Consider the following 134,234-nt stretch of genomic DNA (forward strand, 5'->3'; position numbering starts at 1 on the left):
GGTCTCATAGCAACCTGTCGGGGCCGTCACCCTTTGACCCGGGGAGAAATGTGATGCCCCAAGGTGATGTAAACCACCCGATGTTTGGGTTAAAGCAGTAATGTGGAGAGCACACCCTGTTTCACATTGTGTAGGGGTGGCAATCTAGGACAGCATTCTTGCAGGTTGATTAGGCTGCTATGGTTAATGCAGCCAAGCCTATAAAACATGGCAGCAAAGTATGGTGGTAGTGGAAGGGGAGGGAGTTGGAGTCTTGGGTCCCTCATAGGGCTGCTTTGTGTGGCCTCCTCTCCTGCTGCTCCGTCAGCTTGGTTTGTGTGCGGCAGTCTAACGGTACTCGGCCATATAAAAGGACCAGTCTGGTTTTTTGCACTCTTCTTTATGAATGCCTTGCTCTTTTTTAGTGCACCCCCCAGGTGCCAGCCAGCAGAATACCCTCTTTCAGACCAATTCAAGGCAAATGCAAACACTACACTCTATTATGACCAGTGGAGAGCATTCCAATGGTATCGCACCAGTCAGGGAGCTGAACCTAGAACGGTGAGGGATTAAGGAGCGCTGGCATGACTGAGAAAAGAAAAGGGCCGGAGCTGCTGAGTAGTGCAACAGGCACAGTGGGATGGAGGACATGTGCAAGGACGAAAAAGACGCCAGGAAGCATCTTGGAATATTTTCAAGAAAAACATTAAAAGAAACACACTTGCTTAACATAGGCTTCATTTTGCACAAGACTGCAGCAATGTCCTATATTTAAAGACATTTTTTCTCTGTAATGCTGATGTTAAAGGAACGGTGTGTAACATTTAGTACTTAGTGTATACTTTAGTGTATAATCACCTGAAAATAAGAACTGTTGTGTTTTTGTTACCTTCGAACGAGCCGTTTATTGCTACATACAGAGCAGGTCCTCTAGATAGGGCCATTCCCGTTTTCACATCGGCCACCATAGTTCTCTAACACGCTTGGCACACGGGAGAAGTTTCAGCTGGTTGCAATCTGCAACCTCCCCGCTAGATGCTGCCAAATCTTACATACTGCACCTTTAATGATATAAACATTACTGTGCTGATGACACAACTTGCCACAAGTACAGATAGTAAAGCCCCCTGATGCAAATTTGTGATTTGTGATATTGGGCTGTACAAATCAAATTGACTTGACAACCTTCAAAAGTTTCAGCTCTGCAGAAAAGCTGCCAGATGTATGATACCTTAAAATAGAAATGTTTATAAAAAGAATGATCTGTATCTGTTTTTTGGGATCTCTTATATAAGTCATCCCAAACACAGAGTGTCAGGAAAGTAGTTTCCAGGAAAAATTTTATGGCACACAAGAAAAGACAGGATACGTATTTTTTTTCTGCTTTCAAAATATTTTATCTTGCAATGTATTTTACACTAATGAGATAAAAATAAAAAAAAACTCAACCTGTGACAATTTATAAATGTGATATTTGGTGGTTTAAAATCACATAAAAATGTGTTAAAAATTAACTTGTTGTCAAACACAATCCAAAAAAACACAAAAGAAACCAGTGTCCCATCATGACTAACTGACCAACTTAATGGGGCGAAGAAAGTTAAAACACGAGGCCAAATCCTGCGAGTCAGACACATCGACCTCCACAGTCCGTTAAGGCTGTTCAGGGTAAATGAGGTCTTCGGGGGCCAGTCGAGCTGCTGTAGAGCGTTCTGTCCGCGTTATGCGTCTTTGAATTGGGGGGGTGGGGAGGACATTAGTCATCCGAGTCTGTGTCGTGGCGCCGCCTGTGGCTTTGTGTGGCACCAGCAGGGGCCGTCTTGTGGCTGACAGGGTTATGGGGGACAGGAGACCCCCCATCGGAGGAGTCTGTGTCATGCCGCTGCTGTCGATGATGGGGGTAGGAGGGCTGTCGCTCGGCCTTTGCTCCCCACCTTGAATGGCTGTCATGGGGTCTGGCTCCACTCTGACTGTGGTATGATGGATTATGATGATGGTGGTCCTTTTTGTGCCTGAAGAGTAAAAAAGGAAACAAACAATCAATGATTGGGTCGTGGTGGATCGGGTAAGATGTTGTAAGTCTGGGGAAAAAAGTAGCTGCTGGATGAGCTTTATAGTGACGTCCACAGAAAACACCTAATGACAGCTGTAAGTTAATATAACTGGCTATCGTGTTGACAATTGTCTGTATATTTAACGACTTATATTAATAATTCTGTACACTACCATCACATGTTGTTGTTACATTATGATTCCTCTCTCACCAGCACATTAATTACATTATTCAATCTGATATGTTCCCACCGCTCCTCCACACTTGATTTACAGGATATATCTAAGATCTTGTGATAAATGCACCCCGAATTTAAAAGGTAATGCTTCAAGATGCTGTGTGTAGGACGGTGCCTTAGTGCCCTCTAGTGCTGGCAGACGAACTCATTTGCTTCATGGCAAGTCTGTATTTTTTTCAAATTTAGATGCTATACAGGAGATGGACACAGTAACAATATAATTTAACAAAAAGAAAATACAGTGTCACTCATTAATGCAGTCTGTGATAATTAGACATGTTCTTCCAAATACATGATGTGGGAATATGGGTTTGTTAATAATAGTGTTCCTGTTATTTTGTCCACCCTCAGTGCAAAAAAGATCTGTATTGAGAAATGAACCAACCTCTTTCTGTCGTCTGACTCCGAAGAAGACGAGTCTCTTCTTTGCCTTTTCTTCTTTTTTTCCTTCTTCTTTTTCTCCTTTTTGCTCTTTTTCTCTTTCTTTTTCTTTTTGCTCTCGTGCCTACAGAGTAAAAAAAAAAAAAAAAGTAGTAAAGACAAGTATTATTGAAGTAAACATGGAAAAAGGATACAGGATCACATTTTGTCCAGTAGAACTACGTGTTTATGCTTTCTGTGTCTCAAATTTCATATAGGTGCTCGGTAAGTTATCTTAGGTGGTAACTAATATATTACAGACTCACCGTTGTTCCATGTCCCCCTTTTCTACACTCTGAGACGTCTTTGTTGTTGTTGAGGTTTCTGGACAACCTTCTGTTTTGTGGTGCTGTAAAGAAAGCATTTCTTTAATCTTTGCATCAAGTTGTAGATCCAATGAAAGAAACTCTTAAAAGTTTCTTCCCTACCTGCAAAAGATATTTAAATCAAACTGCTTTTGCACTTACATTATAAACATCTGCATCTTAAAAAACGTTCAGTGACATTTGACAGTGAGGTTAAGAGCTTACCGTGAAAACAGGCAAGCCAATTTTAGCTGCCTCCTTTTCCTTTTGGGAGAGCACCATTTTCCTTTGCCCTACACTGTAGATGGAAACACTCATTTATAAACAACCACTTTACAATCACAGTCTATTAAGATAAGGGCTCTCTTGCCAACACTTGAATGTCAAGAGGAACAATTTAATGAGTTTTAATAGAACAGAAAGTAGAACATGGTGAGAGGCGGAGACAAATATTGCCATTTTTCCTACCAATATGCTGTTTGCTCTAAAACAAACACTATTTTTAGGATAGAAAGAAAGACCTTACAACCATTAAAAAGTAGGATCTTAATGAACTGAAACCCTCAAAAGTGGTGGATGTTTAAATGTCTGTTTATATATGAAGAGGATGTTTAAAATATGAAGATAAATGCTTGACAATGTTTTTAAGAAAATAAAAATCACCTGGAGCTTCCCAAGCCTGAGACACGGTCCACATTTCTCTCTTCACCATCAGCCTCTTCCCTCCTGCAAACGTCTGCAAGGTCCTGGTATCAAAATTGGGAAAATTCAAATCATTCAACCTTTTTTACAGTTTTTCTCAATCGCTTTCAGTCATTTTTTTGAAACAGTCTTCTCTAAACTGTAAGTGCAATCGTCACAACTGTTTCATTGGACATCATAACTCTATTGAATGTCTGCAAAAGGTAGCAAATCACCCGAAACATTTCATTTATGCTTCAAAACTCTGTTATTGTGTCAGTAAACTGGCCAATGCCACCAAAATGAAATATTTTTTCACCATGAAAGTCAACCCAGGAAATGTTTGTTATATGCTAATATTTGTTCTACTTTAATCTTGATACTAACTTCTTACTGTACGATAGAAGAATGTGAGTTTTGTCCAGCTGAATGCTGTTGTGTATCGCGTGGAGCTTTTTTAGATTCCCCCCTTCAACAGCAGGTAAAAGTTTAACGAGAAAAGTCAATACTGTAGGCTACAATGCTGTTTACACAGAAACAGGGTATTCACATTTGTGGTTACAGTAAATGTATTTGTGTAGCAATGTGTTACATGTTTTATAAACAGAAAATTCACCTTCGACCTTTCATGTAAAGTCATATACAGTGAACAGAAAATTTGCCACAAAATAATAAAAATATATAGTATAATATAATAAAGAAAATAATTTAAAAACTCCGCAACGATGATAAAACATGTGGTAGTTCAATAAAAAGCAACTAATTGTACCTCCCCAGAGTACGTAACACCATTTCATAGATGTTTATTCAATATCATGTATGTCTGACAGATTTTGATAATTGAATGGATCATTTTGCACGTGATGGCTGAAACGATGAAAGAATGTTTCGAAGTTGTGACGAGGATGACAAGTGGTTGTGGTGCAAATTGTAGACGATTGAAATTACTCTTTTGCACACCTGTGCCAAAACTAGTTCAATTTGCTTGAATTAATGAGAAATTCTAATCTGTTGTGAACAACAAACTAATTGTTCAGAGATTTGAACTTATTGTTTTGAAAAAAATAAATCTCATTCGAGAATTGAGCCAAAGCGAAATGAGGAAAAATTGCAATAAAGGCAAGTTCTTCAAAAATGTTCACAAGTTTTGAGTGAAAGCAGTACCAAACAAAGTGACATACCTCTTTGGTCAGGCCTGTTGGTTGCCTCTTCATATTCTTGTGCCCTCTAGATGGAGAATGGATACGGTTAATTGATTACATCTGTTGACCCACACTTGTGTTTTGTCAACCATTTCTTTTATAGGAAGTTATACGTACAGAGCAGCCATCAGTGCCTCATGTTCTGCAGCTTTGACAGCAGCGAGTTCTTCCTCTTTGGACAAAGGTGCGCCTTTTTTGTCTCTTGAGTACCATGACAGATCTTTGCCTTTTTGCCATCGTCCTACTGGTGCCATCAAAGAATTCCCTGGAAACAAGACGGAAGATTTGAGAGCGGGTGAGAAAGATGTGTTATTTCCTCTGTATTGACAGTTTTTTTACATTTACCAGTCCCTCCTTATGCTGAACAGCAAACAAAATGTTTTCATTAGTTGTAAAAACTATTAATCGATTGTCAAAACAGTCTCCAATCTTTTTTTTTTTTGTAGGTTGACTAATGACTAATTGACTAATCATTACAGCTTTATAATGATGTTGGCGTTTGTAGAACATTGCTCTGTCTGAGATGATGGAGAAACAAAATCATATTGAGTCACCCTAGGGAGATGATTGAGAAATTATAATCTAAAGAGGGAACAAGATACAAAACCTACCAAGCCATCAACCCAGACATATCCGTTCATCCACTTTACACCAGTAATGCATCATATATTCAAGAATATTAAAGAATAACACATGTTTTACACGGTTCCGGTTGTCCTCTCACAGACTGCGTGTGGAAATGGGGAAGTGGAGCCGTACATCACATGAACAACATGTGTGTTGCTGTAAGACTGGCATACAAAATAAAGAACACACACTTGTGCAACCTAGAACACAGGATATCCGTGTAAAGTATGGATATGAATCCACTGAAGTGAGCTCAACCTTTGAGGATACTGATAAAAGCATTCTAGTTATGTTACACGCTTGCCTTGCATTATTGGAGCACCACCAAGCGTCTTTAGAATGACTGATGGGATTTTGTGGTATTACCTTTTAATATTTCTTTATTTCTACTAATTTATGCACCAAATATCTGGAACAAGCTCCCAGAAACCTGCAGGTACGCTCCAACTCTGAGTTCTTTTAAATCAAAGCTTAAAACTTTCCTGTTTGCTGCTGCCTTTTAATAAACCACATAATGATCTTATACTGCACTAGAGCTTTTACTCTTGTGTGTTATATTCTATTTTAACTTCTATCCTATCTTTTTATTTTTAGCTTGTTTTTATTTTCTAATCTTTAATGTTTTTATAACTGTTTTAATTATGTCTTAATGTTGTTTTGCACTTTGTAGCAATGTTCTTGAATGTTTATGTAAAGCACTTTGAATTGCCCTCTTGCTGAAATGTGCTCTACAAATAAAGCTATATTATATATATATATAATATATATATATATATATATTATATATATATATATTTTGCATATAGTTTGGACCCAAATGTTTTATCTTTTTGTGTCAATAAAAGAACTAGACACAGATATATCTAAACTCACTGGAACAGGACAAATTAAATTCTGTTTCTGGGCAGATATTTCCATTTGATGTAACAACTGAATGAACAACTTTGGCAATATTTCACTTAGGAAAATACACATTTTAGGTCACATCCTCTCCACAGAATCACTGTTGATCCCACCATACTTATAAAAGCTCTGCTGTTGATAAGGCAGTATCATATATGGTAGCAATAACAAGCCTTTTAATGTAACCATAAACTGTATGAATGTAACCAGATCATGGGGTTTGTTCATGTCCCCAAAATAATGACATTTGCAAGTTGTGTGTGTGTGTGTGTATGTCTACTTCATCCTTTCATGTCACAGTTACGTAGCTCTTGTTTGGTATGCTGACATGTTGCCAGCAGTGTGGTCTCAGCTCGGACAGCAGAGTGGCTAAACGTGTGTGTGCTCAGAGAGAGAGGGATCAATGAAAACCTGCTAGTTGTAGGGTGTTAAAACAAGGACTATACCGAGCAGCCAGACACTGTGTGATGAGGGACTCCAAAACAAAAGGTAAACATGTGGAGTAGTGGAGCAGCTGTGGTTTTAAACGTGTTTGGTTGCAGGTTAGCAAACTAGCTGTTAGCAAGTGTTAGCACTTATAACTTGGCTGCCAGTTTTATATTATTAAAACTTACCTAGATAATTCTCTCTGTGTTTATCCACTTTCACGTCATCCCAGTTGAACTGGTCCTGTCCTCCTCGGACGCCTCCAGATCTGGAGGAACCAAACATTGTAGTTTAAGAGAAGAAGAAGTTAGCTCCTGACTTTAGCCACATTAGCACACGAGTCGGCCTTCAGCGTTTCAGTCATCCGGGTACTTTTTTTGCGTTAAGTTCAACGTCCCCTGTGTTGACTGGGAACAACGCGTTTCCTGGTGGTAGTGTTTACTTTGACCCCTTGAAACTGATTCGGTAACTACTTTTTTTCTAGTTATTTCGTTAAAGATGTGCAGAGCGCAAAGGGGGAATAGTTGGATAAAAAAACAGCGTTCAACTGAAGCTAGGCTATGCTTTATATATAGCTAACGTTACATTGCGGCCTAAAAAACAAAGCTACAGTAATTCAAGTGCGCCAGTTAAGGTAGAATCTGCAGCTACAAGTGGGATGCATACATGTATTTAATATTATCTGCCTTTGTATTGCCTATTCGCCTTGGCTAATGATAAAACTACACGTTTCTGTGTTTAGTCGCGTATATTCCCGACGCTCCGCGAACGTAACGCGTCGATGTTTTTGACACGCAGTGGTGACGTAGGCAGCACAGTTTCCTTTAATGGCTCTCACAGTAAAGACAACAGGAGCAGAGGAGGCAGAGACGGACCTAGCATCTCAGACTAACTCCTCATGTACATGAGATATTTTTCCAGACTAATGTCAGGTAGGAAGGAGGATATCATATGTCTCTTTTACCTTATGTTTTTTTTTTTTTATTGTCTGCCCATTGTAACTGTAGCTATAATACTGCCATTAATCTCCTCCAGTGTGAGAGGAGTCAGGAGGTTGTTGCAGGAGGAAGAAAGATGGTGTGTTCACTGAACATGGTTAAGTTCAGCTGATGCAACGAAAACCATGCACTTTAATCACGTTAATTAATTAGTCATTATACTGCTAATGCACATTGTAAATGCACATCATTATGTTGAGATTTTATGAGTTATACACTATAATATCTTAAAGCCTATAATGTCTGAGCTGTTTTAAAGCCTCCTGCATCTTTAACTCAGCCAATACTTTTAAGCTCAATTTAGTTTACATATAATTATAATATAAAGTTATCCAAAGTTCCTTCCCCATCAGTATCATTGCACAAAGCAAATCACACACACACACTTTCTGCAGGGAATGCTTCTCTATAGTTTGCATTATTTCCCCACCCTAAATTCAGCATTTCCATAAACATCAGAACATTTTATTGCCTTTTTATAGCAGTGAGTCAAAGTGCACTTTGCATGCAATGCCTGAGTTAGGTGTCTTTATTGGTTTGTGTGGTGGCAGTTTCTGTTAAAACAAGACACAAACCAACGTAACAACTTGTCTTTCAGTGAATTTAATAAAAAGGCATACATTAATAACTAAAACATCTGCAGATGGACTGCAAATACAAAGAGTAGTCAGTATTTATACATTTAAAGCATAACATGAAGATAAGTGCAAAGAAGAAAAGAAGAGAAGGATAGAAAGTGTATCAATGCGTCAGCACACAGCAGACAACAGAGCATCACAAGACATAACAAGTATTCCAGCAATCTGTTGTTTGCAGTTACAGAGATCTAAAATGTCAAGTCACCGTCCTATGGTGACGAAGATGAACATGTGAGGCCCTGAGATTATCTAAAGGTACAGTGTTAAACTGCAGATATGAAAATTGCCATTACATTTGATAGTTCTGGCATAAGATTGTAAACAGAGTGGGTGTTTCTGGTACTACTTCCAAGGTGCATGGAGAAGGCGAAAAGTCTGAAGAGTTCAAAACTCCAGCAACACTTGTAGTATTGTATTTTTATATCTGGTGTATTTTTTTGTACTTTGCACTACTAACTTTTTTACTGCCTTTTTACTAAAATGTTTTGCACTATGGAACTGTGATGCTGGAAACTGGAATTTCCCTCAGGATCAATAAAGCTACTATCAATCTATCTATCTATCTATCTATCTATCTATCTATCTATATGGAACAACTTTATTGTTCAATATTAACTCTATAATAATAGAACATGGAAATGCTACTTTGCAGTTTCTCTATGCTATATTTAGATTGACTTAAGATAATTAGTTGTAATGAAGAGATCACAGCATTAGACTGAATAAGGACAAAAACTGGTTTAACATGCCCACATAATCACCTCTGTTTCTGGTTAAACTGAACTAACAACACTGCTGTTTGACATTGCATACTGTATGTTGTACATACTGTATGTAATACTCTCTAGGGCTGCAACAAATGATTATTTTAATTACTGTTTAGTCTGTCAATTATTATTTTTTTTTCTATGAATTGATAAATAATTTTGGCAGAGAATTGCAAAAAGGTGACATATTGCAAATTGCTTATTTTGTCCAACCAACAGTTCAAACCAGAGATATTTGATATATTATCATATAAAACAACATATAAGACAAAGATGGGCAGTTAATTATCATATTTGCGAAGCTGAAATGTTTAGCATTTTTTATTCGAAAAGTAGTTGCCAAAACATTTTTGTTCGACTAATTGATTAATCAACTTTTTGTTTCAGCTCTTAGACTGGACAGACTGTATCCGACCACTGATAGACCTGATAGATTTCACATGATTTAAATTAAATTAAATAAATTAAATGTTTTAGTTAAAGTCAAGCACAGTGTCAGCCCGTGCTGATTGTAAACTCACATGTCTCTCATTTCCTGTCACGCAGCTCTCCGTCAAGAACAAATGGTGGACTCTTGTGTGGCTGTTGGATTATAAGTAGCTGTAAGTTTCAGAAGCGTTGTCAATACGTTAGTTTAAAAAAGTTTCCATGTTTTTTATATTACGTTTTCTGTCTATAAATATCATTAAAAATATATAGGAAGCATTAGTAAACAAAGAACAAAACCCCTTGCAAAGTTGTAGCCACTAAAAATTTTCATTTATTATACTTACAATATTTAGTATTGTATCAGAATCGATTGATTTGGTTCATGAATCAATTGACCATCTAAACCATGGCAATAAATCTTATTAACAAGCAAATTATGAGGCTTTTTTAATGAATTGTTTACTAATGATTACAGTAGTTTTAGTAAAGAAGTAGCACTCTATATGATAATAGGCATTAAAATGTCCTACATTGTTCTAGAGCTGAAACTATTAGTTGATCGACAAAAAATGAATCATCAGAAATGTTGATTATCCGTTAATTGTTGGTCATTTATCAACAAAAATGCTCAACCTTCTCTAGCTGCGGCTTCACAGATGTGAGGATTGGCAGCTTTTTATGTTATATGTCACTGTAAATTGGATATCTTTGGGTTTTGGACCTGGTTTTAATCAGACAAAAAAACAATAAAGGAAGAGGTCCGCTTAGGCTCTTTTTATAGGCTAAACCATTAATCAAACAAATAATCAATAATCAAAATAATAATCTGTTGCAGCCCTAATTGTTTCCATATGGTAACAGGAAGCCGATGCAAATGGCCATAATAGAATCATGAATAACTTGAAAATCCTGCGGAGGGTTGGGTGTGAAACCCGTTTCAGGACAGGACTGTAAAATGTTGAGGCTTTCTTCACTGGCTTCTGAAAAAAGGAACTCCTGACCTGCAGCTTTAATTAGCCATGTTGCTGTTCACTTTACGGATTCAAGAGGCAGTGGAGAATGACTCCCTGTCATCTGCACCTGCAAAGACAACCTCTCTTCATCTGGTTTGCTTGGAAACGGGAAGGCTCACAATGCTGTGACTTGTGCATTGTTTTCTTCACCTTTAGTAAAAAGACAAAACACTTTAAAGTTACTGAGAAGAATGGAGGGTTGACTCAGCCTGTGGAATAGAAAATAAAACACACATACAGGTCTTTACTGTATCAGATCACTCTGGATAAATCAACTCAACATTTAAAATATATAGATACATAACAAAATCTGCTAGTGTGTAAACATGGTCCTGCCCCCTCTTATACTCTCCTCCCTCCTTGTACACAACCTGCATGCACACAATCACACCCTCCCTGATCCTGTTCACTTGAATTCGCCGTCTGCTTGAGCTCTGTGTGTATTGACGAAAGGTAAGGAGGAGCACTACAGAATGAATGAGACAAATGTTGTGTAGAATATATTGCCGTATAGAGAAGGTTAAGTTATTGAAGTAGCTATTTTGCAAAGATTTATACTAAGGGAATATGCTTATAGGTTCGTCAGTGATTGGATTGCTGCACATTATTTAGTTAAAATGAGTTTTAAGTCGTCGTTTCCTTGAATTTGAGCCCATATCTCTATTAAAAACAGTTTTTCCTCTTAGCCTGTTGTATGTCATAGCTCTTCTGTTTTTTCCTCTCATCACAAGCAGAGCAGGGCTCTCTAATTAGTCAGTAATTGTTGCTGCACCATGGTAACCTCCCGGCTTGCCAACCCGTTGATTGCCTTTGCTCTTGTGGGAGATGTTCCCATCATTTTTTCCACCTTTAAGAACTGCTGGCTTATCATTTTATGGCGTTTATCCCACCAGAGCGAGCATTGTCTGAGCACCTTAACCGGCCCGCTGTGATGTAGTGAAATCTTTTTAAAGCCATGGGTGTTGTGCACAAACAGGTTTGGTCCGATAGTGACTCACGCCATAAGATTCCAGTGGCTGCGTGTAAACCCTCCAGCTTCACCCACTTGTTTCCAATGCTGAACTCTGTCTCCACCTCTCTTTCAGCTATGGCTGGACCCAGGCCTGTGGTGATTAGCGGCCCGTCCGGGGCAGGGAAGAGCACTCTGCTGAAGAAGCTCATGAAGGAATATGACAGTGTCTTTGGCTTCAGCGTTTCCCGTAAGTATAGATAGATAAATAGTTTAGGAGGAAATTATTTTCTACAGTAGGTGCATACACAAATAAGTAAGACTATATATACCACAAAATGGATTTCTTGGAACTTGGAACTATGCTTGTCAGGCAGGTCATTGAGGTTTTCTAGGAGATGTAGATGTATAATAGTAGGGCTGCACCTAACGATTATTTTCATTGTTGATTAATCCGTTTATTATTTTCTCGATTTAAATAATTAGTTGTTTGGTCTATAAAATGTCAGAAAATTGTGAAAATTGTTGATCAGAGTTTCCCAAAGCCCAAGATGACGTCCCCAAATGTCTTTTTTTTGTCCACAACTCAAAAGATATTCAGTTTACTGTCATAGAGGAGTAAAGAAACCAGAACATATTTACATTTAAGTAACTGGAATCAGAGACTTTTGACTTTTTTTTTCAAACCAATTAATCAATTATCAAAATTGGTAAGGTAAAGTTGGTAATTAATTTAATAGTTGACAGCTGATTGATCGTTTTAGCTCTAGCTACATGTGTACTTAATGTCATGCATACAATCAAATCCAGTTGTTTTATTCAAATAGGGCTGCAACCAATGATTGTTTTCATTATCAATTAATCTGCTGATAATTTCTTTACGCTATTTTTCATCATTTAATGGACCAAATGATTCATTTATTAAAATAAATAAATGGCAGATTAATCAACAATGAAATTAAGCGTTAGTTGCATCCCATACAGATTTTCTGTCGATCGACTGTTGGATTAATCAATTAATTGTTTCATCTCTAGATTCAACTAAAGTACCCTGTATGACGTAAATGTCTTATCAACCCTCAGATACGACAAGAAATCCTCGCCCTGGAGAAGTGAACGGCAAAGGTACAACATGTTCCTCCTCTTTCATGACCATTTCATGACCGCTGCAGCCAAATATGCCGCTGTGGAGGTTTTAACAGCTCATGGCTGCACAGTAGAAGTATCTGACCTGTACGCCATGAAGTTTAAAGCCACTGCTACTGCCGAGGACATCACTGGAGTAGTTCAGTAGTATTGTAGCTTTCTTTATCTGTATTCTGTGTGTCTCCTTTTTCGGGTTGTAGATTACCATTATGTCACACGGGAGGTGATGCAGACAGGGATCGACAACGGCGAATTCATTGAGAGCGCAGTGTTTTCGGGGAACATGTACGGGACGAGTAAAGCTGCCGTGCAAGAGGTCCAGGCCAAGAACCTCATCTGTATACTTGACATTGACATGCAGGGTGTGAGGAGCATCAAAAAGACAGACTTCGATCCCATTTACATCACTGTCCAGCCGCCATCCATGGCAGTCCTGGTAAGCACAGACGGATATGCACTTCATTGAATCGATAGAGGTTCCTATTTTCCTGCCAGGGTGTAACCTTGAGGTTTAACTGGTCATACAAGTTTTGAATGCCTTCTGTATTGTTTCAGGAAAAACGTTTAAGAGACAGAAAAACAGAGTCAGAGGAGAGCCTCCAGAAGCGTTTACGTGCAGCTAAGGTGGACATGGAGTTTAGTAAGTACTTATTGTTTGTTTGCAAAAATTAAACCACATAAATGTAAAAAAAAAAATATGACCCTTAACCTAATTATGTCCTTCTAGGTAAAGAACCTGGTGTATTTGATGTCCAAATTATCAATGATAAGTTGGAGGAGGCCTATGGGCAGTTGAAACATGCTCTTCTTGAGGTGAGCTACTATTGCGGAACACAGTCCTTGACCTTAGATAATCAACACATATTAAACACTAAACACATATTGAACATTGCTTTAATGCGTTGACTTGACAATCAACAGATATGACCTGACAACTCAAACAGTGGTATGCATCTTTTCGGATGCACTGAGCAGTAATTTACAATCGTCACTTCCTGAGCGCCTCCTTGCCAGTTGGACGCGTGTAACCATGGTAACCCGTGCTAATAGGCTCGTTTCGAGATGAGCCAGGCCTGCGCAGAATCAGTCACCGGCGACCGGTGCACAATGCATGCTGGTTAGATTTGTGTGAGACTTGATCCCGACTTGCTCTGACGTCATGCACACGTGGGCAACGATAACCTCACGAGATCGAGGCAGCCGCAGTTTTTAGAGCCAGACGCCGCAGTTGCTCTCCACCGACTGCAAAACCCGGGGCATGATGGGATACGCCTGGCTGTCGCCTGATCAAAGAGCTGATTGGCTCTCAGTTTTGTAGAAAAGTCAGAACTTTATATAGTCTAATGTTGTGCAATGAATGTTTCATATGTTAACAAACATATATTGTGTGGTTGATAATAATAATAATAATAATAATAATAATAATGAAGGTTATTTATATAGCACTTATTAAAACGAGTGCTCATTACAAAGTGCTTTACAAGGCAGACATAAAAATAATAAAGGATAGAATCCAATGCCAGATACACGCACATACAGTATTTTAGTACTAAATACACTGTTTTTAGTATGGAATTTTGAATGCAACCAAAGCGACACAGCATATAAAGAGATTGGATGTAATGATCGTTTTTTCATATTTAGCCTTTCAAAAAACAAAAGGGCTAAAGTGTAAGGAACGGATTAAACATTGTGTTAATCTGCTCTGTGCAGTCTCGCTTTAAATGTCTTTATTCATTATAGATTTGTCTGTATTTCTTGACCAACATCACCTACCTGTATTGGTGAGTATTATAAAATATTTTTTCCCCTTTTCTAGGAAATCAGTCTGGTCAAGAAAGGCAACATGTCTTCGTAGGAGACAGCCACATCCGGACACCTTTTAGTCCCATCCAGCCACTCCTCACAAAACCACGGACCTCCATTCCAGTTGTGAACATTCCCTCAGACGTTGGTTCCGTGAAGCTCAGACAAACGTCCCTTAGCGGATACACAAATACATAGGATTTATATGGTGTGTAGAGGTAGTTACTACCACATGATATTCATTTTTTTTAATTTTTTTTTACTGATGGGAAGTGCTTTCCACATTTTTATTTTCACTTGAAGAAAAGATACTCCAATAATGCTTACTTGATATGTGATTGGCATGGTATGCAGTATGCTCTGTTGGACTGTCAGCATGGATATACTGCTTGAAGTTTTGTCCTCTCACGAACCTGGACTAGCACAAATGGGGACTATCAGGGTTTATTCCATCATGTGGATAAACTGGTCTTTTAAGGGTGTGGACAAAGCTAGTTTCTGGATATGCTGATTAGTGGCAGCGAGTTGTATTGTGTTAATGGGGAAACAGATTTACAGAGACAGATGTCTGCACACATTTAGTACAGGATGGCTGTTTACTTTCAAGAGGTACTTGCAAGTCAACTTCACTGTTGAAACAATACAACTATTCCAGTGCTGGTAAATGCTTTTCTTTAACAGATTTTGTGTAAATTGCCACAGAACTCCATTATAGTTTGTTTTGTTTGAAACCATAAATATTGTCGTGCTCTAGTAGGATTAAATCCCATGATAGAGGTAGAAAATGTTGCTTAGAACAAAGAAACAATAGGACATCTAATGTCACTTAGAATATAGCTTTTTTTTATTTCTGGGGGTTTATAACTGTTTATTTTACAACTGTAAATTTGTTTTATATTGTGTAACTATCGTTTTGCAGCTTCCCCTGTACAGTAAAATGACCTTCAGCGGACTGTTTTGATTCCTAACTAGAGGAGAGGTTTTTAAATATGAAGAAAAATTAAATTGCATGTTTCTCTTTTTCTATATTGCTTATAGAAATCAAGCACACAAGTCTCCTTTTACTTGTTTACTGAGAGAATATGTATGACCAGGAATCCTTAATGTAATACCTTTTTAAGACCCGTTCCACACATTTTAAGACCTCATTGCCTCTTTGAGTTCTAACCGGTTACATCAGCGACACACTTTAACTTGGATTTACTGTACATTGATTGTAAGACAGCACAACTAAACAGTCTTAGTTTGTAATAACTCCTTGGACCACTGTTTCAATGCAACATAATTCAGATAGATGGGGTGGGAACAAAGCACAAGAGAATGAGGTTTATTTCTAAGAGTAATATCCGTAATACATGAGAGCTAGAAACACAATATTGTTCCCTATAACAGTGGTTTTCAACCTGGGGGTCGGGACCCCAAGGGGGTCACCATATTTTTGTGGAGAAAAAAAATAAGATAACATATTTTAGACTGGGTAATGGTTTTAAGATTACATTGACTTTACCAGTGATATAATTTGCCTCAGAATAGATTTTATTGAGTGTATTTGTGAGAGTCTAAGTATGCGTGCATATGAGTTTCTGACGGATTTCCAGCGGGCCTGCGGGAGAGAGAAAGTCACGGAAGGCATCAAAATCCACAGTGCCTGGAGCACATTGTGCTAGCTCTTAAAACAAAACAAAACTAATCAAAGTATTCATTATTTACATTTATTGGGGGGGGGATGGGGTCGCGATTCAAAAAGGTTGAGAACCACTGCCCTACAACACAGACACTCAAACGCTTTGTTATTAGGTTATTATATATCGATTCTTTATGTTATGTTTCTTGTATGTAATGGTTTACTTAAAGGAATAGGAGGTCAAGAAATTCACTACATGTACTTGTATAACCAGTATTTGACCAATAAACTTTGATAAAAGCTAATATATGAAACTTTGGTGAGCTTCAGGGGGGGGATGTCATGTAGCAGCTCCCTCTTAACAAATACCCATTATGGCATGTGTACATAAATGCATGATAGAGACCGGGGCCAACTATGCAAATGTCGTTTCCACACATACACTGGTATTTATAAAGATGGTGAGGATGTGCACACCCCACACATACTTCAGACCAGGCGTACACACGGCTTTACCTGAGATAGCTGCGGGTGGAATAATAAAATGGACATGAAACATAAAGTGAGAAATATAACCTAGTAGTATAACCTTGTTTATTTAGGTTATTTTCCCGTTTCTATTATCTTTGCAGTCTACAAAGCCTTCTGTAAAATTTTTTATTTATTTATTTATTTGACCTTTATTTAACCAGGTAAAATCAATTGAGAACCAATTCTCATTTACAATGATGACCTGGCCAAGAGGCAGTAGCACAGTCCACACAAGTGACACAAACAGCACAGATACAATACAGTATGACAAACACATGAGAAAATGGCTAAAAACAGCATAGGTAAATTAACAAACACTATGTACAAAAAAAGGCGGATTACTGGATGTACTTTGTAAAAATGGAAGAGAGAGAGAGAAGTGAGGGCTGGTCAGCAAGTACAGCAGTCAACTATGACTTGTTGCAGCTTTTGTTTGAACATGTTGTTCAATCAAAGGTGCATTTATGAACTTAATTTTAAATTATTTAAGACTGATGAATTGTATCATTCTTTTTTATTGACATTTGAGCCATCATTTCCTTGTTAATGATTTTTGGATTTTATCCTGATTTGTGAAGCAGTGAAAAAAACTTTGAGAACCCCTGGTATAGTATGCCATAAAAAAGTCATAGTACACTGTCACATAAATGTCTTAGTTCAGTATGCCATAAAACAATTAATAAAACATTTCATAGCCATGCCATAAAAAATTTAAATGACTTTTAAAACATACTTTACTATGACTTTTCAAACATTTTTCAAAATACTACACTATGACTTTTTTCCGACATAAATATACTATACATATATATATATATTAATTTTTTTTGACATACTATATTATGATTTTTTAATTTTTTCGGCATACCATACTATGACTTTTTTTCAACATACTATACTGTGACTTTTATTTTTTCCACATACTACACAATGGCTTCTTTTTGACATACGATACTGTGACTTTTTTTTACATTCTATACTATTACTTTTTTTCAACATACTATACTTTGTTTTATATTTAACATACTATACTATGACTTTTTAAATTTTTTCAACATACTATACTATGACTTTTTTATTTGATCAACGTACTATACTATGACTTTTTAAACATTTTTCAAAATACTATACTGACTTTCTTTATTTTTTCGACATACTATATTATGATTTTTTAATTTTTCGACATACCATACTATAACTTTTTTTCGACATACCACATTATGACTTTTTCAGCTATAGATGACAACAAAGTAAAGGGATAACATTTAGAGTTTTTGACGGTTGAAAAGTTTAGCACAACATGGAAGTGAAAGCAGCGTTTTACTTAAATTTAAAATTGCAATAAAAATATTTTGTCCCTAAAATCTATGAATAATAGCGATAAGTAATCATGATTATCAGTTTGGTCATAATCGTGCAGCCCTAAATGATTAATCCAAATGTTACATTATACTCATTCAGATGCACGTAGTCCTGGTAAAATGTCATGTATTTCATAAGTCCATTATAAATCCAACAGTAACATGTCGTTGTCCGTTAAAACTTATATTATTTGTATGTGTGCTGTAAATAAGAATTATGAAAAAAACTGGACATAGTTTGCAGTACATCTATTTATTAAAACTGAGTACACAAACATGTTTCCAAAAACTACACATGTACAGTACAAGCAATTACAATCCATTAGTGTTTAAATATTAAAACATTACATGATCCTTGTTACTGACTAAAAGACCCAACACAAACACCACAAATCTTTAATGGGGCAATTACAGCGTTCTAGTCACTTTTTTAAATTGAAAAGGTAGTAAATTCTGTGAGCTCAAGTACTTTGCACAAACATTTGCTTGCAATCAAATACATCATTACCGATCTGGTAACTCTCGATAAACAAATACTAGGGATGCACCGATACTGGATCTGATATCGGTCCAATACTGACTGTTCGGGTATTGGTGACAAAGGTGCCGATCTATTCAATTCAATTCTATATTTTATATATCTATATACATTATATACTGTAATTTTAATTCCTTTTTTAGTTTTGACCAATTTGTCGCTGCATTAAAAAGGTTTACACTTGAATTGTAATTCCTGTTAATTTTCAAGATGTTTAACCAAGTTGCTGGTGTACGTAAATTTATATCTATATATTTTTATTTGTTACATTTTGTTTAACAAAGTTAGGAAAGCGATGTTTAAGTCAAGCCTGATGTTGCTTTACACTTAAAAGAATGATCCCAGTCACTTCCACACAGTGAGGCATACAGCTTATTTGTTAAACACTGGTATCGGATCGGTACTCGGTGTCGGCAGATACCAAAAGCCCAGGTATCACTATCGGTGCATCCCTAGCAAATACATGCAGCCACTCATCTAAATATCTATCACTTACATATGACCGTCCCTGTGAGTTCACAGGTGATTGCACTGCATTAACAGACACAAAATGTCTAAAAAGCAGAGTACAACATTAAATTAATGGTAGAAACTTCAGTTTCACAATAATAAATGACATACATGCAGTCAAACACCGATGTCTAATGTCAAACAGGTTCATCTTCCAATTGATTGACTTGTAGAAATGCCATATGTGTATAAGCCGCGACCAACAAATCATTCACAAACCAATAACCAAAGTAGAACTTATGTGTGATTTTGCCAAACTGAATTTGACTGCACATCTTTGATTCAACAGCACATGGACCACAGCGGTCACCAAAGCTCTGTTGTTAATTGTACATCATCAGTGTTGCATAATTAGATTAACTTATAGCAATACTGAATTAGAAACATGTAGACATGACCTCACTCACAGTCATTAACTCCAACATTTGCTGCTCCAGGAATCAAAAGCACTGCAAAAGTGCAAAAGGCAACATTTCTTAAAAGGTACAAAAGTGAAACCGAAAAAATATATATCCATCTAAATATACTGTATATCTATTTGTTTGTGTATAGAGCAGGAGTGATCACTAAGGGTAATGGCTGGATCAGGTAATACTGGTGGGTCGACGTTCACGATTCTTTAAAAGGTGTGTTCAAGTGAAAGATGGTGTATTTTGTTTTGATAAAATTCAACTCAACAGATGAAATAGTTCATCAGTAAAATGTTAAACCTTAATTTCCTTTTTTTTTTTTCTCTGTCCACATCGATATTGTACAACACATTCTGCATATGTCATACAGTGACATATTTATACCTACATTTTCCAACTCGCCTAGTCCAAAGAGACCATCTGACTCTAACCATTTGTCAAGAAAAAGACTCAGGGGATGGGCCTGTTTTCTGATGGGCAGCTTCATAATGGAATGGTTTGTCAAATGCAGTAAATAAACTTCAGGTTAGGATATGTCTTATTCATCTAAGTAGAAATGTCCCCATTTAAGACTAAGAGGGTTTGTCGTACCAAATTAAAAGAGTTTGCTACTGCTGGTTCTGATAAAGGTTATCGCTGATTTGAAGAGTGACTGGGTTGCCCACTGATGTGTAGCCGTAGGTCTGAGTTGACACTTTGGTTTTAAAGCTCTGCTGCCCACCCTCGACTCTCTGTACCTCTGAACAGTATGATGGCTTCACTTCCAGCTTTGCGTGGCTCACTTGGATGGGGACGTGCCTTTCCGTCCTGGACTGCGCTGCGCTGGCTTGGGGGACAGCAGATGAGAAAAGGCTGCTGGAGAGATGATCCCTGAAGCGGCCGAAGAAGCCGCTCCTCTGCCTCGGGACGACGACAGGCCGCCCCACGTTGAGGAGCACCGGCTGTCCCACCGTGGACCCGCCAATCTCCCTCTGGAGCACAGAGATCTCACAGGGCTTCTCTGCAGCAGGGTTGTGGCTGCTGGAGGAACCGTAGGTCTCTCCTTCTTCTGGGACGTAATCCTCCAAGTCTTCGAGGGTCAGAACGCGGCCTCCATGAGTCAGAATCTCAGACTCCTGCTTTCCAAGTGAGTTATGATCATCATCTTCATCATCATCAGGTTCAAAGATGATAGTTTGTTCATCGTCCAGGTCCTCGCTGTCTTCTCCAGCTGGAGTGAGGACAGATGAGAGCTCGTGTGGTGCTCCAGAGACAGCATCAGTGGTAACATTACCCTCCTCTTCCTCCCAGGAGAGCGGCTGGCTGCTGACGTCTCCCTGCAGCTGGGCCTGCTCCACCAGCTTGTTGTTGGAATTGTTAGCGTTTGGGTTTTGCGGCGGAGACCTTTTGGGTCTGGAGGGAGTGGCTGCGCGATCGGACCCCGCCGGCGAGATGCCTCTCCTCCTGGACAGCCTGGGAGATTTATTGACCTTATACTCGATGACCTCCTCTACCTCAATCCACCTGGGCCTGCTCTCAATGGTTCTTGCTTCAGCACCCTCGGCTTGAGTAACATAGAGGGTTGGGATGGTGGTCTTTCTTGGAGTGGGCATCCTCCTCGGCCTGGCTGTGGGGGGCTCTGGGGTGGAGGTCTCCGAGCGGTGGGCTCCAGATATAGTCAAGCCGGGGGACTTGTGCCTCCTCATACGTGGGTTCTTCACCACAGTGGTTATAGTCTCCTCACTGGAGTAAAGAGAAAGAGATAAAACAGACATTATTAGAGCTATAGACAAAGCGCTACCAGAGGCCTGTACTATGAAGCGAGTTCAACATACCCGGGGCATCTATACCCAGGGCATCTATACGCAGGGTATCTATACCCAGGGTATCTGGCTTAACTAACCCTAACAAAAGCGGTCCTACGACGGTGGCTATCAACTCGGTAAGTCAACCCAGGGTTTCTCAATCTGGCTATGAACGGGGCGGTGTTTGCTGCATATGACCAATCACAAACATGGACAAGTCTACTGACAGCAGAGCAGCACATTTTAAAACAAAGAGCAAACTATAATATTAGACAAATACGAGGAAGTTAAACACATAATCCAGACTGAAAGCAACACAGTTGAAGCTGCCAAATGCAGGAAGGACAGCTGGCAAAAGAAAAAATTGTAGATGTGGGAATGCGTAAATTAACAGAGTTATTAATTGAATGGAATACTCAAAAGTCAGATATAGTCATCTAGATGGGGCAGTGATGTTATGAAAACATTTAGAATATAATGGATGAATAGATTACACTTCATTATGCCCTTTGGCAAAGATGTGGCGTGTATGAGTATTTCAGCCTTCTTTTAGCTGCGTCCCCGACTCCGGCGGTGTGAAACAGACTTGAGAAATAAAAAAATATAACAACATGGTTCAAAGCGGTAGTCACCCACAGCATACAGCCAGCTGTCCTTTCTGTATTTGGCAGTTTAAACTGTGTTTTCAAGCCTGGGTTATGACTGTAAATTCTTTGTATTTGTGTAATATTATCATACGGTCAATGCACCAAGCTCTGATTGGTCAGTAGGCGGTGCTTTTATACGAGTTGATCTCTTATCTTAGCATTTCTCACATGCCACCATAAACTTGCCGCACTGCATATTTGAGGAGCTACAATAATAAAGTTGCCGGTTAAAGTTGACCGCACCCTGGAGAAGACGGCCCATCCTTTCACCATCCTTGTGACAGAATCCTTTGCACTCAGGCTTTAAATACTACAGAGCAATGCACACATGGGGCCCCAGAGAGAAACACACACTCATACAGAAGAGCTCCACATCGCCATCAAGTCCATTTTATCTTTTAGCAAGCATTATCTACACAGCAAGACCAAAAATAAAACGTTCAGTGCATCTGTATCATGAAGTCAGCAACTGCTGAGGAAATCTATCCTGAACCAAATAGATTCTTCAAGTTGACAAATGATCTCAAAGTTCGATATGAAGCTCTTTCTTATAGTCAACATTTCTTACTGAAGTAATTAGGACATGTAATGCACAGAAGGATTGTCTAGAGGATGATTTGATGTCCAACCAGGCAACAGACAAGCTCAAAGATCATTTTAGCGTGTTCACACTTACATGATGATGGTTTTCCTTGGTATTCTAGTCTCCTGCTCAGTCACTATGGGGGGGTGAAGCAGAATAAATGACATTTAACAGACAAAATAAATCACATCTAGATTATAAAATGCATCAGCTGATGTGTATCTTTAAATCTGCATGAAGAGCAATGTTATTCAGAACCTGAAAAGAATGTGCATATTATACACAGGGTCTAGAGAGTCTCCTTTAGTGAGGATAAAGTCAGTGTTCCTACCTTCAATAGTGATGGCCTGCTCACCAGTGCGAGCCACAGCAGAGGGTGGAACTAAATCAGCAGCACACTTGGCACTGCCCAGACGGTTGGACAACTGGCAAGAGCAGAGAATATATTTTTAGAGTCCTAAAGATGACATATTGTTGCTAATTGACATCAACTGAGTTAGAGTCAGCGTTTATACTTTTCCCCTTCTACATATTAATTTAAACTAGGGCTGTTAATCGATTAAAAAATATTAAATCAGGATTAATCACAAATTAATCACACATTTTTATCTGTTCAAATTGTACTTTAAAGGGAGATCTGTAAGTATTTAATACTCTTATCAACATGAGAGTGGGCAAAAATGCATTCTTTATGTAAATGTATATATATATTATTGAAAATCAATTAACAACACAAAACAATGCCAAATACTGTCTAGAAACCCTCACAGGTACTGCATTTAGCACAAGCAAATATGCTCAAATCATAACATGGCAAACTCAAGCCCAACAGGAGACAACAGCTGTCAGTGTGTCAGTGTGGTGACTTTAAAGTCCGCTTTGACAGCTCTAGTTTAAATAACACTATAATAAAGTTTGCGATTCAAGTATGATTCGAGTATGATTAAATGTCGACCAACCTCGCACTCATAGTGTCCCAGGTCTCTCTCTGTCAGGTTTTTGATTACCAAGACCAGAACCCCGCTGCGCAGCTCGCTGTAGGTCTGATACTTCTCCTGGTCAGTCAGCAGCCTGCCTTCCTTGAACCACCTTGACCATGAACACAGACAGAGAAGAGAAAAAGAGGTTAGGGCAACAGAATTTTCACAGGACCTCCTGAATTTACTTAAAATGTTCTGCAAATGTCATACCTGATCTTGGGATTTGGGGCGCTCTGTATGACGCAGGTGAACTGAGCATCCACACCGGCAACAAATGTAGCATTCCTCATCTTATTCACAAAACGAGGCGGCACTACAAGAAATGTGTCAAAATATAATACATGTTAAAATACTAATATCTAACTAAAATAAATTGGCTTCACACAAATCTAATAATTTCAAAAGGTCTTTCATTTTGTCCAAAGAACAGTGTGACTAATAGAGTGCTGCAGGGATGATGTATTTTTGTAGGCCAACCAGGGAGTTAGCATCGCCCTGGTTCCCTCGAAAAAAAAGCCAATGGGATTTTTCCATTGGATTTTGGATTATTGTAGAAAATAAGCTCTGTGGCAAACAAACATTTATGATACTTACATGTTTTGTTCAGCAAGATAATCTCCACAAATGAACACCATTTTGAACTGTGAATGCATCGCCAGACACCACGGTCGCATGAGAACGAGTATACACAAAGAGGCTGTCTGTGTTGCATTATAGTATAAATTAAAGTATCCATGATCACACTGTACATGTTTGCCACTTACCCTGAACTGTGATCTTGCCAAGAGTGCTGGCATTGCCGGCTGAGCTTGTGGCAAAGCACATGTACTGGCCAGAATCATCTGCCGTCATGTTGTCCAAGATCAGTGTGCAGGAACCGTCAGGGTCCTCAATGATGATGTGATGAGGATCTGCCTCCACAGTGCGTCCATCTACAGCCGACAAGTACACCATGCATTGATGAAACACATTTAGCCTCAGATACTGTTTGTCACACAGCGTTATGTACCATTACTCCCCATTAGGCTTCCCGCAGTAGTCGGTGGTAGCGGTGTTACATGGTGGTCGGGCACACACCGATTACATTACTTGCCCACCGTCGTTTTGCTTTTTTTACAGAAATAAAACCCATTTAGTTCATTTTGGCGTATCGGCGGCGTGTTATCAATACATAATTGGACGACAGACGCTACAATCTGAAAGTGAAAGTGTCTGCTCTGTATGGAGTCTCAGCACAGAGTAGCAGGTGCCATATTTTACACACACAGGATGAGAGAGAGTTGACAGACAAGACGATGGCGGCGGATTTGGTGTCAAAGCAAAAAGTAAAAGCGTCCATTTGGCAATACTTCGGATTAACACCCAATCCTTTAAGGTAATCGCCGTGTGTAGGACGGAGCGGTCACAGTTGGTGTGCACGGCACAGTGGCTCTAGGTGGAAACCTGCAGCGAATGCTGTACCGGAGAGGCCAGACACACCGCCATCCGACGGTAAAGATCAAAGTAAGCGCTCTACATATATTGAGCGCCGTCTTGTCTTGTAAAATGCCCGGTGTAATCGGTAACACCGGTGTTGTCACAAGTTTATTAACTGGTGGGAAAATTTCCCCTAGTCCCTGTTTGTCTACATACAGTATAGTCCAATAGAGCAAATGACTAAAGAAATGGCGTACCTTTGTACCAAGTGATCGCAGGTTTGGGTACTCCAGTGGCTTTGCAGGCCAGCTTCACAGTCTGTCCCAGCTCTGCTGTGCAGTTTGCCAGAATTTCATCAAAGTCAGGAGGACCTGTAAAAGGAGATTAATCATGAAAGGTATCTGTTTGAAAGTGGGAGAATATCAAAATACATTCTGAGTGATAAAAGCGAGAATAAGATACAGAAAAAAAAAGTTAGACTGTGTGTCTGTGTTCCACTCACTCCATGCAGGCATGCTGTATCGCTGCTGCAGTTCTCTGAAGTCTCTCAGCCATGAGTTCTTGATGGTAACAGTTCGGGCCTGTAAGGTGTATTTCCTCACAGAGTCCTCACGTTCGTGCCAGATCTCAAAGGCACGGTCATCACCTTCCACTGTCTCATTCACATCAATGTTATTCAACTGCAGCAGGATGAAGAATACAGAAAAAACATTGTTTAGGCTGCTGATCAGGAACGATGACAATAAAGAAAAAAGGTGTGATTATATTAAAAGTTGCACCTTCATCATGTTCTTAAAGGTATATGCTTGTGTATCAGTGTTGCTGTCTCTCTTGGGTTTGCAGATTACACAGTAGTTCTTAAACAGGAAGACGTGGCGGTGGTGTCCTCTAGAGGACGTCCTAACTCCTGGAGCCCCTTCCCACACTTGGAAGGGTCCCTGGTTTCACAAAGGGAAAAAATAAATCAATGTACATAAACAATGAATCAAACACAATCATGCCTGCACTGTACTAAACAGTAACTCCACCTACCTGTCTCATTGGCTCTCCTAATACGTCCAGTGTGGCAGGATAGTTCTCGATCATGGAGACATGGTGGGTGTTCTCAGAGCGCTGAGGGAGTGCAGACACCATGGCATAAGCTTCTTCCAGTAAGCAGCAGTTCTGGCCATTTTTCGCCTTGTTTCGGATGAGCTCCTGAAGGTGTTGGAGAAAAGATTTCAATAAAACTGTGGTGAAAGTGATGCAGGTCTAAAATCAAAATGCCTCTTACACATGCAAGTGATGTATTCCTATCTGTAATGCAGAGAACTGAACCCCATAAGAGTTCATGCATGTTGTGTGTCAAAGCTGTCACCTTGAGGACAGCCTTGTACTTCTGAATCCTCTCCAGTGGATGTTGGAGGCTGGCGTTAATGCTGCGTACAGGGGGATCTGCAGGGTCTGCACTGGCTTGCACTTTCTCTGTGTACTCCTACAATGTGATAAAAGGAAGATTTTGAAATTCAAATAATTATACCGGTGCCGGAGTCCGTTCACAGTCACTGTAATGACGAGGTATTTACAAGGTAGCAAATACAAGTATATAGTAGTAAGTTGCAGAAGAAATTACAACTTTAAATACGCTGGCAAAACAAATATTTTTATGTATAACAGGTGTTAAGTTTAGGGTTACAGAATGTAGGTAAGGTTCTAGCGCCCTGCATAAAGCCCGGGCCACACTGCCTGCATGAGCAGCACGTGACGGCTACCTCACTGAACTTCTGTGACTCTCACGGGTGTGGTGTCCACAGCGACAGCGCTGCTGATGCTGCGCTGCTACTACCAGCCCTTTCTCTCAACATAGCTTGCCTTTCATAATGGCCATTTCATTTAATTATAAATGTCATTTGAATAGAAAAGGGTTAAGCAGCATGTGCTCATTTGTAAATAACAGTAATAATCCACAATGAAAAGCTGGTACTCTATTGATATATGGAGCCGTGGAAGTCTCTGCATTTTCAACAACACTGTCCTGCAATTATTTCAAAATAAAAGCTTTTAGTCCATGAGCCAGGGGGTTGGTCGTGCCACTTTGGAGGGACCATGTCTCATAGTGATTTTTTTAAAGGTCTATGTCCCTAGTGTTGGAAAACGCATGATAGCATTGCAGCAATGGTAACTTTCTATGTTCTATCACTCCTTTTTTCATCCCTCCATCATTAAAACTTTTCCATCTTTTTTTGCCATTTTACACATAGATCCAGTATAAAAGAGGGAAACCAACACACAATATCATGAAGTCATGGAGTTAGTTATAAGGGCATTTCGAGTTGCATTCAGAATTTGCCCCATTGCAGCATTAGAGGTCAAAGGTCAAATTCTCTTGACCTCAGTGTCATCACAATGTGACTGAAGGATAGATTATAGTCTAAGCTTTACAACGATATATGACTTCATGATATTGTGTGTTGGTTTCCCTCTTTTATACTGGATCTCTGTGTAAAATGGCAAAAAAAGATGGAAAAGTTTTAATGATGGAGGGATGAAAAAAGGAGTGATAGAACACAGAAAGCTACCATTGCTGCAATGCTATCATGCGTTTTCCAACACTAGGGACATAGACCTTTAAAAAAATCACTATGAGACATGGTCCCTCCAAAGTGGCACGACGGCCAAATTTTGGGGGTCTGGCTCATGGACTATTTGTGTTAACAAATGAAGGGATCGCTACAGGGCATTTATTTTGGAACTGAAACATGAAGCACTGACTTAAAAATAAATATTGACTTTGTTCATGTCTGTGACATATTCTACAGATAGACACTGAAACTGTTGTAATGTTGCTGGTATGTCAATATACTGTCAAAAGATAATTTACACTGGCTATTTTCACTGTGAACAAAAATTAGGCGAGACCTCACACCGGCCGCGTGGCTGCTCTAACCTGTTAACGTGGGCGGGGAAATAAAAATCAAGAGGTTCTGCGACGCACACATGCTTCTCACGCGTCCTATGTGGCCCGGGCGTCACCCACAATACCACGATAACAGTTCTGTTGTTACCTTGAAGAAGCGATGAACAGCCTTGTCACTGACAGCAGATTCAGCCTGACCCTGACCAACAAGATACTGGAGGTACTTCTCAAAGCCCTCCTTGTTCTTCAGGAAGCACATGGCTATATCATCATCTGTTTCACAGTCATTCAACTTCGGGAAGAATGCCCTAAAAACAAAATTGTGGGGAAATTAATGCATTGAAAATATCACTTAAATAAAATCTCCCTTGTTTTTAATAAATATCTGAATAAAATGAAAAGTCATCAAGACGTGAGCTCACTTGCTATGGAAGGACTTGATATCATCAATGTTCCTGAATATGACTTCCTTCTGGCTGCTGACGTCAGGCGGTGTATCAGGGCTGTCTGCGTGCTTCAGGTGATGGGAGGTAAAGAAGTCGATCTCTTTGACGAACTCTGATTCACCATTTATCAGGTCTTGGATCAGTTGGCTGGGGACATGAAATAATAATTGGTTATGATACGTCCTTTAGTTCCAGTATTTGGTGAGTGTAGATATACTTTACTTACAATAATTTCCTCTTGTATTCACCCTCAGACACCTCCTCTACATTTCCCTCTGGAAGGTCGCTCGTATCAGCAGAGAGCTGGAAGAATACACATTTTACTATTACTTTTAAATTGTTCAAAGGCCTCAAGACAATGAATTAATAATGATGGAAAAAAAAAAGTTTAGGTGTTATGTTGGTGGATCAGTGGCTTTAGTTTTAAGATTACTTTGAGTTTCTTGTCCAGGTAGGCAGGTGAGACCCAGCCTTGGCGGGATGGCGTAGTTTTGGTGGGTTTGGTCCGGACCAACCATTTCAGTGGATGAGCTGAGTCCAAAACCTCCACATATTGTCCCTCCTTTAGAGAGATGGATTCTTTGCTTGCTATGGTGGGGTTGTAGTCAGCCGTCGCCACATAGATGTCAAACATCTGTTAAAAAAAAATTTAAAAAATGAATATTGATGACAGCACAGGTGGTTTCCCAAAATGTGGTGATAATATTATATAAACCCAGTATGATGTGAAGCTGCTTATTCTTACTACTCTGCATGTAGAGATGTTTTTTAAAAGCTTACACAATGTTTCCCTCATTTTCTTTTAAATACCTATTTAAAAGTCATTTAACTAACTCACACAGCTGAAGCCTCAAATTAGCTTCATATAAACATTTGAATACATTTTGTTTACACAAAATGAGGACTATGGATTTAGTCCCCCATCACTTCCATCAGAAGCAAGGTTATAATAGTTTTTAATTTTCAATTAATTTTTATTTCATTTTAGTTTTGACTTTTCAATTTCATTTTAGTTCATTTTCACAGTTTGTTTGCTTGCTTTAGTTTAGTTTCAGTTTTTCTCAAAGGTTTAGTTAAAATTTGTATATACTTAATTTTAGTTTTTATTTGTTGGGGCCAGCTAAAATGTCTCAGAAGTATGTAACTACATACAGTCCCCTCGAAGACTATTGGAGCAGCGAGGCCAATTCCTTTATTTTTGCTCTACACTGAAAGCATTTGGGTTTGACATCAGACGATGACTATGAGAAGAGATCAGTATTTCAGCTTCTATTTCCAGGTATTTACATCTAGATCTGTTAAAAAACTTAGAAGATAGCACCTTTTGTTTGAGCCTACCCATTTTTCAAGTGAGCAAGATCATTGGAACATGTGACTGACAGGTGTTTTTGTTGCCCAGGTGTGTCCTATTACATTGATTATTCAAACAATAAATAGCGCTGAATGTCTGCTCTCAGTTTCTCAGTTTCGCCTGTGCAGACTGGTCTTCATGTTTGTTACACCTTTTTAACTATAAATGCAGAGAGCTGTTTATGGGAGAAAAGCAAACAATTTTGAAGCTGAGAGAAGATGGAAAATCACTCAGAGCCACTGCACAAACGTTGGTAATAGCCAGTAAAACCATTTAGAATGTCCTGAAGAAGAAAGAAACCACTGGTGTACTGAGCAACAGACGTCAAGGAAGGTAGACCAAGGAAAACATCAGCAGTTGATGACAAAAACATTGTGAGAGCTGTAAAGAAAAACCCTAAAACAACTGTCAGTGACATCACCAACAACCTCCAGAGGGCAGGAGTGAAGGTACCACAATCCACCGTTCGCAGAAGACTTCTGGAACAAAAGTACAGAGGCTACACCAGAAGATGCGAACCGCTCATTAGCAATAAGAATAGGATTGGAATTTGCCAAAAAGTACAGAGACGAGGCTCAAACGTTGTGGGACAAAGTTTTATGGAGTGATGAGACAAAGATGAACCTTTACCAAAGTGATGGAAAGGCTAATGTGTGGTGAAAGAAAGGATCTGCTCATGATCCCAAACACACAAGCTCATCTGTGAAGCACGGTGGAGGTAATGTCATGGCTTGGGCTTGCGTGGCTTCTTCTGGGACGGACTCATTGATCTTCATTGATGATGTAACACATGATGGCAGCAGCAAAATGAACTCAGAAGTCTACAGAAACATTTTGTCTGCCAATTTAAAGAGAGATGCAACCAAACTGATCAGGAGATCCTTTATCATGCAGCAAGACACCGACCCAAAACACACCGCCAAAACAACCAAGGAGTTCATCAGTGGAAAGAAGTGGAAGGTTTTAGACTGGCCAAGTCCATCTCCAGATTTAAACCCTATTGAGCATGCATTTTACCATCCGAAACAAACAACAACTGAAAGAGGCTGCGGTGAAAGCCTAGAAAAGCATCACAAAAGAAGAATGCAAAAGTTTGGTGATGTCAATGGGTCGCAGACTTGATGCAGTGATTGCAACTAAATATTAAGTATTATTCACTTTAATCTATTTTAAGTTTATCTTTTCCTATGCTTTTGCTCACCTAAAAATGTGGTGCTCCGTTACAAACGATGCTATCTTCTAAGTTGTGTAACAGATCTAGATGTAAATACCTGGAAATAAAAACTGAAATCCTGGTCTTTTGTCTCATATTCATCTTTTGATGTCAAACCTAAATGTTTTCAGTGTACAACCAAAATAAAGGAATTGGCCTCGCTGTTCCAATCATTTTCGAGGGGACTGTATGCATACAAAAGACATAGTTGGAGAACAGTGTAGGAATGGAAATGTTTACTCTTCAGGCTTCTTAAGCGTCTGATGTGAAACAATTGCAGCATGGCGCCATCTCCTGGAAGCTCAAGTCCGTTCAATTTCTGTGGTTCAATGTCACGAGAGTTGACGGAAATTAATGCAGTCTCCTTTTTTAAATTATAATATATTTCAGCTAAAAAAAATTAAACTGAAATGAATAAATACTAAAATAAACATGAATGTAGTTCATGTTTATTTTAGTATTTATTTAGTCCATTTTAGTTTACTATAATAACCCTGATCAGAAGCCCATTAGGAAGGGATCTCCTACTGGCCAGTATGAAAAGGATGAATGATTACAGCAATCAAATCAGTTTTAATGCATATATATATATGGAAATGCGAATATTGTTTTAAGACTGACTTGAAAAAATGTGATGTTGAAGTGATACCTGTTTTAGGGGTGATTTCTTCATCTATGACCGATGCAAATGATGACGTTTACAGTAAAAACAATTCTGGACAACAAAATATCACACAGAGAATTTCTATACATCTCACCTCTCCTCTGGCGTCCCCCTCATCAGACTCAGAGGAGGAGTCAGCGATGAGGGAGGGAGGACGAGAGCGACCGTGATGAGGTGATGGAGAAGGGGTCTTGGTCTCATCATCACTGTCAACACCCGGTACGCGTAATGAAGCTGGGGCAGCAAGGACGGGAGGGAGGTAATCAGAGGAAGACGGGTCAATTGTGCAAATAAGTAGAGCATGAAGCATTAAAATAATCTATCTGTTAAATTTGTAGTCAGTGTTATGTACCATGAAAACTTGATGTTCTGCTTTGTCTTGAATTTTATAGCAGGTATTAGTGCCCAGTGTCAGAGCTCAGCTGAGGCAGTCAGCTCAAAGTCACATTTAAAACATTAACTGACTCTTTGCTGGCATCTACTGGTTTTTTATTTACTTGATCATGTTCATCAAATATTTCAATCATTACCCCTATACATCATTTTAGATTTTAGTTTGAAATAATTACACTTTTTGTGATGTAAAGAAAAAAAATCCACAACAATCACTTCATTCTAAATGCTTTGCTGTGTGTTAGTATTGTGACAACATGCAAGAGAACACTACAGTACAGATAACACTGATTATCTGAGCTCCCCACATACATCTAGCGTCTGTCGGTGAGCGTGCATTCCAGCTGTGAGACTTCATTTAAAAATCAATTTGAAATCCATTTCAGACATTTTAACAATTATAATGCTGACACAGGAAAAGAGGAAACTGTCGTGGCTGCACCTTCATATATAAAACATGTTTTTGTTTTCCTGTATGTAGACAGAACTCAAATTTGCTTCCACAACTTATCTGTATCCATAACTCAGTGGGAAAAAAAAATGTATATTAATTGTGAAGCTGATGCACTTGGGATACATACTGGTAGATTTGGGCCAAGATTTCATCCACTGGAGCACTTCATCATTCTGTAAGCTGTCTGAATAACAAATTAATGATTGGATGAGCATTTAATTGGGTGGATTGCTAAACTGATGGATGTAAAGGTGGTAAAGAAATGATGTCTGTAGGAAGCAATGGGAAGTCATATGCTCATGGATAAAGCCAAACATGCTGAAAAACAAACACTAGAAGAACAGGAAAGGAACACTCCTTTGTCAAGTTCGGTGCAAACCTCAAATCTTTTAGAAAGTGAATTCTAATTCAAGAATTGAAGTGTTCAAGCATTCAGATTAAAAAAGCACTTTCACAATTCTTGAATAATCAGAATGAATTCACTGAATTCAACCAAACCTGAATGGCGAGTCACAAAACACCAAACAGACGCACTGTATCCAACGTGATGCGTGGATCACTTGTATACTTTCAGCATCTTTAGCATTAGCATCTAGCAAAGCCATCCATAGCAGCCTGCATGTTTCAGAATTACTCCTCAGTCAAAAAGGGATAGGCAAGCTGCAGATTTTTATTCTAGCCACATACAACACAGGGGGATTTAAAGGGACTATTTGTAACTTTCAGAAATGCTTGTTAACAGCGACACCTGTGGCCGTGAAATCAACGAAAGTCAGCGTCGGGCTCGCGCTCGCGCTTGCTCGCTCTAAATATACCTGAACGAGCATCGCTCAAAACAGTGAGGCGACACACGTCAGCTAAAAGCACAATATCACTCTATATTTCAGCTGCTTGGCAGTAATGTTAGCTGACCAGACGAAGGTCTCTCCATGAACATGATTTAGATCTGATCCTAGTGTTGGCTTTTCCTGCCTAAGTGCAGGCTGAGGCAGCGAGGCTCTGCAGCATGTCTCCCTGCTCTCTCCGCCCGCAGCCGGAGAGAGCAGAGGAGACACCGGCACCCGGTAGGTAACAAGAAGACTACGTAACTCTCTGCGGAGCCCCGTCACTTCACAAGACACGGAAAACCTCTGTTGGTCTGGAGGAGCTGCAGCAGTTATTTCTGCACAAACGTCCACTGTACATTCACTAGATATTCTCAGAGCTAAACTAACTCTTCTGCAGTGTGGAGTGAGCGCGCGTTCACGTCTGGAGGTGGAGCGAGCTGAGCTGTCTGAGTGAAGGCGAGCAGGCAGAGGAGAAGGGTACAGCGGCTACACGCGAACGCGTATATGCGCGCGCGCATGTGTGCCGACCCGCTACATTTATACGCTTACAAAGTTACAAACAGTCCCTTTAAGAAAGAGAGTGTCCCTATGGGTGAAGGCGTCCTCAGCACTTAAATCACCTGGAACAGTGTTTGGAATGAATACTAAGGCTGTCAAAGATAACGCGTTAACGCAAATTTGTTTTACCGCTACTAATTTCTTTCACGCATTGATGCAAGTTGCGATTTTTAAGTTGAAGCGGGCTCAGTTTTAAAGCTAGAGTTTAAAAAGTATGAATATGAAACTAGAAAACCTAAGGAATCCATCGGTACAACCAAGTCATACTTGCTTGCCACGAAGGAGGTTAAATAACGCTCTGAACTTGCGCTAAATTTTGGTGAGGAAAAACTGGCATGGCCATTTTCTAAGGGGTGCCTTGACCTCTGACCTCAAGATATGTGAATGAAAATGGGTTCTATGGGTACCCACGAGTCTCCCCTTTACAGACATGCCCACTTTATGTTTATGATAATCAGTAGTAATCAGTAATCAGCAGTACCTGGGAGGTTTCTGGACAATATTTGTCATTGTTTTGTGTTAATTGATTTCCAAAAATATATATATATATACATACATACATACATACATTTGCATAAAGCAAGCATATTTGTACACTCCCATGTTGATAAGAGTATTAAATACAAGTATTAAATATCCCTTTAAGGTACATTTTGAACAGATAAAAAATGTGTGATTAATCACGATTAAGTATTTCAATCAATTGACAGCCCTGACGAATACCTATATAGTTTTGGGAGTCTATGGCCTTGGATGCCTATCTCTGACCTTCAGTATTTTATCTGGTCACAGTTAGTTTGCTGTATGTATGATGGCGACAGAATTAATCATTTCACACTGAATAAAACAATCTGGGATTCTCTTTCATCCCACCTTAACACTAAAGGTACAGTACCTATCAGTGTTGTGATATTAGTTGTACATGCAGGTTGATTGTTTACCTTTTAAAAAGTCTGGAACTGAAACACCTTCCTGTGTTTTTGTGTCCATATTCTAAGCCAAATGGGCCGTCTACTACTGTACTGGATGCTAAATTTGATGCTAACCCCATGAATTAAAGCCACTGGCATGCTGTCAAAGCTTCATGGGGGCTGCTGTCAAATATTAACAAACTCTTTTTAAAACTTTAAAACATTTGAACTTTAAACTCATTGCTTTATCTTGGTTTAAACCAGATTTGAATAAGCCTGGTTATGTTACGCTAAGCTTGGTTTGTAGAAACACTTGAGCTTTAGGTTAACTTAAGTCAGGATCTTTACCATAAATTCAGCTTTCTGGAACACCCCCTCGATATATTTTAACATTGTAGAAAGCAGAATGTACTTTAAAGGGGACATATCATGCCCATTTCCAGGTTCATACTTCATTCATTCATTCATTCATTCGTTCATTTTGGGTTTCCACTAGAACATGTTTACATGCTTTAATGTTCAAAAATAAATTATTTTTCTCATACTGTCTGTCTGAATATACCTGTATTCACCCTCTGTCTGAAACACTCCGTTTTAGCGTCTGTCTCTTTAAGGGCCCCCCCCCCCGAAAAAGCCCAGTCTGCTCTGATTGGCTTGTGAGAAGATATTCTAATGAGCCTGCATGTGACATAGGAAGTGGAGCCAAATCTGAATGGTTTGTTTAATCCCATGTTTTCTGATCTAGGCAGCCCACAAAAACTGACTGGGTTGTTTTATTTCACAGTTTGTGGGTTGGTAGGAACTCCAGTTACTCAAATGTATGTGAAAGTGAGTTCTTCATGATACAGTTTGTCCTCTTTAAACTGTAACTAGAATTTCCTTGAAATTAAAATCAAATAATTAATTATTTAATTGCATAGACAGAATGGTCCATAACATTCACTTACCTTGGGTCATCTTTGCCGATACCATTTCAGTGATCTGGGTGGTGAGTTTCATGAGGAATTCCTCTGTACCTACTTCACCTAGGTAGGGCATTTTACCCTCTTGAGGCACACACAAAGAGGAAAAAACACCAACAACATTGCAGTATTTATTACTACAAATAATTTATGTTACTATAAATAACAGACTGTATTACTAAAAATAATATATGCCAGTGTATAAGATGATATGTTTTACCTTTTCCTCTGCCAGCCTCCCCTTCCGGAGGACTAAGTGTAATTCCAAGAACCCTGAGGAGAATTGCATGTTACATTTTCTTTTCACATATGCATTTAAAATGTAATGTACATACATGTCTTTTTATGTCCAATGCCATTTTGAACCTGAAATCTCACAGAAAAACTTACTCTGAGGCTTTGATCTCTTTCTTTGGTTGTGCTGCTAGAGGGAAAAGGGGTAGAAACACATTTTATATTTACAAACTAAAGCGGTAATAGGTTTGCACTCTACTAAGTGTCTTCTAGTTTATGAATATACTCAAATGTCAATATAATTTCTATATACATAGAGTGTCTAGATGACTTTGCTCTCCTTACTGTCATCAACCTCGAGGTGGGCAGTGCAGATGGACTGTCCTGCTCTATTTGTGGCGATGCAGGTGTAGGCGCCGGTGTATTCTGTGCCCACGTCCATCAAGATGAGGCTGTGCTGGCGCCCCGAGCTTGCTATTTTGTATCCCTTGGTATCAGGCTTGATCCACAGGACATCTTCCATTGATTCCTCCTTTAGCCAGGAGACCATAGGAGTGGGAGAGCCTGGAAAAGTAAAGGGGAGTATTGGGAGCACAAGATGAAACTTTTTGGGAGTCCCCAGATAACTGTTAAAGGATGTTAAAGCAGTCACACAGTAAATAAAACAAACCTTCTACTTTGACAGACAGAGTGATGCTGGCTCCTTGTTTCACCTTCCTGTTGCTGAACCTTTCAATGAAACGGGGTGGCACCAGGGGCACCTTGGGATCTGTGAAAATATAGTGCAAAACAAAAGCACAGTCACTTATAACACATTATTATATCTATTTAAGTACCTGTGCCAAGTGTGTATGATAAATGTCAAATTACCTCTTTTATCTTGTGGCATAATCTCCCCTGGACCTGTTGCAAAATACAGTTGTTACTGTATCTGTAAACATCTTAACTGTATTTTTTTTTTTAAAAGTAATTTAAAGTTTTAATTTTTATTTGAGTGAGCAACAATTCAGGTGTTTGCATACATACTCAGCACTATCAGGCGGGCAGAGGAGTAAGCAGAACCAGCGGCGTTGCTGATGTAAGCAGAGTACTCCCCCATATCCTCTTTCTTCACCTGCAGGATCTCCACGCCATGAGCATCCCTCTCTGCCTGCAACAGAATCCTCTCTGAAGGTCGCAGGGGGTGCCCATCTTTGAACCAGTATACTCTGGGTTTGGGGAAGCCTGGAAGACAACAGGTATTTCATTAAGCAGATATTTTTCCTTTTTCATCATTAAAACCTTTACTCGTTCCATTGCCCCATTCCTCCCTTTCTTCCAAGGTGTTTCAGAAACAACAAGTCATAGGCAATTTTCTTCACATTGACTTCAGTAACAATTAGCTGTTATCTAGTTGCCTCAGATGAATTGACTATTGGTTAACAAACTTACCCTTTACTTTGAGCTGCATCTTGGCAATAGGTGAACCTGGACTGACATGAACATCGTGAAGCTCGTCCACAACTTGTGGCAGCTGATCATCTTCAGCCACAGACTCAAATGTCTCAGTTTCCCTGGACGAGGAGAGGAGAACAGCACACCTCACCAATTCAGTATTAATTCATATTATAAAAAATATGTTCATCAATATATTTTTAAACACCATTCATAGTAAATTCACCTGGACATGTAGCCCTTGGCACTGACATAGGAAGATGTCTCAGTGGCATCAGCAGCGGTGTCATAATCTGAGCTGCAAGACACTGATGGAAAAGATTTTATGTACAGCATTAAAAAGTGAAATCAGCGACAATGTGTGTGTATGTGTGTCAATACATGTGATTGTTTAAGACTATGTTTAGACTATGTCTACACTAAGCCGTCTAATTTGAACACGGGTCGCTTAGGTCTTAATGTGAGGACGTTTTTGAGTAGTATTTTTAAGTAGAGTCATTTTGACCTGCTTTTTTAAGATGCTAGTTTAGGACTAGGACTTTTGTTTCAAGAGGTTAACTGTTAAACTGTTACATAACACCAATCAACTTTGTTCAGTCCATTCAGTTAATTACTTTGTGGTAAATGTAATATTTTGGTGGATCTACTTTCCATAAAATCATTACTTCAGCCTCAGTTTCCTACATTTCCCAAAATGTTTTTGCTCAACTTAATTTTCTGTATCGAGATGTTGGTTTCATGTGTAGCGGGACAGAGCGAAAGATATGGCAATAGTAAAAGCAAGAGATGCACCCCTTAATCTAAACACAGCATGTTGTGTGTTGAACTACTGAGACTACTGCTGCAGTTTATGGACTAATTTTTCTATTAGGATTTATGTTATAATAATGCTAAATGTAGATTTCAAAAAATTGTGAATCTAAAGGAATGACAACACAATCATGATATTTCTACCGCATATGCTAAAGGATGTGCTGGGATGATGCCATGTTTACTTACTGTCAACCCTGAGTTCAGCCTTAGTAGCTGCGATGCCGCTGCTATTTTCAGCCGTGCAACGATAGACACCCATGTCAGTGGGCAGCACGGTGGTAATGATGAGCTGGTGGCAGCCCTCCTGGTCTTCATTGATCATGTAATGGTCGTTCTCCTCCAGCAATTTGCCGTCCTTATACCAGCGAACACTGGGAGGGGGCTTGCCAATTACAACGCAGTCGAAGCTGACTGGATAACCGTCTGGAACGTCCTGACTTTGTAGCTCTGTCAAGAAGACTGGGGCAGCTGGGTAACACGAGCAAATAGTCAACACAATCAAAAACTGAAAAATGACAACATAAAATATTTGAATCAGAGAGATAAACATGTATGAGCTGTACTTTAGAAACATGCAGATAAGCGTTCTACAACAACTAAAGGATGTGCATATGTGTCGGAAGTAGTAAACTAATTAGCAAATAGTAGACCAACATGTGAATTGTTCAGATGAGGCAGTCTTCCTCTGTATGATAAAGAAGATTTTTGCAAAAATATACATGATGTTGTGACGATATTGATGATTTTAAAAGTATATAAAAACTGTTTATTGATCCTAACAGCCCACTTCCGTGCGTTTCTTACCCGGGGCACCAGTCATAAATGCAGAAGGCTGTCTATCTTGTGTAGGGGTCTGTGTGCCGTCTTGCGTGTAGCCCATCTTTCTAATTCGCAGCTCCACTTTGAGAGGCCCTGCCTCCAGGATGGCGGTCTCCACGGGAACCCCATGGATTGTAAACATCTCCTGGAACCTCTTTGAGGCGACCTCAGCCTCTGTCCGTGTGTCAAAGCGGATGTAGATGTAGCTGTCGTCCTCCCGGTAAGAGTGGGGATCTGGAGGACCCAGGTCTCCTTCATCTGCGCTGAGAAATGGTTCTTCCTCCACATCTGGTGGGAGACGTGTGCGCAACAGGCGCCGGAGACGTCTGCTTGCCTGCCTCAGTGAGTCGTCCATCTCGCTTCCTGAGGAGCTCTCGGGCTCGCTGTCTGCGCTGTAGCCCACGGTCAGTGGCCGTCGCCCAGATGATTCTCTCTCCGTTCCTACGGTGACCTTACCACTGTGAGAAGTGACTCCAAATTTGTTGGTGACCTCACAAGTGTAAACCCCAGTATCCTTTGTGGTGATGGCAGTGATGATCAGTGCACAAGTACCATCGTTGTAGATATCAATATGGTGGTGCTTGCCATCCGTGAGTGGTTCTCCATCCTTCAGCCACCGCACCTTATCAGGTTTACCTTCTGCCACACACTCCAGATGTATGGTGCCATTAGGTTCTTTGGTCTGGTCTTTGAAGGCATCTTTAAAGACAGGGCGCATGTCCCTGCGGGCTTTGTAGCCCTTGAACGCAGCTTGAATCTTAACGGCAGCATCTCTGAGCTCAGGCTCATCCTCTTTACTGATCTCCATGACGCATGTCTCCTCTGTAGACACCTGTTTTTCACCCGTCTGCTGAATTGTGGTCGTCTCCACTTTAGTCTGCGTCACTGTTCTCTCCTCTGCCATCTGGAAATGTGCAAAGAACCTCTCAGTAGTCATCTCGGTGTCATTGGTCGCTGTGACAGAAGACGTGCTGCTCTTCTTGAGGTAGGAGACGAGCGTTGGACCCCCTGGAGCAGACTCATCCTCAGAGCTGATGTACAATTTGGACTCCGTCTGCTTCTTAGACACAATAGCCTGCTCCTTCTCTCCTGATTTTATTTCCACTTTCTCTGAGGCCTTCAGCTCTTTCTGTGCTGATTTGTTTTTACCACCTTTACCATCCTCCTCAGGTTGTTCAGTGATGGAGTCCAGAGTGGGCTCTCGACTCATGCGCCGTTTCTTGGCCGATTCCTCCCATAGCTCGTGGAGATCACCTTCTTCAGCAGCTTCTGGAGGCAGACTGGGTTGCTTCATAATCTCAGTCTCTACCTGTTTTGCCTCTGTACCTATAACCACAATGAATTTTTCAACGTTACTATGTTGTTATAAAAGTTACTGTCAGTATCCACACAGCACAAAACCTACTTGTGATGCAAGACCCTGTCGATTAAAACTCTACTTATTCCAACTTAGCATGCTGGATATTCCTGAAGGCTTCAAATCTAGTTTGAGAATAATAAATGTGCAGAGGTGTATGGGACAAATACAAAAATAAACCTACACTCCAAACACACACAAAGTCTTACCTGGGCAAATTAGTGGCTGCATGGGTGCTGCTGTGTAACAATGAGAAAACAAACACACACATAATATAGCAGTTTATAAAACTTCTAAATTCTGCTACACTGCTATTATATGTTTGGTAGAACACTGCACATTTGTAGAGCTGTCTATATTTTACAACAATTTTAGGTAAATAAAAGCACAAAAATGTACAATAAAGCTAATTTCTAACAAGGGTTTTGATCTCGTATCTCCATCTTGTGTTAAAAACTGTAGTTAACTAAGCAATAATAAGCTAAATGCCCTGGCAAACATGCACACTCAAGTACACTATTTCATAAAGTAAGCCACACATCCACTTACCAAGCTGCACAGTGTGAGGCAACTCAACAGGCTCTCCAATCCCAGCTCTGTTGATGGCTGCCACTCTAAACCTGTAGCCACTCCCCGGGATCAGATTATCGACCACAAACTCTGTGTTGCACACCGATTCAGAATGACATGGAAGCCAGAGGGCACTGTCTACCAGCCGCATCTCCACCCTGTAGCCCAGAATGGGACTCCCTCCGTCATGTAGAGGAGTGAACCAAGAGAGGTTGACAGACCTTTCAGTCTTACTGAGGACCTCTGGGTCCTCTGGAGGATCAGCTACAGCTGTTAAGAAGGAAAGAAGGAGGCGTTAGATGCTTTTATGAACAATAATCAAGAACTACACAAATTGCAATGTTTATCTGTTTTCAAGACTATCTCTCCATCCTGTTACACGTGGAGTTGCCACGCAGAGTACATAACTGGAATACATACTTCTCGTGTAATATGTGTTATTGTAATCCTGGATTCTTTTTTGTCTCTAGTATTTCTTGTTTGGAAATTGTATTCTTTTCTTTCTTGTAGATATTTTTAAAAATATTTACGCCTGTTTGTTAATTGGTGGCAAGCATTTACAGCTGTCTTTAATTTCAGTGTTAGGTTTTTTTTTCAACCCACCTTTCTTATGTTATTGTATACCTCTTCTCTTTTGTTTTATTTTATTTTATTTTATTGTTAGCACAAATAAAGAACTGAAATACACAAGTAAGTGGAATGATAGTCTCTTAACTTAGAGAACCATGGTTACATGTGTAGCCATCTGTTTTACTTTAAATACAACTTTTAATAATTGAAACCTAAAAACGAAGTTCTTTAAGGGCACTTTCACGAGCCATATTCCGTTTGGCTAGTCAGAATCAGAGTGACATTGATACCTTTGATTCGTTTTCTATTTAATCTGGTTCAGTTTCAAAGTGCACAAATTAATGTGGACCAATAATATAATAATTTATCTTTTTCATCTCGAGAGCTGCCACTTCTATGTAGGGAATCGCGGACTTTGATTTATTGCTGTCAAAGTTTTTTTCACTTTGACTCGGCACTGATCTACTGTGCACACAAATCCCTTCTCCTTCAGTTTATCTTGAATTAATGACTTTATTAACGTCACTATATTTATGGACTTTATTTAGCATATTCTGTATGTTCTCTTCGGCCCAGATGACAAGCAAACATTAGACTTCTGCAGAAGACCAGGTCTGTCCTCTCCCACTCATGTTTACCTGTCATTTACCTGTGTCCATCTCAACAAATGCCCAAACAGGCAGCCTGCATTTTGGTTCGCAATCGGTCTCGGACCGGTTGTTTTGGTCCACACCAGAGTACTATTACTGTGTTCACAACTGCCCAAACAAACCGCACCAGACTTCGATTAAAACGGACTAAATGTTGCCTTGTGAAAGTGCCCTAAAATAAAGATACATAAAAGTGAAAGATTAAAACCTTGTGATTAGAAAAGGCAACAAAACGTCTTCAAACACTTACTGATGATTGTGAGCTTGGCCAAAGAGAGAGCATCTCTAGCAGCAAATGTAATTTCCTGCTGTGGCATAAGAGGTGCCTGTCTCAGGACAAGGCGATAAGAACAGCCGTCAGCCCGCGTAGCCCAGAGGTCACTGGCTTTGAGCTCGACCCCATTAGCATACCAGGCTACTTCTGCTGATGGAACAGGCTCGGTGAGCTCAACACAAAACTCAACCTTCTCTCCCACTGCAGCCACCTTGTCCTCCAGACCCTTCACAACGTCCAGCTGCCAGCCTTAAAGGAAAAAAAAATACACAGAATGAAATGTAAAACTTTGTCAGTTAAAGTTTATTATATCTACAGTATATGTATAATTCCGGCAACATAATACAACTTCAAAGTCTTGAAGCGTTCATTTGGATGACTCACGTTTGATATTGAGTTGGGCAGATGTGGATGCTGTGCCAGCTTTGAAGGTCACCATGCAGCTGTCTGTCACTCGCAACTCTTTCAGCAGGAGCAAATGACGACGACCACTCTCGAATGTCACAATCTCAGCATTAGGGGATTCCTTCACTGGTTTCCCATCAAGGAGCCAGCGGAAATCTTTGCTCTCAGGACGAGATATGGCACACTCAAACAGCGCTTCACCTCCGTCAAAGGTTTCTACATTCTCCAGGCCCTGGACAATGTCAATGGGTTTGCCTGTTGAAAACAAATGGAGAAATGAAGAAAGAAAGAAACACTGCAATATTAGGAAGTCAAATAATTTGGGATTTGTCAACAAAGGGCACAAACTTTATGATGATTAGCAACTCATCAGTTTATTTGGCCAAATACAGTAACTGTGAGATATGAGGGAGCAGAGGAGACTCCCTAGAGGTTGGTGCTCTTTCCATGTGGAGGGAAGCTCACCTTCCACATAAAGCGAAGCGACCGCGCAGGTCCCCTCTGCCTCACAGGAGTATGTGCCCCTGTCCTGAGCAGACACACGGCTAATGTACAAGCGAGCCACATTCCAGTCCTGCTCCACTACCACCCTTCGGCCATCAGGCTGCAGTGGCTGCCCGTCTTTCTTCCACTGAGCCTTGACCGGCCTTGAGAACTGGCAGATGAACTCAGCCGGTTGGTTTTCGAGCACCCGAAGGTCCTCCATCTCGCTCACCACTTCAACTGTGGGATCTGAGTTTGGGGTCAGGGGTCATAGGGTCAGGACTTGGCCATTAGTTACTGTATATGGATAGGTGCAGGACATGGCGAATGACATATGGGCTTTATAACCCCCAAAAGCATGTTGAAGTGATATTCATACATGAGTGATATTACGTTTTTATGGATTGTCCAGTACAAATTGTATGTGCCATGGTACAGTATCTTAAAGCAGTGGTTCCCAACCTGGGGTCCGGGCCCTCCTTAAGGCCCTGACACGCTAAGCCAACGGTCGGCCATCAGACAGATTGGGGCCGTCGGTGAGGATCTGTTGGCCTAGTTTTTTTCGGTGTGTTGGCTCTAGTTATGGAGGTTTTTCGGCTGATTCAGCATGTTGAATCAACAGAATAAAGTCAAGAGGAAAAACACAGAAAGCTACTCTCATTTTTCATCTTCATCCCATCTGATCTTTCCAATACACGGATATTTTCACAACGACATGGCCATCTGAAAAAAGCTTTTCATAGATAGTGGTTGGTGTGGCTTCAAGGGAAATAGGTTGGGAACCACTGTCTTAAAGTATATTCTAATGTCCACTGTGATCACTGTATTGTCCTATGTGAGCTTTGAAAATGAATATGGGGTCAAAAAGCCCAACCGTCAAGATTCAGGGAAATGGTCACAATCAAGGCAGCTGATGAGAGAGGAGGGGGTGATACTGTAAGTGGATAGAAATGCCAAACTCATAAGGTAGGTAGGGAGGTTAGAGGTTTTAGTGCTTAAAGGTTAAGGGCAGGGCTTGGTGGGATGAGATAGTGGGAGTAAATGGAACGTGAGTATTCAACAGCAGCCGGCCTGCATGGATGGGTGGAGCAGCACTTTCCTATCACAACATTTCTGTTGACACTATTCAGTTGTTCAGTAAAACTCGGATCAAACCTTAACATCACCAAATCAAGCCTACTGTATTTAATCCACTGAATCCAATCACCACATCTGTATTATCCAGCATTTACATTACCAAGGGACACATACACTGAAGGCTGTCCATTAAACCATATAATAATCACGATCATGCTTTTGGCTTCAACCATTAAACTTGAACAAGTGCCACTCGACAATTTAAGAGTGCGTAGTCTGAAACAATGACTCAAGGGATCCCAAATCACAATCTTGGGTTGAAATGTAAGAGGTCATTTATATGAACGATTAGTTCATATACATTGAACAGGAAATTGCGATACACCAGGGAGACATCAGAGACGTCAGTGAACAAGCAGCAGCTCCCAGTTAGCCACCAGGACTGCTAGTCTCAACAATAGAGATTGACCCAACCGTCAGGAAAACTTCTGGTGTGGATGATTAAGACTTGATGAATGAAGCCAACAGGTAATCAGCGGAGCCAAGGGGGTTTTAGAGCAAAGTTTGAATGTGGACTGATCATTTTTGTTGGATTAGCTCTGCCTGTTGTCTACAATAAGAGCCCTGTATTTGTTGACAGAGACATCTACTATATAGAGAAAATGACAAATGCCAACAGACACAAGACAACAGCTGACGACTGAGTGAGTGTTTAAGTAACCAAATTTGTATAGCCGGCAATGTAATAGTATGTCATGTCACGTTACGGCATGTAGAGTAGGTGAATAGACATCCATCCATCAGCTATACTCAAAGACAGACAACCATTCACACAATTTAGAGTCGCCAAATAACCTAACCTGCATGTCTTTGTAATGTGGGAGGAAACCCTCATAGGCATGAGGAGAAGAACATGCAAACTCCACACAGAAAGATCGGTGTGTCCAATTGTATTTATATTTTCAAGAAGACATCTTGATTGCATGTCACTCATTATTTTGATTTGACAATTAGAGCGAGCAAAGGTTCAAGAGCTATAAAACTATTTTGTTCCCAAAGATGGATGAATAGTCGTGATTGATGATTGTGATCTCAAAAGTGAGAAACATAATCGTGATTATCATTTCTGCAGCCCAACATACAGCACGTAGGAAGGATTCAGATAGAATCCAAGAGGAGCAGAAATTAAATGAGTGATGATATTTATTTATTAAAATTATTCGCTGATAATTTCTATTAGTTTTAGATGTTTGGGTGTAGGTGTTACTGTGGTGCTGCACCCAGTGGTATGTTTTGGTTGTATCAAAGCATACAGCATGGAAATCTCTACTGCATTATTATTATTATTATTATTATTAATAGTGAAATGAGAAACAATGCTGCTCATGCATGATGAAACACTGAAATGTGAAAATATCCACTATTATTCTATTTATGAACTTCAAACTTTTAATGTAACCCTGCAGAAAACATCACAACTTATGGTATATTTACTCATATTCTTCAAGAAGAATTGCACCAATTTTTATTTGGTTAATGCCAATCAGTAGCAAACCAAGGGAATTTGGTACAAAATTATGATAAATATTGACGTTAGTTAAATTGTACATTGTAGTGACAATGACACAACCTTGGATTTAAAATGAGCTACAAACACTATGTAAGATTTGAAATGTAGAATTAAAATTCTGCAGGGTCTGAAGACGTATAATCTTTATAAGGTGATACCTTTGACTAAGAGCTTGGCTGTTGACGTTACACTGCCAGTATTGAACGTGACAGTGCCAGAGTCATCTGTGGCCAGGTTCTTTAAGGTGAGTGTGTGGATGTGGCCCTGGCTCAGCCCCATCTCACTAAAGGGGCTGTTCTCCAGCAAGGTGCCATCCAGCCACCACTGCACCTTGCCAGGTGCCCTTCCAGACAGCTGGCAGGAGAAGGTTGCCCATTCCCCAACAAAGACGTCGGTGGTCTTAAGACCACACAAAATGAAGACTTCTTTCACTGTAGAGTGAAAAAATACACATATGCATACACTGAGCCTCTATCTTTCTCATTATCAGCAACTCAACAGAGAAACATATCATAAAAGATAGATGAAAAATGACACCATGTAACAACACAGTTTACGAAGACGTAGGCCAGTCCTAAAAACAGACCTACTATTCTATCTGTAAGAATACATTTTAGATTACAGTCAGAATAAAACTAATCAGCCGAACAGTATGCGGAAACAGTATTAAAATAGGCTACCTTGCACCGCCAAAGAAGCTGTGGTGAGCTGGTCTCCTGCATCACAGGTGTAGTAGCCACTGTCCTCGGGCTCTACGTTCCGTATACAGAGCTCTTGAACGCACCCTTCCTGCCTCATCTCACACTTCTTACCGGGCTGGAGGACAATGCCTCCTTTCCTCCACTCAACACGAACCCGTGGCTTAGAGAGCTCGCAGCGCAGGGTGACATCATCACCCTCTACAGCGTCCTGGTTCTTGAGCTCTTTGTGGAAGACCACCGGGGTACCTGGTCAGAATTTAAAAAGTAAAGTTTGGCATCAGATAATGAGATGGAAAGTTTGGCATCAGATAGCTCAGATGACAAGACAAACATCTCTTTAGACAAAAGTTTAGCTGATGCACAGTGATGCCAGACTGGGTGTGTGGTTGAGGGAAGATCAGGAATATTTCAGTTGTTCATTTCAATCCTATCTCGGTCCACATTCTTGAATCTGATCAACAGGTGACTTTTTTTTTTTAGGGGATGGCATCGTTCTTTACCTTCCACAGTCAAGGTGACGTCACACTGTGCATCTCCAGTGTCACAGGTGTACGTTCCTGAGTCCTCAGGCACCAGGTTGTGGATACGAAGCTGGTGGAACGCTCCGTTGTTCCTCAGGTCGTACTTGAGACCTGACTGGATGGCCACGTTGTTTCTGTTCCAGGTGATGGTGGCCTTGGCGTCAGAGATGGTGCAGGCCAGAGTGACAGTTTCACCCTCTACTGCCACAGTGTCGTGTGGCTTCTCTAGAATTAGCACTGTAAATATGGGAAACCCAAAACTAGACTTAATAATGGTAGCATTTATATGCAATTTTTATTTTCCTTTCGTTAATCCTTAATAGTTATAAACATAAGTTAATGGATGCATGCAGTAACTATTATATGCTGTCACAAATGTTATAGCATAGTGAATAAACATGACAGTTAGTCAAGTCACTAGTGCCCTTTGAAGTTAGTGTAGCTAGCAAACAAACGTACTGTATTGAAAATAATGTATCTTTGAGAAATACTTACAAACTTCAGTGTTAGTTTATCTCCTTAAGTTACAATATTTGTGTTAACATTTCTTACAGCAAACACTAAATGCAAAGAATGGAAGACACGTCTAAAAGTTAGGATGTTGAAGATGATGGTGCCAGCATGTTTCCATTTGCCAAGGCAAAGCTGTTTGATGGTTGACGGAGATGGATGTGAGGAGTAAAAATCTCTAGTGACCATGTTGTCTCCTTTACCTTTGGGTTTCTCCTCCACCAGAAGACAGGCCACGCTCTTCTCCTCTCCCACTACGAAGGCAACGTCCCCTGATTCATCTGTGGTCACCATCTTCAGCGCCAAACGGTGCACTCTGCCCTGGCTGCTCATTTGATTCAGATCATTGTTTTGGAGGAGGTTGTCTCCAAGCCACCATTCCCCGTTTGTCACGCCTGAGTGTGACAGCTCGACCTCAAAGACGGCGTCCTGCCCGGTGGTCACAGTCATATCGCAGAGTTCTCGGATGAGGCGCACACGCTCTGAGGGTGAATGGGATGATGGGAGGTCAGTGATCAGATCTCTTGAGCTTTCAGAAGGCATCAGTAACAAGGAGAGTCTATGACCAATAATCCAAATTTAATACTTACTTACTACATAATGCCACAAGTTTGGATATAGTACTCTGTCATGAACCATTCTAATGACACTCTAATAGCCAAACGTAAAGTAATAAAAAATACAAAATAAACTAGAATTACCGCCTCGCAGTTTTATGCCTCCGCCAACCAGTCAAGTTGCAGTTGACATCCATGTCTGTCTAAAATCATCATCACAATTAGCTTATGAATTCTTGAGTTATGGCCAAAAACGTGTTTTGTGAGGTCACAGTGACCTTTGACCACAAAAATCTAATCAGATAATCCTTGAGTCCAAGTGGACGTTTATGTTATACAATTCCTTCCAGGTGTCCCTGAGATATCGCTTTCACAAGAATGGGATAAATGTAAGATCACAGTGACCTTGACCTTTGACCCTTGATCATCAAAATCAGTTCATCCTTGAGTCCAAGTGGACGGTTGTGCCACATTTGAAGAAATTTGCTAAAGGCATTTCTGAGATATCTCGTTCACGAGAATGGGACGGAAGTGAGGTCACAGTGACCTTACATTTGAGCTTTGACCACCAAAATCGAATCAGTTCATCCTTGAGTGGACCTTTGTGCCAAATTTGTAAAAAATCCTTACAGGCATTCCTGATATATCGCGTTCACAATAACGGTCCGGACGGACGGACAACCCGAAAACATAATGCCTCCGGCCACAGCTGTCACCGGCGCAGAGGCATAAAAAGTGTAACCGACATTGGATAATTAAAATAATAATAAAAGTCAAACTACATGCCAACTGAGACATCACACTTATAACTCAAGATCCAGTTTGTTGATGGGATGAATGAATGTAAAATGAACTTCAGGTAGGATGAAGATTAGAGGAGACAAGAGACATCTCCGTTACCTTTCACAGTCAGGGCTGCTGTACTTTTCTTGTCCCCTGTATCACAGATATATTCTCCACTATCCTTCACATCCAGCTTGTGTATGACCAGGATGTGAGTAGTAGTTCTCTGCTCAACACTGTACTTCTCCCCATGGATGAGCACAGTTGAGCCCTTCAGCCAGGTCACCTTGCCGTCGGGGCTGGATGTCTCGCAGACCAGAGTGGCCTTGTCTCCTTCTGTGGCCTCTTGACTTTCCAGCTCCTTCTGGAATACTACTGGTGCTGCTGCTGCCAGAAAGACCATGATTAATTTAATTAGGATGAATAATTTCAAAGGTTTCTTGGGTAAACACAGCCACCACGAACACACTGTACTCATAAGCAACATTATTTATACTCACAATTCTACCAATTCCATACCAACAAAGAAGCTTAAAACAGAGCATGAAAAAAAACCCGTTAGGTCAGAGGTTTATCTGCACTCATTTTAAAGTTTGAGGTAAAACACTGATAGACTGAATCAGAAAAACAATCAAATTCATGAAGTCATATGTTCGTGGACAAACTATTTTGCTGTCTAAAAACCACAATGGAATGTAGTGAATCAATAAATGGCCTCATAGTATATAATGTTTAGTGTTTGTGAGCAGCATACATCAAATAGTGCTAGGATAAGATACAGATACACTATTGACAATCTGAAGTATAAAAATATTTTTGCTTATTTTTTGTGGGGATTTTTTTTTCACTTTATTGTAGGGAGGACAATATAGAGGTTACCAAAAATGAGGGGAGAAAGATGGGGCATGAAATGCAATAAATGTTTCCCGACAGGACTCAAATCTGAGACGTTCATTGTGAATACATCCGCCAGCATCTTAAACACCTACAGTAGGCCTCCAGGACACCACAAAAATACAGAATTTCAATTAGAGCTGCAACAATGAATCAATTCATTAATTAGTTGTCAACTATTAAATTAATCACCAACTATTTTGATAATTGATTAATCGGTTTGAGTAATTTTTTAAGAAATAATAAAGTCAAAAATTCATTCTCTAATTCCAGCTTCTTAAATGTGAATGTTTTCTGGTTTCTTTACTCCTCTATGCCAGTAAACGGTATAGCTTTTGAGTTTTGGACGAAACAAGACATTTCAGGACGTCATCTTAGGCTTTGGGAACCACTGATGGGCCATTTTTCTACAGTTTTTGACATTTTATAGACCAAAGAACGAACCAATTAATCAACACTGAAAATAATCGTTAGTTGCGGCCCTAGTTTTAATTATTAAATAATATAATGTGGCAAATCACTGAGTGAATTTTTATGTTGTTCGTCATGTTATCTGAATTACGTGTGCAGCAAAAAAAAAGGGAAGAAAAATTGCTGTAAACAAGAATTACAAGGAAACATATTGATCACCATGACCAATATGAAATTTGAATACTATATTGAAAAGTAAATGGGAAATGTTAGTTCAGTGGAAAGAGGAGTGAACATGCATACACTGTAGTAATATGACGGAATATAAAAAATACAAGAGTGGGATAGACGAATGGATAGCAAGTGAGTATAAAGGGAAAAGAAAGTTAAGATAAAAAGAGAGCCTCAGGAAATCACAAGCATCCATGTTTTGGCATGCTTTTTGAAAAGATAGAGGGAAGGTGTCCCACAAGGAAGACGATAGACAAATGAACGGTCCAGATGTTACTCGAGAAGCAAAATGGCAAGTATTCATTTTCGTCCCAAGAAATAAAATATTTCCCTTACCTCTGACTGTCAGAGAAGCAGTGGAAGTGTGGTTACCCACTGTGAAAGTGACTGTTCCCGAGTCAGCTGTGGTGACGCCTCTGAGTGTGAGGCTGTGTACCCGGCCCTCAGACCCGATCAAGTTCATTTCATTATTCTGTAGTGGGACATCCTGAAGTTTCCACTGGGCCAGAGGTGCCTCCTCGCGAGAAACCAGACATTCAAAGCGGACATCTTCATCCTCGTACACGACGCAGCTCTCCAAGAATTTCAGTATGCTAACCTCGACCTCTGTTTGACAAATACATTTCAGCAGGATAGTTACATATTTGTTGCGTGAAGTTCTTGACAAAGATGTAGTTCAAGTTGCTCCTGAGCTGTTATTGTGAGTAGCAAGTGAAGAAACACAGTGAAGGGTGTGTTAATGTTTGTGAAGAGAGACCACAGAAAGGCACAAATGATAAGAAGAGATGAGTGATCAAGGTCAACAGAAAAGTGTTTGTGTGAAGTGCTTTGAAAACCGTGAAGAACGAGAATACAAGTGGGATGAGAAATAATACTTCAATATTCAAATGCAGTCAAGAAGACAGCAAACAGGATCTCCAGATGAAAAGGTTGATGCACTTCATGCTCAAGTGTTGGAGTGGTGTAAGACACGTAGAGAGACGTGAATCGAGTGGGGGCATGAGAAGGACAGTTTTAAATAGACAGCTCCTACCCTGCACAGTGAGGACAGCTGAAGTCCTCTGGTTGCCTGTATCACAAGAGTATTCTCCCGAGTCAGCTCCCTGCAGTTTATAGATGATGAGCTCGACTATGGTTCCTTCCTGTTTCAGGTGATACTTGCTGCTGGATGCCAGCACCCTGTCACCACACCTCCAGACAACACGGGCTCCCGGCTTTGTGGTCTCACAGCGAAGACTAGCGCTCTCCCCTTCCCGTCCTTCAAGGTTCCGCAGCTGGGTTTTGAAAAGGACGGCCTGGGCTGCAGGGGACGAGGTGGAGGGAATAAGGAGAAAAAAAAACTTAGGAAAACCAAGAGAATGCTGGCAAAATGTATAGCAGCCATTTGGCATACACATTAAACTACTAAAGTAAAAAAGTATGGTGGAAGTCAGTCTTAATCCTTAAATCATGTCAAATCCCAAATGTGTTCCTCATTAATCACAGTCAACGATAGCTAAAAGGGACTATTTGTAACTTTCAGAAATGCTTGTTAACAGCGACACCAGTGGCCGTTAAGTCAACGAAAGTCAGCGTCGGGCTCGCGCTTGCTCGCTCTAAATAGACATGAACCAGCATCGCTCAAAACAGTGAGGCGACACACGTCAGCTAAAACCACAATATCACTCTATATTTCACCTGCTTGGCAGTAATGTTAGCTGACCACACGAAGGTCTCTCCATGAATCAATGCTGATACTAGTGTTGGCTTTTCTTGCTTCAGCCTCCGGGGCTGAAGCAAGAAAAGCAGGTTGGTGCCGAGGCTGAAGCAGGAAGAGAAACGTTATAGTCTCCCGTCTGCGCCCGCAGGGAGACACCGGCACCCGGTTGGAGGCGATTTCGTTTCTCGCTGCGGAGCCCCGTCATTTCACAAGACACGGGAAACCTCTGTTGGTCTGGAGGAGCTGCAGCATTTATTTCTGCACAAACGTCCACTGTACATTCACTAGATATTCTCAGAGATAAACTAACTCTTCTGCAGTGTGGAGTGAGCGCGCATGCACGTCTAGTAGAGGTGGAGCGAGACAGCAAGAACGCGCCGCGGTGTGTGTGAGTGAAGGCAAGCAGGCAGAGGAGGAGAGTCTCTGACCACACGCGAGCGCGCATACTTGCATACGCGAGCGCGCATGGGATCCCGACCTGGTAGGTTTATACGTGTAAAAAGTTACAAACAGTCCCTTTAAGCATAACCTAAATGCCAGAAAAGAGACGCAGCTCCTGTTTTCATCACACACTACATAATAATGTATCTATACAACCAACATTAACTAAAATCGGATAAAATAAAAGCTTATTTTTATATAACTCATGTTCAATGTTCAATATTTACAGTAATACAACTTTTAGTCAAGCAAGTCTTCAGTAACTCAAGTATCTCCACTACAAAACAACAGGTTTTAGCAAGCATACCCTTCACAGCTAGTTGTGCGGTGCTTTGACGGACACCGGTGTCACATGTGTAACTCCCAGCATCCTCTGGGTCAACATCATGGATTACTAATGAAGCCAGGTGTCCCGTTTGTTTAATTTCATACTTGGCACAAGGGCAAAGTCCAAGTTCTCCTTTCCTCCACTCCAAAGGAACAGCAGGTTTAGAGAGCTCACAGTGCAGGGTCACACTGTCCCCCTCAGCAGCCATTTGGCTCTCAAGCTCTTTTGTGAAAAGAACTGGGGCAGCTGATGAATGAAAGGACAAGGTCAAGAATGAGTGAGATAAATAAGAATGGATTCAAAAATGAAATGAAAGACTTGATGGCAGAAGAAGCCAGAATGAGACGTTGACATGGTCTCCATCCTACCATTTACTACAAGAGAGGCTGAGAGTACTGTGTCCTCTGAACAGCATGAGTAGCTTCCTGTGTCTCCAGGTGTCAAATCCAAGATCAGTAGCTCATAACTGAATCCCGTTTGTTTCATTTGGTACTTTTCTCCACAACTCAGTACTTGAGTTTCCTTCTTCCACTCGACGGGGAGTCCAGGTTTAGAAAGCTCACATTGCAGAGTGACACTATCTCCTTCCACAGCCTCCTGGCTCTCCAGGTCTCGGATGACTATGATTGGAAGAACTGGGGATTGAACCAATTAGATAAGGTGTTGATGTGTATCGTTGTAACTCAGGCTTTCAAAATCCAAGATAAAGACTACAGTATGCTGTGTAAAAATATGCACATTTTCAACTTACCTGACTGAGCATTTGATATTTTGCAAAAGTAAAAACAAAAAAAGAAAATTAAACAAGTGAAACGTATGGCTACTTTGATATATATACACACACATACACACACAACACTGGTACACAGCCAATGATCCTTACTCCCCTTCAAAACAGGGGGTCACCTAAGCATTTATCGAATCCATCAAACATAGCTCTTAATTATTCTTTTATGGCGACAACAACAATCCAGAAGAAAGCAAATCTTGTATTCAAGATTCAAGAGGTGAATACGAAGTGAGCAACAACAAGCCAGACTGATTACACAGCATACAAAAATCCACATGGAAAACAAAAAAAACTGAGAGGAATAAACTAGGGCTGTCCTCAACCATAAAAATTCTTAACTGAGTAACACAAATTTTTGCCGACTAATCGATTAGTTGACTTAATCGACAGATCAGTTTTTCCACAAAGAATCACACAAAAGCACCGTTTTAAATCTTGTATTTACCAGAGATGTGCTCACAAGTTTCTTGGAACTAAGTCATTCAGCATGAAAAAAACATAAAAAAAATGACCAATCGACTAAAGAACTCTTAGTCGACTAAGACCAAAATGACCGATTAGTCGACTAATCGACTAAGAGGGGGCAGCCCTAGAATAAACAATGTGCGGGTGCCACAGAAACTTTTGAAATTTTTATATCCAGCTTTGTAGGCTCTGGATTTGGGATGACTTTTAAAAACAGCAGGTTTTTTAATATCTGCAGGTGTAACTTAATTAGACCTTAAATATGTACTGTATTAAATACAGAGCAGCTCAAATGCAACAATGATAGTGTGATTTAAGCCGGATAAAGCAACAAAGGATGTTGCCAAACTGATACATTACACAAAAAAACATCAACAACAATGAAATCAATTGTGAGGATTGATTGAATCTGACTAAATGCAATTGCCAATAAACAATTTCCATCTCGTCAGCCAACAAGAACAACTGTGACAACAGAACAAATGTGCCAGACTATTGACAAAACCCTCATGAGGCTGTATGTGTAGTATAAGCTATCACAGCATGTGACTGGGCAAAAACCAGAGCATACAAGAAACCTACTGAATACCAACAGAATCCCATTTACACTCAGTACAAACTGTGTTTCTTTATAACACTACCACATACCTTCAACTCTGTTTTTGGACTCCTGCTTCTCAGGTTCAACTGTGGAGGTCACTGCTGAAGCTGCTGGCTTCTCTGCTGTAACTGAAGTTATTTGTAGACAATATAATGAAGGTTTTAATTCAACTTACATAACGTGGAAGTCTTCACCAACAGACTGAACAAGACGACAAATCAAAAGCAATGTGCCACACACGTTTTGGAGCCACAACGTTCAAGACAACACGATAACGTCTTCACATGATTGACATTTGTCTGAACTGACAGTGGTGAAAGCTCTTCACTTCATTTTTCAGATGATATGTACAGTATATTCATGCAATGTGCAACAAGAAAAGCAATATCTTAAAAAACAAACAGACAATGCCATGACCAAGAGCTTGTTCAACAAAGACAGTAGTGCTATATATAGATAATGTTAGACTATGGGTTCATACCTTCCACCACTTTTTTGGAATCCTTAGAGTTTAATGTCACAGCAGCTGGAGCATCTGGCAGCCTCTCTGCTGTGATAAAACATTTAAGACTGATTATAACTGAATCACTGCAGAGCCAGCAGCCACAAATCTTATTTCTAATTATCTCTATTCATTAATCGCCTATTAATCCAGGTAACGTTTGATGAGTACACGTGCAATATTTACGCAATATATTATACACTTTCATCTCTCACATTGTTGAAGTTGTTCACATCATATCATCATTAACTCCAATCACTGACCTATGACTGGAGCTTTTAATAAAAGCACACCAAGATACACTGAAGCTTAAGCACAGGGTCACAAGCCACAATACAGTATACAGTATGTCTCACAAACCAACATGTGACAATTATCTTCAGTATATGATAAATAGCTGCTCACAAATCTCTTTTATGCTCTTTCAATCATTTTACTACCATCAAAAACCCCAAGAAGCACAAACACTTAACAAAAGGAATCACAAGACACTGCTGTGCGAGAACAGTTGAAAAACATCACATAAAAGCGATGGCCAAGCATTAATACAACATCCAATATAGGGCTGGGTGATATATCAATATTATATCAATATCATGATATGAGACTAGATATCGTCTTTAATTTTGGATATCGTAATATGGCACAAGCGTTGTCTTTTCCTGGTTTTAAAGGCTGCTTTACAGTAAAGTGATGTAATGTTCTGATCGGTTCATCTGTTCTAGCTGTTCTATTATTTGCTTTTACCCACTTAGTCATTACATCCACATTACTGATGATTATTTATCAAAAATCTCATTGTGTAAATATTTTGTAAAAGCACCAGTGGTCAACCCTATCGTCGCAATATAGATATCGAAGTATTTGGTAGGGATGTACCGATATGATACCGGATATCGGGCCAATACTGACCTAACGAGCTGGATCAGATATCGGTGACAATGAATCTATTCAATTTAGTTCTATGTATATATGCTATATATATTCTATACTCTAATTTTAATTCTTGTTTGTTTTGACAACTTGTTGCCACATTAAAAAGGTGACTTGAATAGACTTGAATTGTAATTCATGTTCATTTTGAAGACTTTTTTACCAAGTTGCTGGTGCACAATTTATTTTAATAATAAATAACAATTCAGTAAATTTATATCTATGTATTTCTGTGTTACATTTTATTTTACAAAGTTAGGAAAGTGATGTTTATGTTAAGACTGATGTTGCCTTACACATAAAATAATGATCCCAGTCACTTCCACACAGTGAGGGATAGAGCTTATTAATTAAACACTGGTATCGGATCGGTACTCGGTATCGCTAACAGTATCCACACTGAAAAAGTCGGATCGGTGCATCCTTAGAAATTGATAAGAATATTGTGATATTTGATTTTCTCCATATTACCCAGCCCTAAGCCAATATGATTCAATATTATACCATCTCTCCCTATATTTATATTGTGACATTCTGTTAACCTAACCTTAACAACTAATTTCACCATATATTATTTACATATACACTGTAGATACACCAGCTCAGTAGAGAAAGAACACCTGCATTTGGCAACACAAAGACTGAGCGGGATGTGACAAGAGACAATGAAGAAGCACAAGGCTGATAAAGAGCCTAAATCATTGCATACCTTCTATTAGCTCTTTGGTCCCCTGCCTCTGTGTGTCTTGTTTTGCAGCTATTCCAGCAGCAGTCTTTTCAACTTGGATAAAACACAACATTAACTTCACAATCTTACAGTCATGAGTCCTATAACCTGAAGACAACAGCCAACCAGGGCCTGTAAAGCACACATACACGCAAATGGCCCAGTGCAACCGGTCTACTGTAATACTGCAATAACAATTCAAGCCTTTCTCTCATCTCACAGACCATTATCAATAATCCAACACACAGAGAAGCAATCCAACACAGTACTGCCAAAGTGCCATAAACATATAGCATCAAAATGTTCAACATTCAACACAGACTGGAGTAAACAAAGCTTTAAAACAACTGGACAAAATACTGTATTTGCCACTAAATGATTGACAAAACAGTGACACACACTAGGGCTAACAAGGAAACAAAAGCCATCTTCTTAATATATTTGACACATTCATCAGGCAACATAACCTACAGCACAGACAGTAAATCCAAACTGAGTTGCCTAGTTCTTCTTTCTTGTAAAAGAGTGTTTTTCTACAAGCCTGAAATTACATCTGGAACAAAACAAATGACGACCATGCTTACAGTATCAACGGATGTCACAGTATAGGACAAAAGCCATGCAAACATGTGTCTCATTACCTTCACCTCCCACTTTGAGCTCTGGAGAATCACTCTGTATCTCCTGTTTGAGAAGCTGTTGTGTAGGAGTCTGTCCAGTAGTTGGCAGTGTCGTAGCTATGAAATTTAACACAACATTGGACCCACAATTTCAATTTGCCTTTGGATAGCACTAGATACATGTAATAACAGCTAATGTGAACAAAGACATGTCTCCATACCAATAAGTCAGCCTCCACAACCCAGAAACCACAGAAATCAACAGATGTTGAGACTGAAACTATCTTTTTTGCTCACAATACTAGCTACAAGCCCCCAAAATGACACAGATCATGACAATTAACTAGTGAATAACAAAAGCCACATTTACCAGCAGGCAGATGAAATAGTGCAGGTCAGGTCAGACATATAAAGGTAGAGTAAAAGTTCCTTCAAGCAACAAGACACAGTTTAAGCCAATTCACGACCCAACAAGTTTTTATCTGATAACACCAGTCAGCAACCAATAACAAGAACCTGAAAACAACAGCCAACCAGAGCTAGTAAAGCACACATAAACACAAATAACCCAGTACAACTAGTCTGCTGTCGCCTGTTTACAACTTGGCAGACTGACAAATGTCCTTATGTTAGATGATGTCCATACAGTAAGTGTCCAAACGAGGCTAAGCAATATGTGTGAGAACACAATGGAAATCAATAAAGCTTCAAGCAATAACAATTCAAGCCTCTCTCTCATCTCACAGACCATTATCAATAATCCAACACACACAGAAGCAATCCAACACAGTACTGCCAAAGTGCCATAAACATATAGCATCAAAATGTTCAACATTCAACACAGACTGGAGTAAACAAAGCTTTAAAACAACTGGACAAAATACTGTATTTGCCACAAAATGGTTGACAAAACAGCGACACACACTAGGGCTAACAAGAAAACAAAAGCCATCTTCTTAATATATTTGACACATTCATCAGGCAACATAACCTACAGCACAGACAGTAAATCCAAACTGAGTTGCCTAGTTCTTCTTTCTTGTAAAGAGTGTTTTTCTACAAGCCTGAGATTACATCTGGAACAAAACAAATGACGACCATGCTTACAGTATCGAAAGATGTCACAGTATAGGACAAAAGCCATGCAAACATGTGTCTCATTACCTTCACCTCCCACTTTGAGCTCTGGAGAATCACTCTGGATCTCCTGTTTGAGAAGCTGTTGTGTAGGAGTCTGTCCAGTAGTTGGCAGTGTCGCAGCTATGAAATTTAACACAACATTGGACCCACAATTTGAATTTGCTTTTGAATAGCACTATAGCTACATGTAATAACAGCTAATGTGAGCAAAGACATGTCTCCATACCAATAAGTCAGCCTCCACAACCCAGAAATCTACAGATGTTGAGACTGAAACTATCTTTTTTTCTCTCACAATACTAGCTACAATCCCCCAAAATGACACAGATCATGACAATCAACTGGTGAATAACAAAAGCCACATTTACCAGCAGGCAGATGAAATAGTGCAGGTCAGGTCAGAAATATAAAGGTAGAGTAAAAGTTCCTTCAAGCAACGAGACACAGTTTAAGCCAATTCACGACCCAACAAGTTTTTATCTGATAACACCAGTCAGCAGCCAATAACAAGAACCTGAAGACAACAGACAACCAGAGCTAGTAAAGCACACATAAACACAAATAACCCAGTACAACCAGTCTGCTGTCGCCTGTTTACAACTTGGCAGACTGACAAATATCCTCATGTTCAATTACATATACTAATGTGCATACAGTAGGAGTGTAAGAAAATATAGATTTTAAAATATATTTATTGTTATTATTGTTGTTTGTTGATATTATATATATCTTGTTGTAATTGTTTGTCATCACTATTATGTGGTCATATTATGTTCTGTATATTATTCTTGTGTTTTCTATAACATTGTGAATATTTTAACATTATTTAGGTGGAGGCTTCAAATAAGCCCAGTGGGTTTTCTGCCTCTTACTGCACTCTATATTATTTGTTATTTTTGTGTATTCTTAAATTGTGCAAAAATAAAAATCTAGATACACTTGAGTATCACAATTTTATGTTTTGTAATACTGTATCAATTCTCAGATTGCACAAAAAGTACTACTATGATGTTGGATGTTACAGGGACTGTGATAAATGCAAATGCAGATCCCACAGTTCTGATTGCATCAAAAAAGTAAACTTTTTTTAACTAGATTCTTATGCATATGGCGGTGTGTTCTTTATCCTATGACAGGTTTCCTAAAATTACATTTATTGTTTTTAATTTGCCTAATGTTGTTTGGATGCACTAGTTGTATCTATGTTCTAATGTCTGGTATCGACTTGCCTTCTGTCGCTACCTCTGGGCCAGGTTGTCATTGTAAAGGAGAAAAGTTTCACAATTGTCTTATCTGGTTAAATAAAGGTAAAATAACAAAAAAGTAATAATAAAATACAGTATTGCAATATATTGTGATGTATAGAATTGTAACCCCTGTGTCATGATATGTATCGTATCATCAGATTCTTGCCAATACACAGGCCTACCACACAGTAGGTGTCAAAACAAGGGGAAACAATATGGGTGACAACAGAAAGCAATCAAAATCAATAAATGTACAAGCAATACCAATTCAAGCCTCTGCCTTCTCTCACAGACCATTATCAATAATGCAACACACAGCAGCAGCAATCCAACACAGTACCACCAAAGTGCCATAAACAACCAAATTCAGTATTTGCCACAAAATAGAATTGACAGAACAGCTGCAATACAGACAAAGGATAACAAGAAAACAAAAGCCTCTTAATATATTTTACACATTCACCGGGCAGCATAACCTACAGCACAGACAGTCTCATTACCTTCACCTTCCGTTTTGACCTCTCGAAAATCTCTCTGAATTTCCTGTTTGAGGAGCTGTTGTGTAGGAGTCTGTCCAGTAGTTTGCAGTGTCGAAGCTATAAAATTGAACACAACATTGGACCCACAATTTGAAGTTGCCTTGGGATAGCTCTAGCTAATAACAGCTAATGGGAACAAAAACATGTCTCCATACCAATAAGTCAGCATCCATGCAACAAAGTAACCCAGAGACCACAGAAATCCACAGATGTTGAAATTGAAACTATCTTTTTTTTTTTTTACAATAGCAGCGCAATCCCAAAAATGACACAGATTATTACATTTAACAGGCAAATAAAAAAGCTACAATAACCAGCAGACAGATGAAATAGCACAGGGTAAATCCATATTTAGCCTTACAGCAATTCCTTGAAGCAACAAGACACAATGTAAGCCAATTCATGACCCAACAACGTTCTGTCTGATAACACCAGTCAGCAGCCAAGACATGGTTTTACAGTTTTAGCTTAATGTGTGTTTCCCCCTTTTGGCTTAACAAAGCAATGCGTCGCATACACTGATTAATTACAAATGCACACGGGCTAAATAACCAAGCCAAGCCAAGAATCTTCGAGAATTACCTTCTACTGTCTCGTATATCTCTTGCCTCTTGTGCTTGTCTTTAGCGGCTATGGACGGAGCTTCAGAGGTCTTGTCTGAAATACGAATATGATATTGACATAGAAATGCTGCATAAAGTATAGTTGCAGCAACCAGTGACATTGTCAGACCTACAGTGTTTAACATGAACACCTGAGCAAAGCCAGTGTAACTGCCACAAATTCAAAGACCTTCAGTCTTCCTAAACCACGCAAATATAACGTAAAGGTCATTGAATCATGCCACAAACAAGTGGATTATGCACATGTGAACTTCAGCCAACAACAGGTATCATTCTCAAACCATCAACGTGCTACCAGCACAACTGGCACAAATAAAAGTAGTTCTTATTTATTCTTTGTTTTAAATTAGCTGGTTATGCTACACATACTGCAATACAACACTGAAGAAAAAGACCCACATAAAAACTGCAAAACACAATCCTACTATAGGACAAAAGGAACATTTGACACAGCAGCGGCCCACAAAATCTGGTAAATTTGAAAGAAATAATGTGGCAAGAATATATGTATCATAACCTATATAGGTCAAAAGGCACAAGCCCAATTTAAGGGCAGGCTGCACATGGCAACACAAAGGCCATTATCAAGATGGACAGAGCACATAAAGCTGAAAGTCAAGCCAGCACATCACCGTCTTCCTTCCATACCTTCCACTGTTTCTTTGGTCTCCTGCCTCTTAGATTCCAGTTTAGTAGCTGAAGGAGGAGCTGACAGCTTCACAGCTGAGAGGAAACAATTCAGAATGCTGTAACATACTTGATCTTCTACAGGACTTTACTGTCAAAATTAAAAACTAAATATCACCCAACAAAATGGCTCACAACATGTAAATCAAAACAATTTCAGGAATCAGCAAGCACCATCAAACATAGTTGATAACTACAATACAACATGAACAAAAACCTGTTGGCTTCAACAGACAAGAACAATTTATGGACCAGCATACATACAATATGAATGGTCAACACTACTACCAAGAAAAACAAAAACATAAGACATTGAAAACAGCAGCAACAAGCACGGTCTGCTAAAATGACAAAGACTCTTTGGTTTGTTTTGTAATCTCAAATGCACAGAGGGAAAAAGAAAAAGTGAAAAAAGTAATGAAACAAAAGATTCCAAAGAAAAGATCAAAATTCAAACTCTGTATCACAGCACAGTACACACAAAGCGATCCAGGCAAAGACACCCAACCGACTGATCCACCACATACAATGTGAAGGAGACATCTGATGAATCTGATGTTAGACATCCACATAGAACGCTGACATTTTGTGAGCCAGCAAACCGAAACAAGACAACAAAAAACAAAGAGACAGCAACAGAAATGTCATAGCAAATGAAATATTTAAATACAAGTGCTTCAGTCAAGACAAAATCGAAGTGTAACACAAATATTCATCCTATCAATTCAACATCAATGTTTAAATCAGTCTATGATTAAATCTGAACAATGTATATCTTGCATTGACACAGATAAATAAACATGTTACACCGCAAAATGCATTTTTCTAAATTACAAAGAAACATCTTAATACACTGTAGAAGTTTAAATCACAAATCCTCCTACCCTTGATGTTGACACTGGCTGTGGTCTTCTGGTCTCCACACACACAGCTGTAGTCTCCACTGTCTTCTGGCACCACTTTGTTGATCAGGAGTTCGCTCACAGAGGTCTTCTGCTTCATCTGGTACTTGTCTCCGGACCTCAGGGCCTGTGTTCCCTTCTTCCACTCCACTGGGACTCCAGGTTTAGAGAGCTCACAACACAGAGTAACACTTACTCCCTCTTCAGCCTCCTGGCTCTCCAGCTTCTGTTTGAAGGTCACTGGTTGGGCTGAACATTTATTAGTTACTTAGCAATCAGTGGCATGCCATGACATAAAAATAAAAAAAAAAGTAATGAAACAAAAAATAAACACTGACAAGTTGCAATGCAGAAATAAATGCAGACTCCAAAACACATATGTCTACTTATGTACATACAAGAAGCCATTCTATACAGTTTTTGAAAAATGTTACATGGGTTGAATCTATAAAAATCCTCTTCCTACCCTTAATATTGATGCTGGCTATGGTCTTCTGGTCTCCACACACACAGCTGTAGTCTCCACTGTCTTCTGGCACCACTTTGTTGATGAGGAGTTCGTTCACAGAGGTCTTCTGCTTCATCTGGTACTTTTCTCCAGACTTCAGGACCTGTGTTCCCTTCTTCCACTCCACAGGTACTCCAGGTTTAGAGAGCTCACAACGCAGAGTAACACTTGCTCCCTCTTCGGCCTCCTGGCTCTCCAGCTTCTGTTTGAAGGTCACTGGTTGGGCTGAACATTTATTAGTTGGTTAGCAGTGAGTGGCATGCCATGACATAAAATATAGAAAAAAATATCGAAACAAAAAACAAACACTGACAAGTTGCAATGCACAATGAAATGCAGACTCCAAAACACATATGCCTAATATGTACATACAAGAAGCCGTTCTATACAGTTTATAAAAAACGTTCAACGGATCGAATCTTTAGAAATCCTCCTCCTACCCTTAATGTTGACACTGGCTGTGGTCTTCTGGTCTCCACACACACAGCTGTAGTCTCCACTGTCTTCTGGCACCACTTTGTTGATCAGGAGTTCATTCACAGAGGTCTTCTGCATCACCTGGTACTTTTCTCCAGACTTCAGGACCTGTGTCCCCTTCTTCCACTCCACTGGGACTCCAGGTTTAGAGAGCTCACAACGCAGAGTAACACTTGCTCCCTCCTCAGCCTCCTGGCTCTCCAGCTTCTGTTTGAAGGTCACTGGTTGGGCTGAACATTTTTTAGTTGGTTAGCAGTGAGTGGCATGTCATGTAATAACACATGAAACAAACACATAAAACAAACAAAAAAAACACTGACCATTTGCAATCCATGATGACATAAAGACTGCAAAACAAACATGTCTGAATGTGCATACGTATAAAAAGCTGTTATATACAATTTTTTCTTTTCTTGTTACTTGGACCAACTCTTTGAAAATCCTCTTCCTACCCTTAATGTTGAGGCTGGCTGTGGTCTTCTGGTCTCCACACACACAGCTGTAGTCTCCACTGTCTTCTGGCACCACTTTGTTGATGAGGAGTTCGTTCACAGAGGTCTTCTGCTTCATTTGGTACTTTTCTCCAGACTTCAGGACCTGTGTTCCCTTCTTCCACTCCACTGGGACTCCAGGTTTAGAGAGCTCACAACGCAGAGTAACACTTGTATCCTCCTCAGCCTCCTGGCGCTCCAGCTTCTGTTTGAAGGTCACTGGTTGGGCTGAACATTTATTAGTTACTTAGCAATCAGTGGCATGCCATGACATAAAATAAAGAAAACAATAATGAAAGAAAAAAACAAACACTAACAAGTTGCAATGCACAATGAAATGCAGACTCCAAAACACATATGCCTAATATGTACATACAAGAAGCCGTTCTATACAGTTTATAAAAAACGTTCAACGGATCGAATCTTTAGAAATCCTCCTCCTACCCTTAATGTTGACACTGGCTGTGGTCTTCTGGTCTCCACACACACAGCTGTAGTCTCCACTGTCTTCTGGCACCACTTTGTTGATCAGGAGTTCGTTCACAGAGGCCTTCTGCATCACCTGGTACTTTTCTCCAGACTTCAGGACCTGTGTCCCCTTCTTCCACTCCATTGGGACTCCAGGTTTAGAGAGCTCACAACGCAGAGTAACATTTGCTCCCTCTTCAGCCTCCTGGCTCTCCAGCTTGTGTTTGAAGGTCACTGGTTGGGCTGAACATTTATTAGTTGGTTAGCAGTCAGTGGCATGCCATGACGTGAAATGTAGAAAAAATAATGACACCAAAAACAAACACGGAACACCAAAAACAAACACCGACAAGTTGTAATTCACAATGACATCCAGACTCCAAAACATGTCTAAATATGTACATACAAGAAGCCGTTCTTTACAGTTTTTTTAAAATGTTCCATGGATCGAATCTTTAGAAATCCTCTTCCTACCCTTAATGTTGACACTGGCTGTGGTCTTCTGGTCTCCACACACACAGCTGTAGTCTCCACTGTCTTCTGGCACCACTTTGTTGATGAGGAGTTCGTTCACAGAGGTCTTCTGCATCATATGGTACTTTTCTCCAGACTTCAGGACCTGTGTTCCCTTCTTCCACTCCACTGGGACTTCAGGTTTAGAGAGCTCACAACGCAGAGTAACACTTGCTCCCTCCTCAGCCTCCTGGCTCTCCAGCTTCTGTTTGAAGGTCGGCGGCAATGCTGTACAACCAAGTTTTCATTACTTGTCAAAACGTGTGAAATAAATAGTCTGACAAAGGTTGTAACAAAACACGACAAACGCAACTCCTTTGGGAAATACAACACATACACTTGTTTTATGCAAATATAAAACTTTTCCGAAAAAGACTTCATGAATCCATACCGATGACTTTTACAGTTGCAGATGTCTTCTGGTCCCCGCACATGCAAGAATACTCTCCACAGTCTTCAACCTCCAAATTCTTGATCTGAAGCTCACAAGAAGTCTCCTCCATCTTCATCCCATACTTCTCTCCAGCTTTGAGAATTTCAGAGCCTTTCTTCCACTGAACACCGTCCGCAGGTTTCGATAACTTGCAGCAAAGTGTCACAGTCTCCCCTTGCTTTTTCTCCTGGTTCTTGAGCTTCTCTTTAAAACTGGCAGGCAGGGCTAAAATAAAATGAACATTGACTTGATTATATGAAACAGGCTGTTGCATTTTGTTGGGTTGCGATGGAGGATGGAAAATGATTAGAGGTGAAAATGATGTGAGTTGTTGTGCTCCAGTTGTCCAACGTTTTTGGAACCCAAGCATTATTCCAACAGTTGGGATGACGTTCCTTTTGATGAAGGTTTATCTACAACAGTGCACTTTATCTAAAAACAAACTCTCTCATTACAATGTAACAAAATGAAATCCTTTTTGAAATGCACTAGGGATTACCAACAAAGTAAACATTCCTTTATGCAGTGCGCAGACCTTGCATAACAAGACAATGCATTTGGAAACAGGTCACTTTGAAACATTTGCACATGCTTGTGGATGTCGTTCACAATTTGTGGATGTGCAAACAGTCTCTCAATCATACAAAACCCAAGACAAAGAATAGAATGATGCTTAACAAGAGAGCAAAGCATACCCTCAAGTATATACACTCACAATCAAAATACTTCCATCAGGAAAATACGGACGATTTAGTAACAATTATACCTAATCTATGGTACTTTTGACAAATCGACACAGTACGTAGATTTGTACGTGACCGTGCGCAGTGTTACCTTTGACAACAAGGGATGCGTATACTTCCTGATCCCCAGCAACCACAGAGATGGTGCCTGAGTCCCAGGGAGTCAGCTCTCTTACAGTAAGAGAGTGGAAACCCCCCTCTAGAACGTGAATATCATTGAGCGGGCTCGGCAGCAGCGGGGTATGATCTAAGCACCACTGTACATGGGCCAGATCAGCAGGACGGACACGGCAAACAAATGTAGCAGATTCCCCTTCAAAACAATTAACATCCTGTGGTTTCTCCACTATAACCACCGACTGGCCTTTAAAAGCAAAACCATACCAAACTATGAGTAACATGACATTCATCTCATTGACCTCAAAAACCTTGCAAAATACATTAATAGTAAAATGCTCAAGGCAAATAGCTCTTCAAACAGAATTCATAAAAAATATTCAGCTCTGCAAGACAAAAACTTACCCCGAACTGGTTTACATATAAACGTATGTTCTTACCGTTGACTGTCACCTTTGCCATGCTCTTGGCGGTGCCCACGTCACAAGTGTAGATATCAGTGTCTTTCTCCTCCAGGTGTTTGATGGTGAGAGTTAAGATCCCCTCCTTCTGGGACATCTCATATTGACCTCCAGCCCTGAGCTCTGTGTGACCTTTAAGCCATACCACAGTGGATGGGGTTTGTGCAGTCTCACATTGCAAGGTCACAGAGCTCTTCTCCTCAGCTACGCTGTCCTTAAGCGCTTTAGTGAATTTATGGATTGGCTCTGTAAAAAAAAAAAAAAAAGAAAATCAAGTAGTTAAATACACCTGAAAATAAGCTTAGTAGGTCCTCTTTAAATACTTACGCTGTCAAAGAAGAAAAGTGCTGTGAGATGGGAGTAGTAAATACAGAATTTGCAGTCTTACCCTTGATTTCGAGCTTGGCTTTAGTGGTTGCCCCTCCAACAACTTCACAACTGTACTCTCCGGAGTCTTGAGCGGAGACATTATGGATGGTCAGCTTCATGACTTTATCCTCTTGGCTAATGTCATACTTCTGGCTCTTTCTGATGGCTTTGCCTTCCTTGGCCCACTTTACAGTGGAACTAGCATTTGTTACCTCACAGGTAAATACAGCACCTTCCCCTTGAACAACACTAACATTCTGTAGTCCTTTAGACACAGAGGAAGCTTTGCCTGCAACAAATGGATCATAACATGTTTATTTTAATACCTTAATATTTTTCTAACTTTGTCTAGGCCTCTTAAATATATAGCTTACCTTCAACTGTTAATGTTGTTTTGGAGCTCAGGTCTTTAATGTTGAAGACCACCTCTCCAGCATCAGCAGGAGTGACATCATTAATGGTCAGCATGTACTTGCGTCCTTTACTGGTGACTTTGAAGCGGCCTCCATTTGCGATAGTGCGGCCATTAAGAGTCCAGGAACACTCATCTGTGCTCTCACGAGATAAGATGCACTCAAAGCTACACGGCTCTCCCTCATTCACCTCAGCAGACTTCAGCCATTTGGTAATTCCAATGCCAATCTCTAAATTTAGGGTCAGAGAGCATACATGTAAATTGGTGAAGATGCCAAACAATATGTATGAAGGCTACACTGTAAAACGGTATATCTCAAATAACAGTACCAACCTCTTACAGTGACCTTTGCTTTAGAAATCTCAGTTCCAAGATCACAACTATACTCTCCAGCGTCTTCTTTGGTGACGTCCTTGATGATCAGTCCCAGAGACTTGCCTGTGTGAAGGATCTCATACTTTGATCCAGCCTTCAAGACTTTACCTTCTTTTTTCCATGTGGGAGAAACCCTGGGCTTGGATGCCTCGCATGCCAGAGTTATCATGCCTTTCTCCTCTCCAATGACATCATCTAGAGACTTGAGGAACACAGCACGCTTCTCTGGAGGGGAATTGAGAGAGTAAAGAATGACAGAGGGATATTATTATGTTCTCACCTTTTGGGTGGACAGGGGTAGGACACAGAAATGTGACTCAAGACCTAATGCTTCTATCAGAGTATGATCACGCATGTAGCCGCAATTTCCTGCCTCAAAGGGATAGTTCTGGTGTTTTGAAGTGGAGTTGTATGAGGTCCTTATCCATAGTCAGTGTATTACCTACTGTAGATGACGGTCGACACGGCCCCAGTTTGGAGAAACAGACAGGAATACTGTCATCGGAGCAAAGCAATGTACTGCTGTGGACGAGGCCGGCAGCAAAACGTATTTTAACCACCTAAATGAAAGGCTCACCTACAAAAAATCAATATCACTTTAAGTGTACGCTATATTTACATTTTGTTTTGACAGTTTACCTTGTCGTCAGACAGCCATTTCCAATGGAGAACTGACGCCGTTGTATCCATCTATGCTCTCGCCAAAGGCACCAGACTCCATTGAAAAAAACTGTAATTTTACCTTGCAGCACACAGGTGTTGCTGTTCTACCGCTGCCTCAATCAGTTTGTTTGTTTGTGCTATTGTGTGACTTTGGTGAATCTGAACTAATCAAAGTCACACAATTGCACAAACAAACAAACCGACCGAGGCTGCGGTAGACCAGCAACTCCCGTGTTCCGCGAGGTAAAATTACTGTTTTTCTTCAATGGAGTCTGGTTGCTTTGGTGAGAGCATAGATAACGGCTTCAGTTCCCCATCAGAAACACAGACTGTATAGCTGTCTCACAGCAGGGTAAACCGGCAAAAATATTCTAAATTTAGTGTACATTTAAATTGATTGATTTTTTTAGGTGGTTCTTTCTTTAAGGTGACTAAAATACGTTTTGCTGCCGACCCCGTCCACAGAAGTATATTGCTTTGGTTTTGTGCGGTAACTCCTGTCTGCTTCTCCAAACTGGGGTTGCGCTGACCGACATCTACTGTAGGTAATACACTGACTATGGATGAGTACCTCATACAACCCCACTTCAAAACAGCCAAACTATCGCTTTAACCTGATATTCATACAGTAATTTATTTTTTGTGAAAATAGTGAATGACAGTTCTTACCTTTCACAGTAAGTGTCACAGACTCTTTCACTTTGCGGACTTGAAAGGTGATAGTCCCCCCATCCTGAGGCGCCAAGTTCTTCAGTGTGAGCTTGTGAACCTTCCCATCATGAGTGATGGTGTTGACTTCATTAGTGAAGAGCACCTTGTCTTTCAGAAGCCACTGTGCCTCTTCATCGGCATAGTTGATCTCACATGTGAACACTGCATCGTTGTCTTCATCAACCTCTGTGTCAGCCAAGTGCTTGGTGATCTTAATTTCACGCACTAGACAGAAGAAATAAGACAGTTTTAGTTTGGAGACAATTATAAAACAGCTTCATGTGAAGGTTTTAATAAGAAAAAACTGCTCTATTTTGTGTGGTATTCAATGGTCCATACTGTACCTTCAACAGCAAGTGTCCCTTTGGTCTCAGCAGGTCCAGACTGACAGCAGTACTCTCCACTGTCTTCCTCAGTCAACCTTTGAATGGTAAGTTGAGCCCTTGTAGCATCTTGCTTCATGTTATACTTGTCTGACGCTGCCAGAGGAACCTGACCTTTGAACCAATTAACTTCTTTGGGTGAGGTAGAGAATTTGCAGCTGAGTATAGCAGAGCTTTTCTCCTTCCCCTTCACATCTTTCATGGGCTCTGCAATCTCAAGTGGACGCTCTAAATGTGAGGAACAGTATGTGATTAGACTCAGGATATATTTACCTACAACAGTATCACAATACACGGGTTATTGCGGTCAACTGCTGTAGAAACGTGATTAATTTACCTTTGACTGTGAGCTGGGCTAAAGATTTGCTCTTCCCAGCCGTAAACTGCACAGGCCCCGTCATCGATGCTTTGGTCTTTTTGAAAGTGAGACGGTGCATGGTGCCTTCTTTCTCCATCTCAACATCAGCGCTCTCCTGTACAGCTGCTCCATTCAGAGTCCATATAGGCGGTTTCACCAGTTCCATACTGATTTCAACTTCAAAAACAGCTGCAAAGGGTTCTGTCACTTCTACTGAACTAAGCTCCCGCACAATGCTGATGGACTGCTCTGGAGGGGTGAACGAAAAGAGAATGGTTTAGTTAGAAGTCAATGTTGTGATTTCATAAAATAAAAGTCATGCTGGTGTATAGTAAAGGATCACACCAATGGTTTAGCCTTTTTAAGACCCATATCAAACTACATTACTGCCAAATGTTGCACAAGTGGACAGAAATCAAGAAATGCATTCCAATATTTTGTGTGTGATATAAAAATCAATTTGCATGACCTTTAACCTTAAGATAAGTAATACACCAATGAGCACCTTTGTTTTATGTCATTCCAGAGGGTAGGGAAAAAAAATCATAGTATCCTTTGAAAAATGTTCAGTAATAATGTAAAGTATACAGGACAGCGCGACCAATGCAGATTTTTGAGGCAGATAGCATACTTTTGAGGCCGATATCAATATTTGGGAGTTTAAAAAATCTGATAACACTATATTGGCCAATAGTAAACACATAATGGAAATAAACAATCTTAATGCAGACCCCTTAGATTTGTTCCTTTTTTTCAGTTGATACCAAGATACATACCAAGCGGGACATTTTATACCGTTGAAAAATAAACCTATATCTGATGGACAAACCATGTAATGGAAATTAATTCTATAATTCTGTACTGCAATTTTCAACATACACTTATTCAGACATATCTACATTAAGATAATCGGCCGATACATCTGCCTGGCCGGTTTATCCGTCTAGCTCTAGTATACAGACTGTGTATGCAGTTAGTGGGCTAAAATATGCACAACCATCTGTATGGTCCTCAAACAGTTCTTCAATATTATAGCAATAATAATCCATTAGTTTAATAATAGCCCACATATGATTACTTAAAGATAAAGATACACTACCAACAATTGCCCCCATACCCTCCAAATTTTCTTAAAACTCAAATATGAAGAATGTTTACAATAGTGGGGATTTGTTCTGGAGCTACAGCTAACTCAATGACTTTGTCTTATAAACTAAACTAATATGATAATTCATTATTAGTAATAACTGTTTGAAAATGTACAATTGACTTGAAATAAGCAAAAACACATCATATGAATTAAATAGAGTATAAATTATAACACAATTACGGCATGCAGTTCAAATCAATGACCAATTGTCCTATTTTAAAGCCTCTATATACTTGTAGTGCACTCACACCGGTGTTTTCACCTATTTTGGATGACTGGACAATAGTATTCTGTCAGCCATGACAATGTGAGAGCCAGCATGCACAATGCAAAGACCCACGTAAACGAAGCAGCTAAATGGAATTCAACCATCAATAGATTTATCATTTACAACTGTATTTTTCTACTGTGACATGCCGTAATGGCTACTTTGAAAAAGGCCTATTCATTGTCCATGGACTTGTAATGACCTCACGTAGGTCTACGCAATCAGAATGAATGAAAACACCTGCGTGGGTTACTTTACCTGCAGTAGTGGTACAGTTTTGTTAATTTATTGCACACATAATTTAAAATATCCATTACTATGTTGATTCATTTAGTAGGTCAGATTTGTTCCAAAATGTCCAAGCGATAAATCAACATGGATGGATTGATGGATAGATGGATAGATGGATAGATGGATACATACATAGATAGACAGACAGACAGATACCTCATTGACAAGGAGTCTGATGGCTTGTTTTGTCCGAATATAATGTACATGTACATCTACATGTACATATCCATATATACAGTCATATACAGTCATATACTGTACATAAATGCCCTACAATTGATAAACCTGACACTAAGCCTACAATCAACTTTTGTCATCTTCCACCATGTTACCTTCCACGAGTAGTTTACAGGATGTCTTATCATCAGTGGCGTCACAGGTGTAGGTGTCTTCGTCCACGGAGTCCACATCGTTGATGGTGAGTTTTCGGTATACATCTTCACTTTTGATCTCGTACTTCTTGCCGTCTTTGATCTCTGTCTTGTTCTTGTACCACTTCACCTTTGCGCTGGCACGTGACACTTGGCATTCAAGATGACCACGATGCTTATACATCGCTATCTTATCCCTGAGTTTCTTCACAAACTTGACAGGCAGCTCTACAGTAACAATAACACCGAATCAATTAACACTATCAGGTATGCCACAAAGAAAGATTAAAGGCTATCAATGCCAAAGCCTTGCCGAAGCCCTTGCCTAAGCGCGCTATAGGACAGGCAATGCTCATAATTAAATCATGTTATAGTCAAAGCAAATGGAGCTAATGAGTAATGGAACATTAATGCTTTTGATGCACCATCAGCTCCAAACATGTTTTTGCAAAAGCTGAAGCAGACAGCAAGAATCTTGTAATGACACTACATTAAATGTGAATTACTGAGTGCCAGTCATTCTTGATTATATATATCATATTGCTGTTCGATTGCAAACAGCGAGACACTGACATAGAAACTAGGAAACATGTGCATGTTGATGCAACTTAAAGCAACTTGTGGTAAACTGAGCGCAACGTATGCTATCTCATCTGTCTCATCTATCTCATACTCCTGGAGATTTCCAATCATCAGAGGACCCTAAAATCACTGAACCAATGATGCCTTCTCTATAGACCACTGCACAGACCTACATTTAATCATCAACCCCTTGACAATAATCCTAACCCTCAGCTAGTAAAACACCATGAGAGTTGTGTTTCCTTTTGCCATCAGGCCTCAATGAGGCATAACAATGTAAATGCAAGTTGCAACTGGATTTCCTATCTCACCAATACTGTCAGAATGATGCATTGTGTTTACTCTTAGCAAGACATTTCATCTAACTTTAGTGTGACCTTTTACATTTGGCTCACTAAACAAGTTGAAATGTTGAGGACAAATCACAAAATCATTCAGGAAATTTGTTTTTGCATGCAGACTTCTGTATAGTATAATGATTTGTTTACAGTAGCCTAATTATTTATCATTTAGAGGAAGATAAAATTTGCAGAGGTATTACATTATTTGCAACTTTCTGACAGCTTTTTGTCATAGTGAATAGAAATAATCCATTTGCAACCACATCTGAACATTGTAACATAAGGGTTAGCTCATCCATGCAGCAATATGCAGTTTAGTAGACAATATACATAAAACAGACTTGTTTACCTTTCACTTTCAGTTTTGCAGTTGAAGAGGCCTTGTCAGCTGTGAATTTAAACTCACCCATATCTTCTGGGGTGACAGACTTAAACAGCAGAACATAGGTTCTGCCTGGAATAAGAAACAGACAGCTTTACTTGGAGATAATCATTATTCAGGTAAATTCTATAACATTGCATGAATCTACAGGTATATATATATAGTACATTGGTGTACTACTTTCTTGAGAACTTACCCTCTTGTCTCATTTTGATGTTGTCACCGGCTTTGAGTTTGACACTTCCTTTGTACCACTGGCAGTCCACTTCATCGTGTGAGATTTCACAGACAAACGCGGCACTCTCCTTCTCCATCACTTCCACATCCTCCAGCTTCTTAACAATCTTAATATCTCTGGCTGCAGGGAAAATATTTTCAGACGCTTCTATACACTGGAAATTGTTATAATATGACCCTAAATAATGGTACCTAACTGATTTGATATCTTCATGACATGACTAATAATTACCATTAACGGTGAGCTTGGCGGCGGTGTTATCATCAGCAGAGCGACAGATGTAAGTGCCTGCGTCTTCACGGGTGCATCTGTTGATGACCAAAGTGCGTTTTCGGCCCAAGGAATGGATGCCAAAGTTCTTTCCTGGTTTCAGTTCCACGTCATCCTGCAGATTAATCATTTTTTCCAATATGTTAGATATGTACTGTACAATTTTTAAATCTTATTATTTCACTCTCAAACTTATTCAAATAATTTCTCACCTTGAACCATTTAACATCTGCGTTTGTTCTGGACACTTCACATTCAAAACTAGCCTTCTCCTTCTCAGGAACACTGATATCAACAATGGGCCTGGAGATCGTAGCAGCAGGCTCTGTAGCATGAACACATTTTGGTCAAACAGTGACTAAACGATGGCTTTTGTGGCAGAATAGGTGATGTACAAAAATAGAGGTTTGGTCGGTGAAGACCTACTGTAGCAGGAAGCAGCTCTTACCTGTGATGATCAGTTTGCCAGAACTATGTACTCCTTCTGCTTGGAAGGCAATAGTTCCTGCATCCTCCCTCTTGAGATTTGACAAGGTTAAGGCGTGCTTCTTTCCCAGAGCTGTGATACGGCAGTTCGCCCCAGACTTTAACTTGGCCCCATCCCTGGTCCAGGAGCCTTCAACATCAGCCTGGCTGAGTTCTACCTCAAGAGTCACCGTCTCCGTCTCATGTGCCTTAGTTTCTGTTAGACCCTTTACTACCTGGATCTTCTTCACTGAAGGGAGAAGGAAGAAATGTTTGAGTTTTAACATGCAAGCAAGGCTTCCTAGCTTCTCACTCAAAATGTATATCCGAGAATTATTTTTGTACATATGTACTTAAATACTGTATATTGTATCTTAAACATGTGATTGTGGATTAGTCTTACTCTCCACACTGAGCTTAGCCTGGGTTTTGTCATCCAGAGTTTCACAGGAGTAGATGCCCCGGTCAGCGTAAGTCACACTCTTGAAGACCAGAGCCTGCTTCGCTCCTTGTTTCTGAATCTCCATGTTTCCTGCAGGCTGCAGCACTACGCTGTTCTTCATCCACCTCACCTCATCTGATGGCTTACTGAGCTCCACCTCCAGCTTCACTTCACTTTGCTCCTCCACTGTCAGGTTTTCTAGCTTTTTCTTAAATGTCACAGGCTCGTCTAATTGGGGTGCAAAGAAATGTCAAAGTTAATGAGGAAATTATATTACTTAACAAAGATAAAAAAATGATATTTTAACAAGAAACGCATGCTCTTACGCTGCACTTGTAGGGTAGCTTTGCAGCTTTTGCCTTCTGCGTCAACGTTAATCTCTCCAGCATCTTTTTGGGTGACGGAGACGACAGTGAGTGAGTGACTGCCACCACCACGCTCAATCTTATACTTGGGCCCAGCTGTGACGGGTACATTGTTGTGGGACCATTTAACGTTGGCGTCCGCCGGGTTGACGGCGCACTTGAAAATGGCATCTTTTCCCTCCATTGCAGCCACATTGTTCAGTTTGGTGGTCAGCCTCACCAGTCTGGGTGCTGAAAGGAGCGCGTGACATCAAATGAAGCAGACTGATATGAAAGACAAAGTTTCTACCCTGAAACTTTGAATGTTTGTGTTAAATTTAACGATTAATTACCTTTTGAGGAGACTTTAGCAGAGGTCTTGTCATTTCTACATTCACAGCTGTATTCTCCTTCATCTTCTTTAGTCATGCCAGTCACAGTGAGAACCCGCTTGGCACCATCTGTCCTGACACAGTGTCTGCCTCCAGGCTTAATCTCATGACCATCATGCTGCCAGACAACATCCCCCGAGGCTTGATTTAGTTCACACACTAGGCTAAGTGCACCTTCCAACTCCACTGTAGCAGGTTTCAACGGAACAACAAACTTCAAAGCTGAATCTGAAATGAAAACATGGATGTTAGACATCAAAACTAAATTTATTATCTATTCAATAATTATCAAATGGTTATGAACATTTTTATGACTTGCCTTTAACTTGAACTTTGAACTCCAGCTTGTCATCAGCAGTTTGACAGAAGTATGTTCCACTGTCTTTGGATTCGGAGGATTTTACTATCAGGGTACGAGAAAGGCCATCTTTTTTAATTTCATACTTGCTGCTCTCCTTGAGCTCCACACCATCTCTAAACCACTTAACACTGCCACTCTCTGTTGTCAGCTCGGTGGTCAAAACAACTTTTTCACTTGCTTGAACAACACATGTCTCCTTGACAAGTTTCTTCTGGAACTTGACAGCTGCATCTAAAGAGAAGTAAGAGCTACTTTTCAGTGATTTGTGCAGAGATTTATCAATCTTGTTGCAAAACATAATTATATTTGAAAGATATTTTACCTGTCGTCTGCAGCTTAAATACCAGCTTCTCTGTTCCAGCCTCACATGTGTATTCTCCAGCATCTTTTTTCTCCATTTTTTCTATCACCAGCTCACAACTCTTGCCCTTTAACTCCATGTGGACTGCTTTGCTGGAAGTCAGCACTTTGCCGTCCTTGTACCATTTCACTTCTGTTTTGGAATCAGAAACCTCACAGCTCAGAGTGGCTTTCTGGGAGAGAGCAGCTTTCACCTCCTTCTGGACTGACTCCTTGTTAGAGAAGCCAGCTGGGGCTTCTGCGGAGCAAAAGAAAAATTTGATGTAACCAAATGACAATATATCAGTCAACCTAAAATACATGGACACAGCCAAAACCTTTCAGTCACAATGAACACTTATCAATGATTGAATGCAAACAGGGGAACACAATAGGGAAAAAAATCAACACACCATGTTACAAAATAATATAATTAAATTCACATTTGCAAACTCTCTGAAACACTAGCGGGATCTTATTCCGCCTACCTGCCACCTGCATCTTAAATGCCAGCTTCTCAGTCCCAGCCTCACAGATGTACTCTCCAGCATCCTTCTTCTCCACGCTGTCGATCACCAGCTGGCGACTCTTGCCCTTCGACTCAGTGTGGATTGTCTTGCTAGAAGTCAGCAGCTTGCCATCCTTGTACCATTTCACCTCTGTCTTGGTATCAGCTAACTCACAGCTCAGAGTGGCTTTCTGGGAGAGAGTAGCTTTGACCTCCTTCTGGACTGACTCCTTGTTGAAGAAGGCTGACTTGGGTTGGATCTCTGCAAAAGTAATAATGGAGAATGTCATGACAATCCCCCCCTTCATTCTAATACCACTCATTAAAACATTGCAAAACTACTGTCAGTATGATACATACTAAAATATAACAGGGAAAATTGCTTATAAAGACAATACCAACACATCAACAGAGGTGAACTAGAGCGGACAATGTGCAGCCAAGACCAGTAATAAAACAACAAAAACAAAATCAGAAAGAACGCAAATATTTGTGATACCAACTAGAGGTCAACCGGTAGTGGTGTTTTAAAGGCCGATATAATAACGACAGTTTGGAGCAGGAAAAAGCCAATAGCCGATTAATCCGCAGATATCTTCTTTATCCTGCAGCAGCCTAGTCGGCTACTTATAGATGGTTTTTAATAAATCTTTTTTTCTTGTCACTTCAAATTTATTCATTGGTAAGATAATATCCTGAAGTGTAATTTGGTGGATTACATCATTAGAATATGTTCTATTTATTTACAATGCATTATATATTCAAGAGATGACTTTTGTAGGGTGAAATAAACTTAAATGTCATGTACATCCCCACGTGACTGGTGGAGGCTATGCAGCCTTCGGCCACTATTGAAGCCCGATAAAACGTCCTATAGGTGCCGATTAGACGGCCGAACCAATTTATTGGACGACCTCTAATACCAACATACTGCAACATTCACACCAATTAGTAGTTAAGCAAAACTAAAATTTCAAAGCCTCCACTGCAGCTGTTTTTGGTCTACTTCATCCAACATTTTGAGACAAGCAAACAGACGTTCACAAACTTAAAGAAAATATGCACAAATCACATATACTATTCTCTTTGCTTGCTCATACCTGACACATGTACTTTATATGCCAGTTTTTCAGTTCCGACTTCACAGATGTATTCTCCTGCATCTTTCTTCTCCACGCTGTCGATCACCAGTTGACGAATCTTGCCCTTTGATTCCATTTGAACTGCTCTGCTGGAACTCAGCTGTTTGCCATCTTTGTACCATTTTACCTCTGTCTTGTTATCAACTACCTCACAGCTCAGAGTGGCTTTCTGGGAGAGAGTAGCTTTCACTTCCCTCTGGACAGACTCTTTGTTGAGGAAAGCGGATTTAGCCTGGACTTCTGTAGCAGTACCTGTTAAGGAGTGTGGTGGCAGTACAATTACCCATACAAAAAAAAGGACTTGACTCTGTAAACCACAGCACACACACCGCTTTGTATTTACTTGGCAAACACAACCAAACCTTGCAGATGCCGTGCACAGAGCAATAAGCTCTATTAAAGCATGTCAAAAGACATAACATTGCACTTCGCAGTCATAAAGTGAAAGCAAATTTGGCATCTGCAAGTTGCTACAGAGAAGAGCATAAAGAATATATTAAAAAAAAGAATAATTTAGAAAGAAAATGACCAAATCTGTGACCAAGAACTGACAAACAACAGATCCACAAGACACCAGAGTTGCCTCAGCAAACAAACATTACAAGAAATCAAAGCATGAAGCTCAGTAGAGCATACAAGCCACAACACCAAAGATATTTGCATAATTTTAATTGCCATCTAATAACATGAGACTCCAAGTCAATATTAGAGTATATAAATGTTTGAGCAAAGCATGCCAAATATCTCATAACTTAAGAAGAAATCAGAGGAGACCACAGACACAAATAGAAAACACAAATATCTACCACTTTCAAACTAAATGTAATTTTTATCTTTTAATTTAAAAAAAAGCTAGCATAAGATGTAGCATAATGACGTAAGAGTAAAATACAGTTTTTTTGGAAGCTTTTACACATATTTGAAGATTTTGGTTTTCTAGTTTTTTTTCTTAATTTTCATGTTTATTACAATGCAATTAATATTGTATGAGACAGTCATTAAAACTAAGTTTTACCTAAAATGCATCTATGCCTCAAAATAAACAATGAAATAAACATTTGGTATTCATTAAACATATTCTCCTTACCTTCCACCTGCATTTTAAAGACCAGCTTCTCAGTCCCAGCCTCACACATGTACTCCCCAGCATCCTTCTTCTCCACACTGTCGATCACCAGCTGGCGACTCTTGCCCTTCGACTCCGCATGGATTGTCTTACTGGTGCCCAGCAGCTTGCCATCCTTGTACCATTTCACCTCAGACTTGGTATCAGATATCTCCCAGCTCAGAGTGGCTTTCTGGGAGACAGAGGCTTTCACCTCCTTCTGGACTGACTCCTTGTTGGAGGATGCAGACTGGACCTTTGTGTCTGTGGAGGAGACCATGAATGTGGATGACAAAAACGTTTTATACTTGTCCATTGATATGTTAACATCTGCAATACCTGTTAAGTACATCAATTAACAGACATACTATAAGCCAGTTCAGTCCTGGGCCCTACCTGCCACCTGGAGTTTGAAAACCAGCTTCTCAGTCCCAGCCTCACAGATGTACTCTCCAGCATCCTTCTTCTCCACGCTGTCGATCACCAGCTGGCGACTCTTGCCCTTCGACTCAGTGTGGATTGTCTTGCTGGAAGTCAGCAGCTTGCCATCCTTGTACCATTTCACCTCAGACTTGGTATCAGCTACCTCACAGCTCAGAGTGGCTTTCTGGGAGAGAGAGGCTTTCACCTCCTTCTGGACTGACTCCTTGTTGGAGAATGCAGACTGGACCTTTGTGTCTGTGGAGGAGACCATGAATGTGGATGACAAAAACGTTTTACTTGTCCATTGATATGTTAACATCTGCAATACCTGTTAAGTACATCAATTAACAGACATACTATAAGCCAGTTCAGTCCTGGGCCCTACCTGTCACCTGGAGTTTGAAGACCAGCTTCTCAGTCCCAGCCTCACAGATGTACTCTCCAGCATCCTTCTTCTCCACGCTGTCGATCACCAGCTGGCGACTCTTGCCCTTCGACTCAGTGTGGATCGTCTTGCTGGAAGTCAGCAGCTTGCCATCCTTGTACCATTTCACCTCTGTCTTGGTATCAGCTACCTCACAGCTCAGAGTGGCTTTCTGGGAGAGAGTAGCTTTCACCTCCTTCTGGACTGACTCCTTGTTGAAGAAAGCTGCTTGGACCTCTGAGGGTAACATCAACAAGAAATACAGTGTTGTTTTGAGCACTGTTTAAGATCACCAATGACTAAAACATATAAGAGACACCTAATTGATGCATTCTTCAGGGCATAATTAATTATTAACTGTGCAGGCAAACCTCATCAAGTCTAGTTTGGGACATTTGAATCACAAAATTGGTACTACATCATATTAAACGTGATGTACAAAGTAGGGCTGCCCCTTCTTAGTCGATTAGTAGACTAATCTGGCCTTTTTGGCCTTCTCAACTAAGATTTCTTTAGTCGATCTTTTAATGTTTTTTTCATGCTGAATGACTTATTTCTAAGAAACTTATGATCACATCTCTGGTAAACACAAGATATAAAACTGAAAATATCTGTTAAAATTCTATATATCAATGAATCAATCGACAGTCCTACCTGACACAGATATCTTGAAGACCAGCTTATCCCCTCCGGCTTCGCATGTATACTCTCCAGCATCGCTCTTCTCCACCTTTTCAATCACCAGTTGACGAGTATTGCCTTTTACTTCGGTGTATATCTTCTTACTGGATATAAACAACTTGCCGTCTTTATACCACTTCACCTCTGTCTTGCTATCCGAAACACTGCAACAAAGAGTGGCTTTCTGGGAGAGAGTAGCTTTCACCTCCGCCTGGACTGACTCCTTGTTGGAGAAGACAGCTACGGCTTGAGTTTCTAAGAAGAAAAAAAGTGTATCATATCATATTAATATCTGTGATGTGCAGCAAAGTGTTGAATAGTACTACAAAAGCATCATGAAGTCTTACCTTTTATCTTGACCTGGAATGTGACTTTGTCGGTTGCGGTCTCACAGGAGTAATGTCCTTCGTCACTTTTCTTGGCATTCTTGATGATGAGTTTCCTTTGAGTCCCTTTGGAGGCGAAGGTAGTTCTTTGGTCCTCGGTAATCTCCACTTGATCTTTTCTCCACACAACGACCGCACTGGCGGGAGAAACCTCGCAGCTCAGCTCAAGATCTCCTTTAAGGGACGATGCCATTCCCATGGTACCTCTGGGTTTGTTCAGAAACTTGGCAGGTTCATCTTAGAGAGAAAGAGATGGAAATTGAGTGATGACTTTTTAAATTTGTCAATTAATTTTATTTGATTTCATACAAATAAAATGTGTGTTACTGAATTAGTGTACATGTAAAATAGTTGTGCCAATAATTAAAATACCTTTTGGAAATGTATATCTTAATGTTTGTTATCAGAGTAGCTCATGTGTGGAAACAGCATGACTTGTGGAAGCAGAGTAACACTGGAGTTGACTACATGGTGACAGATATCTCTTTCCTCTATTTGATGGCTCATAAGCATATGCTCACAGCCATCAGAGCAGGTCACATTTCAGTATATCACATGAGGCTGCAAACACAGAGTCCAGTTCCCTTTAACGCAATTATCTTTGCACCGAGCAGAGCATATTGGTGATACTTCCTTCACATGCCAACGCACAATCCACGGCAGACAGACTGTTGACTTCGCTCTGCGATAATGTTAAAACTGTTCTTTTTTGACGAGCGTACCTTTAAGAGAGAGTTGCAGGGACATTCTGTCGTCACCTAAAACACACTCGTAGATGCCCACATCCTCCTCTGTAACATTGTGCACCATCAGGATCCTCTTGCGGTCAATGATCATATATTCATACTTCTTCCCTATTTTCACCTCCCGCCCACTCCTCATCCAAACCACCTGGAGAAACAAACACAAGTTAAGTTAACAAACATAAGTTTCTCCTTTAGAGACTATTCTGGGTAACAGTAACATGAAATAGAAAATGTTGCATAGTGTACTGACTGAATTTATCTCCATATAATTACCCCCAGACCTCTACCAACTTTAACCACAATACATCAATTCAATCCAAAGTGGGGGCTGTATTTTCTTTATCAAAGAATGGAAAAGAGAGTCAAAGCTGACTAAAATGGAATATCCTTCTGGCATTTTTAAAGGTAGTTGACAATGCTTTGTAAAAAAAGCTGATTTTAGAGTACACTCAAAATAGCACAGAAAAAAATCTACTCAACTACAGAAATTATAGCGTTTTCTTTTTTATCCCTATGTAAAGTCATATTAAAATAATCTGTGCAAGCTAACAGTAAAGCTGGAAATGATGTTTGTTCCCAACACAAACCTGTGCATCGTAATCCGACACCTCAGCAGTCAGCTGAGCAGTGGCTTGGGCGCTGCAGACCACCACCTCCGCCTGATTTGACTTGTTGGTGAACCTGACAGGGGGAGCTAAAAATACAGTTTTCATGTAAGAGGGCATTATTGATTTGCTTCTCACAAAGAATTACAATAAATACCAATGGCATCCAATAAAAAACAAAGCTAAGAAGATCCTGCAATGTATTTATATGACTTAAAGCATTTTCTCTATTGATAGTAACTGATTATGAGTGCATAGGCGTACCCTTCACAGATAGGATGCAACTGCTTTGCGAGCCTCCGCCCACAAACTTGAGCTCAGCTCCGTTCATTTCCATTGTCACGTCACGGATGAGCAGAGTGTGCGTGTTCTTGGACCTGGTGATGAGGTAGTCGGCTCCACTGCGCAGGAGGCGCCCATTTATAGACCAGAAGCTGGAACAAACAGCAGACAGCTCGACGGAGATAGAGAACTCCTCACCAGAGAATGCAGCGCTGTTCGTCAGGCCTTTCCTGATTTCAGCACTGGGTTCTGGAGACAACGGGTGAATCAGACATGAGAGAAGAACACTTGAATGCATACGACAACAGCACAAATGTCACAGAGACGCCCGTCTTACCTAGGAAGAAGCTTCCAGGCACCTCCAGGTAGGGACTCTGGCCAAAGTCATTCATAGCAGAGATACGGAACTGGTAGGTGGCTTCTTCTGTGAAGCTGCAGACAGTGATCTCTGTTGAAACAATGGTTTCTCCAGCGTTGCACCTCTGCCACGTCTGAGTGCCAATCTTCCTCCTCTCCACAGTGTAGCCCTTGATGGGCACCGGGCGGTCGCTGTCAGGAGGAGACCACTGAATGGTGACGGATGAGTCGGTCTTGTTATGCACCACGGCATCGACTGGGGGATCGGGAGGATGCTTCCTTGCAGCTAGAACAGGGAGAGTGATGATCATGCTGTTTGTATAATCAGAGTATTGAGTGATCAAAAGAAAAGACATTTTTAAAAAAGATTATAAATAATACAGTTTCTTCCTATTTTTTCATAGACGGCAATCATTCTTATCAGTTATGATAAGATTTTATTTATCAGCTTAATTTCTGTGATGCTGTATGAAGTCGCAGGGACAACAGAGTACACTAGGCATCATAGATATGAGTAATCAGATCAGGTTTTAAAGGTCCACTTTAACTCAATTTAATATAGACAAATCCAAGGCACTCCAAAGCCATATAGTATAAGTTAAAAAGCCTGTGTTGGAACACTGCTAGAGACAAATTCACACTTATTAGGAAGTGAACACGAAGATGATTACATCTAAAATGCCAACTGTAATTGTCTATGTTATGTTGCTATATATGCAAACATTGTAAAACAACCAACCTTTGTAGTAGTGTTTGCAATCGCAGGGTTATTTCATAGTTCAATCATTTCTATGAGGTGTTTACATTATTTTGTCTTACCAAAAAGTAACATAATAAAACAGTAAAAAGAACAATAAAAGTTTGCAAGACAATTAAGATAATTACTAAAAAGTACTGTATGAAGTCTGTTTAGTTTAGTTCAATCTTTCGTTATTTAAACATTTTAAACCAACATGAATATGATGCGAGCAGGTCAGAACTGCAATAAATCTGAATTAGACTCGGGTGTCATCCTCACCAGTGACAGAGAATCGAGTGGAAGTCTTGCAGTCTCCAGCCACGAAGGCCACTTCTCCTGAGTCATCTGCCTGGCAATCTCTAATTGTGAGTGTGTACTGTCTGAGCAAGCAGGCGATGGAAATACGGGAATCTTCCTTCAGCTTCTCGCCATTGCGGGTCCAGTAAGCATCCGGGAATGGATGCTCCAGCTCCACACAGAAGATGACAGTGTCACTGATGGGGACTACTGTCCTCCGGGGAAGCTTCTTAGTGATGTTGCCTGAGATATGAGAGGAAGTTGACGTTACATAAAGAAATACATTAGCCCAACTATCCCAACTTTTAGCAGTATTTTAAGAAGGTCATATTAATTACCCTTGATAATAGCATTGTAATGCCTGCGCATAACATTTAACAAGAGATAAAGACAGAAAAAAAGTCTCAACCTTACCCAGGACAGTGAGCTCAGCCACAGTGCGACTGCCCTCTTTCATCTCGCAGATATAAACACCATCATCGTTGGTGGTGACATTGTGTATGATGAGACGACGGTGGGTGCCTTCCTGCTCCATGTAATATTTGCTGCTTTGCTCCAGCCGCGTTTCCTCCATGAACCAGTTGGCCTGGGTGTTATTAACAGGCACCTCGCACATCAGAGTGGCTGACAGTTTCTCTTGCACCTCCACATCCTGAAGCTTCCTCCTGAACGGCACCTTGGGCTCTGACACAATGAAAGAGAACAGAATCGTCAGGTTACGCAGCTTTTGATGGTTTTGCATATGTCGGTCTGTAAACTACAAAATGCAGTACTTTAAAAGCAACCAGTTTACAAACTTTCAACATTAATTTCCCCGTAATCTGTAGTTCAGGCTAGTGTAATATTAAAATGAAGTCGGAGAAATTAGAAACTTGTTTGATGGGTATTTCATCACATTGGACATTTAATGCGTGTCCGTTTTTGAGCACCCAAGATTTGAGACGTGGCTATTCAGCAACGTTTTCAATAGTCAAAACAGAGGAAGATGTGGGCCAACGTTTCTGACAATTTAGCAAGTGAAATAAAAGCTTTTTGGTACTATGAAACCTTCGTTGTGGAAGCCAAGGTTTGACAGTTAAACAATAGTTGTCTAAAAGGTAGGAAATCAATCAAAAACGTAACTGAAAGGTTATGTGTGCTTAATACCGGTAAAAAAATAATTTAAAAAAATGTACAGAAAATTGTTTAAATTTATATGACTTTGTTTAATGTGAGCTGAAGGTTTCAATGTGCTTACTACACCCGGTTCAAGTGTTCAAGGTTCTTTATTTGTCATTTGTCAATTCCAGCAAAACAGTCATTGACAATGAAAATCTTTGGTCTCAGGTTCCTTCAACAATGCTCATAAAATATGTTTATATAAAAGAGGAAATCACTCAAGTAAAAGTAAAAGCAAAATGATAATCTAAGGCATAAAATTGTGCAGTTCAAATACAGGGCTTGAATATAAACATAAGTAAATATAAAATAGTAACGTAAATTTGTAATTTTGTTGAGAACAGTATTTCAGATGGGAAAACTGAATGTAAATAGGATGTAGTATGTATATGCATGATGAGAAGTAATATATGTACACAGAGGTGCAAACAGGAATGTAGTATGTAATAATGAGAGGTACTAAAAATGTATATACAGAGGTGTAGACAGGAATGTCACAAGAGACGCTGTACCAGACAGCCGATCTGGCTGACGTAGGATGCGCCAAATATGGTCACACGCTGACCGACGGAGGCCTATGTAAAGTATATAAAGGTAAATAAAAGTAAAGTGAAAGTGACAACGGTAAATGGCTATTTCAGCTGAGGTTGCGGCGTATATCTTGTACGTTTCCCCGCCCTACTTCTCTCTTTTCTTACTGCGCTCTGCACCACAATGACGGTTACTTTCAAACTGTATCCATATCCATACGTTTGGATCCAAGCCAACAGTTTAAACTTAGGAATCAAGTGTTGAAACACGTGGAACTCCACTTTGAGTTATGGGTGAAGTGCACTGGGTTCAGTAAATCACTCAAAGTGCCTACATAAAATAAATGCAATATTTATATTAAAATATTTACAATATTTCCTGTAATGTACCTTCCAAGGGACAAATAAGCTGTTCTTGTTAATACGTAGAGAATATCAGGTTTCACAAAAAACACTGGAGGGATTCAAAGTTGGTGAGATATATTTTGTCTCCTACAGTGAACCATATCTTACCATATCTTATAATACACATCACAGTATATATTAAACATTAATAACTCTTAACAGTTATTTATTTTGGTCCTTAGTATTCCAAAAAAGTCAGAATGTGACTGACTTCCCTTTCTGCCAGGATGCCTCATTTCATTTCTATGTGATGTATAATAATAAAGTTGTTAAATTAAAGGTTGCACAATGTTTCCGTCTGATTTGTTGAAAAGAAATTGCCAACTTTTTCTCCTATGTCCATTGTTATTGTATATCAGAAGTGACAGTTCAGTGCAATTGTTTACTGTAGGCCTATTTATTGTTTTTCTTTTCTATTTTTCTTCTTATTCCATGCTGAATTCTTTGTAACAAGACTCGGTCAAAACCAAGTATATGGCTGGACCGTGTAAGGTCAGTCTGTGAATTTGTGGATACATTGTCATACAAATAGTCAGTGGTCATGTCTATAATGTTAAAACCAGCGGTATATGTCTACCAGGTCCGGCGAGGGCACTAGGGGAAGCACTCAACATGCCGTTCAAGTGGTGACATACCCTCTCTTGGAATGCACCTGATTGGTCGATGGTTTTCTGCTTGCCATTTCAAACAGGAAACAACATGGCGGCCTGCTCATAAACTTTCTGTTATTCTGTCTAAACATCCACCGAAATCTACATCTGAAAACATTTTAAGCAAGAAATAGGCTATGCCACTTCTGAATCTTGTTTTATTTTAGAACTAGATCCCCTAGTTTGACAGCTTGTTCAAAGTTTTGTGAGCCAGACGCTTGCTCTGGATGGGCTCATTTGCATTAAGGGCTATTCCACGCTTTTTCATTTTGAAAGAGCAACGGCCAATGACGAAACCCCAACACTCGGCCGACCAATCGGTGACTTTTGAAGGGCTGGCCCTCTGCGATCCAGCCAAAAATGATAAATAACCACGCAACCATTAAGAGTTAAAAATGTTTTCCATTGTAAAGTGTCGCTTTAAATCCAGCAAACTAATAACCTGCAAAGCAAACATCAGAAGTATCCATTTTCCTGCACCAGTAATAAACAGGTACATCAGTGGCACAGCCCTCATTAGCAGACATACCAACATAATTCTACAACCCTACAGTTTCCTCCCTCGGGGCCAATGTCTTCCCAAGGGACGTCTCACTAACAGCGGTGCCAAAGTGCCCCAGTGAGTGAGAGGCCATCTTAGCATCTGTGAACTACTCATCACCAGCAGAAAATAGATGCAACACAACACCCTAGTTCAGAGGATGAGCCAGAACTCAACCTTGTTGTGAAAAGCCACACACATTTGGAGAGGTTTAAATGAGGCTTTGGTATATTGATTTTGGACAACACTTACAGTAGTGCAGAATGACTTTATCCTACTAACATATAGCTTATTCCTCTGTGCCATAAACCTCCATTTGTATTGCTATTAAAAACACATAAATGAGCCACACTGCTGCACTGCTGTGAAATGTTTCTTCACTGTGATGAACATAGGCACCGTAGTTTATTTTGAGTGAATCTAACATACACCATTAGGGTATCATAAATACTCAGTAGAGAAAATGGGTATTAATTTTCAGCCCAATATAGTCCAATTGCCCCTCGGGGACAAATAAAGGTCTTGAATTTGAACTTGTTTGAGTTATGTTTGCTAACAAATACAGTGCCCAGCTGTTTTAGGAAATTAATAGCCTGTACAGTATATATTAGAGAGTCATTTTATAAAGATGCATGTCTTCAGTAGGAAGCTTTTGGCTTATGGTCTATGGGGCTGGGAAAGAGACAGACTATTATATTGTTGGTTTTCATGGGATTTGTTAATATTAATAAAATCATGTTTGTGTTGTCATGATACTGGAATATCTAACTTTGATACAATACCTTGAAAAATATTGTTATTAAATACCATTTTCGATACTACAGGGAAAAATTGACACAACATTGAGGGTATAAAGTTTTTGGTTTTTATCAAAAGATAAATAGCGATGTGTGTGTGTGTATGTGTGTGTGTGTGTGTGTGCGTGTGTGTGCGTGTGTGTGCGTGTGTGTGTGTGTGTGTGTGTGTGTGTGTAAACTCGCTGTCGGAGAGAGAAGAGAAAGCAGAAAGCGCAGCTTGTGCCCGTGTATCGATACTGCAGAAAATGAGTATTGAAACAGTTTCAAATATTCAGTATTGATATTTCAATATTTTTGACAACACTAAATCATGTAAATCATTTAACCCTTGCTTGGAATATGCTGTAAATGATGAACATACACTGTAGTGGTCTAGAGTGACAGCCTCTATGATGTTATATGTGCTGACAGATGTGTAAAACAATTATCACTGTCCTGTATGTAGCATTTTTCTTAAGACATGACCGTCTTACCTCTGACTGTTACCAACACAGCACTGTAGGTCTGTCCAGCCATATTGGTTGCATTGCAGGTGTAGAGACCATTATCAGTCTGCTTGCAGTACAGGATCTTGAGGATGAAGTTCTCAGCCTGGTCCTCATAAATGACTTGCCTGCGGCCCTCGCTGATGTTTGTTCCATCTTTCCTCCAGATAATGTGGGGTTTAGGGTGACCTGTCACGAAGCAGCTGAGTTTGGCATGCTTGCCTTCAGTCACCGTGCAGGTACGGGTGAACACACCTTTGGGCAGCCTTGCCAGCGCAGACGCCCTCAGCTCATGCTCCAGACTCAGAGAGCTAAAACTATCTGTGATGTTGGCCTTGGAGGAGGACGAAACGGAGGATCTGCTTTCTTCGGTGCGATAGATGGAGATGTCCTGGTTCATTTCCTCCTTGCGCTTTTGGAGGTGAGAAAGGAGGGAGGTGTTCTTGTCTGCAGCCAGGTGGCGGGAATCCTGGGCGTCTACGACAAGAGCTGCTACAGCCTGTGCACGGCCAACGGTGTTCTGGGCCCTGCAGGTGTAGGTGCCACTATCCAGGTTACGCACGCTTTGGATCTTTAAGGTGCTGCTGTCACTGTCGGAAACAATCTTGATACGGTTAGTCTCCCCCAAGTAGCGCCCATCTTTCTCCCAATCAAAGTTGGCGTCAGGATAAGCTGCAACCCGGCAGTGGAAAGCAACATCGCCTCCCAAACCTACACGCGCAGAGGTAGGCTTATCCATGAAAACAGGGGCCCTCTGAACCATCTCTGCTGGCAGGGCCACTTTGAGGCCCACAGCAGCATACGCTTCCCCAACGCTGTTTTTGGCTCGGCACATGAACTGGCCACTGTCCTCCAGTGTTAAGTCATAGATGGTCAGGCGGTACACATCTCCATCCTCCACGGTCTTGAAGCGTCCCCCGGATGTCAGCTTCAGCTTCTCCTTTTCCCAGGTGATCAGTGGGGTCGGGCAGCCCACAATAGTGCAGCTCAGTGTGGCATCCTTGCCCGCACACACTGAGAACGCTTTCGGGCGGGTGAGAAACCTCGGGACTCCTCCGAACAAGTTTTGATCCATTGTTTGTTCCTTTAAATCAAAGAAAAGCTGAATATTACAATACAGTCCCAGGCAGGGGCTTACAAGAAGTAGCATGCAACATCGAACAGGATGTGTCTAGAGCTGCAACGATTAATCGATTAGTTGTCAACTATTACATTAATCGCCAACATTTTTGGAAAATCTTTTAATCGGTTTTAGCAATTTTTTAAGAAAAAAAAAGTCAAAATTCTCTGATTCCTGCTTCTCAAATGTGAATATTTTGCTGTTTCTTTACTCCTCTATGACAGTTAACTGAACATCTTTGAGTTGTGGACAAAACAAGACATTTGAGTACGTCATCTCGGGCTTTGGGAAACACTGATTGACATTTTTCGCCATTTTCTGCCATTTTATAGACCAAACAACTAATCGATTAATCGTGAAAATAATCAACAGATTAGTCGACAATGAAAATAATCATTAATTGCAGGCCTGGATGTGTCACATTAATTTAAGTCCCTGTAATGATTTTCACAGCTTGTAAAACAGCAGGTAGTAGTAGTATTAGTAGTTTGATATTAGCTACCAAACTGCACCAACTGCACCAAAATCATATAAATATAATGATAATGGTTTAGGAAAAACAAATACAATTTCTGCTGAACTGTAACAAATTGGTGCTACATATTTTGTAAGCTCATAAAAGGTTGTGTCAGATATTTTATATTACTCTCTGGCCACACATTAAATTACAAAGCCAACCCTGTCAAATGCACCCAAACCATTGGGATATGTGACAGTTTGTTGAGTGTTGCTCTATAAATATGTTATGCAATGAAAATAGACATAAATCCCCAGTCCAGATAGGCATATTTATGGCAGGCAGTTACAGTAAGTGTCAGTGAACATACCCCCTTTGGCCTGGCCCTGCTACACATTCATCAATACAACGACATAACTTCATGTCATGCAGCCTATATTCAATAGAAATGTATAATTTGACAACACAACAACAAAAGCCCTGTAACAAGGTCAAATAGAGCAGATCTGTGCCTTTCAAAGAGTGACATTTGTGCCAGCTTTGTCACCTCTGTCGCTTGAAACTGGCCTGTCCCAAAAATAACCTCAGCTGTCAGACTCTGTCTCTTGTCCATTGCCATTTGTAGGCAGCGAAAGGGATATCAGCTGTTTGATAAAGCTCACCACTTAAGAAACATACTTCCATTTCTCACAGTGTCTACAACACTAAACTAAAATAAGATATTTATAATATAAATAATATATTTAGTGGCTTGTAAAACTGAGAAAAACTGGAGCACACACGGTTGTAAATTACAGTTACATTACTTAATCACCTTGAGTCCACTCAGGTAAACGGATCATGTGGAGGCTAAAAACGTCAGCTGGCCGTCAAGGTTTCCGGATGATAGCCTACACACCAAAATGTCTTCTTTTTGTGCTCAGATATCCGTGAAATGGTTGTAAATCCCGTATGGTGGAATACCCCCCCAGTCTCCTCCTGCGGTGGGCGGTTGACTAGACTTATTTTTTCTTTCTTCTCTGGTACCTCATGATGCCAAATAGCTGACGTGCCTATTTTGGTGCAGCCTTCTTTTCCAAAATAGACTTGTCATTTAGTGCTGTAGGAGATAGGAGCTGGTCTGTGGAGAGCAGACTGATCCTGGCCTCTGCTGGGCTGCACACTGCTGCAGGCTGCACACTACTAGGTCTTTAAAACAAACTCATAACACTGAATATTTACTACCAAAATGGGTCACACCTTCAGAGTGGAGGCTCTCAGCAGGGGGGGGGGAGTAACTAAGTACATTTACTTAAGTAGGCAACTTAAACCTGCATTAGGCGGTATATTTTTGGCATCATTGGGCAAAAATTCCATAACAACCTTTCAGCATATTGTAATTCAAGTGTCAAAGGTCATTTCAGAGAGAGAGCGTTCCTATTGAGCGTTCCTAAACTTTCTCATTTTACAGCTAAACAGTACACTACAAGATGTTTTTTGCAAACATTTGAGGTGAGAAATAGGCATTACAGTAACAGAATATTCAATTAACATTTATTTGTATAGCCCTTTACAATAACCAAAAGGTACCCAAAGTGCTTTACATTAACATCAAGAAATAACAGGAATAAAAACATAACGTATCATAAAATCATAAAAAGCACAGGAAAAATGTCACAGCGCTACTAGGTATTAAAAGCCAATCTAAATAAAGTCTGGAGCTTAGAGTTAAAAAGTACTAAGTCAGTAACAGTGCGTATATCAGGGGGTAACTTGTTCCATAGTTTAGGAGCAGCGACAGCAAAAGCACGATCACCCTACAGCTTATACCTCGACCTTGGGACTTCTAAAGAATGTTGACCCGATGACCGCAAAGCCCTGTTATGCCCGCGGAGAGTTAAAATCTCGGACAAATAAGGTGGGGCGAGGCCGTTAATGGCTTTAAAAACAAACATCAAGAGCTTAAAATCGATTCTAAAGCGAACTGGAAGCCAATGGAGCGAGTAAAATACATACAAATATTGATTCATATTTGATCAACGCTACCTAGTTTGATCAGAGTTCGTGAGTGATTGACAGTTGCTCATAGATGGCAAGGCTCCAGCTCGGCTCTGATTGGTTGTTTTTTCTCCGGTCTGTGAAATCTTGCAGATGCCATTAGGAGCACCAGAGGACACAGAGGCACATGTTTGTTTTTTTCAGATTACCTGTCTCATGCACTACTGTCAGGATATAGTTATAAAGTTATAAAAATAACTTGTTTTAATCATATTTGCTCCATTTCTACCCACTGCAGCCTTAAGTACAATTTTGAGGTACTTTTTACTTTGCTTAAGTATTTTAATTTCATGTTACGTTATACTCTTACTCCACTACATTTACCTGACAGCTGGAGTTACTTTGCAAATTAAGATTTTACCAACAAAAGACATGATGAATGTATAAAATATGATACTGTGCTGCAGTAGTGGAAAGTAATTACATTTAAAGAAAAAAAACAAAAACAACATAGGCCTATATTTATTGATTTTATACATTTAACACATTGTACATACAACACAGAACCTTCCCTGAAATTGAACATAAGTCAGTGTATAAAATAATAATAATAATAATAATAATAAATAGCTAAACATAGTTTAAAAGGATATATATTTACAAAATTAAAACAAATATAAAGTAACTACATTTACTCAAGTACTGTACTTAAATACTTTAACTTTACTTGAGTATTTCCATTTGTCTGTTACTTTATCCCTCTACTCCACACCATGTATTTGACAGCTTTACTAGTTACTTTGCAGATTCAGATTATTAATACAAAATATAATTAGCATGTGGATTATGATGTGTTATTATAGATTAAGCAACATGGGAGTATGTAAATTTGTTCAAATTAGCCCCACCTGTACCAGCTGCAACATTAAAGTGATGCTTACACATAAATACATCAATACTTTTGATGTATTTATATATAATATACATTATTCTGAAATGGGCCATTCTGCATAATGAGTACTTTTACTTTTGGTACTTTAAGTATATTTTGATGCTTATACTTTTGTACTTTTACTTAAAACATTAAACATTAAAGTAAAGTTTGAATGCATGAGTTTTATTTGTAACGGAGCATTTCTACACAGTGGTATTGCTACTTTTACTTAAGTAGAAGATCTGAGTACTTCTTCCACCACTGCTATGCTGTAAATTAAACTATTTTTTAAAGAAGTAAGTGCTGAGTCTATAAAGCTGCGATTAGCCTGCAAAATACCAACCATATCCTCCCAAGTACTTAAAAAAAAGCCTAAAATAAATGTTTTTAGAGTTTATCATAGTGGCCCCATCTTTGAAGAAGGAAAGATCACATTTTAATGCAAATTATGTATGCCCTTCAGACTTCCATTTAGGGTAGTTAAGGTCATTAAAACCAGTGGTGAGTCACTCGACAGGAGTTACTTTGGAGTCAGATTGTAGATCCACAGGCAGCCAGAAATGCCAGAAAATTGTCTAGTACAGGACTTTTGATGACCTCAGATTCACTTTGAGAAAAAAAACAAAAAAAATTAAAACTAAAATTAGAACACTTTTTAACCTTTCTTGTATGTGCAAATTGGTGACCTGCAAATCAATCTCTTGCCACCTCTCCATCTGTATCTAATGATCTTTTGGCTCGTCTGAGCTGAGCATGGGGATGAGCCAAATTGAATCTGAAATAGCTGAATGTCAAACTACCTTAAGCATTTGAACTTGTCATGCTTTTCCACATGTGAGGTTGAACTGCTTCCCTATACTTCTACTTTTTCAGCTGCACTAACACCGTTTTGATCGGTGTACTGAACGCATTATTTGATCATAGCCTGCTGACCCTTGTGTCTTTCTGCTCGCTATTTCTTCAGTGTCATTCTGTCCATTTTCTGAGTAACCTTCCCTTTCTTATGGACAGTATCTTCTGAGTAAGACTAGAAGCTTCCTCTTGTCCATATGTACTGTATGTATACATTTCTATTGAATGTGATTGAACTTGCCCTGTAGCTTGTGACACATTGTTTTCCACCGCCACCATGTTGACAGCTGCATTACCAGCTGGTCAGACCCATAATTAAGTCATGACTTCATATTGTACAAAAGCCTAAAATACGGTAATGTGTCATCTTCACGGTGATTAAAACACACAGCAACCATTCAGCATGACATAGCATTCATTAGATAGCAGGGCATTTATTTCTATTATGCTCTACTTTATCACAGATTTACAGACATGATTATATTTCTTATATTTAATGCTTATGTAGAAACAAGGGGGTAGCAAGTCGTACCCCTTTCTTCCCCTATTCTTTGGCCTCTGTGGTATTTTCTTGGTTCTTCCAGAGTGGGCTTTCCCCCAGTGCCAGTGACTGACAGCAGCAGGTCGCCTGGACCCTGATTTAAACTCCCCGAAACTCTAGCAGACAGTAATCCACTGTTGCTGCTCGCCTCGGCGTCATCCTGTTCTGGCTACTGTGTTTGGTTTCCATGCTCCTGAAAGTATACAGAGAAAAAGAAAAAATGACAACAAATCAGAGGATAACTCATTTGTCTCTGTCTGTCCCACATCCATCCAAACATTTTAGATCAACAATGTGTAATATATGGGAAAACGTTTTTTTTGACCTACCTCCAATTGTTTTTCTCCTCAATCTTTGCTCTTTCTGTGGGTCTACATTTTTGACGCCCAACCAGTTAATAGCATCAAATGATATCACGGATGTTATTTCCACAACCTTTGGTAGTCGTCCAAAAGTCACTCTCGGCCAGTAGTCACCCACCTGGAGCACAATACAGCAGAGGGCAGCAGACAGGCACATAGCACCTAGCAACTATAGAGTTAAATAAACTCCCAAGTTAAAAAATGTCTTTGTGATGAGACAATTTCCATAGAATGGTTGTAATGTGTACTCTCCAATATGTGACCTACACGGCCTTCCACCTGACCTCTTAGCCATTTCAAGGATAAGGTCACGGTTGTATCATGTTCACAGCTGAAACACATTGAAAAGAACATTTACATAAGCAGACGACAAGCGAGACAAATGTCAGTTGCACCAAGGACAGATAGCCAAGAATGAACAGCAGATGGCGTTTATGTCCCTAAAATGTGCTATGGGGACTTGAACAATAATAACAACCAAATTGGATATAGAAAAAAAAAACAGATGAAACAAAATACTGTGTCTCAAAATAGAGGCATGTGGTGTTTATTTACAATGTGGATATAATTTACAGTATTGACAGAGTACCAGTATATGACAACAGGGGTACAAAGGGCAATATGATGCCAGCACAGAATACCATGAAACAAAAATATGTAACCAATCATTCATTTAAGGATTAGACTACAGGATTTCAACGGAGCCAAGAGTGTTTATCTGGTCTGCACAGGAGAGGAATCAGCTGGTTATAGTATCTGATAGTGAGTGGCTGAACAGGAGGGAGTGGAAGAGAGCAAAGGAGACACACAGAACAGTGTGTCCTGAATAGATCAGCAATAAAGTCTGTGTAAATAAAGTCTAAAGGATTAAGTATTCCTGCGCTAGTGAGCTCTTATTGCTCCCTAAAGAAGGAAATAAGAGTTCAACACATAAAGACAAAGACGATAAATCAGATTATATCAGAAATATGGAATAATATGAAATATATTATTCTCTATCAGTAGGTACATCATTATTTTGTTGGTTAATTATTTCCATCATTGTTTGTTTTGTCTGTTATTACGTTGTCCATGTTACACCTTGCAATGCTGTCTACCATAGTGTCTTTTTCGATACCACCTCTAGGAGTCGCCAAAGTCAGACAGTTTTAATTCCCACACTTTCGGTTTATTTGGTCACTGTACAGAGGTTTGTCTGTCTCCATCTCTATCTCTGTACGGTGACCATATTAGGACATCTCAGACTTAGTTTATCAGGCTCTACTTCATCATTGAGCCACGCTAAATAAACACCAGAAATCCAAGTTGATATATAAAAGGCAGTACCAATCTGTGTCAGATATGTCCACGACTTGTAGAGAAAATGTTTCACGCTGTAATCCCACAAGCTCCCAATGCAAACTAGCAATTGCAATATAAAACAAATTAAATTAAAATTTAAATATATTTTTATTTCAAATAAACATTGCATAATCAACCACACATGACATGATCAAATACACTCAAAATAGGATTTGCCTCTCTACTCACTCACAAAAAAAAAACCAACAACACACACGTTTTGTAAAGCTGTGCCGAAAACAAGTTCTTTTGGCATGTTTCATTTTTCAGCTAGTGTTTCTTAATTTACAGAAACAAAAACAAACAGACAAACCTATAACAAAAAAAAAACAAAAAAAAAAACATGTCTTAAAACATATTCAACATTTCAGGATGAAAACTTAGCACCTTGTTCCAGTCACTGTGATTGTTCGACTGGTGTATTAGTGGATAAGAAACCACAGTAAGATGAGAGGGTTGGCCGTGATGATACCAGCGATTACAAGGCACACTCCTGCTTCTTTAGGATATTGAGGACAGTGCAAATTCAGACACCATGATAAGAAGAAGTGTGCTGTCGGATGCAACAGACTGACACAGGATCAGTTCACAACTCATCTTACAAGCCACATTCACTACATACTTGATGCTATACACAATGACTTGCCAAAATAAAATACTGTACATAGTATGTGCTGTTAAATCTGTGAACATAAATCCAATGGTTTACATGAAATGGCTTCTATAAAGAGCAATTACTAATCCTTAATACTAAGGCACTGCTTTAAATAAAATGACAAACACAACAGTGAGGTGTAAATGTGGAGAACAGAAATCAACTCTGTGCACAAAGCTGAGCTCCAGTGTCTCTATAACATGAACCCACAATACCCATGTAAGCATATTTAACAGCGTGAGAGACACACATCGTCCTCTACAGGGCGAAACTTTTACTGACCAGAGGTAAGAACGACCTTATGGTTGTGGGTCTGCTGTGGACGACGATACAACACAACGCGTGCCGATGCTTTGCTTATATACAAACAACGAGAAGAGGTCATTCCGGATGGAGACTGACTCTGTGTCCCTTTTTGAGACCTGCCCTTAAATGTAACTGATGCAAGTACTGTACATACACATTAAAACAAATGTTTATTTTCTGTCAGTGCAAAATCGGAGTTCATGTTAGCATAATTACACAGGTGTCAAAAAGCATTCCTTCCACAGACACACTCACAAAGAAAGTGTAATAGTTTCTAAACACGCGGGAGGGCAGAGACACATTTGTACCCTCTGAAGTCTTGCAATTGTGGAGGATGTAGGGCTGTCCCGAATACCACTTTCTGGGCTTTGAAGCAAGCTGCCATGTTCTTCTGTCTGTTTATCTCCATCTTCCCAGTTTCAGTGCCTGGGACAGTGCCACTGCCGCACTACTGGACTATTTTTTAGGATTTTTAGGATTATTATTACATACTTATATATTTCTTTTTTTTAAATGAAGCATTCAAAATACTGATTTGGAGGTTGATTACCATGGCAACGGTCAAAGCTTCAAAGCCTCGAAGCATTCGGGTCAGCCCTAGGAGGATGACATCTAAATTACTGTGATCGATGATGAAGAATACAATAATAAAAAAAATGTGTAGAAAGATATTTTTGTGCACTGCATCGACAAGCAGATTTAGTCCTAGTTTATTTTTTAGTGTAAATCACATTCAAAATCATGCAGCGGGCCATGTTATCTTTGCATTAATAAAACCTTTTTATCAGAATTTCAAAATCAAAATGTTTTTTTTTTTGCTCATTTTAGTGGGGGCACATGCCATTTCTTTAATTAACATGATATTGTGAAATCAAATTATTTCACAAAACAATCTTTTCTTAAAATAAATAATACACATATATAGCAGTTAAATATGTGATGAGCAACAGGTAATAAATAAACCTAAAGCTAACAGATGATGCAGACTGTGGAAAGGCTTTCTTTTCTTCTCATGCTCTTACTTTGAAAGTACAAAGCCAACACTGAGAGGAACTGCTGTCTTTAAAATCATCAAATCTAAAGCTGCAGAAGCAACAGCGCACACACGCACTCTGAAATCAGCCCTTATGATGAAGTTCCACTTTTTTATATGTCAGCGTTTTGGAAAAAGGGCGCAAACAAAATGCTAATGTGCACAACAAAGATTTGTAAAAAGCAATACCACCCTGTTTTGTTCTAAAAAAAATGATTCCTACCCATGATTTCTGGGATATCAATGCTTGACTTAAAACATCTGCTAGACAAGGAATAAGAACAGATTCCATTTACGCCTGCCATTAAAATCAAAATGCAGTTAAAAGATGCTCCTGCTCACGGCAATGAACCTCATATGTACTGTATATATATATATTTATACAAGAGTATTTACACTGCAGAGGTATTGATTGGAGTTTTTCTTCACCACCACTGAGGTAAAATCTATTTAAATGCATGTTTTTATATAGTTGTTAAGGCATAAAGCTGACTTTGTGTCTAGCTTAAATCGACTTAAAAAGACATCTTATATCTGCATTGGGATTTTGACGCCAAGTGTATTTTGGGCCCACGCTTTCAGTCTTGTTTTTGAGGAATAGTGTCCTGATACATGAGTGGTGGACATATTAATACTGAACAAAAATCTTTAGGACCACTGAACACGGTCAGCAGCATCAACACATGTGTATGTCTGGTTTAAAGACATGTTTTGCCAGCTACACCTTGTGTTTTAGTAGTACAGCTCCTGTACAAGTCAGCTCTTCATTAAATCAATACTTGGTATCTTTTTTTCAAGGATTAGCTCTGGTAGTAAAAATGTGGACTTTTTAAAGGATAAGTAAGACGTAAAAGTGTATTTACAAAATCACCAGGGTCAAACAGCACAACTTGAAATAATGAATTTGAGGTGATCAAAATTGTTCAGGCAGCTACAATACGGTTTGCAGTCTTTGCAGCACAGACCATCCCCTCTGTGAGAAACCTCATTTAGACTCACGCTGTAAATCTTTGTGATGCACAAATACTTGGAAGTGTGCACACACGCCGGCTCAGCAGAAGTCGCGATGAGCCTTTTGCACTCCTATTCACACAGTGATCCTATGAATACACTCTATTGTCTCTCTGTCACTTTAAAACACAGCTCGTATGTACAAGTTTATGACAAAATCAAGACGGATCGGACGGAAGACGTATGGTTTCCCTGATGCCATAGTCTGCCTGGTGTGACAGGATGAGGCGCGGAGGTGCAGAGACAGTGGTTATTCAATGAGCCCCTCCTACAACGAATAATGTTTTTAAAGGTCCATGCTAAATTCTCCATGAAGATCATCTAAGGCCACAATGTTCATAGAAGAAAGTAAAATGTAAACACTATAAAAAAAAAAGAGAGAGAGAGGAGAAATTATCATGGCGATGTATCCCTTGTAGGATAAAAGGCCATTGTTGTTAGGTTCGACGAACACACAGGATACAGAACCACAAAGCATAGATCGTAGACATGTGTCATATTACAGAGGTTAAAAGAGATTATATACCTTATGACATAAGGCACTTCAACAACTACTCCCAGTGCCCTGTTTTGGAGTAGATCCACTGTTAATCTCCTGATCATCTTCATTCTCCTGTTCCTCCTCCTCCTCCTCCTCTTGCCAGCCACCGAGGTGGACAGCGGTGGGCATGGAAATGCTGGTACCATGGCCACTGTGTGCCTGGATACCTGAAAGGAGTGTTGATACAAAGTCAGAGGCTCTCTTAGGCATAGTCTAGTTAATACAAGGGAGGTTATTGAAACATTTCAATCTAGTCCCACCTGATTTAAAGTAGGGTTGGTAGTGTTGTTCAAATACATTTTTTGGTTATATCAGTTGAAATTCTCTTTACATCCCATCAGCAATCAATAAATCAAATGCTCTGACGGTATCTGTGGCTGTCGCAGGACTGTAATAAGCCTGTCCAATCATTTTATGAGACCCGAATTAAACGATTGGACGGGCTACCTGCCTGTCTGTCTACCTGTGTGCACTCTGCCCGTGCACTAATTACGCATTACCGGAGTCTTCCACAAGCCGCCGGCTTGACAGCTATGAGCACTAACAATAGCCGTGTTCGTTGTTTACGTTCATAATGATAATTTTGGGGGAGTGGCTTTGGAGGGAGGCCTGAGGGGAGGGACTGTCTGTGGTGTTGCTGACTTGGCGATTTTCTCTCTCAATTTAAGCTGCATGATCAGCTATAAAATCGCTCTGCGCTGGCTGTGCACTTGTTTTATTATGGGGAGAGCGGCGCCGCCCGACTAGGCAGAAGTGCTACCCTTGGCGTGGCACACCGCTCGAAATCGCCCCCGAGCGCTGCGCTCAAAGTTCATATTATTTCAACTTTGACTTCGGTTGAGGGGTCAATGAGAACAGCTGCAACTGTTGTTGTTGTTGCCTAGAAACAGTGAATGGCGTTCCTTGCACTCTTTTTTTGGGGAGATATTTTACCTGCTGCCACTGGAAGGCTCTGCGCCCTAACTTGCGGTGAGTGAAAAGCAAATCTCTTATCATGTGAAGGCAGCTTTAGGGACTTTTGGAACTAGTGCTGCTGGCTACTTTCATTGGGAAAGAGTTGGCCACACTGGGCTGGCAGTTTCGGTTGGATCTTTTTTTTTAAAATCTACTGTAATCTTACTGGTTTCTCAGCATTACCAACCCGACCTTTAATGATCAGTGTTTCACCGAGAACATTTTTTTGTAATGTTAAAGCTTTTAAAGGCCGGTCACCTGGCAAATTAACATACTGCTCCATAACAGTGTATAAATCAGTGTATAAAATTGGCAAAGCCATTGGTCTCCATTCATTCTACTATAGTTAAAACAATCAACTTGTAGACACTTGAGACTTATAATAACTCACAATGAGCTTCATATTTTCAGTTATGTTACCGTTGTTAGTGCAGGTTTGGTTTCTGTACTGTATTACCATGTAGTATAACGAAAGTTTGACAAATATTGAAGCAGACAATGTAAAGTGGTCGCGTATCAAAAATCGTAGTAGGCAGTTGCTGGACAAATAGAAGACAGCAATGAAAAAGTAAAAAAAAAAAAAAGCTCGGCACACTGTAGCTTCCTTAAGTGCAATTTATTAGCACATCCTCAAGTGAGTCTGAAGAAGGGCATCTGCTCAAAACATCACTACTTGAGGATGTGCTAATAAATGGCACTTAAGGGAGCTACGGTGTACGGACAGTTTTTTACATTTACAAATATTAAAGCAGACATATTTGCTTCTAAAATCTATTCTGACTTAATCTAAAGTCCTTTAGGACTCTGCTCTCAATTTGCAGTTGTTGTTCTGACTGGAGTGTGTAATTAAGTGCTGCAGATTCGGGTCATGACCGTGATTTCAGCACTACAAGCAATCTTTCTTCCATTACACAGGGTCATTAGATTCAATGTTTATGTCCAAAAGAATTAGAAAATGTGGGTCTAAAATCCTCTCTCAAACTTAACAAACAGAACAGCACACTGTCAGGAACATGTCACTTGCTTTTTAACCAAATATTTCTGCGAGGTTTTTCAAAAACAAGATTTTAATTTACCAGGGTTTGTGTGCAGATCTCTCATTGGCACTGGGTTTTGCCACTGCCCCGAACTTCTCTGTGGGTGAGAGGTCTGCTGGTGGAGCTGGAGAGATGAGCAGTTGTCAATGTACAGTAGAACAGAGAACTAGACTAGTGGTCTACAAGGGATACTGAAAACTGTTACTCCAGTATCAAATACACAACACCTGCACTCCAGGCACACAACAGAGAAAAGGAGGATTCATATATTCATGTAAACTGCAGTGCCTGGAGGCAGGACATTACCTCATGCATGTAGATGGCATGGAGACTCATCTCTGCTGAGGCAAACTCTGAGTGCAGTGTATTGCTCCGGATGCGAGAGTCACCATTAGACATACTAAGAAAGAAACAACCAAAGCAGATAACATACATTTATTTATTTATTTATTTCGTCCAAACACTATTCTAGCTACATTATGTAAATAACATAGTAGAAAAATGCAACGTGTGATAAGTACCTGTCAATGAAGGTGCGATCGCTGCGGTACATGGTGCTCTCAGGGTGGACGGATGAGTGCATGAGGCCATGTGAGCGGCTGGTATGTCCGAGCTGGGAGGTGGACAAAGAGGCCAGGACGCTGGCGGCGGCGGACGCAGCGGTGCTCGGTGGGATGAAGCGATGGTCTCGCCCTTGTAGTCCAGACGCAGTTAGAATGGGGTGAGCCAGGACGCTGGCCAGCAGATTATCAGGCTGGAAACAACAACAAAAGGTCAATACAGAGCCACTAAGTAAATACGATTACATTGCAACAGAGAAAATAGCTAGTAGTTTATGGATCAATAGTTTATGCAGAGAAATCTATTCTGGAATTATTTAATTTGTGGTTAATTTAAGTCGTGGCAATGAATATTTATTAACATTTACGTTGCAATGTGGTCAACATGACTAGTTCATGTGGGGTACATGTTATTTGTGTGATCTTACCCCAGTGCCTGACTCGTTGGACTGCAGCGAGGTGCAGAGAGGAGCCTCAGACAGCAGCAGCTGGGTGGAGGGGCCACTCTGTGCATCGTGGTGCACCTTTTCCTTTAGATGGCTGATAAACACTGAGCTCTCCTGAGGCGGCTGCCAGCGTGGGTTTTTAATGGTGAAATGCATAAGAGACAACTCTGTCTTGCCATTTTCAGCTTGTTGGTATATGGAGGCCTCCGTCTGGCCCTCTGACATCCACTGCAAACACATTTACAGATATATGTCAATTCAAGCAACATCAAATTAAGTATTCACTTTGCTCTTAAGAGTCTCCAGTTTGAGAAAAGCTAATGGGCTGACAGGCTTGAATCCTATGTAAGAGAAGGACCACATCTTACTGTTGGGTTTCCATGGCGTCTGATGTCCATCTGCGCAAAGGAGCAGATGTCTCCGACTCCAACCACATCCACAGTGAAGTTCCTGAAGAAGTCAATGATCTCTAGAGACTTATTCCTCAGGTGGAAGATGAGAATGAAGGGTGTGACAATAGGACTGAGCAACTCCTCCAAGATGAACACCTGGTTTGGACAGAGAAAAAACTGATTGTACAAAGTCCAATCTTAAATGTGCTCCTATTCTACACAGTCAAATATATGTCAGCGTTCCCAAAAATGCATTAATAAATCCAGTGATTATACTATTAGACTGTATCCAGACAAAGTCTTATCAAACGTCATCAATCACAACAAAATCTCATCCGCAACTTTAGTTTAGACGGTGACAAATGTGTTCCTGTCCATTGAGTTTCTCCGTTCCTCACCGCTTTGTACTGGAACAGCTGCGCCACCTCGTCACGGGTCTCGCCCTTGTTAGCATGGCCCCTCCAGTGGTCTGGCATGTAGTGAATGTGTGCCAGCATGCACTGCAGCAGCTGTTCTGGACACCACACCATATGCTCATCTGGGATGAAGGACCTGGTGCAGGACAGGTACAAAATATGCACATTATTTAACTGTATAAATTAGGAAAACAGGACAGTTTTGTACAGTATATTTTGTTTTTTTGCTGGAAAATCTGTAAATGATTAGGGGACAAGGATCCCGTTTAAATTTTCCTACGTTCATAAATGAGTGATATGCAGGATGTCTACAGTTTCCTTTACAATTTACTTCCCCCGACAACTGGAAAGAAGCTTCTGAACACCAATAAAATACTAAAATAAATTCTAAGAAATTAAATATTTACAAAAAAATTTAATAAACCAGATCAAAACAATTCAAAATCATAATCTATTTTTCCATAGTACACAGTAGGGTCATTATAGTAAACTAAAACTGAAACTAAAACAAAAATAACCAGTGAAAAATATTTTTAGTAATCTGAAAATAAATATAAACTATATCCTTTAATAAAAAAATAAATAAAACTAAACTGAAATTATATTTCCTGGGTAAAAAAAATAAATAAAAATGAATGCAAATTAATTTCAATTTTAGTTTTTCAGCTATAATTTTTCAGCTATAATATATCAACATGAAACACACTCTAAAAACTAAGTAAAACTAAAATGAAATTGACTTGTCAAAACAAAAACAAATTCAAAACTATTATAACCTTGGTACACAGCTGTCTGTATATTATGATATAAACAGCAAGAGTTACAATTACAAAGAACAGAGAGCTTCCTTCATTCTAACATATAGCGATCCTGGAACGGCTCCAGGAAGAAAAAAAACAACCTGGCTCTGAAAACTCACCTGGCGATCGTAATGACCACTCCCAGCACAGTGATAGCGGTCAGAATGTGCTGCACTGTTAGAACATCCTCATCATAGACTGTCAGTGCAATGAGCACAGCCAGAATTGAGCCTGAGAAGAAGGCAAAGTTCTTAGCGAGCACAGTCAGCACTGGTGATGTAAAGGAGTTCATATATTTGGAAGTGGGCTTGTAGCCGCGGCCTAAACGTCCATGCAGCTCGTGGTCCAGCTCGTTGAAGTGTCGCAGGTATAAGCGACCGTACAGGGACCAGCGTCGCGCACCCAGGCTCCCCGGTTCTCTGCGGATCACCTCGGTGTAGCTGAAGAACGCGTACAGCACCTGCCACACCAGGATGAAGGGACACAGCAGCAAATTGGCCAAACCCATCAGCAGGATAACTCTACTGAGCTGCTGCGCCAGCTCTAGGCGGTTCCCGTTCCGCTTGTACTTTGGGTGCAGGTTCCACTTATTCTGAAACAGAGAGCCGGGACCCCAGAAGAGGATGAGCTCAAAGTTGTACTTGAGGCCCTGGGTGAGGAACACCACATTGCCCAGCAGGGGGAGCTGCAGCTGCACTGGCAGCAGCGATTTGTTTATCATGGCCACCATGTAGTTCTTGAATCGCAGGATGCGGTGATAGATGTCAAGTTCTGTCAGCTCTTTCTTGTGTATGCACATTTGCTGCTCTCGCTGCAGGCTGATCAGCCGGTCCTGGACTTCCTGCCATGTGAAGTTGCATAGTTCATCCTGGGACAAGGAGCACAGCGTAAGCCGACTAATAATACGGAGATGTTGCATGACAACACGACTCATCATTTTAGGTGTGGTTATCTTCATGGTTTTATAAGCATAAGCCATTAGTCACATGATTGATTACTTTTCCCTTGTAGCATTAAAATGATAAGGTCTCCCACTTACCATCCTGATCTTCAGTGCTTTGATGTAGAACTGCCTGATCTCCCAGTAGCTCAGGACATTGCAAAAGACTTTAACAAGTCGATAGAGCCAGAAGATGGCTGCCATGATGAGAAGGAATATAATCCAGCTGTCCTCTTGGATCCTGAATAGAAACAAATGCCCTTTTCAGACATGGCTGGCTATATACTGTATATCTGTCAGAGTTATGGATTTTGGTCATTTAGACATTGGTGACTACGTAGAGCATTGTTCAAACATGTCAGAACATGTCAGAAAGAGGCACAATAGTCACATAATATTTGGAATGGGATGGAAAGATAGCAAGTCTATAAATATCCTGACAAAGTGTCTAAGGGGGAGGCTCATTTGAAATCTGGGATGCAGACACAACATCTATAGTGGGTTCTCAGAGGCACACATGACACCCCCTCTCCTCTTATGACACTGTAAATTGACCCTTTATTATTTACTTAACTTCTAACATGATAAACAGATGGAAAAAATCTGCCGTTTTTACTCAGTATATGTTATAATGTATCAAACAGACACTTAAGTCCTGATAACAGGTAGTGGGACAGGAAGCGTACTTCATTTTAAAATAGAGCTGCAACAATTAAATGATTAATTGATTAGTTGTCAACTTTTAAATTAATCTCAAACTATTTTGCTAACCGATTAATCGGTTTGAGTGATTTTTTAAGAAAAAAAAAGTCAATTTTCTGATTCCAGCTTCTTAAATGAGAATATTTTCTGTTTTATTTACTCCTCTATGGCAGCAAACTGAATATCTTTGAGTTGCGGACAAAACAAGACAGTTGAGGACGTCATCTTAGGCTTTGGGAAACACTGATCGACATTTTTCACCATTTTCTGACTTGCTATAGACCAAACAACTAAGCGATTAATTGACAAAATCAGTAGCAGCTTAAAACAACAATGAAAATAATTGTTAGTTGCAGCCCTATTCTAAAATAAAGGAATCTTCCGAGTATTACATTTTAAAACACAGAGCACATTGGGTATTGGTTACCCATACTTATAAACAAACATTAGCCAGTATCTGTGCAGTTGTTAATGCTCTTTTAAATCATTTTATAACAGTTTACTTTCAGAAATAATAAACAAAATATGAGAATGTTTTCAGGACATGCATCTGGCTTCAAAATGGAAATTAGAGAAGTTACTGAGTATATGAGGGGGACAGAGAGGTTCCAAACTGTGGAACAAGCTGTTCCCAAATTAGAATTTCGACCAGTTGTACGTCACAGACTATAAACGACTGAAGAGCCACAGTCAGAAATTAATGAAAGGCCTATTTACAAACATCAGAAAAAAACAAGGCTTCATCTTGGAAAAATATGACAACATGAGGTTTGGTGGGGCAAGTGAGGTGTCATGTGGTTGTCAGCTTGCTGGCCCGGCCAATCTGTCAGTATCTCGGCTGGACAGTTATACCCCACCAAAGCTATCAATTACATTGTCCTGTTCCCTAAAGCCAGTCTTAGCACGGTACACAAATACCTTCCTACCAGAAACCAACCATCAGTTACAGGAACGTGGCAACTCGAGGCTACCAATCTCAGGTTCAAATAAACAACGAAACTGAGAAAGAAATACATTCATAGAAAGAGATGTCACATGTACTTCAAATGAAACATCAAATCAATCTGGTTAAACCTTATGCCTGTTGATAGGACCTTTTTCACAAATTCAACCTTTAACGCTAGCTTGTAATCTGCTATTATCACACTGGCATTAAGACCTTTTTCCAACATGAATAACTTTAATTTGGCAGATGACTTCAAAAAGATAATACACAATAAAAAAATTTAACATGTGGGTCAAATTATTCAATCTGGATGTGTGTTAAAGTTGCTTCTTTTGAGACAACTGTTTAAGAACAAAAAAAAACAATGGGTACTCAAGTTGGCTAATAACCAAGTAGTAGAAACAAAAGATTGTTTCTGCTAAGGTCATTACTTAGAGTGCTATTAGTTAATAAAAGAGCTTAAAGAGACATTACCTACCATTACAAATTCAAGTTCTCATGATTTTCTGTGGTTAATCAAGAAATCCACAGGATTCAGCTAAATATGCTACTGTTCCATTTTCCTTCCTTGTGAATATGTCTGTAATCTTGCAGTCTGAAGCTACATCTGACACGATCCAATAAGAAATGAAGTCTGAAAGTCTGATTACAACTGTATTAAGCCAGACAAATTAAATCCCTCTGAAGGCCCGTCTCTAAAAGGGCTCTAATAATATCCAAGACCATGTCTGCTTGAGAACAAAGCATCTAATCAAACTGGCTGCAATGAGAGGACAGACGGGCACATCATTTATTGCGACTGTTTAGCCTTTTTGATTTATTCACCTTGACTTTTCTACTCATTTTGCCCCCCTAAAGGAAAAAATATACGTTTCTACTCTAAAGCTCTCCAAAATAATGTATGTACTACTGTATTGAACAGGATTACCTCTGAGTGCACTGTTGACTAGGGAGGATGGCATCTGGAAGAGTGACCTTGTTCCTGTCCAAGGGATTCTGGCCAGGCCCGGTGTGGTTGACCGCTCGATTGGCAAACAAGACATCATACTCCACGCAGTTGACAAGGAACGTTGTGAACGTGACAACAAACAAAAACTGACTGTTGGGATGAGATGAAAAAAAGAAAAACAAGGAGATTAGGCATCATACTTAATGACAGTAAAAACAAACAAACAAGCAAACCCAAAGTAATACCAATGACAAAAGAGATTAATATTGGTATACAGCATTGAGATAAGTGACTATATTACATTTCTAACCATCAGGCAACAGACGATGCACTCTGCAATTACTGAGAAGTGATTAATGTACAAGTAGATAAGACAGATCAATTGCAGTTCCCTTAAAAATTAAATATGTTGACAGACTGAGGTTTGTTTTGGGGTGTCATTATGTGGACAGATTTCCCCCCCATGTCCTCCCCAGCTGATGAGCTACTTGTAATAAACACTGTATGAAACCTCAGCTACATTCTGTAGCTAGCTCCTCAGCAGCTTAAGCAGTTCAAATAAGGTTAACATCAGCTGTAGCTAACACTTGCCTGCTAACTTGCTAGTCTGGTTGAAAACGCTTGCGTAACCCTACGCTACCATAGTAACATGAAAAATACTGAGTGACAGTTAAGAATAAAGTACACAAATCTTCGGCAGATATGTGGACAGATTTTCTCCAGCTAATGGTTTAAGGGGCCCCATACTAATAAGCCAACTGTGGCCAGAATCAGACAAACACCAGATCAGGACCCAATAACAAAGATGGCCTACTAGTAAGAGCAAAAACTTATTTCAGGTGGCAGGAACAGAAAAAAACAACAATATGTTGCGCTGACACATTGGCCTGGTGATGTGATTAAGGCTAACAGAATAATTTATACCAGGAGAAATGCTCCAAAAATGGTGATACTAACAAAAATAGTAATGAAGTTAATAGTAAATAAAGAAATAATCCCAATGTTAGAGTTTAGTGTGGGGAAATTATTTGACATGAGCTTCCAAGTACAGCTGCTGTTGAAATCTTCTGGCTGAACTTGTTCATGCTGGAGCCTGAGGCACACTTAACTGTCATAACAACAACATGAAAAATGACCAGTGACATACTGTTCTCGTTTGAACTGCAAACCCTACCTAATGCTTTTAATTAAAAAGCATGTCACTGTGTCTCATGATGTGGATAACTCTAGGCATCAGTATTTTGTACTTACACAAGTTCGAAGAACTCTGATAACATCATACAAGCGAAGCCATTCTTTTGATGGAAATGATAGATGTGGACTGACTGGTTAAGGAAAAATTTGAAAAGACGTTATCTGAAAACATTAAACAAAGCCTTATAATTGGTCAGTTGTTGAAAATACCTTGATTAAGCACAGACAATCTTCAGGACAACATGAGATATCACAGATATATCATCAAATTCAAGGATCTCTAGAAATTACCCTTGCCCTTTGACCCAAGTAGTAACTAGGGATGCACCGTTCCAACTTCTTCAGTTCCCATAGCGATACCTGGGCTTTGGGTGTCGGCCGATACTGAGTACCGATCCAATACCAGTGTTTAATTAATAAGCTGTATGCCTCACTGTGTGGAAGTGACTGGGATCATTCTGTTATGTGTAAGACAACAACAGGCTTGACTTAAACATTGCTTTCCTATGTTTGTAAAACAAAATGTAAAAAAGAAATATATAGATATTAATTTACGGCATTGTAAACAATAAATTGTGCACCAGCAACTTGGTAAAAAAAATCTTGAGAATGAACAGGAATTATAATTAAAGTGTGAATCTGTTTGATGCAGCAGCAAATTAGTCAAAACTTACACAGGAATTAAAATTTCAGTATATAATGTTAATCTATATAGCATATAAACACAGAATTGAATTTAATAGATTGTCACAGATATCCAATCCACCTATTTGAGTCAGTATCGGCCCGATATCCGATCCAGTATTGGTATCGGTGCATCCCTAGTAGTATGACTGTAAAAAGGGGCAGTCAAGAGGTAAACAAATTCAACAGATACTAAACATGAACACTGACAACAAGCATGTTAATAAGTCTGTGTGTCAGCATGGTATGATGCCAGGGACATGCAATGACAAGACACCTGCTATTTAACTGTACTGTAATTTAAAGGATATCCTTTTGAAGAAGTTATCCAGGTTCTTGATATGGTGCCATGAGTCTGTAACATAAATGGAAAGCATTAGCACTTTAAGATAAGATAAGATATTCCTTTATTACAGCAGCAAAGGGGATAGCGCAAAAAAACAAGATGCATCAGCTAACACAGTAAAAAACAAAGTGTAACAAAATATGAAGCATTTAAATAGAAGGAAGTCTAAAAATAGGAGCAGTATATACAGTATTGACAATAAACAGACTATTAACAAAAGAACCAGTTGCATCTGTTTTTTTAAGGCTACCCACGTATTTATTAGGTATAAACACTCTCAATGTGCTCAATTATAATAAAGATAATTCATACTTTAGTGGACTTTGTTTACCTTTCAGGCCTTCTGGCACGTGGACCAGTAGATCCTCCTCTCCTGGTGGAGAGTCCTCCTCGAAGTCCTCGATCCTCTGATACTCCTGGTAGGCTTCAAAGTTGGCCATTGTGCTTTAACATTCTTAAGGTCACCCCAACAACTGACGAGCAACTTGTAGTGTAAACACTGTATGAAACGAAGGCAGCCTCAGTAACCTCAGCTACATAATGCAGCTAGCTCCTCAGCAGCTCAAGCAGCACAAACAAGGTTAGCTACGGCTAACACTAGCTTGCTTACTTGCTAGTCTCTAGTAGTGCGCTACCATAGCAACACTGAGTGGTAGGTAAGAATTAAGTACACGAATCTTAGGCAGATTAACTAATGAATTTGATCGTTTAAAGATAACTCAGCTGCTGTCTTGGTGGCTGGTTAGCCTGTGAATGATTCAGCCACTCATGCAGTCCAGTCCGGGTGAAATAGGTTTGTTTTGTTCTCCGTCCGTCTGCTGATGTTAAATCTTCTCTCCGTCTTTGCTTTAGAGTCCAATCTTGAACCAGAGCTCGTTTTATAACACGCAGCTGTGTTTATAAATCACGATACGGTGGTCTTCAGTCTGCCTGTTAGTTGGTGGTTTCCATAAATACATATACCCCATCCAGTGTGAGTCCACTGTTTTTGTCTTTCACAAACAAATGTCAACACAACGTCACTTCCGTTTTCACCCCTGCGTCATTTCCGGGTATGAATTTGTAGTTTTCTCTCGTTTTTCCCCAAATATGTTCTATTTTCTTTGTCGTGTCTCTGTTTAACAATGTTGCACACATCGCTAAAAAATCGTCTTTTTTGTTGTTGCCTGTTGTGAGATTAAGAAGCACATTGTGGTCACAAACTAATATTAACAATAAAAAATGAAGTCATCTGTAGTGTCAACATGGCAGTGGACTATGCACGCAATGTAACAAACAAATATCTTTAAAGTTTTTAAGTGAAATTATTGTCATACTCTCGCGTGGTCTTTTTTTATTATTTATTTATTTTTTGTGTTTTTTTATGTTTTGTCTCATTTCTGTTGTCCTTTTATGTTTGGCACAGCTCTTTGTTTATGTTTTCGCTATGCTTCTTCTGTATGTAAATGTTTTTAATGTTTTCTGCTGTTACTATGGATAATGTCATTTTGAAATAAAAAAATAAATAAAAAAAAATCCTATTTTTTGTCGTGTCTCTGTTTAACAATGTTGCACAGATTGCTTAAAATTTAGTCATTTTGTTTTGTTGCCTGTTGTGAAAAAGAAGCACATTGTGGTCACAAACCAATATTAAAAATAAAAAATGAAGTCATCTGTTTGCCGCCGAAATGCATTGTGGGTCAGTGTCAACTTTAAAGCATGTTCTTATCATGGATGTATTAAAAGAGCGCTCTTTACAGGACAGCATGGGTTCTACTCCAGCAGCAACATTTTATTGGAGTAATTGTGTTAGTGATATTGACTGGAAGAAAGTTTGGTCCTTACCGCAAAAGTTCCTTCTAACAAATAAGGTAAAAGAGGTGTCATTTAAATTGATCCATAGATTCTATCCAGTGAAACGTTTCTTACAAAAGTTAAAGAGTGACATAATAGATGTAAATTGTTCCTTCTGCCAATCACATCCTGAAACTTGCTCTCATTTATTCTGGTCCTGTAAATATACATGTGAATTGTGGAAAGATGTCAATAATTTTATACTTGTTAACATTTTATCAGATTTTGCACTGTACTATAGAAATATTATATTTGGTTGGTATGATTACAGTGACAAAGACAGTAATACATTCTTTTTTTTAATTTTATGTTGGTTTTGTTTTATTTCTGTTGTCCTTTTATGTTTGGCACAGCGCCTTGTTTATTTTTTCGCTATGCTTCTTTTGTATTTAATTTTTTTTATGTTTTCTGCTGTTACTATGTATACTGCCATTTTGAAATAATAATAATAATAAAAAAAAAGAGATGATGGAAATATTATAATGGGGAATCTGCTAGGAAAGACAGCTAAGAAAGTACACAATCTTCTAATTAATTACTTAAGGGCAACAGGAATAATGGAGAGAATTTAATTATTATTGTTATTATTATTAATAATTATTAAACAAATATATTGTTTTTTATTTGATTTTTATTTATTTTATTATTTTATTATTATTATTTATTTATTTTGTTCCTGCCAATCTACTGTTCCACACCCTCATTAAAATTTGTCTGGGTGGTTAGTAACACATTTTTCTGTGGTGTGACAAACCCAGAATGCATATTTATTTTTGCTTTACACGGACTTTAAAGGAGATTTGTCAAGTATTTAATACTCTTATCAACATGGGATTGGGAAAACATATGCTTGCTTTTGTGCAAATGTATGTATATATTTATTACTGACAACTAACAACACAAAACAATGACAAATATTGTCCAGAAACCCTCACAGGTACTGCATTTAGCATACAAATATGCTCAAATCATAACCTGGCAAACTCAAACCCAACAGGCAACAACTAGGTGGCGGTAATGCACCTTTAAGCTGGTTTGCCAACCCGCAAATAAACCCCAAAGAAGAAGAAGAAGAAGTCAACATGTCAGCCTGCAGGGTGCCTGCTGTGGATTACTGTAGAGCTTAAACGATCATTTGAACCTAACGAGCTTGTTATCACTGAAATACACACACAAGACATGTTTCAGTTACTCTGCTGTAGAGCAAGCATCACTGCTCCGGTGCGGTCACTGTCGTTACACCCGCGATGCAATAAAACAGCAGACATTTGGAAACTCTCACGGTAGGGCAATGTGACCAGTGTGACCGGTGACTAGTGTAGCTTCTGCCAGGTGACCTGTAGCTGCTATATATATATACATATATATATATATATATACATATATATATATACTGTATATATATAAGGCAAGCCATGCTAGTTAAACAACACTGACAAGCATGTTGACATAGCTGGTTTTCCCTCTAGTGTTTAGCTATAGACAAGAGGCACAGTGGGATGTGCATGTGTGGTTTTGAGTTCTTCAGAAATAGAAAATTAATAAACCACAATTTTCATGTATGAGTTCAACTGTAAAAAAAACAAAACAACATTTAAAATTGTATAATGTTTCTTTAAGTCCACAGTGTAAGACAAAACATCACCTTGTTACTATTAAACTATTATACTGTTATTGATATGTTCTGTGATGTTGTTCTGTTTTGATTGTTTTTTATTTGTATTCATGTATTTGTGTTTATTGTCTTGTGAAGCACTGTTTTGAAAGGTGCTGCATAAATACTAGGATTGTGTATTGGCAAGAATCTGGCGATACGTGTCATGGTACAGGAGTTACGATTCAATATATTGCAATATGTTGCGATACTGTAAGCAAGGCGATATTGCACACCACCACCATATGCATAAAACCTGCATAAAATCTGAGAATTTGTTTTAAAGACTTTTTTTTATGCAATCAGAACAGAAGGATCTGCATTTGCATTATTCACACTCTTTGTAACATCCAACATCATAGCACTACTTTGAGAGGGCGCATCTCTTTGCAAATTAAATAAAGTATTAATATTTGCATGTAAACTATTATTTAAAAATTGATACCGTATCACAAAACATCATATCACGATATTTGATATTTATGATATTTTCTTACACCCCTAATAAATAAACGTATTATTATTATTCAATGTAAAACATGAGACATTTTGTGAATTTTTATCAACTAATATTTTGAGTCGTTTCTGAGAACACCTGGCAAAACATCTGCCTGCTCCAGCTTCTCATATGCGAGGATTAGCTTTTTCTCTGTTTTACATTATTTGTAAATTTAAGAAACTAAACAAGAATTAATATGTAATAGTGAAAGAGTTATTGGACACTGTAATCATTCTCCCTGTTTACGTTGCCCAAGTTGCTATTCCAATGTCCAAATGTCCTAAAATGGAAAAACAATTAATTAATTAATGATGAGTAATCATTGATGATGATGATCAATCAAGAGAAAGTAATCATCAGATTAATTGATCATGATAATCGCCAGTTGCAGCCCTAATTCAGACCAATCTAAACCCTGTAGCCTTAAAATCTACAGCATTTGTTACATTAACTTTCCAATACTTTCATGATATATTAATATTGTTTTTCATATCCAGGTGGTACACATCTCCACGATCTCCAGCGTACAGCTCCTCACAGCAGCCTGGAAATGCCGTCAGTCGTACTTGGAGCCTCGCTCAAAGAGCTGTCCGACAATCCGCCACTCGAACATCCAAACCCCCTGGAGTGGCCCTGAAGTTCATCCTGGTTCCAGCAGTACTCACCGTCTCTGCACGACTATTCTGCCACGTGGCTCACTGCGAGGCAGATGTGAACAACAACGAACCGCTGGAAGTTGTAGCTAAAAACCCTGCGCCTGAGTTCAAATGGCGTATCCTGTGGGAATTTGTCAAACCTCAGCTGTTTGCTCTCATTGGTGCTGTCGTGGTAAGGTGGAATCACTTACAATGCAATGTCAATGCTTCTAAACTCAACTAAAATTGAGTGTTTTTTTCTTTTCAGCTTGCTTTTGGTGCGGCTCTCTTGAACATTCAAATCCCCTTGATGCTCGGGGATCTGGTGAATGTAGTGGCACGTTACCTGAGAGAACAGACTGGGAATTATGTCCATGAGATAAGAGGTCCTGCACTGAAATTACTTGGACTGTATGGTATCCAAGTAAGTAACACATAGAAATACAGTATGTCAACACCCTAAGTAGTTGCACAACTCACTATGCCAGTGCTGCAACAAGTGTCAAGTACAATCGGTCTATGATGGACTAAGTATGTTAGCACACGTCTTTTGATAATGATAAAGTATTAGTGTACTGTACATTATTTTATGCCATTGTTTTTCTGCTTTCAAATGGAGATATACTCCTGATATAACCATGATTGCCTGGTCAGATGTTTTATTTCCACAAGGAGTCTTTTAGAATATGTAATTGTAGTATAGGGGATAATAATTGGACATTTAATTATCTGCTAATTAACTGAGAAGAAACCCAGGGGATGGATGCAATAAAAGCAACACCTGGACAATATAATGCAATCCAGCTCCAAGATAACTGCCACCTTTATGGAGCTTGTTATCGTATTTTTATTGAAACTATGTCAGAGAAGTGTTGTTCAACTCTGCGATACCGTCACTTTTGAGGCGGTTGTCGTTGTATTGGATTATATTATAACATGTAACTGTGGGCAACACATTTTCTTTCCCGTTCAGTCACGGCTCGCAGATCACATAAAGAGATATGATGCTTATTACGCTACCCTAAGCATGTTTTGTCACTTACTTTCATTCTGAAAAATAATGTGCATGAAAACTTAGAAATGTCACAGGTGTTTTCTGGTCGCTCTGGTCATTAATCACCTCCTTTGTGTGCAGGGCCTGCTGACGAGTGGCTACATCATCCTGCTTTCAAAGGTGGGGGAGAGAGTGGCAGCAGACATGAGGAAGACTCTTTTCGCATCCTTATTGAGGTACATTTATCTACATATCTACATCAATGTTAGAGCAAAACAATGCAATGGATACAGTAAAAGCGATGATCACCAGACAGTATGCTGTCATGTTTATGCTAATGGACCTGTGTTGAGCTTATGTCTGGACTACATTTGTAGTCCAACAAGCGTTGTTAACATTGTCGGTGTTATTGTTTTTGTCTCAGGCAAGATGTGGCGTTCTTTGATGCTCATAAAACTGGGCAGCTGGTGAATCGTTTGACTGCTGACATTCAGGAGTTCAAGTCATCCTTTAAATTGGTCATCTCTCAGGTATTAAGTGCTATATTTGCATTGTAAAATCATAACAATATTCTATACAGTTTCAGCCTTCTGATACTTATTTTTTTTGCATATTTGCAGGGTCTGCGGAGTATTACACAGACAGTTGGATGTTTTGTCTCTCTCTATATCATCTCCCCTAAACTCACAGGTCTTACGGTAGTTGTCCTGCCCTGTCTGGTGGCAGCGGGGGCTATCTTTGGCTCATTCCTCCGCAAACTATCCCGTTTGGCTCAAGAACAGGTGATACCGAATGTAGTATTATCATTTCATGCTCAGAATCTCTGTTAGGACTGTAACCTTGTATACAGTTTGAGATTTGTTGCCATAATCACAAGAGGCTGCAATATCAGAACAGCGATAATTCAAAATGCCCTAGATATGAGTGAGCAGAACAGACCTTCTTTACTTAAGTGGCAGACATACTCTACAGTACTTCCTCCTCTCTTAACGCAATATAGATCTGTTGTCATTTCTGCCCACAAATGTTGCAAGATGCCAACTTCTTCTTGACTCCTACTCTGATTCTCATAATTTTGTGGGCTGACATTCAAACAGAAAGATGTGTCTTTGCTCGTATTGTGAGATGTCATCGACACTTCAAACAATCCAGCAATCTGAAGAAAAGACTTTAAGAATGTTGTATATATTAATTTTCAGTGTCTGTACCTACAGCATGTACAATTTGTCGATTATTTTCTCGATTAATCGATTAGTTGTTTGGTCTATAAAATGTCAGAAAATGGTGAAAAATGTCAATCAGCCCAGGCAAATGAGCTCATAATACAATGATAGTGATGGCTAATATTCACCAGTGTGCAAGACTTTGTGTCAGCTCACATACTGTACAGATTTCACTCATCACTACAAGAAATGACACTATCCACTCTGCAACTAACAATCATTTTCATTGTCGTTTAATCTGTCGATTATTTCTTCAATTAACTGGTTATTTTTTTGTCTACAACTGAAAAGATATTCAGTTTACTGTCATAGAGGAGGAAAGAAACCAGAAAATATAAAAAATGACTCAAAGCGATTAATCGATTATCAAAACACCTGAATTTGATACATTTAAATTTGATAGTAGACAACTATTCGATTAATCGCTGCAGCTCTAACTGTGTCTCAACTTCACTCTGTTTGATTTAAGGTGGCAAAAGCAACGGGAGTGGCAGATGAGGCGCTTGGCAATGTGCGGACAGTGAAAGCTTTTGCGATGGAGGAGCGGGAGCTCCAGTAAGTGAGAGTATATTTTGATATGTAGCACTTGTAGAGACACAGTATACTGTGTGTCAGAGATAATATGTTTGTCTTTTTTTTCCCCTCCAGGTTCTATGCATATGAAGTTGACAAATCATGTGAAATGAATGAAAATCTTGGTGCTGGAATTGCAGTTTTCCAAGGACTGTCAAACATCACCCTTAACTGTGAGTGTATTTTAACTAACTGATAAAAACAATGTTGAGCAGATTGGTGCTGTATCCAGTATAGTAATGTGTTTGTGTTGTGTGCTGTTAATACAGGCATTGTCCTAGGAACTATTTTTGCTGGAGGGACTTTAATTTCTAGCAATGAAATGTCCCCTGGAGACCTCATGTCTTTCCTGGTGGCCTCCCAGACTGTTCAGAGGTAAAAGACACAACATGCTCCACAGTCATTGCTCTTTATTACCATTTACAATTAACTGTATCAGTTTAAATGTAGCTGATGTTAACTCCTGTATTCTTTGTGCTCAGGTCATTGGCCAGTATCTCTATCCTTTTTGGACAGGTGAGTAAAAATGATAAACATGTGTAGAGCATGTGTTATCTGGGAATGTAGCATTATATTATGTGCACATATGTAAACATCTGAAATATTATTTAGTGAGAAATCAGGCTGTCAATCTCTAATTTCTGCTCCAGATGGTGAGAGGATTAAGCTCTGGGGCCCGGGTCTTTGAATACCTAGCGTTGGTGCCTACCATTCCTATGTCTGGAGGAAAACGCATCCCGTACGATTCTCTGACAGGAAGAGTGGATTTTATGGACATTTCATTCAGGTTGGAACCTCATCTTAATTGACATCGATTTCGAGACATTAACTGAACATAAATATCAGAGGATACTATCTATTGGTTTATTTATTTTAGCTATCCAACGAGACCTGGCCAGCAGATCTTGAAGAAGTTCAACTTAACGCTGCCACCTTGTAAAACTGTTGCCATTGTTGGAGAATCTGGAGGAGGTAATTTACTTGTTAATGATTGTAAATGTGTGACATGTAAACAATGCAATGGTGAGCCTATAAATAATTAATCCTATACGATGCAGGAAAGTCCACTGTGGCGTCCCTGCTGGAGCGTTTCTATGACCCGACCAGCGGTGTAGTCATGGTGGACGGACTTGACATTCGAACGCTTGATCTGTCCTGGCTCAGGGGACAAGTCATTGGATTTATCAATCAGGTAAAGATTGTTTAGTGATTTAGTAATGCATCCCATTTTTTTCATAATAAGTTAAATAAAACGGTTTGAAGGTACAGTGTGTAGGATTTGGCGGCATTTAGTGGTGTGGTTGCATTTTGCAACCGAGTACCCCTCCGCTCACTCCTCCCTTTTCAAGGCTGCAGTAACGTAAGCCGTAGAGTGCAAAATGTGGTAACGCCGTTCGCCTCGCTCAGAGGACATCCTTACCATAATAACACTACTTTAGGAGCAACGGAAGTCAGACAGCAGCTCATGTTAACACAGTTTCACAAGCTTGTCAGAGAACTACAGTGGCCTTCAGGTAACGTAAAAACGCGAAAGGCTCTCACTAGAGCCATTGTTTGGGTTGTCCGTTCTGGGCTTCTGTAGAAACATGGTGGACTCTGAAGAGGACTCGCTCCCTATGTAGATATGAAGGGCTCATTCTAAGCTAACGAAAACACAACAATTCTTAGTTTCAGGTGATTGTACACAAATGAAAACATAGTTATGAATATTATATTTCTGCTAATAGATCCCCCGAAATGTTACACACTGTTCCTTTAATTATACACTTTTGTAACGGTCCAGTTTTCGCTGTATCTATGCAGGAGCCAGTTTTGTTCGGATCATCTATCATGGACAACATCCGCTTTGGGAAGCCTGAGGCCACAGATGCGGAGGTCATCAACGCAGCCAAGCAAGCCAACGCTCACCGCTTCATTACAGATTTCCCAGACGGCTACAACACCGTGGTTGGTATGTGCTCTCGTTTAGGCATTTACAAATATTAACATTTGTGTGCCATTTAAAATGCTAATCTCTAGATTTTCTAAACCCAGGTGAGCGAGGTGCGACGTTATCAGGTGGCCAGAAGCAGCGCATTGCTATTGCCCGCGCCTTGATCAAGAACCCCTGCATCCTGGTGCTGGATGAAGCCACCAGCGCCTTGGATGCAGAGTCAGAGCGGGTGGTGCAGGAGGCTCTGGACAGGGCCACAAGTGGTCGCACGGTGCTCATCATCGCCCACCGGCTGAGCACCATTCGAGGGGCTGACCTCATCTGTGTCATGAGCAATGGGCGCATTGTGGAGGTGAGGTAGCAGAGTATTCCGAGAAATGGAGGTGCTCTTATCTCCCGTTAAGTGTCTCGGCTAATTTATTGGAGTACATTGTAAGTTCAAAGAGTCACTGAAGCGAATTAACTCGATTCCATGTTCAGTAATTTATATATTGGTAGCTTCCATCTCAATGTACTGAGTGTGTCATATAGGTTTCAATTATATCTAACGGCTTCCTCTTATCTTTTAAGGCTGGGACTCACTTGGAACTACTGACCAAAGGAGGACTTTACAATGATCTGATCCGCAGGCAAAGAGCTGAGGGGCAGAAATGAACTCACCAAAACCTGTTTACTCTAGATTTACACTGAGTAATGGAACTTCTTTTCAAATGAAATTCATAGGAAAGGCTTGCCTGAACAAATAAATTGTGTAATACATGTCATGTAAATCTACCAGCTGTCTAGTTTTATGACAAACTCTCAAATGTATGTAAATGTATAAGCGGACCAACTGGATCAGCCTATGAACTACACTAATGTACTGTATCTAATTTAAATGGGATTTCTATAACACTGTTTTCTCTTTTCATGTATAGAATGATCAATTATATTGTGGTAGAAAAAATGATTAAACTCTGTTTTAATGAGTACACTGTAGTTGTCCTTTTTTTTTTTTTACATGGATCATAATACACAGAATGTCCATGTTTTCTCACAAATACAGGTTTGAAGAAACTTAACACAGTATATGCTTTGTGGATAGTAGATCTGCAATGATTAATTGATTAGTTGTCACCTATTAAATGAATCAAATTAGAATGATGTTCCAACCTGAATGAAATGTTCGTAAAATCCTCTCTTCCTGTCAGAATCGTACAGGATGCCTCCAGACATAGGAATGGTAGGCGCCAACGCTAGGTATTCAAAGACCCAGGCCTCAGAGCTTAATCCTCTCACCATCTGGAACAAAAGTTAGAGACTGACACATTGATATCTCACTAAATCATATTTCCGATGTTTACATACCGTATGTGCACATAATATAATACTACATTTCCACATGCTCTACACATGTTTAATCATTTTTACTCACCTATCCAAAAAGGATAGAGATACTGGCCAATGACCTGAGCACAAAGAATACAGGAGTTAACATCTACATTGAAACTGATACAGTTAATTGTAAATGGTAAGAAAGAGCAATGATTGTAGAGCATGTTGTGTCTTTTACTTCTGAACAGTCTGGAAGGCCACTAGGAAAGACATGAGGTCTCCAGGGGATATTTCATTGCTAGAAAGTATAAAGTCCCTCCAGCAAAAATAGTTCCTAGGACAATGCCTGTATCAACAGCACACAACACAAAAACATTACTAAACTGGATAACGTGAGATACAGCACCAATCTGCTTTTGAAATTTTAAGAAAATAGGTAAAAATTGTTTGATTCCAGCTTCTTAAATGTGAATATTTTCTGGTTTCTTTCCTCCTCTATGACAGTAAACTTAATATCTTTGAGTTGTGGACAAAACAAAATATTTAAGGATGTCATCTTGGGCTTTGGGAAACACTGATCAACATTTTTCACAATTTTCTGACATTTTATAGACCAAACAACTAATCAGTTAATCGAGGACATAATCAACAAATTAATCAACAATGAAAATGATCGATAGTTGCAGAGTGGATAGTGTCATTTCTTGTCGGGATCAGTGAAAACCGTACAGTAGCCTATGTGAGCTGACACAAAGTCTGGCACACTGGTGAATATTAGCCATCACTATCATTGTATTATGAGCTCATTTGCCCAATGGAATAAGTGAAAAGCTAAAATTTATATCCCTTTAAAAGAATGTTTACATCATTAAACATACAGGTAATTAATAATTGAAAAAAAATGGAAAAGTGCACTAATATATTAGCCTGACAGCTTCCTATCCAAATCCATTTATAGTCTGAGATAAGATTACAAATGATCAATTTAAGTACGGGAAACACATGTAAAGGTCCCATATTGTAAAAAGTAAAATTTTCATATCGTTTATATTATAAAGCACGTTTGAGTGCTCTATAAATACTGTGAAAGTATCGAAATGCTCAATATGCGGAGAAATACTCACAACTCGTTTTTAGAAATTGTGGGTTTGAAACAAGCCGTCAGGATTTCTGTCTATTTGTGATGTCACAAATATACAATATTTAGACCATTACACAGTTTTAAATGTAAACATTCTAAAAGTGTCTCAGTTTATTTCCTGTTGCAGTGTATGTAAATAACATCAGCTGACAGGAAGTAAACATGGACCCAAACTGTTGCTTAGCTACGCAATTCCGTTGAAATGCACTAAAACGGAGCGTTTCAGACAGAGGGTAAATACAGGTATATTCAGGCAGACAGTAAGAGGAAAATAAAGTTTTTTTTTAACATTACAGCATGTAAATATGTTCTAGTAGAAACACAAAATTCAAGTATGACCCTGAAAATGAGCATGATATGGGACCTTTAAGATATCACATCTTCCTCAGTCACAGCTGTTATCTTTGATCACAGCATGTGGGTCAGTTTTAGGAGTCTGAGTTTCTGCTTTTGGAAATGACGACGTGTGAGTCTGCCATAAAATGCCTTCAAAGAACAGACAATTCCTTCTGCTACTAAGATGTTGCTGCATCCAGCAATGCTTTTGAATCTATGCTCTGGTTTTCGAGGTGTGTTGCACTTCATCTTTTGTCCTCTAGATGACCAACAAGACGAGCTTGAGTCTGCAGCTGCAGAGCGACCAGAGGAGCAGCTTTAAGCTAACACTAGCACATCACAACATTATTAACTAACTAACCCCAATCTGGGGCTTTAATCACTCACTGGTGTTTGCTAGCTTGTCCAAGGCTGGCTTCACTGGCGGCCAAACATGCAGAAATATGAAAAGCTTGAAAAAATTGGAGAGGGTGAGTTTCACACGCTTTTTTTATAAAGTTAATATCAGCTAGCTGGGTTTGCTAACCTAGCATTCATGTAGCTGCTAGCTAGATTGTAAGATTAACGTTAACTAATGTCCTTGTTAACCATATACAAAGCTGTGTGTATAGATTTACTCACCCTAACATGTGTGATCTGTGATTAGATTACTGCCTGCCACCTTTTACGATATTAAGGCATAGCAACGGTAGCTAGCTACCTAGCTACCTAGCTACCGTTGCTATGCCAATCATCAGCACGTTAACTGATTAACTTCACGTTTTCTGCTCCGTAGGTACCTACGGGACAGTTTTCAAGGCTAAAAACAGAGAAACCCACGAAATTGTGGCTTTGAAAAGGGTCCGGTTGGACGACGACGATGAGGTATGTTTCAAGAATAACATAATATTCATTTCACTATTTGCTAGCAGGTTGCTAATCTAATCAACACTGGGTGTCATTTCTAACAGGGGGTGCCAAGTTCTGCTCTGAGAGAAATCTGCCTTCTGAAGGAACTAAAGCATAAAAACATTGTCAGGTCAGTGGGCTGAATTTCATTTCATTTCAAAATGTATTTCGACATGTAGAATACAAAAAAAATAAAGAAAGAAAAAGAATGATCATATAAATAGCCAGTTAGAAACAAGTAGTATTTAAATACAATGAAAATAATAAGAGAAATAAATTGTCAACACTTGATGCCTTGATTTACATATTCTAAAAGGAGTGAGAAGAAGTATAAATGTATTTAATCCCACCCCTTCTCCATAAATCACTTATTAATTATTAACCAGCTTCCTTATTGAGCCATACATATACTCTAATTAAATTTGTCTAACTATAATTATTATTATTTATAATTATTCTAACTATAATTATTACCTTTTAATCTGTGTCATACAGAAATATAAATTAATTACTAATATAATTATCCTTTTCAAAATATAAATTTGTTATCAATCCAGAATACCAATTCATTACTTATAATATAACTTAAGTATTATATTAATTTAACTTAACGTGGGAGTTGCAGGTGGTGTTTCACTGTTTGTCAGATGAGTTAAAATGGTGAGCAGTTTGCATTTTAACCCTGCTGTCAACAACCATCAACTTGTTGCTGTTTCTGTCTTCTCCAGACTACATGATGTGTTGCACAGTGACAAGAAGTTAACCTTGGTGTTTGAATATTGTGATCAGGTAAGATAATCATCTCAAACTATCTGCACTATCTGTTTATATCATGTTTAATTTTTTTTATAACTTATTTTGTATATTGTATATTGGTAGAATTTCAATTTTTTTTTTTATTCTTATTTTATTCTAACATTTTTTTTTTTATTCTTTTGTTATTATACTGCTTACTTGCACCAACAAAACCAAAGCAAATTCCTAGTGTATACCTCTAACACCTGGCAATAAATATGAGTCTGATGCTGATTCAAACATACAGTGTGTTTTAATGTGTACCTTTCTTCCAAGGCTAATGTCTCTTTATCAACTGCAGGATTTGAAGAAGTATTTTGACAGCTGCAATGGGGATCTAGATCCTGAAACTGTGAAGGTGAGAAACATCCTGCCATACTTATATAGACAGCTTTGTTTGTAGATGACATGTCATCTTTGGCCTCTGATCGTCGTGAAATTAACTGCTTGAAGATATCTCTAAACGTTGTCTCTCTCTGATGCAGTCATTCATGTACCAGCTGTTGAAAGGCCTCGCTTTCTGTCACAGTCGAAACGTTCTTCATCGAGATCTGAAGCCGCAGAATCTCCTCATAAACAGAGTGAGTGTTTTAAGGTTGCATTTGGACTTTGACTTGAAGACTGAACACACTGCAAACTTGAAATCAGTAACAGCATGTGTGAAATGTAAAGCAAAATCTTCTAAATGCACTTTAGAGGCTGCAGTTTGTGTTGATATCATCAGGGAATATTCGGTAACCTGCGTCTCTTGTCTATAGAATGGGGAGTTGAAGCTGGCTGACTTTGGGTTGGCTCGAGCCTTTGGCATTCCTGTGAGGTGTTACTCCGCAGAGGTAGGTTGTACTTCATTAACACAGCAGGTGCTAATTATAACTGGCGTCTTCCATCTTAAAATGTGTAACCTGCATGGAATAGTACTGATTTTCAAATATCTAAAGAGAAACCAAGTCAGAGACTGATTTCTAAACATTTTGCCTGCCATTTAGGGTTTTTAAATCTCTTCATATAAAACTATATGAAGAGATTTGTGCTCTTTAATCCAGGCTTTCATAGAAGTTGTATTACCGACTGTAAAATTGGCGTACTATTGGTTTCATACAAAAAAAAATCTCACAGCGTACTAAATAGCATGATGGTATGGAATTTTGGAGGCGACATAATCTTTATAAGATAGTTGTAGTACATACCATACTATAACCAGAAATCAGTAGATGCAGTCTCAGCTTTTTAGTGTGGTATTTTGAGTGCCAAATCAAAAATTAATTGATAATGAGACAAAAAAAAGGTTGAGACCAATTTACGATCTCTCAGTTCTTTATTTAGGTCTGGTGAACCACACAAGAGTTAGTTTTAAAACGAACAATATCTGATCAATAAATTGAAAGCTTTCAGGCTTTGTTTTAGCGCTGGACAACATGACCTCATATGTATCACACTATTAGGGCTGTCCTCTACCAAAGAGATTCTTAGTCGACTAACACTCGATTACGATTTTGTCGACTAACTAACTAAATTAGTTGATTTAATCGACAGATTAAATCACACAAAAGCACCACTTTAAATCTGGTGTTTACCAGAGATGTGCTCATAAGTTTCTGGGAAATAAGTCATTCAGCATGAGAGAAGCATAAAAAACTACTAATTGACTAAAGAAATCTTAATTGACCAAGACCAAAATGACTAATTAGTCAACTAATCGATTAAGAGGAGCAGCCCTACTCACTATAAAAAGTAATGTCAAAATATGGCAGATCTAAAAATCTAGAAAACTGCAACAACAATGGCAGACATGTGACCTCTTCTACAATGTCCTCTTTTGATGCTATTAAAATGCTCTTGTTACAGCCAATAGCCTCAGTTTCTCTGAGGTCCTGAAGTTAAGCCATTAATTAATGATGGGAAAGAGTCTCACACACAGCGGCATGTGGTTTAAGTGGGGTTTTGATTTGTTTGTTGTTGCGGATGCTATCAGAGAAAATGACAGGCGAGTCTCAGATAGGTTTAGTGGATTTGGTTGGTTGACCTCAGGGCCCGGCGCACCAATCTCATGAGGGGGCACTTGACCCAGGGGTGACTACTACTGATCTGGAAATGTAATAAACAGAAAACCTAGAGGGGGACGGAGTTTGAAGCATTGAGAATTTGAAGTGAGGTCATTTTAAAAGGTCATTTCATTTCAGAGGATGTATTACCCTGAGACTCTTAGCACTGCTTCAGCAAGAAGAAATGAATGATCCTACAGCTATTTCACACTACAGGGATATACTTTATGCAGTACATGCCGCATGAATTAAATACAGTGACAGACGTTCTTATGAGGACAGTACAGGGATTTTGTTTAATCTATCAGCATTATTGCCGGCCAAGTCAAGTTACTTTTTCTTAGGTGACACAATTTTTAAGGTATTATAAAGTGTTTTTTATGCAGTTTTTGCAAAGGAAATATGTAGCGTTCCCTATGCTTATTTTGAAATTCTACTCCTTAAACTCATTCACCCAGATGAATGAAATTCCCACAACCCCCACAGGTGGGTGGCGCTTTGAAACACGTTGCTCTAAGATGTGTTGTACAAAAAATTAAAAAGATATTTAGAACACGCTCAATTTATCATCATCTTTGTGCGTCACTTTTTTGTACATTGAAATTAAAAAGGAACACCGCAAATGGTTGTGACTCAATATGTGACGTTTTCAAAAATACTTATAATTAGCTTAAAGCACATCTATGTTATTCTGGTTGGAGGATCTGCAAGTTTTACATACTTTTTCCCTGTAAAAATGACTCATCATGAAAAGTTAGTAGTGGCTCTGTTCTGTAGCAGGTGGACAAATCATTAGCATCTGTACTGAATTGAACTTTTAAACTTTTCAAGCTGAAACAGAAGCACTTCAGACTGCCCACACATTCTCTCTGGGAAACACAACTTTTCTATAATTCAATTTTATTCTTTATACTCCTGTTGGTGCACTTCACCAAACACATTTTCATATAACCTGGAATAATGTCTCTAAAAACACTCAACACTTGACAAAGCAGCAGTTTATTATAATTGTTAAAAAGGTGTAACAGAAACCAGATGGTTCACCATTTAGTATCAGTGACAGTGCGGCTACATCCATCTCTTTGTGAAATCAGTGTCAGTACAAAATAACAGCCGCCCCGGAGAGCGGTCATTACACTGAATACCTCAACGTTTTATGTTAACACCAGTTTGGCTGTGATAATTGCTGTGATTGGGTCTAATTCTTCCTCTTTACTCTGTGATTTGTTCGTAGGTGGTGACATTGTGGTACCGGCCTCCTGATGTGCTATTTGGTGCTAAACTTTATTCTACCTCAATTGACATGTGGTCTGCTGGATGCATATTTGCAGGTTTGTTTGTTAGTGAGGATATTAATGAGGATTGAGGTTACTCTATTCTTGTCTCTCTAACTTAGTTCTGTTGCCTCGTGTGAGTAGGATACTGTTAATACTAATAGTACAAAAATCATAAATCCTCAATTTAAGTAAAGGGCACTTGGGTTAAACATTGCTTACAGGGTTCAGTATCTTACAAGTCATATTTATGAATGCCTAAATAGCCAGGCACCAGGTTATTTACAGGTGTTTGAGCATACTAGAGAACAGCATAGGTACAATACTAGGCATAATAAAAAACAATAAGAAAGATATGCACATCCAGTGTCTGATTTGGATGGGTGCTGGATTAAAGACATATCTAGCAGAATAAAAATAATATTAGTATAACACTAGGCATAGCCCAAATTAAAAGATAGTGGAGCTAAATGTAGTATTTTAGTACTTTATTTATTTGGTTATATATTGTATGTTTTTGATGCACATATTTGTACATATTTCTTATATTTCTCATTTATTATTATCATTTATGCATACATATTGTGTTATATATTGTAGCATTATGAACGTAATTTACATTTGACATACTCCTTTACTTCTATTATTCTTGTATTTCTTATGCTTATATATAACTGTAACGTCCCAATTCCCCCCCCCCCCCCCCCCCCCCCCCCCCCCCCCGGGGAACAATAAAGTATTTGTGATTAAAATGTACAATTTGTATATTGGGGCAGGCCAGGACCCACTACGGAAATAAATTATTTTAACTTTTAGTGTTTTTATCCTGTTGTGCTTCAATTTTATTAATAAAAAAGTGTGTTTTATGTAGGTTGTTTTATGACAGATTAAAACTAAGCCAAACCATATATGAAATATTAATTGTGTTTAATTTTGATGTCCCATTCAGAGCTGGCTAATGCTGGACGGCCTTTATTCCCCGGGAACGATGTGGACGACCAGTTGAAAAGAATCTTCAGATATCTTTTTAATAACATTTGTGGGTATCAATCAACTTGTCTTCTGCTCATACAGTTTGGTATGTGGGACTGTTAAGACCACAGAGGTTGTGTTCAGACAGAACTATTGATCTACTATGTGATGAATCATTTACAAAAGTCTTTAACAGGTTGGACACACCTCTCTGTTGCAAAAAGTTTTTCTTTAACCACTCGGTACATTGTTGGGTACACCGACTGAAGAACAGTGGCAGACAATGACGAAACTCCCCGATTACAAGGTAACTTATTAATGCCATTTATTATGTCAGCGGATGGAGTATACACTTCATGTGTTACTGAACTATTCTCACTGCTTCTTTCTACCTGCAGCCATATCCCATGTACCCAGCCACCACCTCGCTGGTGAATGTGGTTCCCAAACTAAGTAGCACAGGACGGGATCTACTCCAGGTACTTTCACCTTGTCTACCTTTTATTCAAATATCAAAACAAATTTTTTAGGGCTGTCAAATTTAACGCAATAATGCGTTAACGCATATTTGTTTTAACGCCACTAATTTCTTTAACGCATAAACGTAACCGATCTTTAGGAGGTAGTAGCGGAGGAGTAGCGGCCTCAGTTTTAAAGCTAGAGAAGATTTTGACATCACATGAAACTAGAAAAACCTAAGGAATCCATTGGTACCAACCATGTCACACCAGCTTGTTGGGAAGGAGTTAAATAACGCTCCAAAGTTACGCTACATTTTAGCGAAGAAAAACTGTCATGGCCATTTTCAAAGGGGTCCCGTGACCTCTGACCTCAAGATATGTGAATGAAAATGTATTCTATGGGCACCCAAGAGTCTCCCCTTTCCAGACATGCCCACTTTATGATAAACACATGCAGTTTGGGGCAAGTTAGTCAAGTCAGCACACTGACACACTGACAGCTGTTGTTGCCTGTTGGGTTTGAGTTTGCCATGTTATGATTTGAGCATATTTTTATGCTAAATGCAGTACCTGTGAGGGTTTCTGGACAATATTTGTCATTGTTTCTGTGTTGTTAATTGATTCTCAATTATAAATATATACATACATTTGCATAAAGCAAGCATATTTGTCTCCTCCCATGTTGAAAAGAGTGTCAAATACTTGACAAATCTCCCTTTTAAGGTACATTACATGAACAGATAAAAAAATATGCAATTAATTACGATTAAATATTTGAATTGATTGACAGCCCTAAAATTTTTATATCTGTGGTCAATAGAAATATTTATTTTTATTTTTTTATAACTGTTCAAATAGTTCAGTAACTTTAGCTAAAATGACCTACCAGTTGTCGCTAATATACAGTTTTTGCTTGAAAGAAATTTGATATTGCTGTTCACTTATTCAAATGTCTCCTTTTGATCTCACCCAGAACCTGTTAAAATGTAATCCTGTCCAGAGGATCTCTGCAGAAGAGGCCTTGCAGCACCCTTACTTTGCTGATTTCTGCCCACCCTAAACGCTAAATGGCCACTCGCTGAACCTCAGCCGCCAGAATCAATCATCCTTCACTCGGTTGGGTCATTAGGACCGGTACCAGCAAAGGCAAATCCCTCACCGGTTTTTCAAACACTCCCCTGCATTTCATTCTGTTGTGCCTCTGTGTGGAACAAAGTCCTGGTGGCTCCTGCAAGGTTTTAGGTTCTTTTTAAGATGCAAGCTTGTTTAATTTGGTACATATACGCCTCCCAGTTAAATTAGCACTAAATGTGGGAGGGTGCACTATGTGTTGCAATGAATACATTTTATACCTGTGGAAACAACAAGACGCCCAATTAATTGCTCCCATTAATAGAAGTCTTAACATTGGTGGCGACTGTAGACAGATACATGAGTTTTGATGCCAATATTGATATTAGAAAATGTAATAACAGTATATTGGCCATAAACAAACATGTTTTTGATGTGGATCACTTAAATTTGGTTATTAAAGAATTGAGATATGTGTCACTATTTCTCAGTGATCTAAAACATATCTTTGGCATTTCTGTACCGCAGTTTGTTGTTACTTATTAGCCACAATATAAGCAATATGAATTAACTAGGAGACCACAGATTCCTGGGGCAGCTAATGCTACAATGTCGCGGTTTCAAAGCTAAATTAAATTGATTTGTCAGTTTTAGAATCACAAGCAAGAGTTTAATTTGAACATTTTAAAGGCTTAAGTCAATGTGTTTCTTGTTCGGATTGTATGTTATTTTGTTTTGTATCACTTTCTTATACAAGTCTGTAATTTCAAAATAATTTCCTAGGATTTTTTTTCTGGATAGAACTACTGTATGTGATTTGGTACTAATTTCTTTATTTGAAAGAATTACTCTTGAGTAAATATTTATAAATTGTTCACCTATTCTTGGGAACTTTATTCTCCATATATACTAAATTGCATGTTTCTGTACACAAATTAAAAATGTTTGCATGTTCAGTTGGTCTGCTCTGCACTGACTTAGAGACTCTGGAGGTCATGCTACAGTAGCTATTAATTAGAAAGTAGTAATTGGAAGTGTAGCAATTAAACACGGCTTCTGTTTTCCCTGTAATTAGTACCAAATTACACACTTATTTCCGGGAGATTATTAGGCAATTGCAGACCTGTAAAATACACTGTTTTTATTATTTTTTACTTTTTAGACCAGAACAGATTACATGATGTTTCACATACCAACAGTACAACTCTTTGTCCCACTACCTATTACAAGATTGTATCATAGCATGGGAAAGCTAATTTATGATTTTCTTTTTTTTCTCAGGCTTTTTATTTCCCCTTTTTTTGTATTTTTGTGCACTTTGTAACTTTTATTTTAAATTGTTTAGTATATCAATATTAAATATGTTGAACACTGACAGCCAGGATTACAGCCGGTTATCAATAAATGGGCCAATATACATATATAAGTTAATGACTAGTGGACCATTAGTGACACATTATTATTTTTTTTTACATCATAATTATACTGATGTCTTTTAGCTTTTCTGAAATGCTTTTGTAATTGTCAAATTAGAGATGAAAGAATCCAGGTAATCCACTGATGCTCTGTATTTTCATATGATTGTTTTGCACCATTAGCTGTTTCCATTCTGGTTACTTATTCTATTAACATGGTTAACAGCTTGCAGTGTTATTTTACTCCAGATTACAGCGCTACTTATCCCATAAAACGCCTACATAATGAGTTGTGTTTGAAGTAGCTGGAAAAGGGTTTATTTTCATTTTGCTGATGTAAGACAAGATAATGGATGCATGTATTTATTAATGATGGAATGTCTGCTCATTTGTTTTGCATTCGTTTAAATGTAGCACAACTTCATTTGGTACAGAAACTCCTTTTGAATGATTTAATGTTACTCAGATCTAAGGCATTTAGCAGGCTCTTTTTAGGATTTAAAATGTTTGAAGGCTTGTGTGTGTGTGGATTAAGTTATAATGAAAAAACACAAAAGCATTTGCTCTCAGTATTTCATTATCTCCCGATGACAGAACATTTCAGACAAATTGCTGTAGAGTTACTTTATACGGCTTACATTTTGATTTTGAATGAAGAGTGGATTTTGCACTTTGCTAGTATCTTCGTTTTTGTTGGTCGAACTTGGAACAAATGTTGTCAGTGATTCTATTTGTGTATATTTCAGCCAATAAGACTCAGTATTCAGTAAAGTGGACTTAAATACACGTTTGTTTTTAAGATTGCAAATTCATTCTTGACCTTGAAAACTAGTCGTAGCTGTTCTGGGTCTTTTGATCATAACGCATGATCTTCCTCATCAGAGGGAGTTTGCCCAGTTTGTCACAGAAATAAATGTTAAAATTAGCCTTTTCTTTCTGTTGGTTTAAAATTGAGAATAAAAAAAAAAGAAATCTTGACTTTGGAAATGGTAGTTGAGTAAATAATCTCACCACAAGGTCCATCCGTGTCTTTGTGGTGAGATTTGTTTTTGTAAACGTTTGCTTTTCTTTGGAAATTATTTACACAGCCTGCTCATTTGTAAGTCATCTTGACCACTTCTGCATTTTGGGAACATCTTTTGTTGTAAATGGCAAAAGAAAAAAATTAACCTTTTGACTTAATATTGTCGGCTTCAGTGTACACCAGGCTAGGCTGCTAGTTTGGATTAAACTCAGTTTCAACTTTGTTTAAAGCCCTTGAAAACATTTCAAATACAATATTTTTCTCAATAACATACAAAATATGTCTAAATAAGCAACAATCAAATGAAGGTTTTGGAATAAACATCATGAGGTCTTGTTAACTAAGAGTTTAAAGGACCACTGTGTAACATTTAGGGAGATCTATTAGCAGAAATGTAATATAATCATAACTATTTTTCTTTAGTGTATAATCACCTGAAAATAAGAATTATGTATTCGTTATCTTAGAATGAACCGTTAATATCTACATAGGGAGCGGCTCCTCTTCACGGAGCCGGCCGCCGTTTTTCTACAGTAGCCCAGAACAGACAAACCAAACACTGTGTTAACTTTTTCTGCTTCGGCCGGAGTCGATAATGTTACTCGCTCCGAAGTTAACCCCCGTCACTCCACTCAGCCCCCAGGAAACAAGACACAGGAAACCTCAGTTGGTCTTGAGGAGCTATTTATTTATGCACAAACTACAACTTCCACTCCACATTCACTTAATATTCTCAGAGCTAAACTAACTCTTGTCTTCTGCTCAACTAGCTGACTTGTTTGCTCACACCATCACACACTTTCGCCTCCGCTTTCTCTCTTGCTTCACCACTCACTTCCCACATACACAGACACACACTAGGCACTGGTTCTGCTATTCTCCAAATCACCTTCGCTATTGTAAAAACTGGCACGAGATAGGGCCATCCGCGTTTTCCCGTTGGCCACCGTAATTCTCCTCCACTCTGAGCACACGGGAGAGGTTGCAATCTGCAACCTCACCGCTAGATACCGCCAGATGTTACACACTGTACCTTTAAAGTTGTGTTATTGTGGTAAAGATGGACTGAGCAAGGCGAACGGCGTTACCACGGTTTTGCACTCAGCGGTTACCACAGTCTTGTAAAGGGAGGAGTGAGCGGAGGGGTTCTCAATTGGTAGCAATCCTCAACCACACCACTAGATGCCGCCAAATCCTACACACTGTACCTTTAACAGTCAAAAATGTAGCTAATCTGCTTCATCGGGACTTTGTAGCCTGGCAACACAAGTAAACAACCCACCAACTGTCAATTACATTCTCAAATGTTTCACGATACTGATTGGTGCACGGTGACATCACCTATTTCCAGCTGTGAGCCCACATCTAACCAATGAGAAGCAATCCGAGAAAAAATGTCAAATGACCAAAACATTCCTATGGGTAGAGCAGTGCCGCCCGGTTAGGCGGAAGAGCTACCCCTGGTGTGGCGTACCTCGCGAAATTGCCACCGAGCGCTGCGATCAAATTCCAAATAATTTCATCTCCGACCTCGGCTGTCGCTGACCTTTCAAAGCGCAACCAATGAGTTAACAGCTGTATGTGACGTAGCCACTTTTTGACGATGTATACCTGCGCTGTGCTTTGCTTCTGCAAGTGTCCACACTATGCTCTGCGCCCTACCTCGCGCTGATATACCGATATTAGCGATAACCGTGATATTTAAGAATTAAATATTGATATCTTGTTAATAATATACATATTATAATATTGTGTAAATAATCCAGTGCCTCTTTAATCATTTTATATGTATAGTTCTGGTTACAGACTCTCTCTCCACCTCCCTACACTCGTATTTTGAGTGTAATTCATTTACACAAAGTTAAAGATGAATTTGACTGATTATTTTTTTCAAATTTTCTAGATATATCACGATAATATTGTTATCGTGAA

The 134,234-nt window shown here is 39.4% G+C and overlaps 6 protein-coding genes across 59 annotated transcripts; 3 read left to right on the forward strand and 3 right to left on the reverse strand.

Annotated features, from left to right (window-relative positions):
* Positions 1-1,351: 1,351 nt before the first annotated feature.
* On the reverse strand, positions 1,352-7,255 carry c12h1orf35 (chromosome 12 C1orf35 homolog). The gene is made up of 8 exons (XM_037787042.1): positions 7,023-7,255; positions 4,996-5,143; positions 4,858-4,903; positions 3,659-3,741; positions 3,221-3,293; positions 2,957-3,039; positions 2,656-2,775; positions 1,352-1,991 (listed from the first exon to the last, which is right to left on the reverse strand). Exons 1-8 carry the CDS (start codon positions 7,117-7,119, stop codon positions 1,736-1,738), a joined length of 906 nt encoding a protein of 301 aa, XP_037642970.1. The 5' UTR covers positions 7,120-7,255; the 3' UTR covers positions 1,352-1,735.
* On the forward strand, positions 6,738-15,700 carry guk1a (guanylate kinase 1a). 3 transcript variants are annotated; one of them, XM_037787045.1, is made up of 7 exons: positions 6,738-6,897; positions 11,765-11,878; positions 12,712-12,753; positions 12,975-13,210; positions 13,330-13,414; positions 13,502-13,587; positions 14,594-15,700. In XM_037787045.1, the coding sequence occupies exons 1-7, from the start codon at positions 6,876-6,878 to the stop codon at positions 14,630-14,632; spliced, it is 624 nt and encodes a 207-aa protein (XP_037642973.1). In that variant the 5' UTR covers positions 6,738-6,875; the 3' UTR covers positions 14,633-15,700. The 3 variants fall into 3 exon arrangements, with proteins under 3 accessions (XP_037642973.1, XP_037642971.1, XP_037642974.1); XM_037787043.1 differs by lacking the exon at positions 6,738-6,897 and adding an exon at positions 7,559-7,766; XM_037787046.1 differs by lacking the exon at positions 6,738-6,897 and adding an exon at positions 11,020-11,132.
* Positions 15,701-19,689: 3,989 nt separating this feature from the next.
* obscnb (obscurin, cytoskeletal calmodulin and titin-interacting RhoGEF b) lies at positions 19,690-91,432 on the reverse strand. Of its 43 annotated transcripts, none has more exons than XM_037786999.1 (86): positions 91,121-91,432; positions 88,718-89,813; positions 84,578-84,847; positions 84,146-84,406; positions 83,108-83,413; positions 82,753-83,019; positions 82,471-82,577; positions 81,860-82,028; positions 81,099-81,374; positions 80,725-81,006; positions 80,032-80,307; positions 79,620-79,901; positions 79,206-79,487; positions 78,077-78,370; positions 76,957-77,238; positions 76,452-76,727; positions 76,088-76,360; positions 75,730-75,996; positions 75,359-75,628; positions 74,994-75,260; positions 74,574-74,840; positions 74,338-74,450; positions 74,087-74,240; positions 73,814-73,975; positions 73,585-73,689; positions 72,274-72,540; positions 70,212-70,481; positions 69,836-70,102; positions 69,450-69,716; positions 68,076-68,342; positions 67,702-67,971; positions 67,347-67,616; positions 66,938-67,204; positions 65,596-65,862; positions 65,166-65,432; positions 64,668-64,934; positions 64,185-64,451; positions 63,696-63,962; positions 63,214-63,480; positions 62,730-62,996; positions 61,807-61,881; positions 61,118-61,192; positions 60,497-60,592; positions 58,774-58,869; positions 57,631-57,726; positions 56,972-57,043; positions 55,309-55,374; positions 54,875-54,955; positions 49,085-49,354; positions 47,831-48,109; positions 47,097-47,354; positions 46,576-46,842; positions 46,054-46,326; positions 43,231-43,497; positions 42,745-43,020; positions 42,337-42,609; positions 40,846-41,136; positions 40,506-40,535; positions 38,925-40,265; positions 38,307-38,588; positions 37,534-37,615; positions 37,305-37,426; positions 36,900-37,097; positions 36,744-36,776; positions 36,544-36,642; positions 36,219-36,437; positions 36,030-36,063; positions 35,860-35,912; positions 35,625-35,723; positions 32,509-32,565; positions 31,629-31,768; positions 28,740-28,940; positions 28,533-28,609; positions 28,283-28,453; positions 28,009-28,168; positions 26,322-26,438; positions 25,997-26,161; positions 25,744-25,902; positions 25,467-25,644; positions 25,222-25,335; positions 24,313-24,480; positions 23,759-23,861; positions 23,528-23,657; positions 22,900-22,993; positions 22,662-22,704; positions 19,690-21,276 (listed from the first exon to the last, which is right to left on the reverse strand). In XM_037786999.1, the coding sequence occupies exons 2-86, from the start codon at positions 89,802-89,804 to the stop codon at positions 20,163-20,165; spliced, it is 19,503 nt and encodes a 6,500-aa protein (XP_037642927.1). In that variant the 5' UTR covers positions 89,805-89,813; positions 91,121-91,432; the 3' UTR covers positions 19,690-20,162. The 43 variants fall into 43 exon arrangements, with proteins under 43 accessions (XP_037642927.1, XP_037642926.1, XP_037642925.1 ...); XM_037786998.1 differs by having other exon boundaries at positions 49,085-49,351; positions 55,309-55,377; XM_037786997.1 differs by having other exon boundaries at positions 55,309-55,377.
* A 3,036-nt stretch (positions 91,433-94,468) lies between these two features.
* atg9b (autophagy related 9B) lies at positions 94,469-111,281 on the reverse strand. Of its 10 annotated transcripts, none has more exons than XR_005209086.1 (16): positions 110,557-111,281; positions 110,191-110,234; positions 109,253-109,317; positions 107,981-108,151; positions 105,504-105,645; positions 104,584-105,332; positions 103,647-103,800; positions 103,225-103,404; positions 102,839-103,084; positions 102,372-102,604; positions 102,157-102,250; positions 101,890-101,974; positions 99,845-100,026; positions 95,257-95,303; positions 94,940-95,090; positions 94,469-94,803 (listed from the first exon to the last, which is right to left on the reverse strand). XR_005209086.1 is itself a non-coding variant. In XM_037786792.1 (14 exons), exons 1-13 carry the CDS (start codon positions 110,663-110,665, stop codon positions 99,863-99,865), a joined length of 2,436 nt encoding a protein of 811 aa, XP_037642720.1. In that variant the 5' UTR covers positions 110,666-111,280; the 3' UTR covers positions 95,489-99,680; positions 99,845-99,862. The 10 variants fall into 10 exon arrangements, 2 of the variants coding, with proteins under 2 accessions (XP_037642720.1, XP_037642719.1); XR_005209084.1 differs by having other exon boundaries at positions 94,940-95,134; XR_005209083.1 differs by having other exon boundaries at positions 94,940-95,141.
* Positions 111,282-113,042: 1,761 nt separating this feature from the next.
* On the forward strand, positions 113,043-120,538 carry abcb8 (ATP-binding cassette, sub-family B (MDR/TAP), member 8). Its single transcript, XM_037788649.1, has 16 exons — positions 113,043-113,341; positions 114,709-115,039; positions 115,115-115,270; positions 115,982-116,076; positions 116,265-116,370; positions 116,461-116,622; positions 117,533-117,618; positions 117,712-117,809; positions 117,906-118,011; positions 118,119-118,152; positions 118,287-118,423; positions 118,514-118,608; positions 118,695-118,828; positions 119,440-119,587; positions 119,671-119,921; positions 120,140-120,538. Exons 1-16 carry the CDS (start codon positions 113,238-113,240, stop codon positions 120,221-120,223), a joined length of 2,127 nt encoding a protein of 708 aa, XP_037644577.1. The 5' UTR covers positions 113,043-113,237; the 3' UTR covers positions 120,224-120,538.
* Positions 120,539-122,346: 1,808 nt separating this feature from the next.
* Positions 122,347-132,064, forward strand: cdk5 (cyclin-dependent kinase 5). Its single transcript, XM_037786625.1, has 12 exons — positions 122,347-122,830; positions 123,136-123,224; positions 123,311-123,378; positions 123,977-124,037; positions 124,345-124,401; positions 124,529-124,624; positions 124,802-124,876; positions 127,320-127,416; positions 128,309-128,378; positions 128,578-128,638; positions 128,730-128,810; positions 129,766-132,064. Exons 1-12 carry the CDS (start codon positions 122,794-122,796, stop codon positions 129,850-129,852), a joined length of 879 nt encoding a protein of 292 aa, XP_037642553.1. The 5' UTR covers positions 122,347-122,793; the 3' UTR covers positions 129,853-132,064.
* The last annotated feature ends 2,170 nt before the right edge of the window (positions 132,065-134,234 follow it).

Source organism: Sebastes umbrosus, chromosome 12 (assembly GCF_015220745.1).
Source record: "Sebastes umbrosus isolate fSebUmb1 chromosome 12, fSebUmb1.pri, whole genome shotgun sequence".
Lineage (NCBI taxonomy): Eukaryota > Metazoa > Chordata > Actinopteri > Perciformes > Sebastidae > Sebastes > Sebastes umbrosus.

Excerpts from the sequence above, each read along its gene's own strand:
- c12h1orf35 (XM_037787042.1), bottom strand. The coding sequence starts at position 7,119 with ATGTTTGGTTCCTCCAGATCTGGAGGCGTCCGAGGAGGACAGGACCAG. Across the intron at positions 3,294-3,658 it reads TCAGGCTTGGGAAGCTCCAG|TGTAGGGCAAAGGAAAATGG; the intron begins GTGATTTTTATT and ends TTCCATCTACAG. Across the intron at positions 2,776-2,956 it reads AAGGGGGACATGGAACAACG|GCACGAGAGCAAAAAGAAAA; the intron begins GTGAGTCTGTAA and ends TTTACTCTGTAG.
- guk1a (XM_037787043.1), top strand. The coding sequence starts at position 7,733 with ATGTACATGAGATATTTTTCCAGACTAATGTCAG. Across the intron at positions 12,754-12,974 it reads TGGAGAAGTGAACGGCAAAG|ATTACCATTATGTCACACGG; the intron begins GTACAACATGTT and ends TTCGGGTTGTAG. Across the intron at positions 13,211-13,329 it reads CGCCATCCATGGCAGTCCTG|GAAAAACGTTTAAGAGACAG; the intron begins GTAAGCACAGAC and ends GTATTGTTTCAG.
- obscnb (XM_037786997.1), bottom strand. The coding sequence starts at position 89,804 with ATGGATCAAAACTTGTTCGGAGGAGTCCCGAGGTTTCTCACCCGCCCG. Across the intron at positions 41,137-42,336 it reads GGCCAAGCTCACAATCATCA|CTGTAGCTGATCCTCCAGAG; the intron begins GTAAGTGTTTGA and ends CCTTCTTAACAG. Across the intron at positions 28,941-31,628 it reads AGGGGGACGCCAGAGGAGAG|ATGTTTGACATCTATGTGGC; the intron begins GTGAGATGTATA and ends TTTTTTTAACAG.
- atg9b (XM_037786792.1), bottom strand. The coding sequence starts at position 110,665 with ATGGCCAACTTTGAAGCCTACCAGGAGTATCAGAGGATCGAGGACTTC. Across the intron at positions 109,318-110,190 it reads TGGATAACTTCTTCAAAAGG|ATCTATCATTTCCATCAAAA; the intron begins ATATCCTTTAAA and ends CAGTCAGTCCAC. Across the intron at positions 102,251-102,371 it reads GATCGCACCTTCATTGACAG|TATGTCTAATGGTGACTCTC; the intron begins GTACTTATCACA and ends TTTCTTTCTTAG.
- abcb8 (XM_037788649.1), top strand. The coding sequence starts at position 113,238 with ATGTTTCAGTTACTCTGCTGTAGAGCAAGCATCACTGCTCCGGTGCGG. Across the intron at positions 116,623-117,532 it reads CCCGTTTGGCTCAAGAACAG|GTGGCAAAAGCAACGGGAGT; the intron begins GTGATACCGAAT and ends GTTTGATTTAAG. Across the intron at positions 118,829-119,439 it reads TCATTGGATTTATCAATCAG|GAGCCAGTTTTGTTCGGATC; the intron begins GTAAAGATTGTT and ends GTATCTATGCAG.
- cdk5 (XM_037786625.1), top strand. The coding sequence starts at position 122,794 with ATGCAGAAATATGAAAAGCTTGAAAAAATTGGAGAGG. Across the intron at positions 123,225-123,310 it reads GGTTGGACGACGACGATGAG|GGGGTGCCAAGTTCTGCTCT; the intron begins GTATGTTTCAAG and ends CATTTCTAACAG. Across the intron at positions 127,417-128,308 it reads TGCTGGATGCATATTTGCAG|AGCTGGCTAATGCTGGACGG; the intron begins GTTTGTTTGTTA and ends TGTCCCATTCAG.